The sequence below is a fragment of the Schistocerca serialis genome, chromosome 5, assembly GCF_023864345.2.
Source record: "Schistocerca serialis cubense isolate TAMUIC-IGC-003099 chromosome 5, iqSchSeri2.2, whole genome shotgun sequence".
NCBI classification, from domain to species: Eukaryota; Metazoa; Arthropoda; class Insecta; order Orthoptera; family Acrididae; genus Schistocerca; species Schistocerca serialis.
Window position 1 is genome coordinate 161,789,061 of NC_064642.1, and position 144,179 is coordinate 161,933,239.

Below are 144,179 nucleotides of genomic sequence, written 5' to 3' on the forward strand. Positions count from 1 at the left end.
AAACTGTGCACTTCACAAAATGAAAGAAATGTACGTTACTATGAGTACAATATCAGTGATTCACAACAGGAAACAGTCAACTTCTACAGTTGCGTAGATGTACAGTTTACAATGGAATGATGACATAAGCATAACAGCAGTAGGTAGCAGACTTCGATTCATTGGTTGGGTACTGAGAAATGTTGTCACTGTACAAAGGAGACTACTTACAAATCATTCGTGCGCCCCATCCCACAATATTGCTGAAGTATGTCGGAGCCATATTAAATAAGTCTCCCAGGAGATACTGAATGTTTACAATGAATTGCGTGAAGAATGCTGACAAGTTTGAGTCATCGAAGGGCATGATGGACATTCTGAAAAACACTAATTGGTAGGCTCCTGAAGACAGACGCAAACAATACTCCGAGAGGCTGCTTACATCGTTTCAAGAAACGATATTAGATGAAGACTGTAAAAATATACTATAGCTTGCTTAGTAAGTATGTGGACAGAAATGAGACTAGTTACAGTGTACCCAGAAGCATTTAAGCACTCGCTCCTCGGGCCCTCCAAACCTACTGTAAACGGAACGTAAGAAAACTCTAATTTGGACAATGGGAACTTCCCTCCACCATGTACATGGTGGTTTGTAGACCATGTTTGTAAACATTATTCTATGGCGTTCCTGGTAGTTTTCCGTTCATGCTCTGCTGCTAACAAATTTCAGATACTTAACGAAAAATAGCGTACATTATGCAGAAGTGGGTGCTACTAACTAGCCTACTTGAACTCCAATGTGCTTACGTACTGTAGAAAAAATTGTGAGTGGAGCCAACTTGTCTGCCAATCTAGAAACTCTCATGAACCAAGGAATTACTGTAACCTCAGTAGTGCAACTACGATGTTGCCAACCACTCTCTATACGGTCCTGATAGGCAGTACAAACGGAATGCTTCTCACGAACAAGTTCTGTTTGGCGGATATCAAATAATCAGAAACAATGTGTAGAGATCATAGTCTTCTATGCATGTCTGCCGGGAAGTCGAACGCCCACCGAGCGACAACAGTTCTGAACTTCAGGTTGTGCCTTAGGTGGTGGCTGCGGACGCAGTTTGTTACAGTCTCTGTACACCCCCCTCCCTCCGTTCCAAATTCAGCTTGCCGTTATTACTACTTTTAACGTGTAACAGACGTCTACGACTGTAATAATAATAATAATAATAGTAGTAAGATACATAAAATATTTTATTATAACATTATTAAAATTATTCAGTTAGCCTGAAATATTTTAATGTACTAATAATAATTCGTTCATCAGCGAATAGCACATTACTTTAGCACAGTAGTTCCCAACCCGGGATAATAACGCCCTGATGAGTGAAATGAAACTTTCTGAGGGTTAAAAATGAAAGGGGGCTCAATATTACATAAGTAACAACTCTAAAATATTTTTTGCACGTAATGGCTGCTATCTGAATTATGGTAAAATCAATATACACTGCCTCACAAAAATAAAATGAAACACACACAGGGAGAGGAGGAGAGGATATGGAACATCATGGGTTGAGCCGGCCGTTGTGGGCGAGCGGTTCTAGGTGCTTCAGTCTGGAACCGCGCGACCGCTACGGTAGCAGGTTCGAACAATGCCTCGGGCATGGATGTGTGTGATGCCCTTAGGTTAGTTAGGGTTAAGTAGTTCTAAGTTCTATGGGACTGATGACCTCAGCTATTAAGTCCCATAGTGCTCAGAGTCATTTGAACCACTTGAGTCATGGGTTGAGTGGATGTGTGACATCATTGCAGAGATTACATAATCGAGTCAAATTTATACAGAATTTGTCAATATGAGCCCATTTACCAGCATGACGTTGACACCCGTCTGGCGTGGATGAATGCACTGATTCAGTTGGGAAAAGTGTCACAGAGCCATTGTCTCCTCTCCGGGTCCCAGCTGGTCCATAACTGTCGTAACTAGATACTGGCACGGAGACGGAGTTGACACCCGTATTGGTCGTACACATGTTCTATCGGGGACAGATCTGGTAATCTTGCTGGCCATGGGAGTATCTCAAAATTACGCAGAGAGTTCGTAGAGGCAGGTGCCGTGCGTGGAGGAGCACTGTCCTGTTGAAAAATGGCACCACAGTACTGTTGCATGAGAAGTAACACACGTCCGTCAGGTGCTGTCTCGCTGTCAAAATTCCCTCAATCACTAATAGCCATTACCTGAAGTCATACCGGGTGGTTTCCGAAACCATGACGCCAGGAGTAACATCTCTGTGCCTTTCAAAAACTGCAGTTGTAATTATTTACTTATACGCCACCGGGCGAGGTGGAGCAGTGGTTAGTACACTGGATTCGGCTTCTCCAGGATGACGGTACAAACCCGCGTCCAGCCATCCTGAGTTAGGTTTTCCGTGACTTCCCTAAATCGATTCAGGCAAATACCAGGACGGTTCCTCTGAAAAGGCACGGGCGGTTTCTTTCCCCATACTTCCCCAAATCGATGGGACCGTTTCGATTCACTGCGGTCTTCAGTGATGCGAATCCACTTTCTTACTGCTTACTTTCCATTGTCATCTTCTTACCTTTGTTTACATTGCCTTCTCAGTGTTCTGTTATTTCTGAAGAAAGAACACTGTTTGGCTATGTGCCATTTGCATTCCTGCATACTGACCCTCCTACTTTATTTTCCATCTCTGTCGTAGCTCCGTCCTCCATTCTAGTCTGTTCCGTAAACCACTGATTTGCTTTTTTGACACTACCAGTAATTTTCAATGTGGATTACTCTATTAGTCGCTGAGTCATTCTCTTAATGTTAAAACGCCACGTCTCAGTGTCATGAGTAAAACAACAGGTAACATGCACTGTTTGTAGACATTCAGTTTTAAATTTTGTTTGATATAAGAGACGTCAAGGCTATTTTTATTTTTCTATGTATTCCTTATCCTGACCATGCAGTGGTATCAGTTATCACTCGTCACCATTGATAAGTTCTCGTAAGCGATTATCTTGTTTGGAAAACTGGCAAGTAAATATTTGTATTCTAAGACAAGTTTCTGTGAGAGAAATTCGAGCGAAAGCACAATTTCGCGGATCTCGAAAACACAGCACACACTAACCGGACTATCGTTACTGGAATAACTCTTAAGAATAAAATTCTATTCGCCAAAACTTACTGGTTCGAATGTAGACCTTAGACTACGGTAGTATGAGAAACCAAATTTAACAACTGTGTGAACTAGGTGCATGACTGACGATGTTCAGTGGTCGACATAAATCCAAATAGAGGAAAGTATTAGTGGAAGCAATTAGAACCAAATACCTCACTTACTCGGTATTTCTTGGTGTAGTAAAAAATGTAGAATACACAAAAGTTACAGTTCTTTGAACATTAGCTACTGCAAGTTATTTGTCACTTAAAAATATGAGTGTTTATTTTTTACAGTCTAAAGATTAATTACGGTCCATACTTTTTTCGGGGTATTGAATGACATCTGATCTCACACAGGGGTAAGAGTCTCAGAAATGTTGGGAACCGCTAATTTAGTATAATGTCCAAAAAATTACAATGCAGAGTAATGTAGCTTTCGAAAAGCAAATGTCCGTAAATTTGAGAAGTATACGCTTGACGCAGTTAATCTAAGAATTACAATAAAGTTTGATAGCATTACAATTAAAACTATAAAAGATCTGTATAAACGCTCAGTGGACAACTCGCAAAATTAAACGTAGGAATTCATAATGTTTCGAATTTAGGGCTGTTGATGAATACCACTGGATAGATACAAAATAGAAACAGTGAAGTCAAAGTCTCTGGCGCTTTTTTTTTATAAACACGTTTACCAAAACTGAGCTTCATTTGTATCTGAAAAGGCACCTTTGCAATCAGCCTACATTACAATTTCTGATTTAACGGCTGGGTACTGGGCTTTTAATGCTATAACTATTCAAAAGTGGAGAGAGTGAATATTAAGAATAACTAACGAACCGACAGGAAGACTAATGAATGCATAGCACTGAATTAGAATGGAACAGACTGAGTTACAGGATTTAATCACAGCCACGTAGAAAATAAAATGGAAGTTGGTGGGAAAAGTGGTCAGGTTAATGAATGCTAGGTAGACCAGGGAACTTCCTTACTTCGAGACGTATGAACAAAACCGACAGGAATACATATGGAAGTTGGTTATACGACGATATGAAACTCGGAACTACAATTATTTGTAGAGCTGAAGATTGTAATACGCGCAAAAGTCGAGTGGAAGCCGTTTGCTAGCAGTTGATGACAATGACAATATATGCAAAGTAAAACTACTTCATGTTGTCACCAGCCTTGTATCTCACTACAAAGGCTTATGATGATGATGATAATGGTGGTGATAAAGGTGATAATAATAATATAAATAACCTTCGTCCCATCTCTGCTTTGGGATCCGACGATAACGTAGCAAAGTATCAGTTGGTGCGATTCTTGAAGAAAAGCGAGTCACGCAGGTGGTAACTCACTGAACCTAGGTCATTGTTGGCACATAAACAAAGTCGGCAGCAGGAACCTATTTCTGAATTGCTCCACATAAACACCAGAAATCACACTGTCAACAAGGGATCGCGAGAAACGCCTGCCATTGCTAGAAGGAAGCAACACGATGCGTGATTGCTTTGACATCCTAATTCCAACAAGTTCTGTGGCTCCTCTGCAGCCTTAAAATGACGGTGTGGGACTACCCAAGGATGGCCGTTTCCATAGGAATCGAACTAACTTACTAGATAGAAACTGAACAGTCTCGACAGTGCACTTGAATTACTACGAAATTAATGAGGGCGGAAATTGATAAAGAAGAATAGAAATACACCTATTTACGTTTTTCCCACGGATTCGTTCAATAAGCATCAAGTGTACGAGAAATGCATTACCATATTACAGCGCTTTCATGTTCCGATAGAGCTGTAGCTATGAAAAATAAAAGTCATGGATGAAGTTCACAAGATCGCTGTATTTATCAAAAATAGTCTCCCCCGGAATAAAAACACAGCAGAAATTAAAAGTGTCTGGAACGATCACTGTAGTTCTTTTTGGAGTTGCGTTTGGTACTGCAGTACTGTTTTCTTGGATGTCTTTAATTACATCATAACAGCGTCCTTTCATTACCAGCTTAAATTTGGGGAACAACCAGAAGTCGGCTGGGACCAATTCCGGCGAATACGGCGGGTGATCCAGGACCGTTATCCATTTGGTGGCCACAATCTCATGCCCAATCTTCGCTTTGCGGGCTAATGTGTCATAATGGAGGAGCAACCAGGAATTAGCCTCTGAGTATTCGGGTCGAATTCCCTGCCACAAACACTAGAAGACTCAAAAAATTTGACATTGCCTCACTCCTCCACTGCCATTTTCTCACGAGTGTCGAACACGTACTTTTTCATTCGTGGCCAGGAGGCCTGCTGCAGCAGTGCTCGTGCTTCGGCTTTCCACACGGCTGGTTTGAAACTTCAAGGAACTTAATGCCGCAGCTAGCAAATGCGTCCGTAGACGACCTGGTGAAAAGTCACAGGAAGCAGCAATTCTAGAGAGAAATACAACTTCTGGAACGTGGTGTGAAGAACTATTGGATACGACAACACGACTGATTTGGTAACAGCTGAAACGAACATGAACTGCAGCCAGTACGTGGCAAAAACGGTAAGTCCTGTTGTCATACAGTATGTGACCAGGGTACCACACTGCATGTGCCAGCAGGATGATTTCGAGACTCTTAGCTGCAGTTCACAACACAAACGCTTTGAGGAATATTGTAAGTAGGACTCTAAGTCGAGTGACGTATTCGGCCGTGTTCCGTGATGATTACTAAGATTCTAAGAAAGCTGATGGGTAGGAATAAGTAGTCACTAGATTTTAATGTAACTCTTTTGTTTTCAAAACTCGTTTCGGGTATGGTCCGTTATGAAATGACTTGCTAAATTGATACACTCTTTTACATTGCAAATGCGAACAGTTGCAAAATGTATTAATATGGGCACAAAGGTTTATAACCGAAATTTATTTTTTTATAGAAATGCAAATGAGAAAAATGCTGTGACAAGGAACTCTTTCGACTTGTAACTCATGAAGTTACTACATTCACAGGTGAACAGAACTACTGATATGAGATAGACAGATAGCAGACGAATGAACAGCGGTTGTCAACACTACTTAAGCAAACTCGCTTATGCTAGACGGCCTGTGAGTGATGGCGTTGCTGCGCACCAGTAACGATGGTAAAATGTTACTTTTCCGCATTTTGTACAGTTGTAAAATTATGCTTACGAAAAAGTGATGGCTTACTATCCTGAACTGGCGAGCTGCACCGCGACCACTCACACGCCATCAAGCGTAAAAGAGTTTACTTATGAGCTGTTGAGTGGCTCTATAGTGGGTGTTACAAAAAGGTACGGCCAAACTTTCAGGAAACATTCCTCACACACAAAGAAAGAAAATATGTTATGTGGACATGTGTCCGGAAACGCTTAATTTCCATGTTAGAGCTCATTTTATTACTTACCTTCAAATCACATTAATCATAGAATGGAAACACACAGCAACAGAACGTACCAGCGTGACTTTAAACAAATTGTTACAGGAAATGTTCAAAATGTCCTCTGTTAGCGAGGATACATGCATCCACCCTGCGTCGCATGGAATCAATGATGCGCTGATGCAACCCTGGAGAATGGCGTATTGTATCACAGCCGTCCACAATACGAGCATGAAGAGTCTCTACATTTGGTACCGGGGTTGTGTAGACAAGAGCTTTCAAATGACCCCATAAATGAAAGTCAAGAGGGTTGAGGTCAGGAGAGCGTGGAAGTCATGGAATTGGTTCGCCTCTACCAATTCATCGGTCACCGAATCTGTTGTTGGCAAGCGTACGAACACTTCGACTGAAATGTGCAGGAGCTCCATCGTGCATGAACCACATGTTGTGTCGTACTTGTAAAGGCACATGTTCTATCAGCACAGGTAGAGTATCCCGTATGAAATCATGATAACGTGCTCCATTGAGCGTAGCTGGAAGAACATGGCGCCCAATCAAGACATCACCAACAATGCCTGCCCAAACGTTCACAGAAAATCTGTGTTGATGACGTGATTGCACAATTGCGTGCGGATTCTCGTCAGCCCTCACATGTTGATTGTGAAAATTCACAATTTGACTACGTTGTAATGAAGCCTCATCCATAAAGAGAACATTTGCACTGAAATGAGGATTGACACATTGTTGGGTGAACCATTCGCAGAAGTGTACCCGTGGAAGTCAATCAGCTGTTGATAGTGCCTGCACACGCTGTACATGGTACGGAAACAACTGGTTCTCCCGTAGCACTCTCCATATAGTGACGTGGTCAACGTTACCTTGTACAGCAGCATCTTCTCTGACGCTGACATTAGGGTTATCGTCAACTGCACGAAGAACTGCCTCGTCCATTGCAGGTGTCCTCGTCGTTCTAGGTGTTCCTCAGTCGCGAGTCATAGGCTAGGATGTTCCGTGCTCCCTAAGACGCCGATCAAACGCTTCGAACGTCTTGCTGTCGGGACACCTTCGTTCTGGAAATCTGTCTCTATAGAAACGTACCGCGCCACGGCTATTGCCCCGTGCTAATCCATACATCAAATGGGCATCTGCCAACTCCGCATCTGTAAACACTGCACTGACTGCAAAACAACGTTCGTGATGAACACTAACCTGTTGATGCTACGTACTGATGTGCTTGATGCTAGTACTGTAGAGCAATGAGTCGCAAGTCAACACAAGCGCCGAAGTCAACATTACCTTCCTTCAATTGGGCCAACTGGCGGTGAATCGAGGAAGTACAGTACATACTGCCGAAACTAAAATGAGCTCTAACATGGAAATTAAGCGTTTCCGGACACATGTCCACATAACATCTTTTCTTTATTTGTGTGTGAGGAATGTTTCCTGAAAGTTTGGCCGTACCTTTTTGTAACACCCTGTATGCATTCGTGTGCTAGCTGTTCATGTCATATCAGCATTTCTGTTGTCATGTGAATATAGTAACTTCATACACTGCAAGTCGAAAGTCTTCTTTGTCACAGCATTTAAAGGGAGACCGAAGCACAGTTGCCATATGTGCACGATGGTCAATTGGAGTTATACTGCTGTTAGAATACGCCACCTCCCACAGAGGTCGGTGGCAACAATACCGTCGTCCTTCTTCAAACTTGTCAGTGCATTTTTTGATGTCTTTCTAATTTTTCTTGTTAGTGAAAGTAAATTTTATTTGCTCTAGATATTTTGTTGTGCACTTCAGGACAGCTCTTCTACTAAACAAGTAAGTACAACATTTAAAGTCCATAGAATTATTTTGACTCTGTATACGGCGATAAATGTTTAAAACGTTTTCTTAAACGAACTAACGTAATTCCAACATGGCGGTGGGACACAATGGCCCATTTACATAGGGTCCCATCGGCCACATGGCCAACCTGCCCCGCTGTGTACTTGTAAGTAAATAATCTTATTAATTTCAAAAGGTACGACGCAATCGAAGACTAGGTCAAATGCAATGCAATTTTTACATAAGAAAATTGAGCCTTGCGTTGATGTTCAACCGTTAATATCTACGTGATGTTGGATTTTATGTTCTTCTTTCCATCCAAAGCCCGTAACTTGTGTTCGACTGTTCAACGACAATGATTGTAATATACGCTTGAATTTATTACTTACGGGGCATTGACGGATATTCATTTTCAATAGGCTTCTCTTCGAATGTAGTCCTCAAATAACCTCACTGTCGACGGGACGTTAAACCCGTTGAACTTACGCATGCTTTTACTCAGTGTCGTTCAATCGTTTTGCTTTCAGGATGATTCGAAAGTATAAAAAGAAAACTGGAAAAGCAGTGTTTCTGAAGAAACTATGAGACTAGCGGTGACAGAACATGACTAACAAGCCTGCTCAGATAGAAAATAAAATACTTTAAAGAGAAATACGGATGTCCTTGCGTAAAGCCTCTCTTCGTCTAATAAATAACAAAAAATATTTTAAAAAAGCTCCGTGGTCAACCTATATCTCCTCAAATAACAGAAAGAAAGTAGGCATTTCTAAGAGGATTTTTCGAGATGAATAAGATAGAGATGAGAATGGTGCGTGGTTTGGATGAAGTGAACCATTCTCTCAGAGCAATCCAGGTGAGAAATGGATTCAATGCTCAAGCTGTAGAAGTTGGTCACACCTGTTATGTGTTAAAAAGAACGGGAAAGAACGTTTTTTGGAATGTTTGAACTCTGAAGATCTTATCGAGCATTCAGACGAAAACTGATTAAAATTGTGGACATACCTTTCTGTCGAACTGTTATATTTTCAACTAAATAACCAATGTCGTAATTAAATTAATGATGAAATCATATGGGCCAACTTGCCCCAGCTGCCAGACCTAATTGCAGCATGGGTGTGTCAGGTTAGCCCAGGTGGTGTTACTATACTAAATATTCTCATGAATAAACAGACATTGAGAAGACTACATGTACATGTACGTATAATAACGTAGTCTTAAAGATGGCATAAAAAGATCAATGGATACATTTAAAATACAAGCTGGAAAAAATGGGAAAATGTGGGCCAACCTAACTCTGTCTCCCCTAATCATGCTACAAAGTGATATTATTTCTGCAATTTTTTTTTAAAACCATTGTGCCTGCATAAATACATTTCTGTATGTGCTCAAATTTGCAATGTAAAGCTGTGTCACTAATTTAACTGGTCATATAATTATAAGCCACGACGGAAACGCATAACTAAAAGAAAGGAGATATATGAGAGCTACTGACTACTTTTTGCGACCTTTTAGCTGTTTTTGAATCATAGTACAGACGTTTTTGTGTAATGTACGGGTGCTTGACTCACCTGCCTGGTTCCCTGGTTTGTTAGCCGTAGAGTACGTCCGGGACACGACGGGAAGACGTATGCTTCCGTACCAGTCTACAGTCAGCAATCTTCGCGATAGAGCTTGTTTGTCAGGAGCAGAAAGCAATTCTTCAAGTAGACATTCAGAGTCTGTTTGATTCCATGACACAGCTGACACTGACTTTGGCGTTGAGCATCAGTTCCAAAGGGGATGCAAGTTTAATACCCGTTATTTGATGAACATCTAAGTAAAATTGGATAAAAGACTGGTAGTTCGCCGTGTAACAATCTGCATTCCGTCCGTATATATCTTGTGAAATGACCATGACGGAAAAATCACAGAAACCGAAGTCCACACGGAGATTTATCGACAATCTTTCTTTAAGTGCACCATTTGTGATTCCTACAAGCAAAGATGGAAATGATATTACTGCACGAAATGACGAGGGCCACACTCTGGAAGACGTTTTGGAGGGTGTAAATGTAGATATTGATACACAGTACCTCTTAGTAGTGTATAGGAGTATGAGCTGTTAGATTAAAGGTAAGCACATTTAAAACAGAAATCTCTGAATGGTCAAATGGTTGAAATGGCTCTGAGCACTATGGGACTTAAGATCTGAGGTCATTAGTCCCCTAGAATTTAGAACTACTTAAACCAAACTAACCTAAGGACATCACACACTTCCATACCCGAGGCAGGATTCGAACTTGCGACCGGCCGGCTCTGAATGATCAAGACACGTGTAGAAGACCGTTTGTGCTGAAACGAGAATACTGATATTGCGATTAAAACGGTGAATGTCTCTTTCACATCGATGGCCCCGTTCCAGTCAAATGCGCTGCAGAAGTTTTAATTGAATTGGTTCGGCGATAAAAACAGCTTTAAAAGAGTCAGGGTTCTCTTAGCACTGCTTGGACGCAGTCATTCGCGCTACGCCTGGAACTTTTTGCAACTTGAAGCAGACAACGGTGGAGTTAAGCCATGTCAGTAAATAAGTCGAGTCTCTCAAACAGCATCCACAAAGCCTCAGCCAAAGTTTAATGAAATCTTTCGCTTGCAAAGACCTTTGATATCCATTACACAGCGTTTACCAGTGCTTTTTCTTTCTCATCCAATACTGCCCTTCATTTGACAAAAAGTGCCCTACTCCAGCGTTCCACTTTTTTAAGAGACTTTCAGAATAAAAACCTAAGATTAAGATTTCTTAGTTCAATTTTAGAGTAAACACATTTTAATAGCGTAGTAGTGTAGTTATCTGTGCGATGCGGACATAAAGTGCTAACAAATGTATTTTGATAAAAAATGACTTTTACTCAATCAGTAACTGGTATCAGGCACCAATTCCCTCCCTTAAGATCGGTTTATTTACCTTGCCCACAACAAATTCTGCTATAAACCACTCCAGTTTTCAAGTTTGTAATGTGTGACAGACATGAAACATCTCCCCAATGCATTACTCAAGAATCGTTTCTCATTTGCTACTTGAAAAAAGCGTTAAGACCACCGTGTAGAAGTCTCAGTGGTGCTCAGGCACCGGTGAAATCTAAAGTTTTCGTTCCTTTCATTAAGGAAGTTGCTGCCTTCATACGAAAATTCTTGAAAAGGCAGAACATTGCGGTAATCTACCAGCCAAGGATCCTCGCCAGCCGCTGGAAAAAGCAGGTATTTATAGGATTCCGTGTAGTTGTAGGGAGGTATACGTGGTTACTACAAAATGAACGGTCAAAGTGACTATAAGAGCCACAAAATCAGTTGCAGAAGAGGGGAGACAAACAGACCAGCTGTTGCGGAACATGCTTTGCAGCCGGGAGACCATCAGATTCATTTTGTTTGGACACAAGTACTAGCAACCAAAAGCGGATGCCACGAGAGGCTCTACTGATGGGCTTTAGGTATTGCAAAACATCTCAGGAATACGAAGGATGATGGCATGAAATTGACTGACATCTGGATTCGGGTGCTGAATAAGATGTGTACCAGTCTTCCACCATGGGCTAATAGCAACAGTGGATGTCGGCAGTCGACAACGGCCAATGATGCTCGCATATTAAAAACATGTGACGCCTCGCCACTGCGCAGAAGCGCGCGGAAGCGGAATTTTGCTGTAGTTAGTTGCGAGCCAGAGTGTGTATCGGACATTCAAAGAAGCTCGATCCCCACTGGAAATGTCCTCCGCAGATGGTGACAAAACTTCAGGTTTTAAGGTGAAATCCATTCCACCATAATAGCCCGGCGAATTTTATTAATTGTAATTCAGACATAAAAATAACCATGCGAAAATGAGTGTAGTTGCCTGTCATCATATCTTGGTCTGTGACAGGATCCAATAATGATGGGCAAACATTGTTGCACAGTTTGGCAATTATTAATTTAATTTCATGGCGAAAGGCATAATCTATCACCATCATGACCAATTTTGTTGACAAAACAACATTGTTCTTCTCGTGTCTGTGAAAAGTCTAAGCTTTGAGTTACTATGGGGTACATGGTGAACTGGTCCGTCTGTAACCTAACGGGAGCGTTTAGCAAGGCATACAATATTACTTCAGCTTCTTACACACTGCAAAGTGCAAGCATCTGTATGGGAAGTGTTTCGTGAGTCGTCCCCGTATTTACTCTCTCCATTCAAAAGCCTGAATAACCACTTTTGCAGCGTGGACCTCTGGGAGACGTTCAGGAAGGGCGTGAATGCGGTTCTGGAAGGTACCGACGGGAATGTGGAGAGATGCTATAACATCTACGATATATATATATTTTTATTACGAGTGGAATATGAACGTGTGGAAAATTACGTCATTATTTCTTAAAAAGATGATAATTACGTAAAACAGAGACAATATTTGTTTCACATTCTCTGCTAATCTATGTCATTCTTTTCTTTTCTTTTGTACCCTTTCGTCTTCTTCTGATGTACATCCAAGACGCGAATCGATTTGAGGTCTGTTAAACGAAAAACATTTAATGTAAGGTTATTGTACTTTTATGTTCATTTGCTGATAAAAACAAATAGAGCCAAATACGTTTAAACTATTTTGTATTAATTGTTTTATCATAGCTGCAAAAAGTGCAGCCATTGTTAATTGCGATTATATAGCAACTTCGCCTGTACTTCTAGTTAAAAATAGCATGGGTTTGTGTTAAACTAATTTGAAAAACAATTTAATCATTTTTCTTATTCGTAGCACCAATTTAAATGATTTAAATGATTTATTGGGAAAAGGAAAATCTTAATTAAAAGGAAATCCTCTATCTTTTGTTGACCGCCATCTTAACTTTTATTACAGCGACAAGTTTAAATTACTTGAAACTGCAAACTTTCAATATTCCGATGTGTAAGAAATAAATGTGCACCGGTGGACAGAACCCTATTTATAAAAAAAAATTAATCGAATCAGACTGCATTTTCTAAGAACAGTGCTGATGGTATTTATTGTTGAACAAGATTTCATTGCTGATGTGTGTGGCCAAAATTAAACTACGCACGAATCACGGAGAAAAATATTTTTGGTGGCGTACGTCAGTGTTGTGTGCGGGTGGTATTCTGTGGTTCCCTTTCATGATCAATTTGCTAAGAATAATTAAATCCTTCGAAGACAAAAATTATAAAAGCTCTGATGTACGATATGTAATTTTAGTGATATGAACACAGCTTACAGTCAACATTACTACACTACGTCAGGTGGAATTCTTGTGCGATTTGAACAAAATAATTATCCGGGAGAAGTTGTAGTTTGAATAATGCATTATACATGTGTATAATATTGTCAGTATCATTTACAAAAACAAATCAAGGCAACTGCTAAAAAAAAAAAAATAGAGTGAATTCAAACCGCAGAATACCATAGAGTATCGTACCATCCATATTCATTGCACTTGTCGATGTTGATGATACATAAAAACCGCCACAATGCCAACTCCAGTGCGGTGGCCAGCAGCGTTAGGTTTGTCAGCTGAGGACTCTTGGTGCGAACAGCCCGATAGAGGTGGTGCCGCAGATTCTCGATTAGGTTTAAATTCGGCGGTTATGGTGTCAAGGGCAGTATTGTAAACTCATCCTGATTATCTTCGATCCACTCACGTACGCTGCGCGCTATGTGGCACGTTGCAATTCCGTACTAGCAGATTCCCTCGTGCCGAAGAAAAACAAACTGCATGTAGGGATTTACATGGTTCCAGAGAACAGATGCATACTGTGCCTTCCTTAATGACGAGATCACCGAGAGATCGCTACAAAAACATTCCCTACAACATAGCGCTCCCTCCTCCAGCCTGGATCCTTCCCACAATTGCTGCGGTGTGTTTGCTTCCAGAAACTTCACGCCGTACACGGCAATGACCATCTGTCCGACGAGGCATAAAACGAGATTCATATGAGAAGGGCACCTGCGCCTCTCAATGGATGTCCAGTAGCGGTGCTGACTTACAAATTCCAGCTTTCGTTGCCGATGAACACGCCTCACATGTCCTCCACAGCTAGCGCTGCAACCTGCCATCTGTGAACGCTAATTGCACGTTGACCTCGAACATAGGCAATGATCACACTGATGTGACTGGGCGGTGCAGATTGAATTGCCCCCTCTGTTTATTGATTGGATAGCCACTGAATTGCTATTTCTTTATTTAATGGGATAATAATAATTATTAGAAGGCGGCAATTTTATTTAAGCCCCGTTTTTTACTCTTTCGATTGTTGCGAGTCAGCGATAGTGCAATGCTGCTCGCTTTGGATAATACACATTTTATAAGAATTATTTGGTCCAGGAAACACGGTTGCGATTTAGACGGTATTCGCGTAATTGTACTGATTAAAAATTATCGTTTCCGAAAGACGCAGGTTCGATTAAAGCTGTGTGCACTTTTGTGCGTATAATGAAAATATTCATAACACGTCGCGTAACAAAAAGAAACATGCGAATCACAACCGTGGTCAGACGAAGAAAATATATGATAACATAAATGTTCTTCGCTGTTATTCAGGACAGGCTCAGATTAGACCTTGCAATTTATAGTTGTAGGAAATGACAAGACGTTACACTTTAGAGATATTTGTTTTGAATAAATTGTATTTACCTTCTCTCTCTCTCTCTCTCTCTCTCTCTCTCTCTCTCTCTCTCTCTCTCTCCTTTTTGCAGCCTTTATACCTTCACATCGATTAAGGAACTTTTCCTCCTCTACCGACCAGTACGAGAACAAAATTCAGACTCAACAAAATGTCTTATATCGAATTATTACATGCTTAACCCTTAACAGTCATATATAGATTCGTAGTACAAACAATGCTAATTTATTCCGTGCACTGGAAAGTCTTTGATATACTGAGCACAAAAATGAAAATAATAAAATTATAATTACATTTTTAATATCATGAATACTTCTTTAAATCATGAAAATAAGGTTTGACATCGTCGTCATATTAATTTTCATCGCTGTAGCACTACAAGATCCAATGTTGTACCTGTGTCTGTTGAGTGTTACGTATCCCTTTAAGCAGCCCCATATCATCTCCTATATCTTGAGAAGACTGTGCTATTCCCGCTCCATTTCTGGAACCTTATTAATTGGAGTAACTTTGAGATGACCAAAGACAAAAGTACAGAGTGTTGAACACTAGGTGCGGGCTCTGCTGAGCTTGTCCATCTTGGATCATACTGTCGGGTTAGGTGTCGTTTTAACCGCGAGGGATTAGCCGAGCGGTCTGAGGCGCTGCAGTCATGGATTGTGCTGCTGGTCCCGGCGGAGGTTCGAGTCCTCCCTCGGGCATGGGTGTGTGTGTTTGTCCTTAGGATAATTTAAGTTAAGTAGTGTGTAAGCTTAGGGACTGAAGACCTTAGCAGTTAAATCCCATAAGATTTCACATACATTTGACATTTTTAGGTGTCGTTTCACATCAGCATAAAACTGTGCGTGGGCGCATCATGCTTGTGCCTCGTTCCCCAACCACGGGTCATGAGTGACATTTCAGTCCAATTTGATGGACTTAACCGGAAAGTTCACATACCAAATACATTATTACTATCGGTGGCAGTATTTCACCCTAAAGTCAGTGACGGCTCGTAACTATCTTGCAGTTACACCGAAAACTGCTGTTTTGGAGACCCATATTTTTACTCGAACGTATTTGCTTCTGCGATTGTATACTTTCATCAGTACCCGTTTTCGCTGCCAGTTACGACACACCCTGCATACAGGTATAGGATGAAGCAGAACTCCCCCGTCAAACTTTCAGAGGTGGTAGTATTGACGAAACAAGGAAAAAATGTCTAGTGAACATAGGCTGCAAAATGCCAACCGTAAGAGCTACTAACACTTGTTCAAATGAGATACTGTGAAGAACACCTCTTTCGGCAGGACTGCACGACTTGCGCGTGTTGCGGTACTGTATGCCGCACATTTTAAGGCGTTTCATCTGGTGTACTCATATTGCTAGGTCCGCAGCTCGTGGTCTCGCGGTTGCGTTCTCACTTCGCGAGCACGGAGTCCTTGGTTCGATTCCCGGCAGGGTAAGAGGTCACCTACCTCGAGATGACTGGGTGTTTGTGTTGTCCTCATCATTTCATCATCATTCATGAAAGTGGCGAGAATGGGCTGAGCAAAGGTTGGGACTTTGTACGGGCGCTGATAACCACGGAGTTGAGTGCCCAACAAAGCAAACATCATCACTTTTCCTCTCTCTCTTTTACATCTGGCAGTATGTTTCACGGGTACTTTTCATATAAAAAGGAAATTTGAAAGAAACTACAGTAATATGTAACTTTTTCTACTCTAGACGGTTTTTAGGAAAAGGAACAAAGAATAAAAACACAAAATTTCAATATTTAAGCCCGAGATAATAAATTTTTTTGCAAGATAAGCGTGAAAATCAGAAGTAACATAGGAACAGAAGAACTTAAGCAACATTGGCGTCAAGGTTTTTTCGAAATCAAGGCCGTGGGGTATAAGGCAAACATCGATCCCTCATCTCTGATTCCTTCCTCATCTCTGATTCCCTTTGCACAGTATGTTGTATTCTGTCTCAGATCGACGATGTAAGAAATCTTTCGTAGATAAATTAAGGTTTTCAGTGAACCGCATGAGACTTCTAGTACGGCTTAACGCACTGTGTGCTAGCTTGCAAGACAAGGAGGTAACCCAGACCCGGGTAGTACAAGCGCGAAGAAATAATGGCCGTGGTCTGGTACACTAGTTAGCCCAAGAGTTTCTTTTAGGCGCTCATTTTTGAAAATACCAAGCTAGTTCGCAGTCTCCGCCTCGGAAAATACTGCACACAAACACTTCATATAGTATAAAAAAGTTAACGCGTCTTTTGCCTCCTTAGTTTAACTGATCACGTCGGACCGCGCACTACGGGATAGGCTCTAAAAACAGAGTATTGTTGTTGTTATTGTTATCTTCAGTCCGGAGACTGGTTTGATGCATTTCTTCACGTTAGTCTGTAAGCCTCTTCACCTCCTAATAACTGTCTGAAACTACAGTCATTTTTCGTTGTTCACTGTATTCATGCCTAGGTTATCCCTCTACAATTTTTACCCTTCAAATTTCTTTCTGATACCAAAATGATGATTCCATGATGCCTCAGGAAGTGTCCTCTTCAACAATAGATCCTTTTAGTGAAGTGACGTCATAAATTTTATTTTTCGCCAATTCTGTTTAGTATCTCCTCTGCAGTAATTCGATCTACCCACCTGATATTCAGCACTCTGCTATAGCACCACATTTCAGAAGCCTCTGTTCTTTTCTTGGCTAAACTGTTCATAGCCCATGTTTCACTTCCGCACAAGGCTCCACTCCAAATCTCTCCAGATCTTCAGAAAACACTCCCAACAGAATGTCAACAAATCGCTGTTTCCCAGAAATGCTTTTCTGGCAATTGCCAGACTGGATTTGATATTCTCTGTACTTCGACCACAATCAGTATATTGCTGCCGAAATACCTAAACCGAGCTGCTATTTTTATTGTCTTTTCCCAAATCTAATTCTCTCAGCAATGTGTGATTTAATTCGACTACACGCAATTATCCTTGTTTTAATTTTGCCAATATTAATCTTATCCTGTCTTTGCAAGACGCTACCCGTTCAACCGATCTACCAAATCTTTTACTGACTCTAATAAACTCATAGTGCTTTCAGCAAACATCAAAATTTTTTTTCTTCTCCTAGAACATTAATTCCTTTCCCTTCTCTGCCCACTCAGTGTACAGATTGAATAACAACAGGAATAGGCTACAAATAGATCTCAGTCCCTTCTCACTGCTTCCCTTTCCTGTCCTTCGACTCTTAAACTACGTTTTCTGTGAAACTTATAACAGCCTTTCAAACCCTTTACTTTGTCCCTCCTACCTTCATAATTTCAACGAGTGTGTTCTAGTCAGTACTGTCAAAAGCTTTCCCTAAACCTACAAATGCTATAAATGTAGGTTTGCCTTTCTGTAACTTATCTTCTAAGTCTTAAGGTCAGTAGTGACCCAAGGGTTCCCAAATTTCTCTACAAGGCGAAGTGACCTTCCTCGAGACAGGCTTCTACCAGTTTTTCTACTCTTATGTAAATAAGTGTGTAAGTATTTTTCAACCATGGCTTCTTAAACTCTTTTTGAGTCATTCTTCTGACTGCCTCGATGGCTCTCGAAACGAACTCCTCTCACGTGCCAATATTTTCAACTCAGAGTAACACTTGTAATCTGTCCCCACCAATAACTTTTTTGATGAATTCCTGTCTGTCTTTTGACAGCAGATTTTATCTTATACAGCTTCCTTTAGTACCGTGAAAGCTACTCCCTGGTATCTTAACATACGACCTATCATCGTGTTCCTACATGTTGTCAGTGTTTTCGATGTATTCCTTCCCTCAACGATTCTGCGGAGAAACTTAATGTTCCATATCTTACCAGTTCACCAGATTTACAATTTGTACTATATTACCATCTGTCAAAAGCCTTGGTTTTTTTTTTCACTCTTCCCACGATCCACGATTCACTACCACAGTACGCTGTTTTCAAAATGTACATTCTCAGAAATTTCTTCGTTATATTAACGCCGATGACTGATACTAGCATACTTTCCTTGGGCAGGAATGTCTTCTTTTCCAGCGCCCCTTGCTTAGTCCGTCATTTTGCTTCCAGTTAGCAGTATTCCTTAACTTTGCGCTCCCAAATTTAGAGGTTAAGTTTATCACTACTTTCATTTCTTCTGCTCCACATTACTATCGTGTCTCATTGATTTACATAAGACGATAATTTATAATAAAGACTTTTTCGCGCGTTTTGTACAAAAAATCATGAACACAAATGTGATTATCGGAAATAAACCATTTTTGCAGCAGATTTGACCTTACAGTATGTGGTTCGGTACACAATAGTCATTTGTAATGTCGTGACTGGTTACACGTAGGAATGTTAGAATGCTGGTTTCACTTCTGGGTAACGATTATTTGTGATCGAAAATCGTTGAAAAACAGAATCATTCATCGTAGCAGCAGTCAATGATTTCAATATGACTCCCCTTTTTATAAGTTTTCTACCACAACGCGTTTTGTACAAAAAATCATGAACACAAATGTGATTATCGGAAATAAACCATTTTTGCAGCAGATTTGACCTTACAGTATGTGGTTCGGTACACAATAGTCATTTGTAATGTCGTGACTGGTTACACGTAGGAATGTTAGAATGCTGGTTTCTCTTCTGGGTAACGATTATTTGTGATCGAAAATCGTTGAAAAACAGAATCATTCATCGTAGCAGCAGTCAATGATTTCAATATGACTCCCCTTTTTATAAGTCTTCTACCACAATGATTACGACACAGAAATAACTTATTCACTGTAGCGTAGCGCTGCAAAATGTAACAAAATGTAAATGGCTGTACGTCTTGTTAGAGCCAAGACAATTTCAGTTAACTACTGTAGTATAATTCCATTCTCATTGGTTCAAATGGTTCAAATGGCTCTGAGCTCTATGGGACTCAACTGCTGAGGTCATAAGTCCCCTAGAACTTAGAACTACTTAAACCTAACTAACCTAAGGACAACGCACACATCCATGCCCGTGGCAGGATTCGAACCTGCGATCGGAGCGGTCGCGCGGTTCCAGACTGTAGCGCCAGAACCGCTCGGCCACCAGCGGCCGGCCAGTCTCGTTGTCTTGACCTTTATGTATAGGTGACGGGTCTAAACTGCCGTTACATTTGATCATAATTTTCAAGTTGTGCGCTTTAGTTTGCTCCACGAGGAAGCACGTTCCTTCCAACTCTCTCACAACAGAAGTAATTGCACAGTTCACTAGAAGATTTCTGACGATTTATTCTGAACTGCACCTGTCTACTAACATTTTGGGGGGAAATAAGAGCTGATATATTCTGCTTTGCTGCAAACTATACCTTACAAGTAGTTCTATTTCTTTCAAATTTAGGATTCTGCGTAAGTTATACTTAACACTTTCAATGACAAAAAAATACAAGTGCCTTTAACGTAAGTTCTTCGCTTTCGTATCTTAATCTGGTACTAACGTATGTGCATTACCCTTCCCGAAGCCCAAATTTTCCACTTCTTCTGATGGAACTGTAGGTTTCAGTAGGTCAATCGCTTGGTGCTGTCGCCCTACATCTGCTATTATCCTACATTTTGTTTTTATGGATTATATGATTAATACCAACATAGTAAACGGTGATATCAGGTCATTTTCCTAAATTTCGCAGTAATTAGTTTCATTAATAGTGACCTCTCCCATCAGTGACAGTTTTCTACTTTATTTGCAGTGACACTGAAACGTAAATTTTTCTCTCTCTCTCTCTCTCTCTTTCTCCTATTTCGTTGCTGAAGCAGGTAAAGGCTTAAAAAACTATATGGGTTTTTCTTGTAAGATTACCTATGAAGGCGTCTGTGACGTAAGTAATCACCCAGTACCTTTCTCTGACAGTGCTTTTTAATGCATTTGTTGATCATTCTCAACTGTCCCTTTGCGTGTTGAACGTTCAGCCACAAGAACGTAAGGTGTTTCAGTGCTCTCGGTTTTATCCATTGAGGCTGTACGCTATGAATAAAGAGAAAATTAATTAGGATGTCCCCTATGGGACTGAAAAAAATAATGAATGAAGGGTGATTATGGATTGATGTCCCGTCGACGTCGAGAGCAGCAGAGACGTGACGTACGAGTAGGACAAGGATGGGGAAATCGTCCATGCTGTTTTACTCATGGTCTGTGCTGATGTCACCGTAGAATTGCTCTGGCAGATACGTCGGACATGAAGCAGCTGCTATGATAAACTACGGAGTTATTCATAAGAACCTCGGGCGTTTCAAAGACGACTCCTCGAAAGCTACAAGAAAGAAAGAAAAATGACACACAGTGGATAGAGCACCAAGTTTCGATTCGGAGTATACGCCGTGGTGTTGTCCAAATGGTTCATATGGCTCTGAGCACTGTGGGACATAACTTCTGAGGTCATCAGTCCCCTAGAACTTAGAACTACTTAAACCTGACTAACCTAAGGACATCACACACATCCATGCCCGAGGCAGAATTCGAACCTGCGACCGTAGCGGTCATGCGGTTCGAGACTGAAGCGCCTAGAACCGCTTGGCCACAGAGGCCGGCGTGGTGCAGTTGCAGAGCGTATCACTAGGAGCGATGCATATCAGAACATGATCAGAACATGTGGATAAATCACCCGCTCCAAACTGTTGCACCTAGTTTGTTCGCGCCTGCAGACATGCAACATAATGAACAAATTTCCAAGCGCCATTGCGCGTTTGCGGGTGGCAGCCGCAGCAGCGACTTCAGTGGCTTGCATACATATATTGACATTTGCCGCGTCACACACAGTTTCCATATTAGGCACCTCTAATGTGAGTTAGATACTTGGAGAGATGCTACATCTACAGATATGTCTCTATTTTCTGTAAGTCTTGCTATTTTTCCCAAGTCATCGTCTGAAACCCCTTAGTTAGTTACCGGTACTGATAACAGTACACTTACTGGCATCCGTCTGAACTCAACGACATAGTTCCAAGAAGTTTGTGATTCCTTGCCCCTTGTAGACAAAGGACGTATTGGCTGAAAGCACCATTCTTTGTACGTTGTTGACTGCATGACAGATTGTGCAAGAATAAAAGGGGCTGCCTTTAGTTCATATTTATTCGAGGCAGCTACACATATTGTCCTTCTCAAATGAAAAACCTGTACAAAACTCATGTCTTCCTCCACACCGATGAGTACTCTGTTCTACATACGTGATTCAAAATTAGCTCTTGGTGTAACATACATCCATAGTCACTTTCTCAGGTGCCGATTAACTTAGCAGCTCACAGAATCAAAGTCAAGAACTATTAGTTTAATAATGCTGGCTTGTGAGGTCGATCTGTAGTAATTACTTGCGGGAAGGTGATCTTTTTAGGCAAGATCTCTTGTAAACAACTTTTATTGTCGATTATCAGTTTCGGTGAGCATGGTTACCGTCTTCAGATGGTAGGATAAAAGGTTATTACATTTCTCCTGTACCAGTCGTACAACTAACCTTTCTAAAACATTGCCAGATGTCTGAGGGATGAGATGAATGATGCATAGTCAATTCAAGGTTAAAACTTTGGTATCAATAGCTACAATGCCACGGCGTAGGTGCAAGTTGTTAGGTTGGCACTACGAGGTCGGAAGATCTTCGCCGACGACAGCGCCCTCTAGCCGGCGCTGTGCAGCTCTACGAGCGCCGCTCCAGATTCAGCCCAGTTGATCGCGAGCAGTCGACCAACCAACATCGTTTCATTTTTATAGTGGCCGAGCCACTACAGAGTTTGCCTGTGTTAGCTTTGATACATCCGGCTTCGCACCTACGTGCGCATTATAGCCAAAGTTATGTAACCCTGTATTTATTGTCTTACCTAGAGTAAACATCCTTTACTTTACTGCAGTACCTAGATTTCTACCTCACCTGCTCCATCTAGCTTCCTACATTCGGCCTACCCTCTAAATTACAGGAGCAGACCCACGCGATTCCTTCCAGGCGGGATACAAGAAAAAACACATTATACACAGTAATTATCCCGCCAAGTGTTCGTGTTCTATACCACACATTACTGCACACATCATTGCAGCCAGGGCACCAAGCCATCTTGCCTAAGAAGTTCACCATCTCTCGAGTTAGTCATAACTAACAAATAACATGTCCCCCAGAGCAAACCCGAGTCAAAACTGACTTCCTAGTGTGCTAACTTTCCATATTAGATTTTCAACAACGTCTGTGCCATCTTCTGCTGTTCCCAGTTAAAAATCTCGCCACTAATTGTTATATTAGACTTTTTTCTGGTAATTAAACACAAACCTAATAGATTAATTTGTTAGTAGATTTATTCCTTTGTATATTTATGTGGCCGTTACCTCTTTTGTTAACAATTTGATACTAAAGTATTTCGTTCTAGCGCACAAACTGCAAGCATGTTTTTTCATTTCTTTAGTAGCTCCTACCGATTTTCCCCCAAACTCCGCTATGCTCTTTTATCGTAACATCTGTTGCAACAGACAACGCCTGTGTAAAAGGCGACTTGCTGCATTTGAACAGCAGCCATGCAATAAATAGGTTAATAGCGGTAGAATGTCCACAGTGCCGTGACGGGGTCCATCCTTGAATATAAAACCTAACTCCCGTTTGCCCTGTTTTGACCAAAATGACAACTCGTTGGGCTGCTTATATGTGCATTGTAACACATTTCCTCCAGTCACTTTTAAAGTGACCGAATTCCATTGAAGTGGCTAACTGTAACTTAGCAGCCGAACAGAGTTGACTGGGCACCACATACGATTCAAGAAATACGTTAGTGAGTGTCAAAGAGAGTGTATTCTTCATTAATAATGTCGTCTCGGTGTTCAGTCGGAAGACTGGTTTCATGCAGTTCTCCACTCCATGCTATCCTGTGCAAGCCGCTTCATCTTCGAATACCTATCACAACGGACATCCATTTATTCATGCTTACTGTCTTTATCTTTCCGTCTCGAAAGACCATTAATAATGTTCATGTTAATAATTATAGATCCAAGTGTAATCCTGTAATTATTGTATTCACAGCTCTTCCGGTATGCCCAAGTTTCTATATTTTCCCGTCATATTTATCTATGCACATAATTAAAATTGTGTTTTGTTACTAAAATTCTTCAAGATATGTGACTGCATTGTCAGTATGTAAAATTCTTATAAGAACCACAGACTTTCCGTTTTCAGCAGTCAGCAAAACATCCAGAGGAAGGCCGCTCGCAAAACAGTCGAAACGTCGGAGAAATTTACAAACTGACAATGTGGTCACATACTCCGAACAATTTTAGTGACAAACGGCTGCTGAAGCCTATGATCACAAATTGTGTTTTGCCTGAGAAGGACCAACTAGTCTAATTTGTGATTCAGACGCGAATCTTGATTAGAAATCAGAGACTATCTTTAAGTGCCAGAGAGAAGAGTCATTTGTGAAAATTTTCGTGCCTTACTCGATGAAACTGTGGTCGTAATAAACGCTGACTGAAGGTCATTTCAGACTTACATGAAGAATTTACAATCGTTGCCTGCCTATTGTTGAATCTCAATTTTTATTTTAAAAAGAAAGTATCAGTAACGCTAATAATCTTTGAACACGGATAGGCTCGTTCGCAGCAAACTGGAGACTACTCAAGTGAATAGATACTGAGGTTAAACTTTTTAAGAGTCTGGCTCAGTATGAACGCGAATGAGCTAATGGACAGTAATCTCAATTTTCCCAACAAGTGGGATGTCACAGCGCCACTGATTTGTGCACAGGCATTCAGTCTCGGCTCCCAAACACCGTGGTCAAGACTGCAGAGTACAGAAGCCGGAGATGCGGAGTTCCGCGGCTGGTGAGCCGCCTGGAGCGGATCCCTCGGGTTTCCCTCAGAAGCAAGAGTGTCGTGTGTCATCCTGCTGCCTGCTGATATATCTGCAGACTTAGCAAGCTGAGTGGCGCCTTGGGGGTGCGGACCCTCCGTCCCCAGCCGGGGGAACCTGCCGGAATCTCAGGCAGACCTTCGCTTTCTCTCCCGTCACAGAGAAGTCTCGAAAAAGAGACATGAATTACGGAAACTGGAAAACTGCTCGCATACAACTACCTTTACAAAGATTTTGCGGGCATTTGGAGACATTAAATCATATCCACTACTGCCATTCCTTCGTATTCAACTTTTCTTCCCACGAGTACGTTGATAATTGAGTAGTCTGTGTGTGGAAGGAAGAAAGTTTCGGGGTTAACGTCCTGTCGAAAAGAAGATCGTTAGAGCGGAGCATAAATGAGTACTAGACAATAATGCGGTAGAGAGACAATAGTGTGGTCCTTAAAGCAATAATTCCTGTATTTGCTTCAATAGATTTTTGGAATTAAAAATAAATCTGGATGACATCAGGGCGGTTTCAATTCAGGTACCACCGAATGTGAATCTAGTGCCTTAAGGGGACCACACCCTGCCTATCTAACGATTGTTAATTTAGGCAAGTATTTGACCCATTTCTGAAAAAACTATTTGATGGAGGACCTTCATATTTTTATTGTGTGTTACATGATGCTAATAGAGTCAACTGTACTAAAATCTACCTTTTCCATGTTCTAGTTTTTAGGAAATACTTTTTTAATTCATTAAAAAAAATATAAAAATTTTCCTGCAGAAAATATTTTTTGTGAACTTCGTAATGGGGGAATATTAATGTATGTAGTACCAGGGGTAGCGTTTCATGTTATTCAGAGTCTCTGAAAATTTCATTCATTTACCTATGATAGTTTCTGACATAATGGGGCATATGTGCTGAAAATTTTAGTTTGTGGGAAATTGACTTTAAACAAAAAACTTTCGAAATTGGTTATTTACAGTTTTCACAGTTAATTAAAACTGTCCTGCTGCATATGATGGCCCTTCTTTGGCCTCTAGCAGGTTTTACAGCTTCTTTTTCACCTTCCTGGATGTTTGTCTTGCTTCCTTGGCCATATTAGATGCAGCTGTATCGGCTATCCTCATTTTATCGCAATGTCGCAACCCAGTGATCATATTTTCACCAGGATTAATGCCCAGCTTTTTCAGTACCCAACACTTTCCAATATTACCACAATTGAATGTAATAACAGCATCATGAACTCATAGTTTCATTGTATGCACGCCTACAAATACAGTTTTAGGAAGGCGGTTCCAAATTATGCTGTTGAAACAGTCATTTGGGTTCTGTGTCTGCCCATGCAGACATTTCATTAGAAGGTCAGGATGGGCCAAGTCTCTGAAAATAGGTTTAATAGCTGTAATAACAGCAGCAGGAAGAGAATGCTGGTGAGAATAAGATTCTCCAGTTGCCTGAGCCCTATTGTATATGCACCATGAATGTTCTCCGGATGGGCACAATCCATGACAAGGCTTATCATCAGAAGAGGACTTATGAAAGAATATGGCCCAAACATCTTTCATTGCCTCCAGATTTTCTTTATTTCTCCTAATTGCCTGCCCATAGTATACCTGCAAATTTTCTATTTCTGTTTTAGTTATATGACCCTGTCTGGTCAACAATTTTTCACCTTCTCATTTTTTTCCTCTCATATCAACAGTTAGTTTTCTCAGCCTTGTTCCCAAACGTTTTTAGGCCACATTCTATTTTGCTAATAATGGCATCTCCATGTGGCTTAGAGTTGACAGTACTTGACAGAAAAGTGGGCGTGGCACATAAACACACGTGATAGGAAAATGCTCTTTAAATGCTCAAAAAAAAATTTTTCATCAGAATCCTTTTCAGAGTATTTCAATAAAACCTTAATCTACCGAAATATGATGAAAACCGAAAATCGATTTCTTTCGACCTGAACCACGGTGTGGTCCCCTTAACCACAAAGCCATATCGATCTGTGATTGCAGGCCTTCTTACCTGCTTTTTACGTATCTTGCAAGCAAATTCGTCTTAATGATACAGAAAGGATGGATATAATTATTCTAGACCAGTGCCAGAAAACAACAATGTGCTTGAAAACATACTTGGGAAGAAACGATTTGAAAGTAAACTTGCATCGACAATTATATTATACAGTAAGATGTATGTAAGTATCTCGAGAAAGCAAATAAGGGCAAATGAACAATAAATTTCTTCAAGCACACCACGTATAAGACATTGCTCTATAAGTAAAAAATATGGGCAGTCGTACATTTACTGCGCAAAACTGTATGAAAGTGGAAAGCAAATAAGAAGAAGAAAGAAATACAAAAGACTGAAAAAATTTTTTGTGTAGTATAATAACTGGTTTGCTTTCGTCCTTCACATGTTTCTGAGCGCTTCTAGTATTTTCATCTCTGCGTACCTGCTGGTTCCCATCATTTGCTGAGGTTCTATGTTGTAAAATATTTTCCAACAATTCGTTCCTTCTTCCAGCAGAAGCTTCGACAGATAAAATCATTTGGCTTTTGTTAGATATGCCACTCACAGCACTAGTTTATACACCCTATATCTATTTAAGCTTTGTCATTGTATTAAAGCCTTAGTCTCCACTTGCCATTACCCATCACACTTTCTTCCATTACCAAATTAACTATGCCTTGATGACCTACAAAGTGTCGTATCAACCAATCCCCTCTTTTACTCAAGCTGTGCTATAAATCCCTTTTCTGTCCTACTCCGTCTAGCATCTTTCCACTAGTTACTCGATCTATCACCTCGGTCTTAAGAATTCTTCTGCCGAATTTTTTTATTTCCTGCAGTTATTTCTATTCCCTCCTTGCACCCTCCCATTTTCCTTGCACATACCACTTACTGTAAGGCTACACTCCAATCAAATACACTCAGACTGTTACTACCTTCACTTATTCTTTGCAATACCTACTCATTTCGTGTCTCGTCTATAAGTTTTAGTTTGTCACACAAGTTTTAAATATTTTTGCAAACTGTTGCTTCCCTATACCTCCAATCTCTCCCGATCCACTTTCGTAAAACGCTGTCTTCGTGAAGTTCTACCGGTATTTTAACTTGATACTTTAGCCTCTATGTGGTACAGGATCCTTCGAGATTACGCACTGAGTACTAGTAATGTCAAATACATCAGACGCTGAAGTGAAATTTTTCGTTACCTGGATACTTTCCAGATGCCGGAATCGAGCCCCAACTAAGTAGAAACTTTCATGCCATTTACAATAAGTCACCATCATTGAAAAGTGAACACCACTTACGAAGTTTTATCTGGGTCAACTAAGAATACAAGACTGAAGTATTTTCATTTACTATCACACATTTTCATTCACGGAATGAGAATAGAAGAAACTGTGTGATTCATAATCTTCAATTGAGACCGTGCTGGACATATACGACTGCAGTTCCGACGCTACGGGCCCGTTTTAGGTTCTGATGTCGTATAGACCTACACTCCTGGAAATGGAAAAAAGAACACATTGACACCGGTGTGTCAGACCCACCAAACTTGCTCCGGGCACTGCGAGAGGGCTGTACAAGCAATGATCACACGCACGGCACAGCGGACACACCAGGAACCGCGGTGTTGGCCGTCGAATGGCGGTAGCTGCGCAGCATTTGTGCACCGCCGCCGTCAGTGTCAGCCAGTTTGCCGTGGCATACGGAGCTCCATCGCAGTCTTTAACACTGGTAGCATGCCGCGACAGCGTGGACGTGAACCGTATGTGCAGTTGACGGACTTTGAGCGAGGGCGTATAGTGGGCATGCGGGAGGCCGGGTGGACGTACCGCCGAATTGCTCAACACGTGGGGCGTGAGGTCTCCACAGTACATCGATGTTGTCGCCAGTGTTCGGCGGAAGGTGCACGTGCCCGTCGACCTGGGACCGGACCGCAGCGACGCACGGATGCACGCCAAGACCGTAGGATCCTACGCAGTGCCGTAGGGGACCGCACCGCCACTTCCCAGCAAATTAGGGACACTGTTGCTCCTGGGGTATCGGCGAGGACCATTCGCAACCGTCTCCATGAAGCTGGGCTACGGTCCCGCACACCGTTAGGCCGTCTTCCGCTCACGCCCCAACATCGTGCAGCCCGCCTCCAGTGGTGTCGCGACAGGCGGGAATGGAGGGACGAATGGAGACGTGTCGTCTTCAGCGATGAGAGTCGCTTCTGCCTTGGTGCCAATGATGGTCGTATGCGTGTTTGGCGCCGTGCAGGTGAGCGCCACAATCAGGACTGCATACGACCGAGGCACACAGGGCCAACACCCAGCATCATGGTGTGGGGAGCGATCTCCTACACTGGCCGTACACCACTAGTGATCGTCGAGGGGAAACTGAATAGTGCACGGTACATCCAAACCGTCATCGAACCCATCGTTCTACCATTCCTAGACCGGCAAGGGAACTTGCTGTTCCAACAGGACAATGCACGTCCGCATGTATCCCGTGCCACCCAACGTGCTCTAGAAGGTGTAAGTCAACTACCCTGGCCAGCAAGATCTCCGGATCTGTCCCCCATTGAGCATGTTTGGGACTGGATGAAGCGTCGTCTCACGCGGTCTGCACGTCCAGCACGAACGCTGGTCCAACTGAGGCGCCAGGTGGAAATGGCATGGCAAGCCGTTCCACAGGACTACATCCAGCATCTCTACGATCGTCTCCATGGGAGAATAGCAGCCTGCATTGCTGCGAAAGGTGGATATACACTGTAGTAGTGCCGACATTGTGCATGCTCTGTTGCCTGTGTCTACGTGCCTGTGGTTCTGTCAGTGTGATCATGTGATGTATCTGACCCCAGGAATGTGTCAATAAAGTTTCCCCTTCCTGGGACAATGAATTCACGGTGTTCTTATTTCAATTTCCAGGAGTGTATTATTTACATCAACCATAAAATCTATCTCCCTACCACCTTCACTTTGCTCTAAAGCGAAAGTTCCATCTGGTCACTAGTTTTGGTATAACGTATTCAAATACGAATAATGGTAACTGTAATATCAACGTTCGATACTACACTTGCTAGGGGTTGCAGTTATCGACAGCGGTCCGTATTAGTATCGTTGGACCCGCGAGTCGCGACCAGCGCCGCTAACTCCGCTCCGCGGCTTGTATCAAGTTTCTAACGAGCTCTCGTCCACTCTTGCTCGGGTCGTCAAGTACTAAAGTAGCATAGCCTCCAGCTGATAGGAAGCAACCTCTAACATGGCGCTTAGTAACGTATGGCCTAAGTGAGTCCTTAATAGCTATCTGTTTATAATTATATGTGTGCAGCCAAGAAGAATCCTGTACTACCAGTTTAGTACAATATATATTATTTTTTACCAAATACTTGTAATTATTTTAGTCGTTGCAGACCCAAACCATGCAGCAAGCACTTTATCGATGTTACTGACAACCCTGCTGTGATTTATATTTTCCTATGTAGCAATGGCCACCAGTCAACATTGGCGACGACTCGTTCGTCGTCATCATAACATTAACTATTAAATGTTCCTTAGGGTTCACTCTACGCCTTTAATAAAAGGTATTTTTATGAATACACTGAGAAGTTGGTACACACGTTATGAACCAGTAACTATTTTCGATAAATGATGTCGTCCTCTGGAAGAAAAAGTTTAAAATGGTGAACACCACATGCCCTTTATCGTAAACGGTGATATGCGTCAAGTGGAGAAGTCGTGGAGAGCGATTTTCTGCACTTCTGCCCGTAAATCAGCTGTATCTCGCAATGATCGACGGCGACCCCTGTCCCCAACACATTTTGGACGGACAAGAAATCTGGATGTATTGTGAAAAATTAATGGCAGAATTGTTTTGTGTGGAAAACACAAAAAAATGGACAGCATGATAGGACACTATCAAGACATCAGGGGACAACTTTGATGCAACCAGAGAGCTCACGAGGGCAAAAGTGGAGGTAAGATAGATATCCGTCAGGTAAGAAAGCCCACGTTGGGCAACGTGGTCTAGTGATTAAGCGCGTATCTGCAGAACGGAAGGTCACGAGGCCATATCCCGATTTGGGCTATGGAATACTTCAGTCTGCCTGTAACCTAGCCTTTACTTTCAATTACGTGAGGATTCGGCAATAGCAATATGTGATTAGACAAAAATACACCCTAGAGGCATGAGAGTGCTTATTTGGCATCCAAGTAATATCACTTGAATAATATTAGTCACACTTAAGAAACTATTGAGGTATCCCAACCTCTGTGAGCCGCGAGTGGTGTGAGGCACAGGGCATTTGTGTAGCTCTGTCACGCAGCCCCTCGCCTCTTCCAGTCCCGAATGATGTTCGGGAAGAACGATTGTTGATAAGCCTCTGTCTGCATTCCTAACTCTCAAATTTTACCTCCATGGCATTTGCGCGAGATATACGTAGGAGAAAGCAACATACTGGCTGATTTCCAGGAACGTAGGCTCTCGGAATTTTAGTAGTAAACTACAGGGTGATTTACAAGGACTCTCTCGTAATGTTTAACTCAAGAGCTGGAGGAATACCTAGTGGCAGCACTAGGAGTGGAGGGTATATAAAACCATGGGGAGGGGCGGAAAACACTGCAGTCGTTGAGCGATTTATCTGGCGTCAAAAAGAGCATGATCATTGGCTTCCGGGTCAGAGGTGAAAGCATTTGCGAAACGCCTTTTTGGAAACTGTTCTCCGTCTGCCGTGGTTAAAGTACACAGGGCGTGGCAAAGTGGCACTGTCCAAAAGCCGAACCAAGGCAACTGTGGTGCACCGTGGACCATAGATGACAGTTGTAAACGACGCTGTGGAGACGTGTACGGGCGAATAAACGTTCACCTGTTGACAACTGACCACCCAGATGGAACAATGGGCTATCTACAATGCCTCCCCTACGAACGTTGATGCGTATTGGCCTCCGCAGCAGGCACCTGGTCCGAGCAAATCTGCTGACTGCAGTTTATCGGCAACGAAGGCTGCAATTTCCACACCAATACCGTAACTGGACGTTCACTTAGTGGTGAGAGGTTGCCTTTTCAGAAGAATGACGTTTTATGCTCCATAGGACAGATGTCCGTTGGCGTGTAGGAGTGAAACATCTGAAAGGAAACATCCTGCAACCAGGAGGGATCACTATAGCTTGGGGAATGTTTTAGTGGCATTTCTTGGGTGATATGGTTCTGGAAGGCATAATGGATAAACACAAGTATTCATCATTCTTTGTGGGCAGTCTTCACCCCTTCGTGCAGTTCATTTTTCCTCGGCACCATGGTATCTATCAGCAGCACAATGCAATGTGTTATGCAGCTCGCAGTGTACGTGCGTAATTCTGAGAGGACCAGGATGAGTCTACTGTTCTTCCCTGGCTAGCAAACTCCCCGGATTTAAACGCAATCAGGATACTGTGGGACCACCTCAGTCGGGCTGTTCACGCCATAGATCCTCAGCCGAGAAACCTAGCACAGCTGGTCATAGCACCGGAGTCGGAATGGCTCCACAACGCTGTCGATACCTTGCAGAACCTCATTAACCCTCTTCCTACACGTCTCGTACTGCAAAACGTGGTTATTCAGACTTTTAGCTGGTAGTCACATCTCAATGTGACTGGACAGTGTATGTGGTCGTCCCATTTCTAATGACTCCGTTCGCGTATTTCCATATTTAGTGGATGTGACAGCTCCAAGTGTTTGTTCAGCAATCATTTAAACGTACCATGTTGGGTCCTACCACCTATTTAAGTGCAATACACTACATTCTTTTACGTTGAGTGTCAAATTCCTATCCGAGCACCAGGCTTGGATCGTCTGCTATCCTGCCAGCTATTCAATGAACCTCATTATTTCCAGCTCTTGTTCGGAAATTATTTGAACGTACAGTGACAGAACTGTCCGCTTGCTCACTGGATGGAGGTCACAGCCTCCCCCGCGGATCTGACAGCTGTGCGGCTAAGTTGTCATCATCGTCGAAGCTGGAGATCTCGCTGACAGTGGTATTTGAGTAAGCCGTGCTCAGCGCCATAATCTGCAGTATCAGCAATGCCAGATTTTTTACTGTTTCACATGAGTGACAACTAGAAGCCCCCACGAAGCTGTTGCTGGTGTACTACAGCTGAGAGCAGGAATTAAAGAGTTCAGTAAACAAATCCACTTTCGTCCTTAGTCCCACACCACTCTCCATAGGTGACAGTTCATGGTGTCATAAAATTATAAAAAGGTACGGCCGAGATGCTCAACTCATCCGAAATGTTGCTGCAATTATGAACCGTTTGTCTTCCCCTACTACTTTTTCTCCTATAGCACCTAATCTTAAATGGTTCGATTCTTTCCTTCTCCTTTTTCTCACAGTCGCATGACACTCTTCTGTAGATTTCTGTGTTCCAGATATTCATTCTCAGAATTTTTTTGCTGATTTTAACACCTACAATACCAATGGTAGCAGTAGATTTCTTTTATCGATAAATGTCATTTCTGTATGTGCAGCTCTGCTTCTACTATTCTCCTTGCTTCGTCTGTAATGTGTTATTTTGCTCCCGAGGTAGCACAGCGCCTTCACTTTCCTACTACTTGGTGTCTAGGTCTGATTTAATGTTTGTTAATTTCTGCTATGCCTGAATAGATCCGTCTTCCTTTCGTTTACTTAGAGGCCACATTATATTGCCATATGACAGTGCATTACCTTCAACGTACCCTGTAATTCTTCACTGCAGACAGACATTTTATCAGCAAATTATAACATTCGTAAGAAGCCAAGAGTGGAGCTTTGGCTTAAACTAGCCAGTTTGGTACCTGATTCAGCCTGGACTTTACCGGAAGGAGAATTCAGCGTCCATAAGGATCTCGCTGTGGAGGCGAAGTTCCCTCCTGTTCAAGTGTGACACCAGAGAGCAAATATCTACGTCCTCCGGAATCTAGCACCCAAAAGTTAGAAGCAATCACTCCTTGGAAGCTACTTTCAGAGTGACTTTAAAAGTACCCTTTATCGTCCTAAGGATTCTGTCAAACAGCAGGCGCTCCTGAAACTTCCTCAGCCAATCAAAGCTGCCAACCAGTGATCAGCCAGCGACGAGAAAAGACTGGGACTTCTAAGATCTTCCTAGCAAAATTCAGAGAAAATTTCCGCGCAAGGAAGAAGAGGGAAGGAGGGAGAAAGAGAGTAGGATGTGTTTGTGTGTTTGTGTGTGTGTGTGTGTGTGTGTGTGTGTGTGTGTGTGTGTGTGTGTGCGTGTGTGTGTGTGAGAGAGAGAGAGAGAAAGAGAGAGAGAGAAAGAGAGGGAGAGAGAGAAAGAGAATGAGAGTGGGTGAGCGAGCTAGCTAGTGAGTGCTGTTTCAATAGGGCATCACGGCTTCCTGGTGTTCACAAAGACGTACCATTCCATTGTTCATACGTGTCAGGTAAAACGCAAAGAGTCCCATAGGCGCCCAAGCACCTCTACTTCATGCCACCATCACGAACGGCCTCTCCCTTCACATGAAAGATCAAATTTGGCTCTGCAGGAGTTGCCTCTCACGACCAGTTATTCAGAACAGTTCCCTTCTGAGTCTTTACACCGACGGAGAAACTACCTTGTAATGAGAGCCCCGGCGCCAACTCGTCCATAACTTCCAGTACGGGAACTATTCACCTAATTGTTACTGGGGAGCTCCTTCCTACAGTTGGAGAGAGCGTTTCTCAGTCTCACCTGGCAGTAGGCGGCGCCAGACGACCACTACCTGGAACATCGGGGTTCTTTTCCGAACCACCTCACATCACAGTGTTGGATAGCGAAAGAAAATGCACAGTGTAAAAGGACTCCACTTGCGACTCTGTGGGTTCAGGTCACCCTTGCGTCGTCTTTCCACAGTGCTCTCAAGGGGGAAGAATAAATTACATCTCCCCAAAGTGATACTTTCGTTTTCACCCGCCAGGGTAGCCGAGAGCGCTAATGCGCTGCTTCCTAGACTCGGGTATGCGCGCCAGCCCTGGATCGAATCCGCCCGGCGGATTAACGACGAGGGCTGGTGTGCCGGCCAGCCTGGATGTGGTTTTTAGGCAGTTTTCCACATCCCGCTAGGTGAATACCGGGCCGGTCCCCACGTTCCGCCTCAGTTACACGCGTCACAGACATTTGAAACATGTCCGCACCATTTCCCGATTTACACTCGACGCAGACAGTTGGGGTACACTGATTCCATCCCTGGGGGGGGGGGGGGGGGGCGGGGGTTATGGGATGGCGGCAGAAAGGGTACCCGGCCATCCCTAACACTTAACATCTCTTGTAACCACTCCGACCCTGCTATCGCTGCGGGACTATAGCGTAAGCGAAAGAAAGAAAGAAAGAAATGTGATGTGATACTTTCGTTTATGTTGAGAGCCATGTGTCAATATGTGCACCAAGCTCACTAGTTGGCAGCACAGCCAATGCTACGCAGCAGCCGATCATTAGTGCAGCTAAAAGTGTTTGTGCTGTGCACGTAACTGCAGAAAAAGGGACTACAAGTTACAGGACCAAAAGCAAACCAAGCGTTCGAGATGCAGTCGATGAAAACGTTATCCTGATATATTACGCGAAATGGAGATGGGTCAGAATCCGAAACACGTCTTGGAATAAGTAAAAACATAAAGTGACTGGTTGTATTTTTTCAAGTAATTCTGCAGGTCTACCAGCATTTCCATAACCTCACCACTCCTGAGATTTAAAAAAATTCACATGAAACTTTTCTTTCCGTATTTTCCAACAAACTAGTTTACAAACATAGCACAAATACAGAATACAAATTTTTTTATGATTCACTAAGGTATGTATGGACGTCCACGTGTGCGGACCGCCAGTCTCATTTATCGTGGAAACGTACAACCCTTTACATAATATTTTCTCTTACTGTTACTGCAAAATATTTACTTAATTTAAAACAGTGTACTGCATATGCTAATGCAGACAGAAAATATGTTTCTTAACGTCAGTATTTTCGATATATATGATTTTCAGTACAGGTCGTTGTTGATACTCTGAAATACCTTCATTAATGGAAGGAAATAAGAATTACGCAGTAGTTTTTGGCAAGTAATAATTTTCTAATGTCAGTAAAAAAATCTTTACTTTTTAGTGTAAACTTCAAAACAGTTATCTTTCACAATACATAGATAAATTTCACATTTGATGCAAGTGACTCTTGTCATGGAAATGCAACGAGGTTTCCCGCATTTTGAAACATTATTTGCCTTAAAAAATTTTGTTACGTTCTCAACATTGTCAAACCTATCTGCTGTAATTGCTGGCAAAAGAGCTTTTTGGCTATTTATTCAGATTTTCTACATCATCTACATATTCACTGTCAGTGAGATTCACTGTACAAGGATGTCCTCTTCTTCCAGCAACTAACATAACATATTTGTAATTCATAATAAATTTGCCAACATGTGTTTTGTAATCAATCATTGACATTCTTTTATGTTTAGCTATTTGATTGATTGGAGAGCATATGTGGTACATCATCCAACAGTTGGCAGTTACATGATCTATAAAAGGATTAAAAATGTATACCGGGCATTATCCAGTGAAAGTGTAACACCTGTGATATGACAAAAGATCAAGATTTCCCATGTTTTAACTCGTAGATTTTCACTATCATTGGTCGTGGAACATGTGACTTCTTTTCCTCGTATCTGTAAAATGACCTGCGTATCTGCAATATGACCTGAGAGCTACGTACAAGAAAGCTCAGAAAGTGTGTTAGTTCATAGTAATGAACTAAAGCTTTGGAAATGTGGACTAATTCCCTCTATCTGGAACAGTTAGTGAACTTTAGATAAGAAACACAGATTCTCATCCTGATATTGAGGCATAATCATTATTTATAAATCTTTCTAGTTTGTAGAAGCAGCCATTTTCTGCATACTATCAACTCTAAACAAGCACACGGACTGTTCTTTGAAAGATTCTGTGTTCTAATGTTAAAACTAAGAACTAGAAATTCCAGACTTATGGACCATCGGTCTATAAGTGGGCAAGTCCTCGTATTTGTGGATAAAGAAAATAATGAACAGAGGCTCACAGTTTTGGACCTAGAGAAAAAAAGAGCTTGAAATTTTCCAGCGCTGACGCTTCTCTGTGTAGGACAGTGCCATCCGCGAGCACGACAGATATGAATGTAGTTCCTGCAATAAGAAGAACGTCTTATTTGGTTCCTTTTGGCGATTTTGCTTCGATTTTAACACGATTCACATCAGTATAATAGTGCGCTTGAGGACAATTTTAGCAATGCGCTGCTTAGGCCGGGCCCCACTCCAGTTTGCAGGCGGATGTGCTTGAGAGACAACACGAAAGCAGGCAAACGCACCAGGTAGCGCAACGTACGTCTGCAAACTAGCCGCAAACAGCGTCCCCTCAGTCCTCTAATCGCAAACATTTGCGCGTCCGCTTACGCAGGACAGGAATCTGGCCGTACCATTACTGCCGGGTAGCCACAATGGCCCGCTGTTTGCGGTCTGTTTCGATATTGCAGCGGAAAGCGAGAAAGGTAGATGGATGGAGAGAGAGACAGGGGAAGAGAGAGAGAGAAATGCTGCAAACCAGAGGACGCGAAAAAGGGACAGGTACTCCTCCGATATGGGCAGGGCTGCGCGTCCATTAGCTCAGCTAAACAGAGCGGTGCGCAGCTGACGCGGCCGTTCTCGGGGCCGGAACGGTGCTGGCCGCGCGGTCGCTAGCTGTCCCCCCAAGCTCGCTGCTGCTGGCTTAACGCTCGGACCGAACGTTCCGCAGCCGAGCACTACTCGTTGCGCCGGCGATTACGCTCATAGCAGAGGCACGCCTCGACGCCGGCGTTGCCGCTGTGGCGTCGTCCGCTGGCAGCGTATTACCCTGCAAAACGGGTTGCACGGCTGTTGGTTACGACCGACCGACACGTATGTTCCCCGCACTACATCGCCCCGGAATTTTATTTTCTTTTGCGGACACGCAGCCAACCTAACGGCGTTAACGTAAACACAGTTCCGTCGTAGAAACGGCAGTGGTTTTCAGAAAAAAGAGAAAAGAGTCTAAAAATGCCTGCACCGTTTGCCGTTGGTACTGCACGCGTCTCTGTACCACTGGTCTTTAGTGGACACTTGTATAACGGCAACAAGGAGAGCGTATAACAGGGAAAGTACTCACCAGACAGTTAAATGATTTTACTCATGTTGATTGAAAGGAGTCTACTGGGGTACACTTATACGTGGCACCCTAGCATTGTAATGATACTAATGTAAGCTAAAATGAACCTATACAGGGTGTTACAAAAATGTACGGCCAAACTTTCAGGAAACATTCCTCACACACAAAGAAAGAAAATATGTTATGTTGTCATGTGTCCGGAAACGCTTACTTTCCATGTTAGAGCTCATTTTATTACTTCTATTCAAATCACATTAATCATGGAATGGAAACACACAGCAACAGAACGTACCAGCGTGACTTCAAACACTTTGTTACAGGAAATGTTCAAAATGTCCTCCATTAGCGAGGATACATGCATCCACCCTCGATCGCATGGAATCCCTGATGCGCTGATGCAGCCCTGGAGAATGGCCTATTGTATCACAGCCGTCCACAATACGAGCACGAAGAGTCTCTGCATTTGGTACCGGGGTTGCGTAGACAAGAGCTTTCAAATGCCCCCATAAATGAAAGTCAATTGGTCCGCCTCTACCAATCCATCGATCACCGAATCAAATGGTTCAAATGACTCTGAGCACTATGGGACTTAACATCTATGGTCATCAGTCCCCTAGAACTTAGAACTACTTAAACCTAACTAACCTAAGGACATCACACACATCCATGCCCGAGGCAGGATTCGAACCTGCGACCGTAGCAGTCGCGCGGTTCCGGACTGAGCGCCTAGAACCGCTAGACCACCGCGGCCGGCGATCACCGAATCTGTTGTTGAGAAGCGTACGAACACTTCGACTGAAATGTGGAGGAGCTCCATCGTGCATGAACCACATGTTGTGTCGTACTTGTAAAGGCACATGTCCTAGCAGCACAGGTAGAGTATCCCGTATGAAATCATGATAACGTGCTCCACTGAGCGTAGCTGGAAGAACATGGGGCCCAATCAAGACATCACCAACAATGCCTGCCCAAACGTTCACAGAAAATCTGTGTTGATGACGTGATTGCACAATTGCGTGCGGATTCTCGTCAGCCATCACATGTTGATTGTGAAAATTTACAATTTGAGCATGTTGGAATGAAGCCTCATCCGTAAAGAGAACATTTGCATTGAAATGAGGATTGATACATTGTTGAGTGAACCATTCGCAGAAGTGTACCCGTGGAGGCCAATCAGCTGCTGATAGTGCCTGCACACGCTGTACATGGTACGGAAACAACTGGTTCTCCCATAGCACTCTCCATACAGTGACGTGGTCAACGTTACCTTGTACAGCAGCAACTTCTCTGACGCTGACATTAGGGTTATCGTCAACTGCACGAAGAATTGCCTCGTCCGTTGCAGGTGTCCTCGTCGTTCTAGGTCTTCCCCAGTCGCGAGTCATAGGCTGGAATGTTCCGTGCTCCCTAAGAAGCCGATCAATTGCTTCCAACATCTTCCTGTCGGGACATCTTCGTTCCGGAAATCTGTCTCGATACAACGGTACCGTGGCACGGCTATTGCCCCGTGCTAATCCATACATCAAATGGGCATCTGCCAACTCTGAATTTGTAAACATTGCACTGACTGCAAAACCACGTTCGTAATGAACACTAACCTGTTGATGCTACGTACTGATGTGCTTGATGTTAGTACTGTACAGCAATGAGTCGCATGTCAACACAAGCACCGAAGTCAACATTACCTTCCTCCAATTGGGCCAACTGGCGGTGAATGGAGGAAGTACAGTACATACTACCGAAACTAAAATGAGCTGTAACATGGAAATTAAGCGTTTCCGGACACATGTCCACGTAACATCTTTTCTTTATTTGTGTGTGAGGAATGTTTCCTGAAAGTTTGGCCGTACCTTTTTGGAACACCCCGTATATTGTAAACGATGTATGTCTCTGATGGGCTCTATAAAGCGGATCGCTGACTTTGCACGACCACAGATCCAAAGATACTGCTTCTCGTCGGAGAAAGTAGTGCTTGGAGAAAGAGAGCGCTTGGCGCACTACAGCCAGTGTGTAACAGCCTGTGAGCGAAAGAGGACGCTGTAGGCAGTTTTTGTGGTGTGCTCTGTAAAGCCACCAAGTGTTAGATTATAATGTAGCAATGTTCTCATACCAATATTTTGTGTTACACCGCACGTAAAATAGGTATTAACGATGATGAGTGATTTTATAATGGAATGTAAAGTCAAAGGATGAAATGTAAGTTTAATTGTGACAAAAAAGGAATAATGATTTGATATTACAAAGAAGCTTTACATGTATTGTTATTTTACTATGATGATCGTTTCTTCTTGTGTAGATCGGCGTCAACAAAATATTTTCGCATTCGGAGGAGAGAGTTGATAATTCAAATTTCGTGAGAAGATCCCGCCGCCACGAGAAATGCCTTCGTTTAAATATGTCCACCCTAAATCCTGTATCATGCACGTGATACTCTCTCACCCACTTCTCGGTCATACCAAACGTGCTGCCGTTCTTTGAGTTTTCTCGATTTACTTCGTTCATCATTTCTGGTAAGGATCACACGCCAAGCAACAGGACTCCTAGACACGACGCACAACCGTATTGTAGGCAATCTCTTTAGTGTTCCGCCAATAAAACACAATCTTCGATTCCCCTTCCCCACAAAGTTTTCTATGTGTTCTTTCCAATTCAGGTTGTTCGTAAGTGTAATTCCTAGGTATGTGGTTGAATCTGAGGCCTTTAGGTTTCACTGATTTACTGATTTACCATGTAACTGAAGTTTAACGGATTCCTTTTAGCACTCGTGTGGATAACACCACACTTTTCATTATTTAGGGTCAATTGCCAATTTTCGCACCATACAGATATCTTTCTAAATTGGTTTGCAATTGGTTTTAATCTTCTGATGACCCTGCTTGACGATAAACGACAGCATCATCTGCAAACAACCTAAGAAAATTGCTCATATTGTCTCCTAAATCGCTTGTAAAGATAAGCGACAGGAGAGGGCCTATAACACCACCTTGGGGAACGCTAGAAACCATTTCTGTTTTACTCGATAACTTTCCGTCAATTACTACGAACTGTGATCTCTATGACAGGAAATAACGAATCCAGTCGCATAACTAAAACGATATTCCATACCCACGCAATCTGATTACAAGTCGCTTTTCCTTCTGGAAATCTAGAATTAAGGAATAGATTTAAAATCCCTTCTCGACAGCACCCAACATTTCCTGTGAGGGAATAGTTAGCTGTGTTTCACAGGAATGATGTTTTCTAAGTACATGTTGGCTCCGTGCGGATAGACCGTTTTCTTTGAGGTAATTCATAATGTTCGAACAAAATATGTGTTCCAAAAACCTGCTCCATATGGAATTTAATGTGAGGGACCTGTAATTTAGTGGATTACTCCTATTGAATTTCTTGAATATCGATGTGACCTGTGCAACTTTCCAGTCTTTGGGTACGGACCTTCCGGCGATAAAAAACATCTTGGAGTACATGTTTCGCAACGTTCAGTTACTGTTCCGCCCTAATTATAATTTTTGAGATTTTATTCTGACATACGTGTTGCCCTGGAACTCTACCTCACTGCGCTGCTCTTAGTAGAATCTCCGACTGCCAGAGTTTTCGAACACATTTCACTTAAACACTTCACCTCAACTGCGTTAAAAAGGAAATAAAATAAAAAAATACCGTATTAGCTGTGTGTGTTTGCTGTCTACACTGTTGCCAATTGCCGTTGTGTTTTCCGGTCGTCTCTAATCTGTGTTATGGTGCCTATATGCAGTCCGATGTTCGTTTCTTGTTTGTTATGTAGGTGCGCCTCTTATTGTGTATGGTACATTATGTTCTGAGAAAAAAGACAATTTGAGTAAAAGGAATCACAGTAAATTAAAACAAAAGTGTCTGTAGTGTATGCCTTTCACGTAGTTGTGTACTTGTGTCGTTAAAACCATTCTTGTGCGTCTATGACGGAAGGGTATCAGGAGTGAACTAATCCCTCCATGTTGAATAACTGTCGAAGATACTTAGGAACTCTGCTTGTCATTAACGCCACAGGTCAGCGTCTATACGATGGAGCATCAGAGGTAGCCCACACTCTTCTGTGAAACCGCTCTTTCTCTGAAAAGGGGGCAGTCACGTTCGTGACCATCACAACGGTTCATACAAGCCTACTGCAGCTGGGGTTTTAAAGCGGTTGTCTATGGCCGTGCTCGCAGTTAACGGGATTGGACAGCAGCTGATTGGTAGCAGGTAGCCTCGTTTACTACTTCATAGAGCGGGTCAACGGCAGCCTATTACCGAATTACATACCAGCATTCATCAGCGGCGGTACGTAGCCATGTCAGCCTGAGAGAGAGGAAAAAACCTGCGATGGATTCTTTGCTAGTTGGAAATGAACAGTATATAACCGATGATGAGTAATTTGTAATATTATGCGAAAGAAAGAAGGCGCTGCTTGGTTATGAAGAGCATAAATACACTCCTGGAAATGGAAGAAAGAACACATTGACACCGGTGTGTCAGACCCACCATACTTGCTCCGGACACTGCGAGAGGGCTGTACAAGCAATGATCACACGCACGGCACAGCGGACACACCAGGAACCGCGGTGTTGGCCGTCGAATGGCGCTAGCTGCGCAGCATTTGTGCACCGCCGCCGTCAGTGTCAGCCAGTTTGCCGTGGCATACGGAGCTCCATCGCAGTCTTTAACACTGGTAGCATGCCGCGACAGCGTGGACGTGAACCGTATGTGCAGTTGACGGACTTTGAGCGAGGGCGTATAGTGGGCATGCGGGAGGCCGGGTGGACGTACCGCCGAATTGCTCAACACGTGGGGCGTGAGGTCTCCACAGTACATCGATGTTGTCGCCAGTGGTCGGCGGAAGGTGCACGTGCCCGTCGACCTGGGACCGGACCGCAGCGACGCACGGATGCACGCCAAGACCGTAGGATCCTACGGGGTGCCGCAGGGGACTGCACCGCCACTTCCCAGCAAATTAGGGACACTGTTGCTCCTGGGGTATCGGCGAGGACCATTCGCAACCGTCTCCATGAAGCTGGGCTACGGTCCCGCACACCGTTAGGCCGTCTCTAGAAGGTGTAACACAACTACCCTGGCCAGCAAGATCTCCGGATCTGTCCCCCATTGAGCATGTTTGGGACTGGATGAAGCGTCGTCTCACGCGGTCTGCACGTCCAGCACGAACGCTGGTCCAACTGAGGCGCCAGGTGGAAATGGCATGGCAAGCCGTTCCACAGGAGTACATCCAGCATCTCTACGATCGTCTCCATGGGAGAATAGCAGCCTGCATTGCTGCGAAAGGTGGATATACACTGTACTAGTGCCGACATTGTGCATGCTCTTTTGCCTGTGTCTATGTGCCTGTGGTTCTGTCAGTGTGATCATGTGATGTATCTGACCCCAGGAATGTGTCAATAAAGTTTCCCCTTCCTGGGACAATGAATTCACGGTGTTCTTATTTCAATTTCCAGGAGTGTATATCTATCAATGCCATAACGGCTCCAGTGTTCGCATCGTGCTGTCTCAGAACTGTCCTACCCGCCCTTCATCTTTCAGTGCGGCGTATTGACAGTAAAAACAACCCTCTACCACGGGCTGTACTGTAATATGCAAGAGTATCCCTTCAAATCCCGCTTAAGCCAACGATCCTGAGATGGCAGAGTGGTGGTGGTGCCTGGCTGGGAGACGTGCTCAACAAATTTCAAAAAAGTAGTAAAAAAGGAATTACTATCAGCACAAAAACGTGCGTTTTAAAACAAAACCCTTTCAAGACAGGAATCCCCAATTGGCCTTATAATTTAATTACCACTATGTATAATATTCTGAGTGCACATAACAGCATTTGTTGGGACGGTTATAGAATTTACAAAACTTTAAGTTCTTACAATAGTTTATTAGAAAGCCCAGATTTAAGAGATATCGTAAGTTATTAACATCATCTTCACGCCTTTTAAAACAACATCACTATTAAATACTTTCACAAATGGTTTCAAATTCAGACTGAAATAAAACTATATTCAAGTTGTAACCACCTGGTGTGAAGGAGCGTTTCCGTTTGAATGGGGAACTACTACATACATAATAGTCAGAAAAATTTGGTAATTTGTGATAAGGTATTATTGGAATAAACTGCTGAGGTCATCGGTCCCTAAGCCTACACACTACTTAATCTAACTTAAACTTACACTATGGACAACACACACACCCATGCCCGAGGGAGGACTCCAACCTCCTACGGGGGAGCCGCATGGGCCGTGACAAGGCGCCCAAGACAGCGCGGCTACCCCGCGCGGCAATAGTCAGAACAAGGGCCATAAAAACAGTAATCAACAAGAACAATTGCTCTTGAAAGAACTCTCAAGAATAGGCCTTCAGTAGGCGACGAAAGCTAGCACAGAATCTCACGCCTTAATTTACTGATGAATAGGAATCGTTTGTAGCGAACACAGTGACACTGTTAACCTGGCAACAGCGAAGTTCACAAAACGTCAGAAACACAGCGCAGCTTGGCAAGCAACGGGTTTCTAGCGAGCCAGAATCCAATACATTTGAAAGGTAAGCAGATTAGACTCCGACTCAAAATCATCTGCAGGTTGGAAAATCCGTTGAGGAATCCCTCTTGTCACCGGGCCGAGACACGTAGCAAACTGCGTCTGCACGTCGCAGACTGACCGCCAGATGGTAGCATGTTGGCCGTTGTCGACAGACATTGAGGCCACCCTGGGAAGCGGCACCGACGAAGCAGGCCATGGACCGCCTTCTCGCCGACTGTGGCCGCCGTCGACACAGAAAGCGCCGGAGCAGTTGGGCGAGTATTCAAAGCGGCTCGCAGACGTGACGAGACTGAACCGTCACGAAACCCTTCAATATTAAAAACTAATAGAGCTTATTACTCGGTTCCAAATGATTACAGACGTTCATACTATTATGGTAGTCACATGAAATGTTCTTTCCAAATACAAGAAGTAAAAATGAATAAAGGAAGCTGATCTTCGTTTATAATTAGTAGAGTAAACGACCTGCTTACTGCTGAAGAATGGTTTTGCAGCTTTCAGTCAGCAGAGCGCAGAACCTTTTAACTGGCCAAAGCAACCCAGACCGCAGTTCAAGATTATTCAGTGGTTTCCAAGTCGTTGTGAGGCGGACATACAGGGTGACAGTTATTGAAATATATCAAATAAAGTCCTCGTAACTTCCGACCGGTTTGTGTTACGACGTTCAAACTGCTCGTTTGGCCACGGGGCATGATGGGAATTAGTATGGTTTGGTTTAGTGACGAAACCCATTTTCATTTGGATTGGTTCGTCAATAAGCAAAATTGGCGAATCTGGGTGACTGAGAATCCGCATTTCGCGGTCAAGAAGTCTCTTCACCCTCAACGGCTGACTGTATGGTGTGCAATGTCCAGTCACGGAGTAACCGGTGTAATATTCCTCGATGACACGGTGACTACCGAAAGATACGTGAACGTTTTGATTCCATCCCCATTACCCAAAATGACCCTGATTTCGATAAGATGTGGTTCATGCAAGACGGAGCTCGACTCCAACGAAGCAGGATGTCCTGGAGGAGCACTTTTGAGGACCGCATTCAGGCTCTGGGGTACCCAGAGGCCACTGACATCGGTCTCGAGTGGCCACCATCGCTAACTTTTACGAAGAAACGGCCCAAAACCTACACATATTTATTAACATAAACTTTTTTCTTGTGATTTTAAGATCTCTTTAAATTTTTTATTGAGTGTTTCTATTTTTATTATCTTTATTTTCCCTTATGTTTACCTTTCCCTAAAGAAAATCAGGGTTTCCTAAGAAGGGAAACGAAAAACAACTTCAAGAAAATTTATTCTTTCATTATTTATATTTACCTAAAGTTTTCCTATTTTTTTCTTCTTTGGCAGACGTAAGATTATTACGAACTGTTGATTTTTCATGTTCTTCTAGCGCACATTCGTCACAGTTCTTCCACATTCTCATGTAACTTTAATTTTGTGGTATCTCTTATCATATTTCTTTAAATGTATTACGATACCCACCTTTTAGATGTTTATCGTTATAGAATTCTTCAACATTTCTTACTTCCGTGCAGTGGCTACACTGCTTGGTGTTAGTCATTTGAAGATTAAAAATATTTCGAAGAACAAATAAAATTTTCAAACTAGAAATTCTAAATCATGAAATTCATTATTATTATTTCAAGTTGCTTCATTCCTTTGTATTCAGTTTATTCTCTCCTTCTCCAAAAAATTTAAAATCCCAATCAGTCATTAATTTCATATATGTCGTAAAATAATCTTAAATTTGTTATTAAGCCCCATGCAAATTTCTTTCCATGTCTAGTACGGAACTATTCACAGCCAGTAATGTTATACAAAACATTTACCTGTAGCTCACTAACTTCTTTAACAAAACAGAGCTGCTAACGTTGTTGAGATTTTTGAGTAGAGTCTCCGTTAACACAGAAAATATTGTTAATTCTTAAAGAAGATGACGACTATAGGCCTACTGTTGATGTTGGTAATAATAAATAATCATGTGAGCTCAGTGTCTTCTTACTTACCTAAACTGAATGGATTTCTTGTTTAATGGCTTGTATCAATTCGTAGTTCTGTATCGCTCAGTATTGTTAAACAAGAAATCTTTATACTCTTCTAAGCAAATTCTTGACTCCTTTAGGTTTTTCTCTATTTTATTGACGATTATATAAGCATACATTTCGTCTTTCAAACCACATAATTCTGCTATTTTTTTTACCGTTACTCCAGTATTTCACTATTCCTAAAACTTTCTTGTTTGCTTGTGAAATACTTTATGTGTTAACTGCTTGATAGTCGCTATTATCAAACTGGTATATCATTGATTCATGTCTTCATAAAAATATTCAGTATATATCCAATAATGAAACACCAACAGCCGTTATTTTGGTTTTATTTTTTAGGTAACCAGTTTCAATAATACATTATGTCATCTTCAGGTTTGCATATATCGAACAACCCTCGTTAGAAACCAATGCAGCACCGTCAGCTGGTATCATGAAGATTTTATTCACATGGGCATGTGTTCAAGGAGCGCACATGCCTGTGGGAAGAAAATTAACCCTGTATATACCCTAAAACGAAGTTTCCATCACATATTTTCGAAAAATCATGGCTCAACATTTCTTGCTGATTTAAAATTTTAATTTATACAATTTATGTAATTTGGTAATAATTTTTAGCCTCTGACAAATACTACATGACTTATGAAGAACTTAAAGTAGCTTCCATACCATAACACTATTGGCTTAGAGCGTAAGGTGAATGTGATTCAAACAAAGAATCCTAGGGACATGTCTTGATTCGAAATAAGGTTTAATTTCCTTAATAGAAATGATTTCTTTATAAATGGACGCTATAGTCAAGAAGCTAAACAGTGTTACCACTTGTAGTTTTTCAGAAATGCTAATGAGGTACAGGTAAATGTTCTGTGAAACATTAATGCCTGTGAATATATGAGTGCTAGACATGGGGAGAAAGTTTTTATGGAGCTTAATAATGAGTTTAAAATTATTTTATCAGATAGGTATTTGAAATTAACAACTGAATGGGATTTCCAATTTTTAAGAGGAGGACAGATTAAATTGAGATATCAAGAAATGAAGTAAATTAAAAATAATAACAATGAATTTCGTGATCTAGAATCTCTAGTTTTAAAATTTTATTTTTTCTTTACACTATTTGTAACCTTTAAATGACCTACCCCAAGTACTCTTGTCAGTGCCTGGAAATGAAAAAAAATTGAATAATCCTATAACGATAAACATCGAAAAGGTGGGAATCGTAATACATTTAAAGAATTTTGATAAGAGATACCAGAAAATTAAAGTTAAATGCTAATGTGATAGAACTGTCATCAAATGTGCTTTGATACAACATGAAAAATCGACAGTTCATGACAATCTTATGTCAGTGAAAGAAGAACACAATATGAGAATTTAATGTGAGTATAAATAAAGAATTCATTTCTGTTATTTTCTTTAATTTGATTTTCGTTTTCCTTCTTAGGAAATATTGTTTTTCTTAAGGAAAAGGGAAATGTAAGAAAGATAAAATTAATATAAAAATAGAAAAAGTATTCAAAATAATGGAATATTCCATAAAAAACCATAAAAATTAGTCTATAATAGTAAAAATCTGTAAGTTTCGGGTTAATATTTTCTTAAAAGGAATTTCATGATCTTTGCTGAATTTGGAAAAAGTGAGCCAAAACCTACACATCCTTATTGCTCTTGAATATGCATATGACATGTGTGCAATGAGAGTATGCGACAGACCCCCTTCTTGTTTATGAGGTAGGTCTTTACTGTAGGCCTGATCCCACTTGACTTGCATCACATTGCTCCACATGAAAAAATACAGGCACTGTGCATTGTTGCTAAGGCCTTGACAAGGGGCATTTGCCTGCTGTGATATTTTAAGTGTGGTATCGCATCTACACATTGATATCAAATAACAGCCAGTTTGAAGAAGTCTATATAAATGTGAAACGTGTCGTTGGCAAATAACAAAAAAATTTAACACTGTAACTAAGACTGCTTGTTTCTTAATAACACAACAGCAAAGCTATGTTCGTTTACTCTGTTTCACATTTGCATAAATGTTTAGAGTTATCCATCCACACATCTACATCTTTTCGCCATCAGTTTACTGAGAGCAACCATCAGTACTGAAGTGCCTATAGTATTTGTGTCTTTTGTCTGTTTATGTGCTTCATTGTGTATCTTGTTTCTTTAGGGCAATAGTAGATGTGTCTCTGTATTGCATTCACCATCGACTGACTGTCAAAGGATTTCATAGGTGCGAGTGTTATGTTTTGGAACCGATTTGACTAAGATGCATGTCACATCAAGTTTATTTATTCAGTTAGTGGTTTTTGTGGCATGGTTAGGTGGCCTTTCTTTTAGTAAGCCAAGATTCTCATTATGTAGCTGAGATGATACTACGCAATTTCATTAGAACCTCTTCATAAAGAATGGCTTAAATAGCCTCCTCAAAAATCAATAAATATGTAATCAACTCGAGATCCACTATCAACCGCATATACATCAATGGAATACTGATTATTTCACAGAAATAATATTTTCTGAATCGTTCTGCTCTAGACATTGCATTACGTTCAAAGACAATATATGTCCAAAAATATCAAATCGATGTCAGTGATATGGTCTACAATTCAGCAGATTATTTCTATTTTCTTTGTTGTCTCTTGGTATGATCTGGGCAACTTCCAGTTTTTAGGTATGGATTTTACATTGTGCAAGCGTTGTACACCACTGCCAAAATGGAACTCTTAAATCACAATACTCTGAAGGGAGCCTAACTGGTATAAAACCTGGACCAGTATTATTTCTGAAAATGGAAGAACACCTCTACTTCCAGTCCAACGATGAAAGTGTATCGTTCAAATGTTAGCCGATATTATTATATTAGTTGGATAGGTTAAAATCACAGCTTGTCGTGGACAAAACTTACAGCCTGTATATTCATTCTGCTTCCCAGATACTACATCTTGCAGAAACACAAATTAAATGCATGAGTGTGAGTTCGTGGGACTCGCTCTATCTTTGACAATCGCTTTCAAACTACATGTGGTGGTAAACTTAACAAGGACACATTGCAGATGACCAGTGTCAATACATCTGGTTGTTTGTTGTAAAACGTTGTCGTAAGCAGTTTAAAAACAAACTCAGTGCTGATTTACCACCTAGTACCGCTAGAAATATGCATTTGACCATAATTTCTTTCCCTGTAAATGGGCTAGGATCCTCTTTTGTCGATAAAACACTAAGTCTAAGGGTTTGGATAACAGTATATATCAAAAGATTAGGCGGAACTCCAGCAGTGGCTATGTGAAATTGCCATAAAGGAAGTCCTTATGGTCTAATATGAGAAACACAGGGCCATAATTCAGAGTAATCTCTGTACAATTAAACATTGGAGCTGTATGTAGAGTGCTGAAGTGATATCTACAACCACATAAAATATTAAAGTGGTGAAACATTTCAGAGTAAGCCTCAATAATTTCGCATCTTATAAAAAATGAGAGACTCTTGAATTTAGAACTTGAGGATGAGAAATATTTACTGATAATGTACCAATCGTACTTTCCATCAATTATCTTCAGTGGCTGCTGAAAACACTCATCTAAGAGGGATGCCATTTTGATCTATGGGTGAAAAGTGGTACGAACTTTGCCATTCATTGAACATACAACAGTCATCAGCTACCACAATGCAGTTACACACGGCCCACCCACATTAATGTAACAGCCACTTGCGTTCAACTTCTACGTGCAATTACCACTCACAGACGATAGATGCAAGCGCTAGCAGTGGGCGATACATAAAGCATGTCGGTAGGACACGAACATCACTACAGTCGTTGTCGTAATGCAGTAGCGGAGCAGTCTATCTGACGCCGTACACAGCCCTTCGGGCCAAGGGTGGACGTATTTTCCAAACAGTTAAGTTTGTAAGCTGTTCCCGTGCGACCGTGGTTAAGGCACACCGTGCATGGAAAAATGGCGCAGTCCAAAACCTATGCCGAGGCAATTGTGGCTCACAACGAACTATAGATGACTGTGGTGAACAACGGCTCTGGAGCTGAATACGGACGAACAGACGTGCAACTGTTGAGCAATTGTCCACCCACAATGAGATTTTCACTCTGCAGCGGAGTGTGCGCTGATATGAATCTTCCTGGCTGATTAAAACTGTATGCCGGACCGAGACTCGAACCCGGGAACTTTGCCTTTCGCGGGCAAGTGCTCTACCATCTGAGCTGCCCAAGCACGACTCACGCCCCGTCCTCACAGCTTTACTTCTGCCAGTACCTCGTCTCCTACCTTCCAAACTTTACAGAAGCTCTCCTGCGAACCTTGCAGAACTAGCTCTCCCGAAAGAAAGGATATTGCGGAAACATGGCTTAGCCACAGCCTGGGGGATGTTTCCAGAATGAGATTTTCACTCTGCAGCGTAGTGTGCACTGATATATGGTAGAGCACTTGCCCGCGAAAGGCAAAGGTCCCGAGTTCGAGTCTCGGCCGGGCACACAGTTTTAATCTACCAGGAAGTTTCATATCAGCCCACACTCCGCTGCAGAGTGAAAATCTCATTCTGGAAACATCCCCCAGGCTGTGGCTAAGCCATGTCTCCGCAATGTCCTGTCTTTCGGGAGTGCTAGTTCTGCAAGGTTCGCAGGAGAGCTTCTGTAAAGTTTGGAAGGTGAGGTACTGGCGGAAGTAAAGCTGTGAAGACGGGGCGTGAGTCATGCTTGGGTAGCTCAGTTGGTAGAGCACTTGCCCGCGAAAGGCAAAGGTCACGAGTCTCGGTCCGGCATACAGTTTCAATCTGCCAGGAAGTTTCAATTGTACACCCAGATGAACCAAGGGGCTACAAACAGTGTCTCCGAAATGACTGTTCAGCGAATCGTGCTGTGTGTAGGTCTCCACAGCAGGCGCCTAGTTCATACACCCATGCTGATTGCTCTTCATTTTCGAGGAAGGCTGGAATTTGCACCCCAGTATCGAAATTGGACATCCCCGGAACAACGACAGGTGTACCCTTCAGATTAATTACATTTTATATTTTTTGTTATCGTTTCTGCGACCCTGCAACAATCATCAGAAGGTTTCAGGCTGGAGGACTGAGTAACACTCATCACTGGGAAATGTTTACATGGCATTCCCTGAGTGACTTAGTCGTTCTGGAAGGCACAGTCCATCAACAAAAGTTTACACGTATCCCTGGGAGTCACGTCCACCCTACAGTGCAGCCAGTTTTTTCCCTGACCAATGACGGCATCTAATAGCTGAACAATGGAATGTGTCACACAGCTAGTAGTGTATGTGGTGGTTCTAAGGACAACAGGATGACTTTATCGTGCTCCCTGGCCCACGAAACGCCCCAGGATTTAAATTCAATCAGAATCTGTGGAACAAACTCAATCAAGCTCTTCGCGCCATACCTGGCGCAGCTGACCACTGCGCTGGAGTCGGTATGGTTCCACATACCTGTAGCTAACTTTTAGAACCTCATGGACTCTCTCCCTGCACGTCCGCGCACAGAAAGATGATTATTCAAGCTTTCCAGAGATGTTCCCATAAATGTAATTGGACCATGTAGAGTCATTGAATATTGATGCTGAAGGAAGTGTTAAAAAGCTAGAACCCTGCCTTTGCTCAACAAGTGCGACAATGTCAGCAGTCAGTAGAAAACATCCAGTCATGGGGAGAAAATAGCAGCATGTTTCTTTGCCAAAAATACAGCCGCACTGTAGCCATGCTCTGATTCTGATGGGAAGCTTAGTGCAGTGACAGTATTAGGGACTTACTACAAAACCAGCGACATATCTTCGAAAACTTCTTCTTTCACATAATCTAGGTCATAGGCCTGTTCGGTTTTCTAAGCATCCAGCCATGTTTTCCTTCGTCTTCCTGCAGATCTTGTACCTAAAAGCTAACAATTTAAGGCTTGTTTTAGTAGCCTTAAATTTGACAGTCATTGTAGATCTTCCGGCCTGTTTTGCCGACTACACTAATGGCCATTAAAATTGCTGCACCACGAAGATGAAGTGCTACAGACGCGAAATTTAACCCACAGGAAGAAGGTGCTGTGATATGTAAGTGATTAGCTTTTCAGAGCATTCACACAAGGTTGGCGCCGGTGGCAACACATACGACGTGTGACATGAGGAAAGTTTCCAACCGATTTCTCATACACAAACAGCAGTTCACCGGCGTTGCCTGGTGAAATGTTGTTGTGATGCCTCGTGTAAGGACGAGAAATGCGCACCATCACGTTTCCGACTTTGAGAAAGGTTGGATTGTAGCCTATCGCGATTGCGGTTTATCGTATCGCTACATTGCTGCTCGCGTTGGTCGAGATCCAATGACTGTTAGCAGAACATGGAATCGGTGGGTTCTGGAGGGTAATACGGAACGCCGTGCTGGATCCCAACAGCCTCGTATCACTAGCAGTCGAGATGACAGGCATCTTATCCGCATAGCTGTAATGGATCGTGCAGCCACGTCTTGATCCCTGAGTCAACAGACGGGGACGTTTGCAAGACAACAATCATCTGCACGAACAGTTCGACGACGTTTGCAGCAGCATGGATTATCAGCTCGGAGACCATGGCCGCGGTTACCCTTGACGTTGCCTCACAGACCGGAGCGCCTGCGATGACGTACTCAACGACGAACCTGGGTGCACGAATGGCAAAACGTCATTTTTTTCGGATGAATCCAGGTTCTGTTTACAGCATCTTGATGGTCGCATCCGTGTTTGGTGACATAGCGTTGAACGCACATTGGAAGCGTGTATTCGTCATCGCCATACTGGCGTATCACCTGGCGTGATGGTATGGGTTGCCATTGGTTACACGTCTCGCTCACCTCTTGTTCGCAATGACGGCACTTTGAACAGTGGACGATACATTTCAGATGTGTTACGACCCGTGGCTCTACCCTTCATTCCATCCCTGCGAAACCCAACATTTCAGCAGTATAATGGACGACCGCATGTTGCAGGTCCTTTCTGGGTACAGAAAATGTTCGACTACTGCCCTGGCCATCACATTCTCCAGATCTCTCGCTACTTGAAAACGTCTGGTCAATGGTGGCCGAACAACTGGCTCGTCACAATACGCCAGTCACTGCTCTTGATGAACGGTGGTATCGTGTTGAAGCTGCATGGGCAGCTGTACATGTACACGCCATCCAAGCTCTGACTTAATGCCCAGGAGTATCAAGGCCGTTATTATGGCCAGAGGTGGTTGTTCTGGGTACTGATTTCTCAGGATCTATGCACCCAAATTGCGTTAAAATGTAATCACATGTCAGTTCTAGTATAATATATTTGTCCAATGAATACCCGTTTATCATCTGCATTTATTCTTGGTGTAGCAATTTTAATGGGCAGTAGTGTACACTTGATCTTCTCTTTTACAACATGTATCCCATGCTCTGCTCTTATGTCTCAGATTCTTAGTCTATCTATTCTCGTACAGCCATTAACTCCTCTTAGATATTTCCTTTCTCCCTCTTGGCTCCTATTTTGTTACATTTTAGTATTTATTCAGGCTTAGCTTCCAAAGAGCAACGAGGGTGATGGCCATTAACTTATAAAACTTGATTCCTGTGTCTTTTTTCACTTTATATCTAAGTGTTCTATTGAATATCCCGCATGTCTTTCGACATTCCTGCAGTTTGTTGTCAATGTCGAGTTTACTGTGGTAGCTTATAGTATTTCCAAGGTAACTGAAGTGACTAATTTGTTCAATGTTTTTTTTTTTTTCCTGTAATGATCTTAGTTTCCAGCGGTTTTGTCCTTTTGAACTCCATCAATTTTGTTTTTAAAAGGGATGTTTTCATATTATATTCTTTAGAAAACTGGTTCAGTCTATAAATGGATCGTCTACAGCTGCAACGTTGTCTGCGAATAGCATCGTGTTAAACCATATATGTTTTGTGATAATCTCAAGCCCATATCAACATGCTGTTTCCGTGTTTCAATCACATCGTCAGTGCATATATTAAAAAGTGCAGGTGGTACGCTCCACACTTGTCGAACACTTCGGTTTGTACGTATGTCTTCTTCTGACATAGTATGGTTAGCCTTTATTCTTATATTTCTAACTCTATACGGGCTTTCCATCACCTGTATTATTTGCTGAGGGAATTCTGTCCCACGTAATACGTTCCATAAGTTTATCTGTCTACATTGTCCAAGGCTTTCTCTAAGTCTATATTTTGTGATGTGTGTTTCCTAGTGTACCCTCTTTGTTTCTATATAATATGTTTAAGTGTGCAAATATTATCAGTACATGATGTAGCTTTCCTGGAACCATTTTGTTCTTCAGATAACAGATTTTCGGCGATAATCTGTAGACTTTGATTTATTAACTTGGCGTAGATCTTGTAAGCTGTGTTCGCTAATGTTATACCACGATAATTATTACCTTCATTTCGTTTACCTTTTTTAAAGATTTAAATAACTTCAGTAGCAGTCCAAGGTTTTGGGAGTTGGTGTCTTTACCAATACATATCGTATAACTGGAGAAGGCCAAGTCCAATTTTTTAAAAATAATCCCCTGTGTTTACGTAACTCGGCGTTTATGCCGTCGGAGCCTGTTGCTTTCCGTTTTTTGTTTTGTTTCTATTTTTTGTTTTTTTTTTTTCATTCAGGGGGTCGTTTCGTTCTTGGATCGTTATGAAACATTAGTCTTATGGTTCATCCATTTCAGGGGCGTCTTCCTCTAAACCTTAGTTATCATTACACCAGAGCTGTTCATAATGTGCAATTCGTTTATATTCTGGTATTATATTTAGGTTTGTTGTCTCTTTTTCAGATTTATGTAAATTCTTTGTCATTTTGTAAGCTGTGGACTGTCTTCCCTGGATATCACGTTCAATTCTGCTCACGAAGTTATTCCACGATTCATCATTTGTTTTCCTGACCATGGGGTTGTACTTTATTTCATTTCTCCTTATGTTGTTGTTCCTCAGATTATGTTTTCGTCTATAAATATATCTGGTAACTCGTTTCTTTTCCTCAACTGCTTCTGCGATATCTTCATTCCATACTCTATGTCCCTTCTTACCCTCCTCTCATTAATTTTTCCCGGTGACTCATTTGCGGCCTGTTCGATGCTTTGCTTTATATTTCCCAATTCGGTTCATATACTATCACTTGTCTCAGTCTGGTTCACGCACAGATGCAGTCTGTTTTGGTGTAGCTGTTTTTTGCTCACATTCCGTAATAGATATACCTTAAAATCTTCTTTCCTTCTTGTCTCAACTATTTTTGCCTTCTTCCATCAGCGAGCATAGCTATTTTTGCTACAAGTAGGTAGTGATCCGAGTAAATGCCACTAAATCTAAAACCGCGAACAACCTGGACTTGCTTGCAGGTTTTACTGTTGGCGTTCTTGTACTATGTTACTGATCTCTGTCCCCATGCGCTCCAACTGTATTTAGGTATGTCTATCTTCCTAAAAAAAAGAGTTAGTAATTTGCAGTCTATTACTTAAGGAAAAATATATAAGAGAAAGTCCGTTATTGTTTAAGTGTTGATTGCCAAAAGTCCCCATGGTTAGAGGTACTGGATTATTTTCTATTTTGGCATTTAAATCTCCACAGATTAATATGTGTCACGTTTTGTTGTATTTATCTATTTCTCTTTGTACAGTTCCATAAAAAGCCACAGTTTCTTCTCTTTTTCCATCTTCAGGAGCGTACGCCCCAATCGCTGTTAGATGCCCGTGATCTATTCTGAATCTCGATGTTATAATTCTATCATTTATGTAAGTATGATTTTAGACTTTAGATTTCCATTTATTGTCCACTGTTACAGCTTCTTTACTACTTGCTCTTTTTCATATCCTACACGGCTGTAGATCATTAGGTATCCATCTACATCTGTAGTTCTTCTTAGATTTTTATTTGTTTCTGTCATTTCTGCAATGTTAATGGTTCGTTGTTTCCGTTCTTTTTATAGCTCTGCCGCTTTTAACTGCAGGCTTCTCATACTCCAAGTCGCAATGTTGAGCTTTTCCGCAATTCCAAATCGTTTGTCCCTTTCTTATTTGGGCCGTATCCTATTTGGTCCATCCAGTTCAATTCTTCGAGTACTGTGAGTAAACATAAAAGTCCTCCATAGCCAGGTTAGACGTGTGGTGGGGCTGCCACCTTTTGGCTTCATGACTTGTCAACAATTTTTGAACAAGGTTTGCTTTCTCTAGCCTTTGGTAAATCAACCACTGTGTTATTTTTCTTTTGTGTAATTTCCCCTAAGAAGGCTGACTTCACTTCGTCTAAGAGCCCTTCCTGTCCCTTGTGCGAGCCCTCCCGGAGGCCGTCCCACGTGAAACTTTCAGGGGTCTCATTGTGGACTGCTCATCGTCTGGTCTCAACACTTCGACTTCTCTGGTTTGGATAACCCTGAAAAAAACTTAAGCTGCCGCCGACGTAGCTCTCAGGGACACGCTAACCGCCTCGCCACCGTAAGGTGTCAGTCCTCGAAGACACTTTTCACAATCTGAATGATAATTCCAAACGAATCTGAAGCAGTGCTGGCAGACAAAAGCTGATCACGTCAAAACAAGTGTAGGGATAGTGAGAACAGTTCAATGAACGTGATTTTTCCCAGCCGAGCTGTCAAAATATCCTGAAAGGTGTTTCTTACACGTAAAATCAATAACACAGACATCCATATTCTCGTTGGTTATCATGGAAAGTGACAAGGCTGAAGCACAAATTACTCCGGCCAATATCACAAAGTAGTCCGTACCTTCGGCTGTCCTGCGGAAGTAAAAGTGGAAGATTCAGAAAGAAATGAGAACCGAATTGTACATGGGGTCCATTCACTCAATAGAGAAAAGACCAGTGTCTTTTATAATGTCACCAGGGATATCAGTGTATTTCGTATAGGGTTCTGTTACACCAAGATTCACTTTACTTATTTTCGTAACATGTTATAGAACTGTTTGATTTGTGATTGGGAAGGTGGTATCATTCTGCCTATTTAAAGTCTTCGAGAGATGAGATACTGGATATTCTAATAAATATTCTGGTCGGTCTCATCCCTTTCAGTTTTTCGATGATTAAATATTTCATTCATATTGTAAATTTTTTATAATTAAAAGAATTATTTCAGTTTTTAATATCAAAAACCTGAATGAAACGTTTGTAACACTTATACTAAAATTCAAAATGTATTTAATAAATCGGCTGTGTTGCCTTTCATTCAGAAAAAAAGCTTGCTACGTGATTAGAATGATTTCAGCTGATAAATTTATGAAAGCAATTAAATCTTTCAATTAATGTGTATCAAAATCAGTAATTAATTCCCTTGTTATAATTAAATTTTCTCAACTCAGTTAGGTGGTGCCTCTGAATAATTGATGAAATAGTGACTGTCTTAGAAACCATCAGAATTCTTCAGTTTTGAAACAGTAAATCAAGAGTTAACTTAAACCATTTATATGTTTCATCTGGCTATGATCTTAATCTAATCAAGTTTACAGCATCTATTTAACCTCTGGTCTTTGATGGAAACATGTTTTTTGGACAGTAGTAGTCGTAATAAGGTGTCCATAGCGAGTAGTCGTATGTGATATTACTTAGAGAGTGTCTGGAAGAAATGTACTGAAATGGATCAAACGAAACTTTTATGTAATGACAAGTTAACTAGTGATGGCATCTTCAACATATTCTTAAATGAACAAGCAACTTATACTATTAAGAATAAACCCAATGACCTGAAATATCTGGATGACAATTGTCTACGGCAGTGTATACTCGACAGCGTCAAGAAAACAGATAAAAACAACACTGGCAATAATGCTAGTCCTCTGTATTGTTGCTACGTTGTTGCGGTTTTTAGTGCGAATACTGGTTTGATGCAGCACTGCACGCTACTTTATCCTGTGCAAGCCTCTTCATCTCCAAATAACTTGTGCAACCAACATGCTTCTGAATCTGCATACTGTATCCATCTTACTGGTCTCCCTATGCGATTTTAACTCCCCCCTCTCCCCCCACACATTTGTGATACCATGCTATCTCAGAATATGCCCTATCAGCCTGTCCCCTCTTTTAAATCAAGTTGTGCCATAAACTGCTCTTCCAAGTCTTTTGCTGTCTCTGACAGAATTAGAATGTCATCCACAATCCTTGAAGATTTTCTTTCTTTTTCCTGAACTTTAATTCCCACTTCAAATTTTTCTTTGATTTCCTTTACAGCTTACTCCTTGCACGAATTGAATAACATCGGAGATTGGCAGCAATCCCGTCTGAGTCCCTCCTCAACCACTGACTCCTTTCAATGCTCTACGACTACTACAACTGCTCTTTTGTTTTCTGTATAAGTTGTAAACAACCTTTTGCTCCATATATTTTACCCCTGCTACCCTCAGAATTTCAAAGAGAGTGTTCCAGTTAACCGTGTCAAAATATTTCTCTAAATCTACAAATGCCGTAAACGTAGGTTTGCCTTTCCTTAATCGACCTTCTAAGGTAAGTCGAAGGGTCAATACTGAGTCGCGTGTTCCTTCATTTCTCCGGAATCGAAACTGATCTTCGCCGAGGTCGACTTCTATCAGTTTTTCCATTCCTCTTCAAAGAATCCATGTTGTATTTAGCAACCATGACTTATCAAACCGATACTTCCGTAATATTCACACCTCTCAGCATCTGTTTTTTTTGGATTTGGAATTATTACATTTTTATTGAGGTTTGAGAATATTTCGCCTGTGTCATATATCTTAACACCAGACGGAAAGATCTGTCATGGCTGGCTCTCACAAGGCCATTAGTAGTTCGGACGAAACGTTGTCTACTTCTGGGGTTTTGTTTCGACTTAGATCATTCAGTGCTCTTTTGAATTCTTCTCGCAGTATCATATATCCCCTGTCATCTTCATCTACGTCCTCTTCCATTTCTACAACACTACCTTCAAGTTCATCTCCCTTGTACACACCCTCAATATACTCCTTCCTCCTCTCAGCTTTCCCTATTTCCTTAGGACTACTTTTCCGTCAGAGCATTTGATATTCATACAGCTGCTCTCCTTTCTCCAAAGCCGTCTTTAATTTTCTTGTAGGTGGTCTCCATCTTTCCCCTAGTAATGTATGTTTTTAACTCCTTACATTTGTCGTCTAATCATTTCAGGCTTAGCCATTTTGCACTTCGTGTAACCTCATTTCATAGACGTTTGTATCCCCTTTCACCTGCTTCATTTGCAGCGTTTTTATATTTTATCTTTCATTAATTAGATTCAATCATTGTCTTATTTCCTACTTGATCCTCTGCTGCCTTCACTATACATTCGTCTTCTACTGTATTTCTTAACCCTAATCCAGTCAACCGCTGCCTAATGCTCCATCTGAAATTGAACATTATGTGAAGCAGACTGTACGCAGCCATATTAACTTCTTCGTTAGACGAAATCGAGTAATAAACTGGATTGCAGACCTCTGAGGAAAAAGAACTCAGTGGACGGTAGACATTATCCAAAGTGAAAGCAGTAATCTGCAGACAGATAATATCGTTAGACATCTTCTAACTGCATCACTGTTTATTTAAAGTATTTGGTATTATTAGTGCCACGAAGGGAAATTTTTTTTTTTAAATACCATAACTCTGTTTAACGTGGATGATTACAACTACTTCCCAAAGGTACCAACCTACAACCAGTGGAAACATAAGTTGCTGTTACCACAGTAATTCAGTGTGCAGTATAACAATGAAGTAGGAGATATTACTTTCTAAACTACCAGTTGGAAAAAGCACAATGTTGATTTTACGTAATAGCTTTGAACATGACAGTGTAACAGCTCAAACGTATATTAACACTCCAGAATTAATCTGTCCCAGCAAAACCTCATGCAGAAATATAACCCACACGCGAAATATGAAAGTCTTACAGTTAATCTCAAAAAGACTAAGTATTCAAGTGTAGCTCAAATACCCTCCTGCGGACCAAAAAATTACCCCAATCTGTTATTTTTTGTTATTTTATGACTAATCGTTTTCAGTGATTAATTTTGTTTGACAGGTGCCTGAAGATGGAAGTTTAATCCTGCAAAACCGGTGGTATTTAATAAAGCAATTAGATTTTGTTGTACTTACTGTGATTGGAATAAATGTTGTGTTCTTCTTCACAGGTTTTTAAAAGGCCTGATAAAATGCAAAATTTTAGTCTCATCAACATTACAAAATATAGCATGTTATTATTTTTCATCTTACTACCCTTTTCGTTCCTCGTTTTATATCAAAGACCAGTTTGAAGAAAGTCTTTCACCAACATGATAGATAAATTACAATATACCCTGTGTACAGTTGCAGTACAGGAGAAGACCTAAAGCGTCATAACATAAGAAAAGAAATCAGTCGTGCCGCCACACTGTGATTATCTAGTAGATCACTCGTACAAATGCAATAAACTTCAGAGTACGTCACCGCGTTTCAAAGATGTGTGAGTTTGATTTTCTTTTCAAAACGTGCCGTTAAGGCTTTCGTGGTGACTAACATGCACCTTTAGAGGTTTTGTACAAATATCAAGTAAGTATAGTGGTTCCGAGAAGCAGTATTTCAACTTTTTGCGCTGCATCTGTTGTCGTTGCAGGTTATTTTGTGTAACTGTGTTTTGAGACGGAAATTGAGGTCCGTTATCGCCGGTCCAAATACATATTCGTGTTTCCACTCATCGCGTTATTACAGCGCAAACGGCAAAGTTTGTTACTGCCAGTAGCTCCCTGGCGTTGGGACAACAAAAGGCCATTATTCAAACACGGCCGATTTGGGCCACTGAGTGTTTGGTAAACATCAAACAAGACCAGTAAAGGCATACATACAACGTCACTCAGTTCATTTGCAGTAAACCTGATCCTTATTTGGTTCCACCGATTAACAAACACACGAACATATTTATAATACTTTGGAAAATTTTTGTAGCTGTACACACATTTAGAAAAAAGTACGTAAAACGACATCAGGAATATTCCACACGCCGTTATAGAAACAATTAACATAAAATGGTATTACATCGTATGCACAGTTCTAGACATACTATCGGTATCTTCGGGACCGATTTCGGCAGGCAGTGAATTATTTGTGTTAAACATATTTTCCTCTCAGTTATATTAATTACGCTGTGACCTATATAAGAATCGTAACGTTCGATTTTCATTCACCTTTATAAGACTATCAAGCATCTGGATATTAAAATTATCTCATAGGAAAAAGCGGAAGCAACCGCAAGTTGTGTAATAACAGCCAGCTTTTCACAGGGTCACCAACAGTTTCCATAACTGGAGACGACTATGATGCCGCTTAGGCCACAAAATCAGTTGAAATATTTTGGTCAGATTGCCAGTAGGCCAGCAGAAATGGAAATAACAGTGGTAGAGGAAAAATTCGACAGCCACACGTCAGGACCTGTTGTATGCGCGCCATTGTGTTGGATAGTCTAGATTAAGAGCTTGACCAAGAGGGGCTTGCGGAAAGCAGGTCACCATGCTAAAGACAGAACGTCGTGGAGAAGGGTCGTAGAAAATGGCTGCATAGCGTTAAACCATAAAGACAGAGTGAGAGAGAGAGACCACAAAGACGCTTGTGGTTGCAATTGTCCAGACTGGCAGTATTTTTGACGATATCAGGAACTGTGGCAGCGGGGTTGGCAGTATCTGAACCTGACGAAACAAGGAGATCATCACTGTGAATTGGAACGCGGTGGTAGAGGAAGAGACAGAAGATAGAGCTTTGGTAGAACGTGGGCTTGGTAGTAGGAGTGAGAGCGGAGAAAGGCTGACTGCGTCCTCAGCCGGCAGTATCGAATCACAAGAGCAGGAAATACACTTGACTGAGCCCCGAGACAGGTGAAGATTACAACAGGTTTATATAATGGTCAGAGACCACGAAATTAGATATATGATTGTAAAGTGTACCAGGACGCAAACATAGCGTCATGTCACTATTTAGTAACAACGAAGAGTAATTGAAGTTTAAGAGAATCGTCAGAAATATTAATGTGGAATGAGTTTGGATACTTAGGTTCACTGGAATTATGAGACCGTTAGTTCTATAAGAAACCTACGATAGCGAATATGACACTAGGCAATACAGACGGAAAAAAATCGACATCTCCAAAGGGGCAGTCACAGAGGTTGACCAGACAAATATACACTACTGTCCAAAATTAAAGCAACAAACGGAAATTTTGCAAGTTTGCGTTTATTGTACCACAAAACCGTATAAAAGGGGATAGTAAAGTAGAAACAATGTAAAGAAAAAGAACGTAAATGTGTGCAACATGTGTAACAGTTGACAGAAATCTTAGTTTTCTTCCAACTTAACGGATTTGCGCACACATTAAGGCAAAAGATTATTGTGTTCAGTGTGGGGTGTGACCACCTATGGCAGCAAAACAGACCTGACAACGATGGGGTATGCTGTGAATGATGTCATCAATTATCATGTGGAGGCAATAACGCCCATTCTTCATGCAGAGCAATTGGCAAGTCTTGGAGAATGGGTGGAGGTTGCCGACGTGATGCAACCTGTCTCCCTTGTGCATCTGAGACATACACCATGACTTTCAAACCGGGTGAGCGAGCAGGGTACGCCAAGCGTGCAATATCTTCCATTTCCAAGAAAACACCAACCGCCCGTGCTCTATGAATTCGAGCATCATCGTCCACCTATACGAAGTACGGACCCACAGCACATCGCAACAACCGCACGTGAGGCCCTAAGATCTCGTCACGGTATCTGACAGCAGTTAAACCTTGCCGATTCACCCACACAATTTCATGAAGAGCTGTTGGAGTGGTTAACATAATCCCTGCTCACACCACTGGGGATCCTCGTCGATATCGGTCTCTTTACACAATGTTTGGGTCCAGAAAACGTTTTCCACGTTCCCTCTAGATGCGAAGCCGCCGAGAATCACTTTCCAGACCGAATGGGGACTCATCTATGAAAGGAACGTTGTCTCACTGTTCGACCGTCCAGGTGGCATGTTGATGATCCCATTCTAGACGTTCTCTTCTATGAAGATGCTTCAGATGTACACATACTCGTACATCAGGTCTCCGCCAATAAATGTCACTCTATCGAAGCCTTCTGTACACCGTTTCCCTCGATGCAATACGTCCATTGAATGCTGCCGGATCAGATGTGAGTTGTTGTGCACTACTAGGGCGGAACAGTCGTCCCCTTACAGCCAATTAACGGTCCTCTGTTTTTGATTCCACACGAGGTCGGTCCCGCCCTGGTCTTCGGGGTACAGTTTCTACATCTACATCCACACTCCGCAAGCCACCTGACAGTGTGTGGTGGAGGATACTCTGAGTACCTCTATCGGTTCTCCCTTCTATTCCAGTCTCGTATTGTTCATGGAAAGAAAGATTGTCGGTATGCCTCTGTGTGGGCTCTAATCTCTCTGATTTTATCCTCATGGTCTCTTCGCGAGATATACGTAGGAGGGAGCAATATACTGCTTGACTCCTCGGTGAAGGTATGTTCTTGAAACTTCAACAAAAGCCCGTACCGAGCTACTGAGCGTCTCTCCTGCAGAGTCTTCCGTTGGAGCTTTCGCAATTACTAAATGATCCTGTAACGAATCGCGCTGCTGTCCGTTGGATCTTCTGTATCTCTTCTATCAACACCATCTGGTACGGATCCCAAAATGGCGAGCAATATTCAAGCAGTGGGCGAACAAGTGTACTGTAACCTACTTCCTTTGTTTACGGATTGCATTTCCTTAGGATTCTTCCAATGAATCTCAGTCTGGCATCTGCTTTACCGACGATCAACTTTATATGATAATTCCATTTTCAATCACTCCTAATGCCTACTCCCAGGTAATTTATGGAATTAACTGCTTCCAGTTGCTAACCTGCTATATTGTAGCTAAATGATAAAGGATCGCCGGCCGAAGTGGCCGTGCGGTTAAAGGCGCTGCAGTCTGGAACCGCAAGACCGCTACGGTCGCAGGTTCGAATCCTGCCTCGGGCATGGATGTTTGTGATGTCCTTCGGTTAGTTAGGTTTAACTAGTTCTAAGTTATAGGGGACTAATGACCTCAGGAGTTGAGTCCCATAGTGCTCTGAGCCATTTGAACCATTTGATAAAGGATCTTTCTTGCAGCACATTACACTTGTCTACATTAAGATTCAGTTGCCATTCCCTGCACCATGCGTCAATTTGTTGCAGATCCTCCTGCATTTCAGTACAATTTTCCATTGTTACAACCTCTCGATATACTACGTAATTACAGTTTCGGTCGCCATGTCCGAGAAACAACGGAATGATTCACATTAAGCCATCGGGCCACCTCGGCTTGCGACATTCCTGCTTCCATTCTTGCTATGGTCCTCCACCGTAGAGAGTCAGGCAAGCGCCTTCCCTGTGCCATACTCCACCGTCTGTGACTGTGTGCACAACGATTGAGGATGTGGGACTACCCGGCAAACACTCCCCCGTTTCATAGGTGCTCTGACGTCATCGTCGGCGTTGTTGTCCGTTGACCGGAATGCTACCTTCCGTGCAGAACACGGTCGTACGGACGTTTGTTGACATTTTGCATAATGATGTCTTGTATAAGTCACAGGACGGGGAAATAGCGGACTGTTGCTTTAATTTGGACACCAGTGTCGGAGGTACCTGCCAACTAAGTTAACTATCTAAGGTATTAGAAGAAATACTTCAAAAGATCGCCAGAAGAAGGAAATACAAAAATGTTCAGAGAAAGGCTAAATGATACATTTGGAGACTTCGAGTTTACACCACAGTTTTGATTGCAGTTTATCAAAAATGGTTCAAATGGCTCTGAGCACTATGAGACTTAACTTCTAAGATCATCAGTCCCCTAGAACTTAGAACCACTTAAACCTAACTAATCTAAGGACATCACACACATCCATGCCCGAGGCAGGATTCGAACCTGCGACCGTAGCGGTAGGGCGGTTCCAGACTGTAGCGCCCAGAACCACTCAGCCACTCCGGCCGGCTGCAGTTTATCCTTATGCGTCATACTTAATTAGTGTAGTACTACGAGAATGAAGTTTTTGCCACCACAAAGCGGTCGTCATGCTTAATGATTCGTAAGTAGACAGTCCAATTTGTAATTTGATTCCTTTTTCACTGTATGTGAATTCAGTTTGCTGTGGCAAATAAGGTTATTAGCGGACTAATAATTTCTTCCCCGTAAAATGCGCCTGGTTATAGTCAGAGTAAAAGAAACACTTACGCATCCCGTTATTTTGTTTTTGCTGGTTACATTTGTCTTCGACTATACAGGTAGCTGATCGAGATGATGATCGTGCTGGCCGCTGGCATTGCGAAAGACATATAAGTCGTTGCGATAGTCCTGTTCAATGGACGACGAGCCCTGTCGCAGTAGATGTCATGGTGTACACAAGTCTTTCTTCATTAATTACATTAATTACAGATAACACCGATGCCCCTATCATAATGGCAGTCTTAGTGCACATTTTATCCGTGTAATTGCAAACCTTTAATTTGACCTCAGTACAAGTGCTAAAGGTTCCACCTGCGTCATAATTAATAGATGAAACTCATACAATGTAGGCTCTCACGGCCGGTGTTGTCTTCAGTTGAAATTTCCGGGATGAGAGACCGTGGTCGATGTATAAAATTTCCACCTAATGTTTCGTCTCCATCTGCGGGAGACATCTTCTGAGGTCGTCCGGCTACTGAATAGATTAAACTGTTACAATACTTAGGATGCTACGGAAATATTTTGCGCAATGCAAATACATATGGCTTTTTATCAGGGTAACCACCGGTTTTGTGTGCTCAAGGACGCTTTACACTTTTGAGTTATACAGGTGGTCGTGAAATCACATAAAGCGTAACTCAATGGACGACATATAATGTTGACACAATGAAAATGATGAAAGGACTCGAGTTCCTCTTAAAGAATGCGCTTATATCATGAAAAACGAAATTTGAAGTCCGTTTCATTTCTCCATTACAAATGAGTATTGAAAAAGCAACTGACTGCATATTTATACAGTCGACAAAAAACCGATAAATGGGAACTGGAGCCTGTACCTTTCACTTATCACGAGCTGTTTCCTTACCCATTAAGGGTGCTCAGCATACTTCGATTACCGGTTTAAATTTCTACTGTCACTGCTGTTTCATTCGAAACATTGTAACGAGTGTTTCTTCCACTGGTTATGTGGGAATACCAGAACCAGAGGATCCTATGCGACAGATGGGTAAAATTAATGCAGTTATCTTTCAGAGGCACAAGATTTTCATTATTACGTTGTTAGAAAATTACTAAATCTGTTATTTTGCTATTAATATGTTCTTTGTTATGGTTGGACTACCTTCCTCATACGTGCAAAATCCGTGATATCTGTGCGTGTAATCACACATTCATCCGTGATATCGTTTTAGCCACCACACTTTATGGTAGTGTCTTCGATTACTAATCAAAACATTTTGCTTATATTTTGCAGAAACTCTATGAGATATGGCTAACAATATCATCCTCGCAATTCTGAAGTCAGCAAACGTAAATAAATGCGAGGACTAACGAAAAACCCGCTTATCAGCTTGTGCATCCAAAGTGGTTGATGACAACAACACACCAAATAATGGATAAGGAAAATGAGAATTTATTAGATCACTATCTGTTTGTCTTTAGGAAAACTAAAGGCACCAGAGACGCAGTTCGGACGTTGTGCTTGAAAATGGAGGCAAGGCTCAGGAAAACTCAAATAACAGGAATTGTCAACCTAGAAAAAGCGTTCCAGTACGTGTAATGACACAATATACGTCCAATTCTGAGATAAATACAGGTAAGTTGTAGAGAAAGGCGGTTATTATACAGTATGTACGAAGAGAGAACAATTAGACTGATAAAGCAAGAGGCATGGGCTTTGAGTAATGGCATGAGGGATTCAGTTTTCAACCGCTACTGCTCAACCAGTACATAGAAGAAGCAATGATGGAGACAAACTGAAAGTTCAGGAATAGGATTAAGTTTCAGAATGAAAATATATCACTGGAAGATTCGCTGATGACAATGTTATCCTCAGTGAAAATGAAAAAGAATTACAGGCCTTATTGTATGAGAAGAACAGTAAAATGATCAAAGAAAGTAAATCAAAGAAACTAAAAATAAAGAGAAGGTGAACGAAAAATTTTACATCAAACTGGAAACATAATTACGCAGGATGGGCGGAGTAAGAAAGATATAAAAAGTAGACGAAAGCAGATGCAGACAACATTCCTCTCTGAAGAATTCCATCAGTATCAAGCACTGAGTTTGATATGAGGAAGAAACATTTGTCTTAAAACAGAACAAACCTTTTGAGATGCAGAATCATGCTGAAATGTAATTATCTAGTACGATAAGAAATCAGGGGTTTTCCGCATTAATCTATGTGTAAAATAATTTATGTAAAACATTGGGATAGTAGGACATGTGTAAGATACCAAGGAAAAATATCCATGGTACTTGAAACAACTGTATAGGATAGAAACTGTAAGGGGAGACAGGTACTGGAACATGTGCAACAAATAATTGAGGACGTATAGTGTAAATTCTACCATCATATGTAGAGACTGGCACAGGAGAGGATGTCTCAGTGCGCTACATCGAACCAGTCAGAAGACTGACGACCCGAGGTAAACTCCAACTCATTAATGATTTTGGGAATTCACTTGCAACGTTTGGGATCCACAGTCACGTAGAGATTTTGAAGGACATCATATTTGCAACTGACTGTAGAAAATATTTAATTCCCGTAACTGCATTATAAAGCTGTATACTGCAAACGACCGCGCTTTAAAAATCCTCCATCATGTATTCAAGCCATCGCCTTATATGAGCCTTTGCAATGTTAACACCCTTTCACATGTAAACAGTATGGTTTGTTGCGATATGAGTTAAGGATGTTAACATTGTTAAAAGGCTTACATACAGATGGTATGCCATCAGCTGTACAAATTTATTATTTATTTTATACCTGTTTCGGTCATAACAACCTGTTCCACAACAAGTAACCAACAAAAGAAACCGCTCAATGTACACACATTATAAAGCAAATAACTTATACAGTTGATCAATTTAAGCTTGTGGAAGTAAAATAAAAGCTGTACAGTAGATCGTATGCAATTCTACTTTCCACTGGATAAATAGAAAACCATCAGAGTCAAAAAATGTTTGCAGAACTACGTATAACAGGCCATGATTTCGATACAAGTACAAAACTGATTTCGCTATGACTAAACAGAACGACCTTCAATGTGATAACACAAGGACTGGCCTCTGTAGATACGAGAACATCAAAAACCTATACATTATTGAAAAACCTACATAACTTACAATGCAATGAGCATCTTTTAGGCTTCGATTTGTGATATATACAAAGACATATGTTGGGATCCGTCAACATATTGTAGACTATGAAAATCTGTCTTCTAAAAAACATAATATTTGCATTGCGACTGTGTTGTTAACAGCATGAAGAGGTATAATAGCCACAAGAAACGGTACAAAGAAAAATATTTTCAAACGTAAACCTTCCAAGTCGACATATTATTGATATCTGACAATATAATCTTTGTATACAGCAGATATATGTATTACTAAAAGATCATCCTTGAACTGTAAGGTAGCTAGACCCGTTATATTTGCATAATTTCTTGGATACTGTCGTATCGTTAGATGCCAGTCCTCATGTTATCATCTTAATGGTCGTTCTGTTTAATCATAGTGCAGTCACTTTTGTGCTGGTATCGACAGAAAACTTGAACTGCACATCATTCTAATGTACAATAATGGAAATGAGCGTCCGGCATTATAGGCCGGGAGTCCCCCATTTGGGGAAGTTCGCCCGCCGAGGGCAAGTACTTATTGCATTCGACACCACAGTGGGCGACTTGCGCGTCGGAGATGCTGATGAAATGATGATGACAACACAACACCCAGTCTCTGAGCGGAGAACATCTCCTGCCACAGCCGGGAATCGAACCCGGGCCCTTTGGCGTGGCATTCCGCCACGCTGACCACTCAGCTAACGGGGGCGGACTCTAATGTACAGATTTTTCGTAAGTACTTCCACGTCTCTACCTTCATCAAGTCAACAAATTATTTGCTTTACTCTATGTGTACATTGTTGTTTGTCTCTTTGATGATGTAGTTTTCCTGTAAAGATGGTCGCTGCGAGAGAAACCTGTAGACAATAAATGATAAATTGTACAGCTCATAGAAGAAGTGCAGTTCTTCAGAATCCTAAGAGCTGTATCAGTTCATCTCATCAAAGTGTATTCTGGAAGCTTTCATACAAATTTTATAGGTAGAGGCATTTTTTTATACCGATGTACCAGTAGCAAACACGGCACTTATTCACAGCGCAGAAGTGAGACTTATTCAGTACAGTGGGAAACAACACGTGATTTTGTACTGACCAAAATAATGTAATGTGTAGACGGAGAGTTTGTCGTTCAGAAGGTGAACTAACATACTTAAGCAAACGCATCGGTCTAGGCACGTTTTGACGCCATGAACGCGCTTGACGTCTGATAATTATTAAACGAAAAGGTGTCAAAAGACGTGAGTAATATTATGTATAAAATGGTTGTTCGAATGCTGTAATCTAGCGCGTGAAGATATGCAATTAGAAAAGTCACTACGGTATTTTGATATATGCATGCAGGCATTTGGTACAGCACGGACGTGGAAGAACTTTGGACACTGACTTGAAATTTGAAACAGTGTATTACAAATCATTAAAACCCCAAAGTTTCGAGACATGTTGCGCGTATAATCAACCAGAAGACGTAGAAATTTTTACACACTAAATCATGATATTTGCACATAACACACACACTCACTGGTAATACCGCACTCGAGAGTCCATTACCGCAGCAAAGTATTTTCGCCATCTGTCCCTGTCTCGGGCTATTTCCCTCCATTCACCTTCAATACCTAGGCTCCTCAAATCAGCCTTCACATTGTCCTCCCATCTACGCCTCGGTCTCCCCACAGGACGTTTTCCTTCTATGTGCCCTACCAGTACTCTGCGCGCTGCCCTGCCCTCATCCATTCAAGCTACGTGATCCGCCCATTGCAACCTATGTGATTTAATAATACTGATTATGTCAGGGCTTGAATAGAGTTCGTGAACCTCTTCGTTATGAAGTTTTCGCCACTCTCCGCTAATGTCATCCCTTTTTGCTCCGAAAATTTTCCTCAAAATTTTGTTTTCAAATACTCGAAACGGCTATTCATTTTGCACACTGAGAGACCAAGTCTCACACCCATACAGCATAACTGGTAGAATAATAGTTTTGTATATTCTAATCTTTAAATTCCTAGACAATATCCGCGATGAAAGTAATCCATTCAGTGAGAAGTAGCACGCATTTCCCGCCCGTAATCTCTTCTTCAGTTCGGATTCAATCTCATGTCTCGAAGTGATGTCCACACCTAGATACTTAAATGCGTTCACTTATCCTTAGACCTACATCTCCACTGGCCTTGCTTAACGCATTCGCATTTGCTCTTACAGATTCTTTCCTATCACTAATGGTGTTTAGATCATCTGCATGCCCTAATATCTTAATATTTCCATTTAACTCCACACCCTCTGAATTATCTGCTGCCATTCGTACAATATATTCTAAAACTAAATTAAAAGTAGCGGAGACAGGACAGCTCCCTGCTTAAGTCCGTTCTTTATTACAAATTCTTCTGACTCCAATTTCCCCTCGCGTACTCTACCTTTTGTGTTTTTCAAACTCGCTTTATAAGTCTAACATACTTCTTTGGTATTCCAACATACCATGTCGTTAATTTGTTGTCTAGACGCAGCAACACATTGACTCTGTTTTAGAGTGGCTAGTGGCATTTCGCCGTCCCTCCAGACTTTGGGACAGAGATTCCATACTGGAGACGGAGGATCGTTCTGTCGGTCTGGAGAATTACTTGCAGCACAAGAGCAACCTCCTCTCTCCCCCCCCCCCCCCCCCCCCACACACACACATAACCATCCACCCACTCCCTCGATCCACACACGAGTACACGTTATCACAAAGGGAGTAATCGGAAGGGGAGAGGGGGAATCGAGAGCGGTCGTATGCAAGCTCTCGGCCAAGTGGACATTCTCGGTGAAGCACATTTCCTTCGCCGAGGAGCTCTAGTGGCCAACCTCTTCCACTTTACTGCATCTGCAAGCGAAATTCTCGCCAGCTCTTTCCTATCCCTTCCTCCCTATCCCGCACCAACACATACCCACAGCACACCACCACCACCAGCAGCAGCACACACATACAGCGCTGAATAGCATTTCGCCCCAGCCATCGGAGGTCCCTCCCTACACTAATTGTTTCATGCAAGTGCCACCGCTAATTCCTTGCCTTCGTCTTATGCCGCCAACGCTCTCTCGGAGTACAGACACACACACATACACACACACACACACACACACACACGCACGCACACACACACACACACACACACACACACACACACACACACACACACTGCTTCTCTTGCTGGTCCTCTTATTCGACCGCAGTGTCCGTCCTACTTCGTATACCGTGGGCAAGCCATTGCTTCCGGAAGACCACCTCGCCAGACGCTAAGAGCCCATTCCACTTAATGCTGATTAAATTCTTACATCAGGGGGCCGTGGGCAGAATGCAGCCGTTGCCCTGTGGCGCAGAATTCCGAGCCACCAAGCACAAACACTACAATAAACCCCAATGCGAGCAGACTGGCGCACTCGTGTGTGCCTCTGCAGAAGCCAAGCAGATCTGCTTCTGTAGTAAGGCTGAAAGTGTGTGTGTGTGTGTGTGTGTGTGTGTGAGAGAGAGAGAGTGTGTGTGTGTTATGAGGCACCACTTCTGCCTCTGGGACAACAAGAGAAACAACGCATGCCCCCCACCCCAACACTCTGCTGATATCACGGACCCGCCCAGAGAATTCCCGTCTCGTAAATCCCTCCCTCCACCGTGCCACGGTCCACGGACATGTTCGCTCCAAATCCTGGGGACCCTGCCTCCCTCTCTGTGCACTCTGACGAACTCTAACCCCACCCCCAACCCCTCCCCTTCAAGCTGCTATTTTCATTTCGTCTCGTTCACATATCAGCGCTGACTTTTTCTCCCGTAGGAAAAACTTGTTCTGTCGCAAGCTGGCCGGCAGCGGCGAAATTGGAGAATTTTGCTGCTACAGGATTTCCTCGATTGTGTTCTGTTGAAGTTTTGTGATCATTCCATTAAGTTCCATCTGTATCACGGCTCTTCCCCCTTACCGCTAAACTTGTGCCTCTCTGCGACTGATATAGCAAGAAGTGAAACGATTACATTGTCCAACCCATTTTCTGCTAACGTGTGTCCTTTTATGAGCTTTCTTCCCAGAAAACTCTAGAAATATAGCTAGCGCTCCTCGGCAGAAGGTAAAAGACGGCAACTGAGAACATTGCTCGAACGTCCTCAATTAAATGATCATCACTTCTTCCGCGTCTGTATAGGCACGTTGCCACGTCGTTCTCTTGAAGCTCAATATTGTTCTATTACCTACGTATTCAATTCAGTCAACAGCAGAAACCAACAAAAAAACTTATGAATAGTAAAATACAAACGGGGAATTTTACTTGAACTTACAAGATGATGCGTAGGTGTGGAGCCAACCTAATAGAACAAAAGAAGTAGATAAACAAAAATTTATACCCAAATGGTGTCAGATGAGAGGGAGGAAAACTTGAGAGTCTATTCCATCAAGATGGCGACCATTTTGGAATCCGCCATCTTGAATACAACTCATAACTATCAAATTAAAAGGAAGAAATTTGATATATCAGAGAGGAATGCTTTTGTAATTTGTTATGGGGCAAAATATTTGATCTAGTGAACATCTACACTGAGGAACGTATTTATAGAATAAAAGTCCGCTTTACTCGCCACTAATTTTTTCATCCATTCCACGAATGGTTTCGAAGCATAAAGTTCTGTCTTCAGCTGCCATCAACTACCAACACGAGTAGAGGCTACTAGTGTTCAAGTAATAAGAGGTTAACAAACTAAAATGGCGGCTACAGTTATGAAAAGTGGTATACTCCCGTAATGATGAGTAAATGTGTGGCAGCCGAACGAATCAGTCTTGGGTGATCACAACTACTTCAAACAAACGTATGGGCCTGGAACAGAAACACTAACATTTGCGGACGGTTTTGATTCTATATTTCTGTGTACTATCAGTAGCCCCGTTTTTATTGCATTTTTATCTCTTACTTTTTTACTGTCACGCGTTCCGTCACATTTTTTTTGGGCATTTTACCCAAACACCAATGTTTATGTATTATTATACTGAGTGCCTTAACGGTGACTTTCCCATGTATCTAATATAGTTCATCGTACCTCAGTTCAAAGATTCTGTCGTTGTATTAATCCTATTGAACCCAAACCACAGTGAATCCTATCCACTATACGTAGGCTTAGTTTCTTTACTCGCTTTACTTGGTCCTAATTTATACCCGCTTTCATTTATCGCTTATTTTAATTGCGCTTGATACTGTGTCTACGAACAGTGCTGTCCTGTATGTCTATATTGTTATTCCTGTTGCGTATATCACTTTAAACTTTCAAAAGGTTCAAATGGCTCTGAGCACTATGGGACTTAACATCTGAGGTCATCAGTCCCCTAGAACTTAGAACTACTTAAACCTAACTAACCTAAGGACATCACACACATCCACGCCCGAGGCAGGATTCGAACCTGCGACCGTAGCGGTCGCGCGGTTCCAGACTGAAGCGCCTAGAACCGCACGGCTACACCGGCCGGCACTTTTAACTTAACTAAGCTTTCTATATCAAATTGTTTTTCCTCTTTTTCTGTACACAGCCAGAAACGTAGAGCATGTTGTACTTGCCCGTAAAATTTTGAAAGTTTCTAGCTCGGAAAGCTAAACACATTACATGGTTTATAAAGAACGGCAAAAATACTGGCCGACAGCAAAACAACATCACAATCTTTGAGGAATCCAAAGCATCGCAACAGCGTAATTCAAGAAACAACAAGTAAGTTTAGAATTTAGGGGAAAGAACAACTAGGTTATAGACTTTACATGGATTAAAGCTTACACAGGTGTACAATGAAGTGCTCACCATCTGGTAAAAAAGGCATACGCGTCACAAGAGGAAGTAAGCTACATCAAGGGTCACTGCAATAGAAATCATTACAAAATAATATTTTCCAACTATACTCCAAAGTATTGGCAATCGGATTACCGATCTTTCCCAGTTTCCCAGCGACGTTAACGGCACACAGGAAACTTATGGCTTGTTGTTGTTGTTGTGGTCTTCAATCCAGAGACTGGTTTTATGCAGCTCTCCACGCTATTCTATCCTGCGCAAGGTTCCTCATCTCCCAGTACTTACTGCAACCTACATCCTTCTGAATCTGCTTAGTGTATTCATCTCTTGGTTTCCCTCTACGATTTTTACCTTCCACGCTGCACTCCAATACTAAATTGGTGATCCGTTGATGCCTCAGAATATGCCCTACCAACCGGTCCCTTCTTCTAGTCAAGTTACGCCACAAATTTCTCTTCTCTCCAATTATATTCAGTACCTCCTCATTAGTTATACTGATGGCTTACTTCCATCTATTCACAATAACTAACGACGCCATGCGTCCATAGACTGGATATAAGCAAACTGTGGATCACATATTACAGGAATGTATCAACTTGGACCAGGAGAGACAAATACTACTGAAAAGTGCGGAAAATTGGCGACTAGCAAGAATGAAGTGATATAACTCTTATTTGACTTCTATTCCTTAGTTCTAGTTTCAAACAACAGATACAAAACAAATTCTGTACTAACTTAAAACAGAAATTATGTGACTCTTAAAATATCTTTTCTATCGCAATGAAGTAAACCTGTACGTTCAGTATTACTCTTCGTAATGGAGAATGTTAATAATAGTAATAGAATAGTAATAATAATAATAAACGTCTCCCTCCTGGTGCCGGGACGAATACAAGCTGTACTCTACGTACAGTCTCCCGGCCACATGCTTGCACTACAGACTTTACCACGCTTCACACGGGTGGTTTAAGTAAATCAGATACAATGCACAAGAAAATATGTTACATAAAAAAATTATAACTCGTTGATAAATAAATAATGTTCTCAATTCTGCTAAAATAGTAACGTTTCTTACATTTACCTAGCTAAATAAATATGCCTTCATTTACTATTTTGTACATTACAGACTAAAAGAACATATCTCAAACGATCTGTAGATAATATTATAAAATACAGGGTGATCCAGAAGACCGTTAGCATTTGAAAATTCTATACTACACGAAATAATGTAGGTAGAGAGGTAAAATTGACACACATGCTTGAAATGGCATGGGGTTTTCTGAAAGCAAAAAAGGTGCACAAAATGACTAACATGATGCAAAAGCAGTAATAAGCATAACAATCGCTTTCGCACTGCCGTCGGATGTTGTCTTCTAGCATCATAATGAGGTCGGACAATCGCAGTACACTTGCGACTTCAAGTAACATCACAACCAATAATCACGCGGTTTAACGTCTGGGAATCTGGGAGGCCACGCATGCTGGATGTGGTGGCTCAGCAAGCGACCCTCGTCAAACGATTTGCTCAAGAGATCTTTCACACATGTAGCAATAAGTCGTATTTCCAGCAGGTGTTGATCAGCAGAGCTAGGGACGACGCTTTTCTGTATCATATCGACGTACGTCGCACACGCCACACAGAGTTAAAAGCAGTAACAGTATTTCTAGAGAAAAATAGGTCGAATAAAGTTGTTGTGGTAAATCCATGCCACACCGTGACTTTCTCGTCATGCAGTCGGGTTTCCAAGACAGTCCTCGGATTATCGGTAGCCGAAATACTGCATTTATGGATGCTGACGTACCCTCGGAGAGTGAAATAGGCTTCGTCGGTCTGCAACACGTTAGACAACTAATCGTCATCTCCCCACAATATCTGAAGTGTCTACACTGCAAATGCTCTCCCCTTCATAACATAAGGATAAGAGTTCGTGATGACGCAGAATTTTGTAAGGATAGCATTGCATGGTACTCTTTCGTTCTCTTCAAACAATAATGCGTGGAATGATGGTGCGACGTGCCACTTCACGAGCACTGACGTCACCATCTGGTAATGGACCCTCTAAAGTCTCCGTTTCATCTGCAGTGAAACGCCAAAGAAACTGCTACAGGCATGCGTATTCACATACAGAGATACGTAAACAGGCAGAATACGGCGCTGCGGTCGGCAACGTCTATATAAGACAACAAGTCTCTGACGCAGTTGTTACATCGGTTACAGCTACTACAATGGCAGGTTATCTAGATTTAAGTGAGTTTGAACGTGGTGTTATAGTCGGTGCTCGAGCGATAGGACACAGCGTCTCCGAGGTAGCGATGAAACCGGAATTTTTCGGTACGGCCATTTCATGAGTGTACCGCGAATATCAGGAGTGCGGTAAAACATTCAAATCACTGACATCGCTGCGGCTGGGAATAGATCGTATTCTGTAATGGTGTGGGGCATATGCAGTTGCAGTGATATGGCACCCCTGATACGCTTAGATAGGACTCTGACAGGTGACACGTATGTAATTATCCTCTCTGATCACCTGCATCCAATCATGTCCATTATGCATTCCGACGGACTAGGGCATGCTCATGCAAGAACGGGACTTACGACGACTGAAGAGAATCGTTCAACGTGACGGAAGTGCAACTCTTCCGCAAATTGCTACAGATTTCAATGCTGGGTCGTTAACGAGCGTCAGCGTACGAACCATTCAATGAAACATAATCGATATGAGCTTTCGGAGATGAAGGACCATCCGTGTACCCTTGATGACTGCAAGACACAAAGCTTTACGCCTCGCTCGGTCCGTGAACACTGACATCGAAGTGTCGATGACTGAAATCATGTTGCCTGCTCGGTCGAGTCTCGTTTCAAATTGTATCGAGCGGACAGACGTGTACGAATATGGAGACAACCTCAAGAATCCATGGACCCTGCACGGCAGCAGGGGACTGTTCAAGCTGGTGGAGGAACTGTAATGGTGTGGGGCATATGCAGTTGCAGTGATATGGCACCCCTGATACGCTTAGATAGGACTCTGACAGGTGACACGTATATAAGTATCCTCTCTGATCACCTGCATCCAGTCATGTCCATTATGCATTCCGACGGACTAGGGCAATTCCAGAAGCACAATGCGACACCCCACACGTCCAGAATTGCTACAGAATGGCTACAGGAAAACTCTTCTGAGTTCAAACACTTTCGCTGGTCACCAGACTCACAGACATCAACAGTGTTCATGGTGTAATTTCCCTCCAACACTAGTTTAGTCTATGCCACGTCGTGTTGCGACACTTATGCGTGCTCGCGGGGGCCGTACACGATATTGGACGGGTGTATCAGTTTCTTTGGCTCTTCAATTGTTCAACTAGTGTGGACGTTTCAAGTGGACTCGCCATCTTGAAATGTATTTTTGAGTTTATTAACAAAACAATGCTGATACACCAGGTGATCAGGGTTCATCCCAGTGATGCCAACCTAAAGCCATAAAAGTACCAAAAGCATACACCCCCCACCCCATCCCCCGTCCCAAGTCTCCAATATCTATGGATTTGTAGCACACCTAAGTAACATTACGTTAGGCTATGTGTGTCTACTCTTTTCAGCCTTTAATATTACGGTATTGCATGTTGTAGTTTTCGTGGTCTTTAGTCAGACTTCTGGTTTGGTGCGGTTATCAACATTTTTCTGTCCTGTGCCAACCTCTTTATCTCTGTCCCTCATACCCACATACATTACAACATTACCAAACTGATGATTCCTTGGTACCTCAAATTTGATTCTATCAACCATTCCCTTCTGGTAGTCAGGTTGTGCCATAATTATCGTGTTTCCTCGGTTCGATTCTATACCTCCTCATTAGTTACTCAATCTACCCATTTAATCTTAGTCATTCTTCCGCATCACCACATTTCAAACTGTTCTATTCTCATCTTGTATGAACTGATAATCGTACACATTTCACCTCCGCACGAATCTACACGCCAAATGCCTTCAGAAACAGCTTCTTAACACTTCAGTTTATTTTCAGTGTTAACAGATTCCTCCTTTCCATAAATGCTTTCCTTGCAACAGCGAGTCTGCGTTTCATATTGATTTCTTCATCCATCATCAGTTGTTTCTTTTGCTCCCTAGATAACAAAACCCGTCTGCTACTTGCCGTGTCGCTTTTCCTAATCTAGTTTCGTCAGCATTCGACTACATTTCATTAGCCTTATAACCTCTTTTCAATACACTATACATTATGTACAACTGCTCTTAACAGTCATTTGCTGTCTCTGATCCAATTAATTGCAACGTCTATTGCAAACTTCAAAATTTTTATTTCTTCTCCTCGAAACGTAACTCATTTTTCATTCTCCTTGTTTCTCTTTACTGTTTGCGCCGTGTATAGCCTGAATAACATCGGGGATAGGCTACAACAGTCTCACTCCCTTCTCGACCACTACTTCCCTTCCATGACATTCGACATACAACTGCGGTCTCGTTTCCATAGAAGTAGTAAATAGCCTTTCTCTGGGTGTATTTTATCCCCAGTACCTTCACAATTTCAGACAGTGTTTTCGAGTCATCATCGTCAAAAGCATTTTCTAGATCTACCATTGTTAAACATTCACTTAATCTACTTTCCAAGATAAGTATTAGGTCAGAACGGTCTCTCATCTTCCTACATTTCTCTGTAAACCAAACTGATCTTCCCCAAGAACGACTTCAGCAAGTTTTTTCTGTTCTTTTGCTGCATAATAAGTGAGCGGAAGGACCAGCGTGAGGTGGACGTGATACTTTTTTCAAGACATACTACACCTTCATTTTAAAAAAAACTCTCATGAAAGAATACAACAACTCTCGTCCAATCAGTTTAAGGGGCTCCGGAACGCCCTATACTTGCAATGTTAAAATAACGCTTATAAATTACATCTTTCCTCACAAAGTATTTGAGGTAGGAAGTTGAACTTTTTACAGATTATTTATTGGAATAAGGGCTACAACTTAATACAGGGATTTTACAAAATTTTAGTTCAGTTATTAAAGATAATTTTTTTTTCAATTGTAATGAAAATTCACAACATTTTTTGCAATTTTTTATTTATATATTCAAAAATATACAGTTTTTTGGAAAAAGGCTGTGTTAAATTATGCAGAAGGTACTGTGTAACATTTACTGAAAGTTTGAAACAAATATGTTTGGAAGATCCTTAGAAAACATGTAATTAGTATGAGAAAATAAAAGTTTTGGGAATCGAGCGACAAAGATTGGATTAACTTTTTAGTGCATTCCAGGTCCATAGGATGGATTATCTTCATCCTCTGCAAACTTCTCCTCCAGCTTCCTCTTGTTCCTCCTCCTGTTTACTCTTGCTTGTATTCCTAGACTCTTTACAGCCCTGTCTGCAGCCCGAAGGCGTTCCTTGTCTAAAGCAAGCATCGCTCGTACCATGTTAGAACCTATCTTCTTTCCCATATTTCTAAATACCTTGCACCTTACAATGTTGCCATCATTGAAAGTCGCAACAGCATCATACACACCAAAGTGAAGTGTTTCTATTCCAACAAATACAGTCTTGGGGATTCTCGACCATATAACACTATTTACACTTTCATTGGGGTTTTGAGTTTTTCCGTGAATACACTTTTTCAACAGTTCAGGTGCTGCTAAGTCTCTGAAAATAGGTTTTATCACCTCCATCATTGCATGAGGCAGACTATGCTTATGAGTGTACACTTCACCAGTTAGCAATCCTTTGTTATATTTACACCAACTGTCTTCTTCTTTGGGACACAAGCTATGTTGGGGATTTTCATCGGTTGAAGAAGTATGAAAAAAAGAGCCCAAACAGCCTTCCTCATTTCGTCGACACTTTGTGTATTTTGCCTAATAGCCATTCCATAATAGTTCTGTATTTTGTCAATTACACTGTCAGTTAACCTTCCCTTCCCATCCAACCCTTTACCATCACTGAGTTTTTGTTTTTTGTACGAAGCTTTCAGTCGCCGAAGTCTTGTTCACATTCGCTTTTGTACGTGTCCAATACACTCAAATTTCTGCACTACAACATCATCACCATAGGGCTTCAGTCCTTGAACATGGTTGAAACTTTTAGAATTACCGTCACTAAGGTAATTAACATATCGCACTTTATCACACGCCTCAGAACGCTGGAATATACTGGCAACACCAGCCACTTCCATTCCTCCACTACTGCCACTATAGTTAGCTTTGCAATTATTTTCATGTGTACCTTTATATTTTTGTGGACATCTACAATACTTTGATATTACTGCTACATCTAAAACTTTCCCTGTATACATACTAGTGGCAGATACTACACCATGAAGAGATGTGTGTCCCCGTTTATGCCAGGTACCATCGAACGCTGCAGTCAAATCTCTGTTACCATTATTTTCCATTACTGCCTCTTCCACAGCTTCTTCATAGATTCTATACAGACATCTTCTACTTTAGACCCTATTAATTTATTATAGGTCGTAAACTTGGTTGGGGGATTTGGAAGATTCATGATGCCACAGAAAATTGCACCTGCAGTAGCACCCTTACCAACTGAACGCAAGGAACACTTATCACATTTCAGTTGTATTTCACTAGCAAGTCCTACGTGCTTTATTATGGAGAGTTCCAGACCAACGTCACTACAATGAATACATCTTACACAGTTTGAAAAAATTCCTTTGAGAACCGACATATCAAATATTTCATTCACATCCGATTCGCCCATAAAACATTCATAGTTTTCACTCATTGAACCAAGCTTCTTCTGTGAAGTATTTTCTTTCCCACTTTGACTGCTATGGGCAGGTGTACTTGAGAGGTTAGGTTCACTCACTTGGTTATCGTCTTTATTGTTTACAGTAATAACACATACCTTTGGCTTTCCAACATTTCTCTTTTTCTTAAAAGCCTTCAGAGGATTTCTAATAACTTTACTTTTACTCATTATTATACTTCAACAAAACAGAGACTCAAGAAACAGAATTAATTACGAATATTTTCGAGATAACGACAGAGTAAATAAACATGAAACAATCGACAATCACACCAGCGATATATATTGAACCATCACAGGTTAGCCACAACACATACTTTATCTCACATCACTAAAATGTACCTGATGAACACGGACGTTAATAATAACACCATTTGACAGCAGTTTAACAGTGCCACAGTGGGTCACGCCCATGTAGAACACATTTAAAAATAAATTAAAAATAGTTGTAGTCTTCGGAATTGAATAAATTATATATCTATTAAAAGGTAATAGTCTGCAGATTCAGAAAACGCAAAAAAGTAAAAATTGAACTTTTCATGATTTCGAGCCTTTCCGGAGCCCCTTAAGGCGAAATGTAATTTTAAACATTTTAATGGATATACCTCCTCGACTTCCACAGCAGTTATAAAATGCAATTACAATAATTTGTGAAAATGGAAATTTTTAATAAAACAAGTTTTTAAACCCTCCATTTTCAATGCACAGAAAATATGTTGTGACATGATGGCTTTCAGTCCCAATAAAGCAAAAAGTAAAGTACAAACATAAAAAAAGTTTTGCATCACCTCAGTCCCGAGAGTTCCGGAACCTGTGCAGAAAATTGGAATAGAGATCAACGTAAACATCATTTCCGCCCTTTTTATTGCCCATGAAAACCACACGTTGGATGTCGTACCACCATACAGCGAGACCTTCAGAGGTGGTGGTCCACACTGCTGTACACACCTGTACCTCTAATACCCAGTAGCACGTCCTCTTCCATTGATGCAAGCCTGTATTCGTTGTGGCATACTATCCACATTTTCATCAAGGCACTGTTGGTCCAGATTGTCTCACTTCTCAACGGCGATTCGGTGTGGATCCGTCAGAGTGGTTGGTGGGTCACGTCGTCCATAAACAGCCCTTTTCAGTCTATCCCAGGCATGTTAGATAGGGTTCATGTACGGAGAACATGCTGACTACTCTAGTCGAGTGATGTCGTTATCCTGAAGGAAGTCATTCACAAGATGTGCACAATGGGGGCGCGAATTGTCATCCATGAAGACGAATGGCTCACCAATAGTCTGCCGATATAGTTGCATTATCGGTCGGAGGATGGCATTCACGTACCGTACAGCCGTTACGGCGCCTTCCATGACCACCAGCGGTGTACGTAGGCCCCACATAATGCCACCCGAAAACAGCGGGGAACCTCCACCTCGCTTCACTCGCTGGACAGTGTGTCTAAGGCGTTCAGCCTGGCCGGGTTGCCTGCAAACACGTTTCCGACGATTGTCTGGTTGAAGGTATATGCGACATTCATCAGTGAAGAGAACGTGATGCCAATCCTGAGTGGTCCATTCGGCATGCTGATGGCCCCATCTGTACCGCGTTGCATCGTCTCGTCGTTGCAAAGGTGGACCTCGCCATGGACGTCGGGAGTGAAGTTGCGCATCATGCAGCCTATTGCGCACACTTTGAGTCGTAAGACGACGTCCTGTGACTGCACGAAAAGCATTATTGAAGATGGTGGCTTTGCTGTCAGGGTTCCTCCGAGCCATAATCCGTAGGTAGCGGTCTTCCACTGCAGTAGTAGCCCTTGGGCGGCCTAAGCGAGGCGCGTCATTGACAGTTCCTGTCTCTCTGTATCTCCTCCACGTCCGAACAACATCGCTTTGGTTCACTCCGAGTCACTTCCCATGTTGAGAGCCCTTCCTGGTACAAAGTAACAATGTGGACGCGATCGAACCGCGGTATTGACCGTCTAGGCACGGTTGAACTACAGACAGCACGAGCCGTGTACCTCCTTCCTGGTGGAATGACTGGAACTGATCGGCTGTCGGACAGGCTCCGTCTAATATGTGCTGCTCATGCATACTTTTTTACATCTTTGGGCGGGTTTAGTGACATCTCTGGACAGTCAACGTCTGTCTTCAGGAGTTCTGGGAACTGGGGTGATACAAAGCTTCTTTTGATGTGTGTAAAATAAAATAAAAATAAAGAAACATTAAATAGACATCAAGCATTCACATTTCTGATCACAGTTAATAAAAATTATGTTTATAATAACTTATCCCATTCGATTATATACAGAAAACCAGCAAAACTGGAGCCAACACCTATCTGAAGCCAGCCACACCAATGATTTTCCGAATCACGACGAGAGGCTTTCTGGATGATAAGCAGCGTCTTCCTGCACTTCTGGTTATCCAAAGAGGTACACTAGAGTTCACAGCTCCAAACAGGCTAGCATTAGCACATTGCACTATTCGACGGAAGGCGCCAACATTGACGAGTCAGAAGACGCAAATGCGTCCAGGGCTCCATCTGTATAGGCTCTGTCGATGGTCGCTATAGGCTGAAAGCTGGTGACGGAAGAGAACTCTGGCTGTTAGTCTGCAGCAGACGGAAAGCAGCTTCGTTGGCAGCGCGACTGTGTACAGTAGTTTTAACCAGGCTTTCAGAGAGGGCAGCACCATTGATAAATTCTTTACAATACCCGAACTAATTATGAGGATTTTTCTTGCGTCGTGTGTTTGATGAGTGCGATTACAGCTTATCCATAGCTAAAAGGTGTGAATATTACCAAACTATCATGTCGTTAAATAACGACACGAATTATTTATAGAAATTTGCCGACTCACGAGTCGCCACAGATGCGATGCATTCGAACTCCTACTCCCAGGTAAGGGGTTCATGGCGTTGAGTATCACTGTGGGCTGCCGACAACTGATGAGCTGTGATCTGGTTCGACAAATCCAAGACGCTGAACAAACTCTCGGACACGCTGAAAAAGTTGTCAATGGTTCTGCGCTCTCTGAGACCCTGGGGGAAACCACTGTACAATGAAGCACGAGCCGCTGTATTCGTAATCATTGTCATCCGTACGTGCATGGAAGAATATGAAATTGTACTTTCTACACTCCTGGATATTGAAATAAGAACACCGTGAATTCATTGTCCCAGGAAGGGGAAACTTTATTGACACATTCCTGGGGTCAGATACATCATATGATCACACTGACAGAACCACAGGCACATAGACACAGGCAACAGAGCATGCACAATGTCGGCACTAGTACAGTGTATATCCACCTTTCGCAGCAATGCAGGCTGCTATTCTCCCATGGAGACGATCGTAGAGATGCTGGATGTAGTCCTGTGGAACGGCTTGCCATGCCATTTCCACCTGGCGCCTCAGTTGGACCAGCGTTCGTGCTGGACGTGCAGACCGCGTGAGACGACGCTTCATCCAGTCCCAAACATGCTCAATGGGGGACAGATCCGGAGATCTTGCTGGCCAGGGTAGTTGTGTTACACCTTCTAGAGCACGTTGGGTGGCACGGGATACATGCGGACGTGCACTGTCCTGTTGGAACAGCAAGTTCCCTTGCCGGTCTAGGAATGGTAGAATGATGGGTTCGATGACGGTTTGGATGTACCGTGCACTATTCAGTGTCCCCTCGACGATCACCAGTGGTGTACGGCCAGTGTAGGAGATCGCTCCCCACACCATGATGCCGGGTGTTGGCCCTGTGTGCCTCGGTCGTATGCAGTCCTCATTGTGGCGCTCACCTGCACGGCGCCAAACACGCATACGACCATCATTGGCACCAAGGCAGAAGCGACTCTCATCGCTGAAGACGACACGTCTCCATTCGTCCCTCCATTCACGCCTGTCGCGACACCACTGGAGGCGGGCTGCACGATGTTGGGGCGTGAGCGGAAAACGGCCTAACGGTGTGCGGGACCGTAGCCCAGCTTCATGGAGACGGTTGCGAATGGTCCTCGCCGATACCCCAGGAGCAACAGTGTCCCTAATTTGCTGGGTAGTGGCGGTGCGGTCCCCTACGGCACTGCGTAGGATCCTACGGTCTTGGCGTGCATCCGTGCGTCGCTGCGGTCCGGTCCCAGGTCGACGGGCACGTGCACCTTCCGCCGACCACTGGCGACAACATCGATGTACTGTGGAGACCTCACGCCCCACGTGTTGAGCAATTCGGCGGTACGTCCACCCGGCCTCCCGCATGCCCACTATACGCCCTCGCTCAGAGTCCGTCAACTGCACATACGGTTCACGTCCACGCTGTCGCGGCATGCTACCAGTGTTAAAGACTGCGATGGAGCTCCGTATGCCACGGCAAACTGGCTGACACTGACGGCGGCGGTGCACAAATGCTGCGCAGCTAGCGCCATTCGACGGCCAACACCGCGGTTCCTGGTGTGTCCGCTGTGCCGTGCGTGTGATCATTGCTTGTACAGCCCTCTCGCAGTGTCTGGAGCAAGTATGGTGGGTCTGACACACCGGTGTCAATGCGTTCTTTTTTCCATTTCCAGGAGTGTATATTGGTATCAGTGTACTATCTTCATTTTTATTGACGTAGCAGTGTATTTCTCAAGAAACATAAACCACAAAGTTGTTATTAAAAAAATACAGATCACTCCCAAAACAAAACTTTCATATTACAGCAACAGAAACCACACATTGTTCTCTGCAGCTATACTTAAATGAAAGAGAAATGCTACAGACTATTATACAAAGAAACTTCTTACAATCACTTACTTATAGCAGAGAGCAAAAAAAATTGTTATTCATCAGAATGTATTTGTACTTTCTGTTAGTTCACTGCCGTCTGTTTTCTTAACAGACTGTCATTTTTCTTAATTGACTGTTAGTTATCCACTTATTGAAGTAACTGCAGGATTAGAGATCAGTTGAGATTAGTATTTAACGTTTCGTCGACTACGAGATCTTTAGAGACGGTGCACAAGCTCGGATTAGGGAAGTACGGAGAAAGAAACCGACCGTGTCCTTCCGAAGGAACGATCCTGGCATTTGCCTTAGGCGATTTAGGGAAATGACGGAAAACATAAATGAAGATGACTGGACAAGGGTTTGAACCGTCGTCCGCGTGAATGCGGGTCCAGTGTGCTAACCACTGCGCTATCCCTCTCGGTAACCGCAGGATTAAAGTGTCTTGAGTAACCATTGTTGTGAGTGGAACAATGGCTCTTTATTAACTTAATACTTGATGTGAATCTTCAGGTTTTCGCGGCGCAAAGACTGCTCCATTAAGTTTCGGGAATGCAGCCGCATGAATTCTGCTTCTTCTTCTAATATTTCGGCTGTATACCTTTCAGCCATCTTCAGAGAGAGCCGCACGACCGACGCTCCAGCGCTCGCTCCATCCTTTTAAACTCGCGGACCGCGCCACTGCGCATGCGGCCACAGATAAACAAGGCGCCAGTGATGTTGATCGGCGGCAAAGACGTAACATATGCATGAGTTACGTCTGTGGCTGCGCATTCGATCCATGCTGGGAGGTCGATGTATTACTGGGAGCTGAACTGTAGCGACGTCTTTGTAAGTTCAATATTGAAAGTGCCGGATTCCATGATTTATCTAATGTGAAACCGCTGTCTCTATTAATTAAATTCTTCGTCAAGCGGATTTCAATGGCCTATTTTACTACGGAGTCCCAGAAAGATGAAACAGAAGTCAGAATTTCGACATTTTCATATACCATAGAGTGACCAGAGTCAATACAATGCTCTGCCACATCCGATTTACTGAGTTGTAAGAGCCGAGTGTACCTGCGATGTTCCGTACACCTCTCTTGGACTGTACGATTCGTTTGTGCAATATATGAAAGGCCACATTCACATGGTATCTTGTAAACTCCAGGCTTGCGGAGCAGTAAGTCATCTTTAACGGAACCCAGGAGTGCAGCCGTCTTCGCCGGTGGACGAAAAATCACTTTTACTTTATGTTTAGTGAGGATCCGTCCTATTTTGGATGAAAGGCTTCCCACATACGGCAGGACAGCCATGGATTTAAATGTTTCCTCGTCATCTTCTGCATTCCTTACGGACACCTTAGGTTTCATGTGTAGCGGTGTGATTGAAGCATAATTGAATACTTTGTCATGCCTGAATATAAGAAAGTTCCTGGAACCTCACATCCAAATTAATGTCATACAGGACATGCGCGTTTTATGATCCCAGTGACAATCACAAAGTGACTTCACTCACACTAGAATAATTGTTGTGAATATATGTATTCAGCCCTACAGAGTAAAATGAAATGGGTGATTTCCACACAATAGGGATTTTATTTTCTCTCCAGAGGGAGAAAATGGTGATGTTACATGATGACTGTAGCATCGTTGTACCCTTGCCTTTGTTGTTTCATTTCCCGCTTCAGGGTGAGGATCACTAAATGATGGAGTGTGAGAACTACGAGTCGCTGGTTGTGGAGGTGGGAAAATGCCGGGTGGTGTTACTTTCTACTCAATGGCACAGGAGCAGCTGTACATTATTGTAAAAAGCCTGTCAAAATTGTAACTGCTATTCTATTCTCAATATGTCTAGCTGAAATAGAACGGTGCCTGTTTCTTCGTGAAAATAACGTACAACTGCAGCGATATACTAACGCTCCGAAGACATCTCGATAGTCGAGCAGACATTAATTACATAGCCAAGGGAAACCAAAAATGGTCTTCAACAGGTTTAATGCTGCCCACCACGAATTCCTCTCCTGTGCACAGTCTCTGCCTTCCAGTGCAGCTTATACACTTTGCTGCTCCTTTTGGCCATGTAAGTTCTTCCCGGATGTCTTCATAAGTATATTGTCATCCTGTTGTGGCGTTTTTCATTCTTTCCCATATATTCTTTTCTTCGTCGGTTCTCCTGGAAACACCCACATTTCTTAACCTTCCATTTTCTTTAATTTTCACGTTCTTTCGTAGCATCACATCTCAAACGCTGTGATTCTCTTCTTTTCAAATGTTCCTACAGTTCATGTGTCGCTACCATACAATGCTGTGATCCAGACGTACGTTATCAGAAACTGAATCCTCAAATTACAGTTTATGTTTCATACTAAAAGACTTCTTCTGGTCAAAAATACCCTCTTTCCTTGTTCTCGTCTGTATGCCATGTCTTCCTTACTTCGCCGTCATGGTAACAGAATTCCTTCCTATCGTATATTTTGTTGTCTCCAGTTTTGCCGTTAATATCATCGCCAATTCCATTTCTGCTGCTCCCCGTTCATTAAAAATGTATTTACCGTCTAACAGGATCAAAAAAATTTCGATTGTAAACGCTTAAGGCCCGAAATTGTGCATATGCCAACTAACGTACTTCAAGGACAACATCATGTGTGTGGGTGTGTGTGTGTGTGTGTGTATCTGTGTGATTCTGCCTGCCATTGCCCCATTCTGCAGGCAGCACCAAGGGCTGTGTGACAGTTGCATTCATACTTTGATTATGTGTGTTCAACATATTTCCTTAAGGTTATCAGCACTTTAAACACTCACGCTCATAAATTAAGGATAATGCTGATACATGGTGAAGCAACGCTCTGGTGGGCGGTTTGCGGGTTTAAAACACCTCAGGGTATAACCATGCGGTGAATCTGACCTGCGGTCGTCGCACGGTGGCGCTGGCAGCAGTCCACAAGCGCACAGGTGCACAGGTGTGTCGGTGCATGTTAGAGTACGGTGCAGCGAGTAAGTGTGCAGACATTTTCAGACGTGCGAATGGTGACTGTTTGTTGAAAATGGCTCAAAGAATACATATTGATGACGTTATGAGGGTTAGAACACTAGGGCGACTGGAGGCTGGTCACACACAGCAGGTCGTAGCACGACCCCTCCGTGTGTCACAAAGTGTGATCTCAAGACTATGGCAACGGTTCCAGCAGGCAGTAAACGTGTCCAGGGGCTACAGTACGGGATGTCCACAGTGTACAACACCACAAGAAGACCGATATCTCACCATCAGTGCCCGCAGACGGCCACGGAGCACTGCACACAGCCTTGCTCGGGACCTTACCGCAGCCACTGGATCAGTTGTCTCCAGACACACAATCTATAGACGACTGAACAGACGTGGTTTATTCGCCCGGAGACCTGCAAGGTGCTTTCCACTGACCCCTGGCCACAGGAGAGCCAGTAAAGCCTGGTGTCAAGAATACACTACATAGTCATTGGAACAGTGGTCCCAGGTTATGCTCACGGACGAGTACAGGTACAGTCTCAAGAGTGATTCTCGCCGGTTTTTCATCTGGTGTGAACCAGGAACCAGATACCAACTCCTTAATGTCTTTGAAAGGGACCTGTATGGAGGTCGTGGTTTTGATGGTGAGGGGTGGGATTATGATAGGTGCACGTACACCCCTGTATGTCTTTGACAGAGGAACTGTAACAGGTCAGTTGTATCGAGGTGTCATTTTGCACCAGTATGTCCGCCTTTCCAGGGGTACAGTGGGTCCCACCTTCCTCCTGATGGATGATAACGCACGCCCCCCCCCCCCCCCCCCCCCCACTGAAAAGCCATCGTGGAGGAGTACCTTGAAACAGAAGATATCAGGCGAATGGAGTAGCCTGCCTGTTCTCCAGACCTAAACCTCATCGAGAACGTCTGGGATGCTCTCCGTCGGCGTATCGCTGCACGTATTCAAACCCCTACCACACTTCAGGAGCTCCGACAGGCACTGGTGCAAGAATGGGAGGCTATACCCCAGCAGCTGCTCCACCACCTGATCCAGAGTATGCCAACCCGTTGTGCGGCCTGTGTTCGTGTGCATGGTGATCATATCCCATACAGATGTCGGGGTATATGCTCAGGAAACAGTAGCGTTTTGTAGCATATGTGTTTCGGGACGGTTTTCTCAATTTATCACCAATGCCGTGGACTTACAGATCTGTGTCGTGTGTGTTCGCTTTGTGCCTATGCTATTAGCGCCAGTTTTGTGCGGCATCGCATTCTGCAGTTATCCTTAATTTATGAACATGAGTGTAGATCAGCGTCTACCGTTATCTTGGACTGTGTATTCTTCTTATTCTTTCCTTATAGCTTTCTTGAACCTGGTGAAAGGATAAATGCGAAAATTTTCATTTCTCTTCACCTGGTTCGATTAAGCTACAAGCCGAAAGGAAGTCCGTACAGACGAAGAAAGCAAAGGAACTTTCACATAGCTAAGGCACTACCAGTTGTTATGAAATCAACCAAAGTTTTTTATTTTTTCAGCATAAAATATGTACCTACGCATTAGCAAGTGAAGTGGGCAGATTGTTCTCCAAGGAATTCTAGAAAAGCATCAAATGGATGTATTTGACCCGGAGTTGTCCAATACCATTCACCGTTTAATTTCAAACACAAATATATATTTATATATGTGAAACAAAGACTTAATTAGGAAATTAATTAGTTAAAGGTAGATTACTTTAACCATAAATTAATCCATAGTTTGCTTTATTTATGAAACAAAGACGTAATGAAGCAATTAATTAGTTAAAGGTAGATTACTTTAAACCATAAATTAATTCTTAATTCGCTTTAGCAAGCTTAATACTATGTAATGGGTTTCTAATTAATAACCCCAAAATCAAGGTTCCAGGTTGGCTAATGCTCAGAATAAAACTGTACAGTAATTTTTTTGTCTATAACAAAAACACATGAAATTCATTTACCACAGTGAACAAATACAACTAGTTCAATTAAAAAATGGAACCATTTAAGAAAATTAACCGGATCAGAATTACAAGAATAATTAATATTTTATCAGCAATATCGCCTTAGAGAAATAAGACTGAGAACAACATTTAATTAAGGTAAAACTGGGCAGGTATAAATACTAATCAACACAGTAACACACAAGATCCAAGGAAGTCAAACAGCAAACAGCAACCTCTTGGAATATGAAAAGCAGATAAGATTCAGTTATTACGCGAAATATTACAAGTCAAAGGCCACTTTCCAACCACAGTGAGCAACAATTTACCATTGACCATTAGTTACGTGGACTAGTTGCAAGAAACACTGTATACAGACTGTATCCCTTCGGAATGATTACACACAACAAGGTTTGTCACCCGATGTCTGAGCGTCCCTTCCGGATCGCAGCAGTGCGGTCTGGCCAGCGCGACCCTCTCAGCAACCCAAGCGTGGACGATTAACGCAAGCGAGGTAGTCCCACGAGAGCAAGCACATGAGCAGCTGGGATGGAATCTAGGATACAAAAACTTATTAGTGCAGATACTGGGGGGAAAAGTTAGCTAACTGCATAGAATGGTGATCCAGATATAAACTTCGGTATGGATATTAAATTTTCTGTAGCAAAACGTTGCTGCAGGTCACTATGCTTGGGACTGACATAAATTTAAGCAATCGCCCGAAATGCCTTAGTCTTACTGCCTCGATACCTCAATAACATGAACAAGCTTACCAACGCGATACAATGCAATTAATCTGCTGACTATGTACAGAAATCTACTAGTTACTAAAAATCTACTGGTCATTAAAATTGCTACACCACGAAGATGTGCTACAGGCACGAAATTTAACCGACAGGAAGAAGACGGTGTGACATGCAAATGATTAACTTTTCAGAGCATTGACACAAGGCTGGCGCCGGTGGCGACACCTACAATGTGCTGACATGAGGAAAGTTTCCAACCGATTTCTCATACACAAACAGCAGCTGACCGGCGTTGCCTGGTGAAACGTTGTTGTGATGCCTCGTGTAAGGAGGAGAAATGCGTGCCATCACGTTTCCGACTTTGATAAAGGTCGGATTGTAGCCTATCGCGATTGCGGTTTATCGTATCGCGACATTGCTGCTCACGTTGGTCGAGATCCAACGACTCTTAGCAGAATATGATATCAGTGGGCTCAGGAGGGTAATATGGAACGCCGTGCTGGATCCGAACGGCCTCGTATCACTAGCAGTCCAGATGACAGGCATCTTATCCGCATGGCTGTAACGGATCGTGCAGCAACGTCTCGTTCAATGAGTCAATAGATGGGGACGTTTGCAAGACAACAACCATCTGCATGAACAGTTCGACGACGTTTGCAGCAGCATGGAGTATCAGCTTGGATACCAAGGTTGCGGTTACCCTTGACGCTGCATCACAGAAAGGAGCGCCTGCGATGGTGTACTCAACGACGAACATGGGTGCACGAATGGCAAAACGTAATTTTTTCGGATGAATCCAGGTTCTGTTTACAGCATGATGATGTTTGGCGACATCGCGGTGAACGCACATTGGAAGCGTGTATTCGTCATCGCCAAACTGGCGTATCACGTGGCGTGATGGTATGGGGTGCCATTGGCTGCACGTCTCGGTCACCTCTTGTGCGCATTGACGGCACTTTGAACAGTGGACGTTACATTTCAGATGTGTGACGACCTGTGGCTCTACCCTCCATTCGATCCCTGCGAAACCCTACATTTCAGCAGGATAATGGACGACCGCATGTTGCACGTCCTGTACGGGCCTTTCAGGATACAGAAAATGTTCGACTGCTGTCCTGGCCAGCACGTTCTCCAGATCTCTCACCAATTGAAAACGTCTAGTCAATGGTGGCCGAGCAACTGGCTCTTCACAATACGCCAGTCACTACTCTTGATGAACTGTGGTATCGTATTGAAGCTGCATGGGGACCTATACCTGCACACACCATCCAAGCTCTGTTTGACTCAATGCCCAGGCGTATAAACGCCGTTATTACGGCCAGACGTGGTTGTTCTGGGTACTGATTTCTCGGGATCTATGCACCCAAATTTCGTGCAAATGTAATCACATGTCAGTTCTAGTATAATATATTTGTCCAATGAATACCCGTTTATCATCTGCATTTCTTCTTGGTGTATCAATTTTAATGGCCAGTATGTGTATATAACTTGCAATAAAATATTTGCTAGGTCACAAATTTACATCACTAAGAGCTGCAAAGCTGCGCAGCACGCTACACGTAAAATTGCAGAACTTAAAACAAGGCAGATTAAGCTTCAGTAGCTTATAGTTTGTCACAGCTTGTGCAGTGAGCGCACTAGTAAATAAAAGGCCTTCTACAACCAGTGGAACAACCGTCCATTGACGTAACCGTAGTTTAAACCTAGTGTTCCACTTGGGGCAATACTTAAACACACCAGATTTCCATCAGTTTTCAGTACAAATAAATCCACGAATTTAAAATAAATCACTTACATGCAAGCTTAAACAGTATGACATTACACATAGCCGGATCCAAAGCAGGTGAAGGCAAATTAAGTCATCTCTCAGCCATTGTGACACTACAAATGCAGAAGTAAGCAATTACAATGTTTGGATCCAGAGATTGGAACAGTAATATCTACGCCTCCAGAAGATCGGCTTGGTCTTCCGCCAGTATGGCTTTAATGGACAAGCGGAGGGCCCTAAAAATCAGTTCCGCCCGCCGGCCAAGGTGCAACCAAAATACGGCACGACCAGCAGAATAGTGACCATTGCCAAATGCTGCCAGCCCGCACAGCCCAGTGGCGCAAACTTCCTCGTAAATGGTCTTTTCAAGCTCGGTGCATTCGCCTACTGCAGCTACGCCAACTCTCTCGCTCGCTTAGGCCGTCGGCACACGGGACTAAATGGGCAGATAACATTGATGGGCACGCGAACGAAGTATCCCACGTTACGAGACGCAGCGCAATCGGCACACGGCATGAGCCCTTTGACGTGACTCTGCGCTCACAGCGCTCTCCAGCGGCAGTGGTCGGATTTGTTTGGCACGCAAGCCATACAGTCTTTTTCACAAAAATGGACGAGCGTAGAATTCCTACGTTAGCTGTATTACGACGAATATTTCCACTCCCGACCGTATCCTAATCATGTTGTTCTCTCTATTGCATGCATACACAATAACTTTAATATCTGTGAAGGTGTTATTAAGTAAAGAGATATGATTATCACCAAATCAAACGCACTCACTCCTGACAGAAAGCGGACTTACATTTACATAACAACAAATATGCCAGAGATTATTCCTATTCATTTCATATCAAACGCCCACAACCTTTTAGAAAACGCGAAGATAAAAAAATGTGGATGCAATGGGACACGAACTCTCTTCCATTCTAACGCCGAATTTACATCGCGGTGTTTCACGTAATCACAGTCTGCTGAAGGTCGCCTGTCATTGGTCCCTTTTTCTGTACTTTAGTCTCCGAAATGTCACTGACATTTAATTGTATAATAAATCATAATAAGAGCAACACATTTTCGTGAATCTCAGATGAATCGTTTCCGCAAAGCAGCTTACTCTCATTACAAACAAGTTGTAATGCGAAAACAGCTAAATATGAAAATTCTTTCACCACCAATATGCCGTTTCCCGACGTTTTATTACAACTAATCGTACAGTAACGATTTGTTCTCGAGGCATTCGACGTCTTGGTGCCTCGAAACAGAATATATTCGTAGAATGCAACATATAGTATGAAACTCATCGAATATGGGCTTCTAATGAACACAACAAATACACTATGGCGTCTTGCTTTCTGCACGTGACGTGGGGAGCGTTCTTGCTTCATATAGGTTCTTCTTGAAGTGGCACGTTTGCGAGATAACGTAGAACTTATTTTGTTTCATTTGACGAAATGGCTTCCCAACTATAAAGAGCAGGAAGTGACGTCAGAAAAAACACATAGAGCGCCACGTCATCCATACTTGAGTCGTTGCGTGTGCCGACTACATTAGCTTACCTCCCAACCACGCAGCGCCACCTAGTGACGCGGCCCGGCAACGAACCAAAGATACGCAAGCAGCCTTGGAAGACTCAATACGAGTCGCCATTGCTACCGAGATTCTTCACTATCGACTAATTATGGATTGACGGTCGTATTACTTGCGAAAAAATGATGTGTAGAAATATTTCAGTTTGTGGAAAGTACAAATTCAGCCGTATGTGGCTAGTAAACAGGCTCTATACTGAACGGGATCCTCTCTAAATGAACTATTTGGCAAATATGCAAATCAGCAGAATTCACTGTTTTGTGAGGGGCTAGAATTTTACATGACTGAAGATGAGAACTTGGGGTGAATCATAACTCACGCCGCGACTGCGAAGACTTTTTTCCCTTCTTTTTAAAAAACCGCCTCCAATTCTGAAAGAGTATATACATTAAAATTAATTTCGCTTATTGTAAAATTACGTTTAGGATCAAAGTTCTCACTTAGCATTCACAAATATTGAATGTGCCCTCCGTAGAACCCACGACAAACATGAAGACGATAGCCAAAACTGTCTTTGTCTTAGGTATTTGCGAGCACATGTAAAGATAACGCGTTCACTGCTTTTGTTATGCTGCACCGCATTTCACCCAACGTCGCTGGAAGGGGAGACGCTTAAACCGAGTCTTTCACAAAGTCTCACTAACAATAAATAAATAAATAACATCAGGACACCTTGTTGGAGTCAATGGAACAATGCAATAACCGTTCGCCCCTTATTGTCAGTTCGTCGTTGAGACACGTCATTGTTTAGAAAATTATGCCACACATTTGTAACTGAATTGCACCAGTTAAAAATTTTGCTTTCGATACCAGACTCACCTTTATGTATGTAGAAGATGTAAACTTGTGACATCACTTGAACCTTTGTAACACATCATGTTTTTTATAAAGCTGCAGACATACTGCATTCTTTTATACGAGAGCCACAATGTACCCCACTTTTGCGTTAAATAACTACAACTTTTCATAATGATCTAAAGCTTTTCTCTAACAACATTCTGAAACGAAAATGGGTGACAGTACCAACAGTGTCAATGAAATGTGAATCGTCATATCAGATGCGGGTAACAAAGTATGTATTACAATTGGAGAATACAGAACTGGCTGTAGTTCATTATGTGACAAAGTGTATAAAGTACCAGCGCATGGAAGCCACATTAGCTTTATAGCTCGACAGGTCAAACGTTATCTCCTGCACAGCACGTGTAAAACGGGCGGAGAGGCCTATAGGATAGCAAGCAGCGATAAGAGCTTGTTTTAGAGCACGGACACGCGAATCAGCCGTGGATTGAACCCATTCACTAATTAAAGGTCGTTCTTTTGACACACTGATATGTTTGAACGTAATACTCCGTTTGAAATGGTGTTTCGTTGATTACAAAGTCCTAATTTGTTTGTCACAATTGTTCAAATGTTCAAATGTGTGTGAACTCCTATGGGGCCAAACTGCTGAGGTCATCGGTCCCTAGACTTACACACTACTGAAACTAACTTAAACTAACTTATGCTAAGAACAACGCACACACCCATTCCCGAGGGAGGACTCGAACCTCCGGCGGGAGGGGCCCCGCAATCCGTGCATGGCGCCTCGAACCGCGCGGCCACTTCGCGCGGCCAAAATAGTTCAAAAATGGTTCTGAGCACCATGGGACTTAACATCTGTGGTCATCAGTCCCCTAGAACTTAAAACTACTTAAAACTAACTAACCTAGGTACATCACACACATCCATGCCCGAGGCAGGATTCGCACCTGCGACCGTAGCGGTCACGTGTTTCCAGACTGAAGCGCCTAGAACCGCACGGCCACAGGGGCCAAAATAGTTGAAAGGTCTATATATACCTAAGAGAATGATGATTGCTTGCTCCACTGCTAAATGTCAAAAATATTTAATCCTGAGTAGGAACTAAGGCGGTCCTAGAGCTCGGAAAAGAATATCTGAAAGGCCAGTTTCCGCGTACTTCAGACGTAGGTTTTCATACAACTTTAAGGCTCTACCTACACTGCATACGGAAGTCGTCCGTTCCGATCCGGTCTGACGTCGCCTAACGCCGTAAAAAACAAACTACAGGTGGCTAATGTACGTGCCTACACTGGAGAAAGACCCGCAGTACGACGTCGTCCGGCATCGAACTGCCGGATTGGCCGACCAAATATGTTTGTTTCCAATCCGGCAGTGCAGTCCGGCGGTGGACTATGAGCGAGTTGATCGACAAGGAATTTCTAATTCATCACGTGAGGAATGAGCCTCGCTTCTAGGACCAACGGATTAAATGCTACCATAACCGAGATATTAAGCGATAACTGTGGAAATCTATTGGGGAGCAACTATCAATCAAACGTAAATTTCAAAATTACGTTGCAGTAGTTTTCATACTTGCTTTCAAATCACTTCATGTTACAACAAATCAGTACTAATTTCAATCATATTACTTTTAACATATAATGTATTTTATCAAACTGTCAAAAAGAAATAAGTTTCTAATTCCTAAAATACTACTCGATGCATTTGTTTTACCACGGAACGGCGCTGGCCCGAATCTCATTGAAGTATGACCTGAATTTGTCTCTGATAATTCGAGACTATTCTGACGGTCTGTTGAACGCTGTTGATGAACTACTTTCTTGATGTGGTGATGCACTTATGTCTTCAGCTAGATTTACAGAGTTGAAGAAGGCACCACCTTCACGGTCAATAATTATGTTCTACAGGAAACAGATACATTTCACTATCCTCTCTGCTTTTCCAGGTTCTGTTTCAATACATTTTGCCAGCAAACGCCACTTGACAGTCATGATACCGACGGCACACTCCACACATCTTCTAGCCTTCGATAGCCTGTAATTGAAAACTTTTTCTTCATATGAGAGATGTCGTCTGGATGAGATAAGTTTTAAAAGGATACGCATCTTCTCAAAGCAAGACAAACGGTATGTCTGTAGTTATTCCTTCAATAAGCGAAGGCTGCAGTAGCGCAGCAATAAAGTTCTTCAAGACCGCAGACAAAGTAGAAGCGGAAAATGTTCTTCCGTCACTCTGTTTTTCATAACCTCCCACATCTATAAAAATAAATCCCCTGCAGCTTTGTCTTCATTAAAACTCCCGGCCGGTGTGGCCGAACGGTTCTAGACGCTTCAGTCTGGAACCGCGCGACCGCTACGGTCGCAGGTTCGAATCCTGCCTCGGGCATGGATGTGTGTGATGTACCTAGGTTAGTTAGTTTTAAGTAGTTCCAAGTTCTAGGGGACTGATGACCTCAGATGTTAAGTCCCATGGTGCTCAGAGCCATTTGAACCATTTTTGCGTTAAAACGATTCACTCAACTCTGTTTCCTACGTCTTTTATGAAGAACGTTCTAGTCTAGCAGCAGCCAAAAGTCGTCGTTCGAATCACTCATGATAGCTTCTCAACAACTGCAACTGCTGACCTAAAGCGTGTAACTGAGTCCAGTGCGGAAACTCAAGAATCACGACCATATCCTGGGTTGACGCTCAGTGTAATTTCTTCCATCGTTTATGTGCCAGCGTCCCACGTGCGTCAGACGCGCGCCGTTGCCTGATCGGCTCGGGCCCAATGCAGCATTCACGTTGCACGACGCCGGAGCGCGCATATCGCCCTTCGCCGGATAGGTTCGTATCGGACGACTTCCGGATGCAATGTAGGTGCAGCCTAAGATTGGTTGGTTGGTTTTGGGGAAGGAGACCAGACAGCGAGGTCATCGGTCTCATCGGAGTAGGGGAGGATGGGGAAGGAAGTCGGCCGTGCCCTGTCAAAGGAACCATCCCGGGCAGCCTAAGAGGTTTGCGTAAGTATTAAGTGAAAAATTTAGGTTGTTTTCGTTACACATATATGTAGTAGTGCCTTATCTCCTCGGGGAAATTAAGATTTTAAGTTCTACCTTTTATTTATTTTCAAAACACGTGAAGTCCATATCACGCACACACGATCGTAAGAGTAATTTTTTGGGTGTATGGGTTTTGAGTTTTAACGTCGTTTTAAGTGCATTGTATTACTATATTAATAGTATACACATATATTGGTGGTCCACATGACCTTAGTGACTCTTGCGATCCGTAGTTCATAGAATGTTACTATTATTGTGTAGGTAAATTTTGTAAAAAGGTTATAAACAACCATGAGCGAGAAGTGTTTGATGATGATGATGATGATGATTAGTGTTTTAGGGCACACAGCAACGAGGTTATCAGCGCCAGGAGAATTGTTGAGGTGCCGTAGGAAAGCTAGTTCTGGGGTTCTATGCAGTTGTTGTGACAGATGGTTATATTGGGGAGAATGTAGTGGCGTGGGAATTGGGGAAGTATGTACAAGCGACAGGAAAATAGCTGAACAGGAAGGAATGATTGGAGCCCAAAAGGCTGAACTGGATATCGCTAGTGAGGAACTGACGAGGTTAAGGGAGGAGACAGCGGAATATAGGGGGAAGTGGTAGCAAGGAACAGGGACCACAGAAAGAGAACAGTGTTTGACAGTTTCATCATTGGCACAAACAACAGATTTGTCCTTTCTACCTCAGTTAAGTAAGGAAGAAACTCAAGGTGCTGTGAGTGTAGTTAACACTCACCAGGAAACCAACTATTTCAAAAAAAGTAGAAAGTATGAGGAAAGTTCTGTTGTTAGGTAGCAGCAATGGAATAGGTGTGGGTCAGATCTTGCAGGAAAAATTAGGTGACGAGTAGCATGTCACAAGTTTTTTAGAGACCAGTACATGCCTTAGCCAAGTGACAGAGAATGCCAGATCATTTTGGAAGGGTTTTAAAAAGTAGATACCGGGTGGAGCAGGAAACAGTATCGACAGGGATCAGGGCTGTAATACTGAGTGTGAGCAGCTAAAACTAGCATCCGAAACAAACCATACAGATGTTAGCTTGGTTGCTGCTTCCATGCTGCTTCTGGCAGCTGCTTTGTCAGGCCTCAGTTTAGTTACTGTTGATAGTATTTGGAGGTGCGACTTCACACGGCAAGGCCTGCATCTTAATAGGAAAGGGAAGGATAAAATCGCTGCGATGATAGAAAAATCTTTATTGCAGGTGGGGGATCACTGAAACTCATGGAAGTACCTATTTTTTTAGGCTAAGATCAGTGTCCAATGATGGAAGATTGAATGAAATTAAGCTTAATGATAAGCTCAGAGAGGCAGGTACCAGAGGTGTTAACAAGTTAAGTGAAAAATAATGTTAGTATATCACAAGGTTCCTTAAAAGTACAGTGAAAAATGATAATAGTATATTCCATCAGAATATCAGGGAATTAAAACACAAAGTAGATGAGCTTTTTGTTTGATTAGAAAATTAAGGACCTGAGATTCGAATACATGTACTATACCTGTGTGAACTTATATAGTCAGATATGGAAAAGATAAATATATGAAGAAATTAGTTTTCAGCATATGTAAGTAGTGACACTATGGAGAGAGAAGGAGTTGTCGTACATGTTAAAATTTATCATAGTGTGAAAAATTTCGAAACTAAAAGATTGTGTGTAGAGCAACATATAGAAACTTGTGCTTGTAACCTTAAACTAAACAATGGTACTTTTATAATTGTTGCTGTGTATAGGTCCCCTTTGGGAAGTTCTCAGCAACTTCTGAAAAACTTGGATTCTTCGTAGTGCTGTCTGTCAGACAGAGGGAAGCAAATAATTATTTGTGGCAAGATTTCCTGAAAGAGTCATATAGAAAGAATGGCCTTGAAGTATTACTTGAGTCTTTCAATTTGACATAAGTTTTTGGTGTTTCTGCTTGGGTGGTACGGGAAAGTAGCACACAGATATATAAGACTTTTATAGACTAAGTTAACTTTAATAAAAAAAACTTTTCATGTTGAGAATGCTCTTCCTGATCCTAATGTACAGCTAGTTACAGTATATGACTTAGCTCCATACAGTAATGCAAAATAGTCCTCCAAGATAGTGCATTCAGTTAACGATTTTACAACTACAATTTTGCAACGGTTAGACTTGGGTGAGATGTACTGAGAGCCTGAAGCTAAATTAATGTGAGCGTATTTGAAAACATTTGTCTAAGCCAATAGTGAAACATAATCTTAAGAAACCATCCAAAAAGCTGTGGCTTACTAAAGAAATAAAAACACCTTGTAAACAGAAAAGGAAAATGTATCTTTTAGGTAGAAGGAGTAATGATCCAGAAAGTCAAACATTACAAAAACTACTGCACTGTAATAAGAAATGTTATTAAAAATCCAGCAGTGTTTGCATTGTATCTGAGAGGGTCACCTCTGATAATAAAATGAAAACAATTTGGAATATTATTAAAGAGGAAACAAGACAACCTAGGCCACAGGAAGACTCTATTTCTATCAAAATAAATGAAAATTTTTGACGAAAAGTCAGAGATATGAAATACTGTTAATAATCATTTTTAAGTATTGTAAGGAAAATAGGATCCAGTTGTTCATTAGAAAATGCAAGGCTGTGTGTGGAAGAGGCAATACATATGCAATTTAACGAAACTGAAATTCAACCCACCACTCCTACTGAAATCAGGAAAATAATAAATTCACTCGAAAGTAAAAGTTCGCATGGGATGGCATTTCCAACACAATACTGAAGGATTGATCCCAACAGGTAAGTAGGACTCTGAGCCACATAAGTATTAGCTCTCTGAAACAGTACATTTTTCTGGAGAGACGTTTCATTGCGTAAGAAGACGGATACATCTGATGTTATCAACTGCAGCCCAATCTCAGTTCTGACAACTTCATCCAAAATTACTGAACGTATTCATTAGTAGCTTCACATATTGGTAAAAATGAAATACCAATAAAATATAAATTTGATTTTCAGGAAGGGTTTTCAACAAAAAATGCTATATATGCTTTCACTGAACGAATAGTAAATGCTCTGAAGAACCAAACAACAGCCACTGGGAGTTTTTGTGATCTCACTAAGGCTGTCGACTGTATGAATCACGAAATACTTCAAGGTAAGCTTAAGTATTGCGGTATGAATGGGACTGTGCAAAATGGGTTCAATTCACGTGTCACTGGAAGATTGTAGTAGGTTGAAATTAACAGTATAGACAGCGAAGTCCATTAACTGGGGAGGTATCAAGGACAGTGTCACACAGGGTTCAGTATTGGGTCCATTTTTTTTTTTTTTTTTTTTTTTTGTTTTGTTTTTGGTCATCAGTCTACTGACTGCTTTGATGCGGCCCGCCACGAATTCCTTTCCTGTGCTAACCTCTTCATCTCAGAGTAGCACTTGCAACCTACGTCCTCAATTATTTGCTTGACGTATTCCAATCTCTGTCTTCCTCTACAGTTTTTATCTCTACAGATCCCTCTAGTACCATGGAAGTCATTCCCTCATGTCTTAGCAGATGTTCTATCATCTTGTCCCTTCTCCTTATCAGTGTTTTCCACATATTCCTTTCCTCTCCGATTCTTTGTAGAACCTCCTCATTCCTTACCTTATCAGTCCACCTAATTTTCAACATTCGTCTATAGCACCACATCTCAAATGCTTCGATTCTCTTCTGTTCCGGTTTTCCCACAGTCCATGTTTCACTACCATACAATGCTGTACTCCAGACGTACATCCTCAGAAATTTCTTCCTCAAATTAAGGCTGGTATTTGATATAAGTAGACTTCTCTTGGCCAGAAATGCCTTTTTTGCCATAGCGAGTCTGCTTTTGATGTCGTCCTTGCTCCGTCCGTCATTGGTTATTTTACTGCCTAGGTAGCAAAATTCCTTAACTTCATTGACTTCGTGACCATCAGTCCTGATGTTAAGTTTCTCGCTGTTCTCATTTCTACTACTTCTCATTACCTTCATCTTTCTCCGATCTACTCTCAAACCATACTGTGTACGCATTAGATTGTTCATTCCGTTCAGCAGATCATTTAATTCTTCTTCAATTTCACTCAGGATAGCAATGTCATCAGCGAATCGTATCATTGATATCCTTTCACCTTGTATTTTAATTCCACTCCTGAATCTTTATTTCCATCATTGCTTCCTCGATGTACAGATTGAAGAGTAGGGGCGAAAGGCTACAGCCTTGTCTTACACCCTTCTTAATACGAGCACTTCGTTCTTGATCGTCCACTCTTATTATTCCCTATTGGTTGTTGTACATATTGTATATGACCCGTCTCTCCCTATAGCTTACCCCTACTTCTTTCATAATCTCGAACAGCTTGCACCATTTTATATTGTCGAACGCTTTTTCCAGGTCGACAAATCCTATGAAACTGTCTTGATTTTTCTTTAGCCTTGCTTCTATTATTAGCCATAACGTTAGAATTGCCTCTCTCGTCCCTTTACTTTTCCTAAAGCCAAACTGATCGTCACCTAGCGCATTCTCAATTTTCTTTTCCATTCTTCTGTATATTATTCTTGTAAGCAGCTTCGATGCATGAGCTGTTAAGCTGATTGTGCGATAATTCTCGCACTTGTCAGCTCTTGCCGTCTTCGGAATTGTGTGGATGATGCTTTTCCGAAAGTCAGATGGTATATCGCCAGACTCATATATTCTACACACCAACGTGAATAGTCGTTTTGTTGCCACTCCCCTCAATGATTTTAGAAATTCTGATGGAATGTTATCTATCCCTTCTGCCTTACTTGACCGTATGTCCTCCAAAGCTCTTTTATATTCCGATTCTAATACTGGATCCCCCACCTCTTCTAAATCGACTCCTGTTTCTTCTTCTATCACATCAGACAAATCTTCACCCTCAAAGAGGCTTTCAATGTATTCTTTCCACCTATCTGCTCTCTCCTCTGCATTTAACAGTGGAATTCTCGTTGCACTCTTAATGTTACCACCGTTGGTTTTAATGTCACCAATGTTTGTTTTGACTTTCCTGTATGCTGAGTCTGTCCTTCCGGCAATCATATCTTTTTCGATGTCTTCACACTTTTCCTGCAGCCATTTCGTCTTAGCTTCCCTGCACTTCCTATTTATTTATTTCCTCAGCGACTTGTATTTCTGTATTCCTGATTTTCCCGGAACATGTTTGTAATTCCTCCTTTCATCAACCAACTGAAGTATTTCTTCTGTTACCCATGGTTTCTTCGCAGCTACCTTCTTTGTACCTATGTTTTCCTACCCAACTTCTGTGATGGCCCATTTTAGAGATGTCCATTCCTCTTCAGCAGTACTGCCTACTGCGCTATTTCTTATTGGTGTATCTATAGCGTTAGAGAACTTCAAACGTATCTCGTCATTCCTTAGTACTTCCTGACTAATGTCTTGAACTTCAGCCTACTCTTCATCACTACTATATGGTGATCTGAGTCTATATCTGCTCCTAGGTACGCCTTACAATCCAGTACCTGATTTCGGAATCTCTGTGTGACCATGATGTAATCTAATTGAAATCTTCCCGTATCTCCTGGCCTTTTCCAAGTATACCTCCTCCTCTTGAGATTCTTGAACAGGGTATTCGCTATTACTAGCTGAAACTTGTTACAGAACTCAATTAGTCTTTCTCCTCTTTCATTCCTTGTCCCAAGCCCATATTCCCCTGTAACCTTTTCTTCTACTCCTTCCCCTACAACTGCATTCCAGTCGCCCATGACTATTAGATTTTCGTCCCCCTTTACATACTGCATTACCCTTTCAATACCCTCATACACTTTCTCTATCTGTTCATCTTCAGCTTACGACGTCGGCATGTATACCTGAACTATCGTTGTCGATGTTGGTCTCCTGTCGATTCTGATTAGAACAACCCGGTCACTGAACTGTTCACAGTAACACACCATCTGCCCTACCTTCCTATTCATAACGAATCCTACACCTGTTATACCATTTTCTGCTGCTATTGATATTACCCGATACTCATCTGACCAGGAATCCTTGTCTTCCTTCCACTTCACTTCATTGACCCCTACTATATCTAGATTGAGCCTTTGCATTTCCCTTTTCAGATTTTCTAGTTTCCCTACCACCTTATTGACCTTAATATATATTAATGACTTGCCACTCTATATTCATGATGAGGTAAAGCTAGTTTTGCTGATGTTGCAAGTATAGTAACGACACCCAACAAACAAAAATTAGCTGAGGAATTTATAAATACTGTCTTTCAGAAAAGAATTAAGTTGTTCTCTGCAAATGGACTCTCCCTAAATTTTCAGAAAACACAGTATATACAGCTCTGTACAGAAAATGGTATAATACCGTGGATGAATAGAGACCTTGAACAAAAGTCAGTTGCTAAGACAGAATATTCAGAATTCTGGGTATGTGCATTGACGAGTAAGTGAACCGGAAGAAACACACTGATGATCTGCTGAAATATTTGAGTCCAGCTACTTATGCTGTTCACGTTATTGCAAATTTTAATGATAATCATATCAGTGAATTAGGCTACTATGCCTACTTTCATTCACTACTTTCATACAGCGTAGTATTTTCGGATAATTCATTAAGATAAAAGTACTCACCACACAAAAGTGTGTAATCAGAATAATAGCTGGGGCCCACCGAGTATCACCTTGCACACGTTTTTGAATGAACTAGGGATATTCACAGTACCGTCACAGTACATATATTAACTTTTGAAATTTGTTATTACTAATTCCCATTTTTAAAGTAACTGCAAAGTGCATAGCTATGGCCGGCTGGAGAGGCCAAGTGGTTCTAGGCGCTACAGTCTGGAACCGCGCGACCGCTACGGTCGCAGGTTCAAATCCTACTTCGGGCATTAATGTGTGTGATGTCCTTAGGTTAGTTAGGTTTAAGTAGCTCTAAGTTCTAGGCGACTGATAACCTCAGAAGTTAAGTCCCATAGTGCTCAGAGCCATTTGAACCATTTGAACCATAGCTGTGACACTGAGTTAAATCTGACTTTGGCACTGAAAGGGGTGAACTACGCTGCCACAAGAAGTCTTTAGTCAGTTACCAAATAGCATTAATAGAATAGACCGATAGCCAACCAACATTTAAAGAAAACAATTTAAAAGAATTTCTGAATGCAATTCCTCATATTTAAGAGACGAATTTTTATGTACGAATTTACAGTGACAGGTTCCATATCATTACAAAATGTCATATTATTGTTCCATGGAATAAGTATTAATGTAATATAGTGTAATGAAACGATATTAAATGAAATGATGGTGTGACATCGATGGCCGGGAGGCCCTATCCGGGCAAGTTCGGCAGTCGTATGCATTACTTAGTTCTGGTGACGCCTCATTGGCAGACTTGCGCGTAGGTGATGATGAGGTGATGATGAGAACAGCACAATACCCAGTCTACCAGCGGTGAAAACCCAGCCGGCAGTCGAACCCAGGCCCACTGTATGGTAGAAAAACACGTTACCACTCAGCTAAGCAGGCGGAAATATAATGTATTGAGTGCATTCTAAAGAGAACGCCTGTGAAATAATTGATGTGCACACTTTGCAGATGCAAATAAGATTCTAGAACCATTCTACAGTAGTGCCAGTAACATGGGATTATTGTGGAAACCGAGATTTGAGAATAGACAGTGCAACCTTGCAAAAAATTTTGAAGATCCGACATGAAGGGGAAACAGTTACACCGTTGTAAAGCAGCATTCTCGAAGAACAGTTGAAGGCGGCGTATTGATAAGTGCCTGCTCTCAAAACGCTTGGGATCTTTGTCCATTTAACCACTGGGTTCAGGACTGTTCAATGAATACCAGCAGTATGTACTCATCAACTGTGCCGTCTGTTTCAACTGTGCAGCAGACATATTACGAACATACAAAACTGGAGCTGCGTATACAATTCACGGATTATTAAACTGGACTTAATGACATTGGGATAACAGTAGCCCCTAAGGCCACACAGGAGACACTGCAACGCGACAGCACAGTCCCATATTTGTGTGAAACCTAAGAATTTCGTTTGCTTGTGCCACGACAATGTGGCACCCATGAAGTGCCGCTCTCTCGGCACGGCAGCTGCGCTAACGCTGGTGGTGTCTTCCCGTTGCGGCAGAGGTCGCGCATAGCATCAAAGTAACTGAACACAACGCTGCCGGATTTGGGCGGGTGAACATTGAAAGGTGGCTACACTGAGCCACAGCGCCAGACATTGCGCCAAAGAGTTTTATTCCGCCGTCTCCACTGGCAGTGCTTGTCGAGATGTGGCAGTAGTCAGTGCTTGTTGAGAGGTAGTAGGAGTCAAGTCGTTGTTGAGATGTCGTCGTAGTGAGTGCTTGTGCAGATCTTGCTGAGAGGATATTGATAGCTGTGCTATTTGTGGCCATGTTGTATGCAGTTGTTTGATGGGCTAGACAGCAGATGTTGTTCGAATGGAGATATTGTAATGATCAGAGTGCTTTTCGTCAATATATACGAAGGTAAAAAAAAAAAAATTCCTTTTTTTCATTATGTCTTAAACAATGCCTCGTCACAGGTTCAGTCAACAAAGCATCTGGCTCGTGTTCTTGTATTAGAGTGTAATTCTGGTTTTCTTGCGCAATTATAGTATTTCTATTTTTTTAATTACTTCAGTATGAATGACATTTAAAATTTCTTGTCTTATTGAAGAAGAACCGTGCCAGATGTGTACGTTGAATCACACTTCCACACACAGAACAGTTACACTTGTGCTTTGGTTTCGTACGTTTTATAGTTGCTGGGGACTTAATTAATTAATTGTGTTAACGGAAATTTTCTTTCATTCTTTTTTGTTATTCTATGCAGTCAGATTGCGTACTAAAACTAGTCAGGGCCAACCGGTTACGAGACTGCGTAACCGGACAGTTAGCTACTAAAAATTAAAAGTATTTGCATTTCATATCTATATAATTAAGCCCCCATGCAACATGACAGCGAAGAGGCTCGTGTCGGGCAGCAGGAGCATTGGAGCCTTAAGCCAGCGGCTGGTAGGATGATGGGCCACTGCTTGAGGACATCACAGGGATTAGGGCGTTGAAAGCTCTGGGATGGGCACAGGTAGACTAGTGCTGTCTGGACTCCACAATGGTCTACTCCTGGAGGCTTACTTCGGGCTGGGAATAGCCGGAGCTTGGAGCCGGGGACGTGGACTACCATTCACAGTAAACCAGAACCAGTGCCGAGAAGTCCGTCCTCGAGTCTGTTGGGAAGAGTCAATGCAGCCTAGTTCGGAGATGTACGCCTGCTGGACGGAGTGGCAGTTGGCGGCTGTCGACACCGAGGGAACGGTGCCAGACACATGAAAAGGTAGCGGGACGGTGTTTTGCTGACTCCCGGGCAGACTGTGGGTAGAGTGCGCTGACGTGACTGCGACTACAGTCTACATATACATCCACATAATCACTCTGCAATTTACAATTCAGTGCCTGGCAGAGAGTTCATCTAACCACTTTCAAGCTATTTCTCTGCCGTTCTACTCTCAAACCTCGAGTGGGAAAAATGAACAGTTAAATCTTTCTGTGTGAGCTCTGGTTTCCGTTATTTTGTAATGATTATCATTCCTCGCTACGTAACTAGACTTGACGCTAACAGAATATTTTCACGATCTGGTGAGAAAGTTAGAGTGAAATTTCATGAGAAGATCTTACCGCTACGAAAACACCTTTTCTTAATGACTGTCAGTCCCAATTCACATATCACGCCCGTAGCGCTCTATCCCCTACTTCGTGGTAATATGGAATGAACTGCCCTTCTCTGAAATTGTTCGATATCCTCCGTCAATCCTATCTGATACAGATCCCATAACGCACAGCAATACTCCACAACAGAACGTACATGCGTAGTGTAGGCAGTTTCTTTAGTATACCTGTTACATTTTCTCAGTGTTCTGCCAATAAATAGTGGTCTTTGGTTTAGTTTACCCACAACGTCATCTATGTGATCGTTCCAACCCAAGTTACTCGGAATTGTAATCCCCAAGTATAAATTTACTGCCTTTACATTTGAGTGATTTATCGCGTAACGGAAATTAAGCGGATTCCTTTTGGTTCTCATGAGAATAACTTCACACTTTTCATTACTTTTAGTAAATTTTTGTTTTTCGCACCATACAGATATTCTGTCTAAATCGTTTTGAAATGTTTTTGATCATCTGATAACTTTATAAGAAGGTAAATGACAGCATTATCTGCAAACAATCTGGGATTATTTCTCAGATTGTCTCCCAAATCATTTATGTAGATCAGAAAAAGCAGAGGGTAGACGCCAGATGTTACTTATGTTTTTCTCGATGTTTTCGCGTCAGTTACTCCCAACTGTGACCTCTCTGGCAGGAAATCATGAATCAAGTGGCACAACTGAGACGATAGTCATAGGCACGCAATCTGATTAGAAGTCGCTTGTTAGGTACTGTGTCAAAAGCCCGGCATTCTAAAAATATGAAATCAGTTTGACACCCCTGTCAATGGAACCAATACTTACTGAGAATAAAGAGCTAGTTGTGTTGCGCAAGAACGGTATTTTCTGAATCCGTGTTGCCTTTTTGTCAATAAATCGTTTCTTCGATATAACCCATAACCTTCCAACACAGTATATGTTCCAAAATCCTATTGCAATTCAACGTTAGCGATACGGGTTTTTAATTCAGCAGATTACTCCTATTTCCTTTTTTGCGTATTGGTGTTACTTGTGCAACTTTCCAGTCTTTAGGTAGGGATCTTTCAACGAGCGATCGGTTGTATATGATTGCTAAATATGGAGCTACTGTATCAGCATATTCTGACAGGAACTTGACTTGTATACAGTCTTACTCTTCTTTAGTATTTTAAGCTACTTCGCTACACTGAGGATATGCACTTCTAAGTTACTCGTGTTGGCAGTTGTTCCCGATTCGAATGCTGGAGTATTTACTCCGTCTTCTTTTGTGAAGGAATTTCGGGAAACCGTGTTTAGGAGCACTGCTTTAGTGGCACTGTCATCAATAACACCACCATTATTATCGCACAGTGAAGGTATTGATTGCGTATTACCACTGGCGTAATTTACGTACGACAGGTTTTCAGACAGAGTTTCGTTGTGGAAATTATTAAAAGCATCTCGCACTAAATTTCGCGCTATGTTTCGAGCTTTTGTAAAATAAGGCCAGGTTTGAGGGTCTTGCTTTGTTTTAGATTTGATACGCTTTTTCCGTTACTTCTACAACAGTATTCTGACCTGTTTTGTGTATCCTAGGGAATCAGTACTACCTCTTTATACTGTATTTGGTGTATGTTTCTCAATACCCGCCACTACTGTTTTTGGCAAAAAAATGGTTCAAATGGCTCTGAGCACTATGGGACTTAACTTCTGAGTCCCCTAGAACTTAGAACTACTTAAACCTAACTAACCTAAGGACATCACACACATCCGTGCCCGAGGCAGGATTCGAACCTGCGACCGTAGCGGTCGCGAGGTTCCAGACTGTAGCGCCTAGAACCGCTCGGCCACCTCGGCCGGCACTGTTTTTGGAATTGAAATCACGTTCAGTGTACGCTTACATATTCAGAGTGGAAGAAGTAGGGACCGTCTTTTAAGAAGTCCTCACGCGAATTTTTATCTGCTTTTTTAAAAAAAATAGCTTTATTTTGTATTTATGTTTGGTGGGTTTGGATGTTGTGGTGTTCAGCCTCGAACAAACAACGTTGTGGCTACTAATCTCTGTATTCGTCTTGATGCTACCTATTCGATCAGGATTCTTTGTTGCAGAGAGGTCAAGCATGTTTTCGCAACCATTTACACTTCGAGTGGGCTCCTGAACTAATTGTTCAAAATTAGCATTCAGAGCGATTTCGGACGACGTTTTACGCTTACCTCCGACTTTATATACGTATTTCCGCCAAAATATCGAGGGTAGACTGAAGCTACCACCAACTATAATTGTATGAGTGGGGTACCTATTTTAAATGAGACTTAAATATTCTTTGAACTGCTCAGCAACTCTATAATTTGAATCTGATGGTCGGTTAAGGAGACCAGCTATTAATTTATTCCGCTTGTCAAGCATAACCTCTACCCAAACTAACTCACAGGAACTATCCACTTCGCCGGCCGGAGTGGCCGAGCGGTTCTAGGCGCTACAGTCTTGAGCCGCGCGACCGCTACGGTCGCAGGTTCGAATCCTGTCTCGGGCATGGATGTGTGTGATGTCCTTAGGTTAGTTAGGTTTAAGTAGTTCTAAGTTCTAGGTGACTCATGACCTTAGAATTTAAGTCCCATAGTGCTCAGAGCCATTTGAACCAACTGTCTACTTCGATTTCACTACAAAGAAAACTACATCTGACAGCAATAAACACTCCACACTCCGTTGCCAAACTGCAGCAGCAATTAGTCAGTTCATTTCCATTTCGTTGTCCGGTTTTCTTTCCTGATATGTTTGGATCCCAAATCCTGGAGTCTGGCCCTTTTACTTCGTATTTCATCACACGTAATAACAACACACACACACACACACACACACACACACACACACACACACACACACACACGCACGCAACGGTGTTAACGAAATAGATACGTTTCGTATATGGCACTAACCAATCACTACTGAATCCCACCGCATAAGACGCTACTTAGCGTCACATATGCACTTACACTCCTGGAAATTGAAATAAGAACACCGTGAATTCATTGTCCCAGGAAGGGGAAACTTTATTGACACATTCCTGGGGTCAGATACATCACATGATCACACTGACAGAACCACAGGCACATAGACACAGGCAACTGAGCATGCACAATGTCGGCACTAGTACAGTGTATATCCACCTTTCGCAGCAATGCAGGCTGCTATTCTCCCATGGAGACGATCGTAGAGATGCTGGATGTAGTCCTGTGGAACGGCTTGCCATGCCATTTCCACCTGGCGCCTCAGTTGGACCAGCGTTCGTGCTGGACGTGCAGACCGCGTCAGACGACGCTTCATCCAGTCCCAAACATGCTCAATGGGGGACAGATCCGGAGATCTTGCTGGCAAGGGTAGTTGACTTACACCTTCTAGAGCACGTTGCGTGGCACGGGATACATGCGGACGTGCATTGTCCTGTTGGAACAGCAAGTTCCCTTGCCGGTCTAGGAATGGTAGAACGATGGGTTCGATGACGGTTTGGATGTACCGTGCACTATTCAGTGTCCCCTCGACGATTACCAGTGGTGTACGGCCAGTGTAGGAGATCGCTCCCCACACCATGATGCCGGGTGTTGGCCCTGTGTGCCTCGGTCGTATGCAGTCCTGATTGTGGCGCTCACCTGCACGGCGCCAAACACGCATACGACCATCATTGGCACCAAGGCAGAAGCGACTCTCATCGCTGAAGACGACACGTCTCCATTCGTCCCTCCATTCACGCCTGTCGCGACACCACTGGAGGCGGGTTGCACGATGTTGGGGCGTGAGCGGAAGACGGCCTAACGGTGTGCGGGACCGTAGCCCAGCTTCATGGAGACGGTTGCGAATGGTCCTCGCCGATACCCCAGGAGCAACAGTGTCCCTAATTTGCTGGGAAGTGGCGGTGCGGTCCCCTACGGCACTGCGTAGGATCCTACGGTCTTGGTGTGCATCCGTGCGTCGCTGCGGTCCGGTCCCAGGTAGACGGGCACGTGCACCTTCCGCCGACCACTGGCGACAATATCGATGTACTGTGGAGACCTCACGCCCCACGTGTTGAGCAATTCGGCGGTACGTCCACCCGGCCTCCCGCATGCCCACTATACGCCCTCGCTCAAAGTCCGTCAACTGCACATACGGTTCACGTCCACGCTGTCGCGGCATGCTACCAGTGTTAAAGACTGCGATGGAGCTCCGTATGCCACGGCAAACTGGCTGACACTGACGGCGGCGGTGCACAAATGCTGCGCAGCTAGCGCCATTCGACGGCCAACACCGCGGTTCCTGGTGTGTCCGCTGTGCCGTGCGTGTGATCATTGCTTGTACAGCCCTCTCGCAGTGTCCGGAGCAAGTATGGTGGGTCTGACACACCGGTGTCAATGTGTTCTTTTTTCCATTTCCAGGAGTGTATGTTCAGATGTTCTAACAAAGCTAACGGGGTTCTATTTAAAAAAAACGTAGGTTTGTGTTAAAAAACATACTTCCATGTATTTTTTTATAGTTTGTATTAACCAATTACACTAGCCCCTCTCCTCACGTTCTGTCTGTGGAATCGATTCGTCAGTAGTTGATGTGGTTTACGAAATATATCCAGCGGTAATGTTAGGTGACTCGCCCTGTATACGCAGGGTGTTACAAAAAGGTACGGTCAAACTTCCAGGAAACTTTCCTCACACACAAAAACAGAAAATATGTTATGTGGACATGTGTCCGGAAACGCTTACTTTCCATGTTAGAGCTCATTTTATTACTTCTCTTGCAATCACATTAATCATGGAATGGAAACACACAGCAACAGAACGTACCAGCGTGATTTCAAACACTTTGTTACAGGAAATGTTCAAAATCTCCTCCGTTAGCGAGGATACATGCATTCACCCTCCGTCGCATGGAATCCCTGATGAGCTGATGCAGCCCTGGAGGATGGTGTATTGTATCACAGCCGTCCAAAATACGAGCACAAAGATTCTCTACGTTACGTACCGGGGTTGCGTAGACAAGAGCTTTCAAATGCCGCCATAAATGAAAGTCAAGAGGGTTGAGGTCAGGAGAGCGTGGAGGCCATGGAATTGGTCCGCCTCTACCAATCCATCGGTCACCGAATCTGTTGTTGAGAAGCGTACGAACACTTCGACTGAAATGTGCAGGAGCTCCATCGTGCATGAACCACATGTTGTGTCGTACTTGTAAAGGCACATGTTCTAGCAGCACAGGTAGAGTATCCCGTAAGAAATCATGGCGGTGAATCGAGGAAGTACAGTACATACTGACGAAACTAAAATGAACTCTAACATGGAAATAAGCGTTTGCGGACACATGTCCACCTAACATATTTTCTTTATTTGTGTGTGAGGAATGTTTCCTGAAGGTTTGGCCGTACCTTTTTGTAACACCCTCTATATATATTACTTTCTCTTCCTTCTGGACTGTGATAATGCAAAATATCGTATCTAAGTACATTTTTGTTATTAATCGAGATAGTAGCAATGAATTATTTTACACTTAAAGAAAACGTGTGGTACATAATTAGTAGCTGACAGTAAATCATGTATGTAAGTTCATGTAAGTGTTAAAGAAAGGCACTGTAGCAGAGATTATGATGGTAAATTTCTCTTTGTATGCTGTTAGTAGTATCCTAGCTTCAATGGTTCACGTGCGTCAGGTCGGATAATGTTGTGGAAGCTGCGCAATATTTCTACGAGACAGCTGCTCGACATCTTCAGGTGCTGACTGACGTATTGCTGCAATGGCTCGCCAATATATACACTGACTCGCTAGAAGAGCGGAGGCGCCAAGGGTTAAGGCTATAACGTAAGCGTAGGCGAATCATAGAGCACGGTGACATACAGTGTCCACTGCCGTACAAACGGACCACGGGCTTCTCATTCGCGACGCGTGGAAAGAGGGACGCATGTAGCGGCCCAGCGTGCGTGCGGGCAATGCTGACGCTCAGTTTAAATGTGGGGACTTTGATTCTCCGCTCGTGTTGACACGGATTCGATTGACTGCCTTTGTACCGCCAGTGCTGGTTCCAAGGTCTTGCTGAGTTGAAATCCCGTGTCCTTATGGATGAGGTCGTTACTTATACGAATTTCGACTGCTTCTTTAATGATGGCGTCGCAGTACGTGGAAGCGGACGAAAGAATCTTTGTTTCTCCGTAGTTAATGGTGTGTCCCGTGTCAAGACAGTTTTCAGCCACAGCAGATTTTTCTGGCTGACCCAATCTAGTGTGACGTCTATGTTCAGCACATCTATCCTTAACAGTGGAGCGAGGTGGCGCAGTGGTTACACACTGGACTCGCATTCGGAAGGACGACGGTTCAATCCCGCGTCCGGCCATCCTGATTTAGGTTTTCCGTGATTTCCCTAAATCACTCCAGGCAAATGCCGGGATGGTTCCTCTGAAAGGGCACGGCCGACTTCCTTCCCCATCCTTCCCTAATCCGATGAGACCGATGACCACGCTGTCTGGTCTCCTTCCCCAATCCAACCAACCAACCTTAACAGTGCGGCACGTCTGGCCAATGTATGATTCCCCACACTGGCACGGGATTTTATATGTCCCTGGTCTCCTTAGACCTAGGTCGTCTTTAACAGAGCCCATCATAGTTTTCACATGCGTTGGGGGGCGGAAGACACATTTTATTTAATGTTTTTTGAAGAGCCTGCCAATCTTGAAGTACACGCCACCAACATACGGTAGAAAAACCGTCCTCTTTGAGTTCTCCGTTCCTTGTGGTTGTCCTTGAGCTTTAGTGCGTGCAGGTGTAAATACACTACGGATCTGTTTATAAGAGTACCCATTTTGTACAAATACAGAGTGCAGATGGCTAAGCTCTGCTAATATGCTCCCTGCATCAGAGATAATTCTACCCCATGGACGAGAGTCCGCAACACGCTACTGCGTTGAGATGGGTGATGACAGCTCGTAGCTCGTAGATATACAGTACTGGCCATTAAAATTGCTACACCACAAAGATGACGTGCTACAGACGCGAAATCTAACTGACAGGAAGAAGATGTTGTGGCATGCAAATGATTAACTTTTCAGACCATTCACACAAGGTTGGCGCCGGGGGCGAAACCTACAACGTGCTGACATGAGGAAAGATTCCAACCGATGTCTCATACACAAATAGCAGTTGATCGGCGCTGCCTGGTGGAACGTTGTTGTGATGCCCCTTGTCAGGAAGAGAATTGCGTACCATCACGTTTCCGACTTTCATAAAGGCCGCATAGTAGCCTATCGCGATTGCGGTTTATCGTATCGCCACACTGCTGCTCGCGTTGGTCCTGATCCTATAACTTTTACCAGAATATGGAATCGGTGGGTTCAGGAGGGTAATACGGAACGCCGTGCTGGATCCCAACGGCCTCGTATCACTAGCAGTCGAGATGACAGGCATCTTATCCGCATGGCTGTAACGGATCGTGCAGCCACGTCTCGATCCCTGAGTCAGCAAATGGGGACGTTTGCAAGACAACAACCATCTGCCGAACAGTTCGACGACGTTTACAGCAGCATGGACTATCAGCTCGGAGACCACGGCTGCGATTACCTTTGACGGTGCATGACGGACAGGACCGCCTGCGATGTTGTACACAACGACGAACCTGCGTGTACGAATAGCAAAACGTCATTTTTTCGTATGAATCCAGGTTCTGTTTACAGCATCATGATGGTCGCATCCGTGTTTGGCGACATCGCGGTGAACGCACATTGGAAGCGTGTATTCGTCATCGCCATACTGACGTATCATCCGGCGTGATAGTATGGGGTGCCATTGGTTATACGTCTCGGTCACCTCTTGTTCGCATTGACGGCACTTTGAAGAGTGGACGTTACATTTCAGATGTGTTACGACCCGTGGCTCTACCCATCATTCGATCCCTGCGAAACCCTACATTTCAGCAGGATAATGGACGACCGCATGTTGCAGGTCCTGTACGGGCCTTTCTGGATACACAAAATGTTCGACGTCTGCCCTGGCCAGCACATTCTCCAAGTCTCCCACCAACTGAAAACGTCTCGTCTATGGTGGCCGAGCAACTGGCTCGTCCCAATACGCCAGTCACTACTCTAGATGAACTGTGGTATCGTGTTGAAGCTGCATGGGCAGCTGTAACCGTACACGCCATCCAAGCTCTGTTTGACTCAATGCCCAGGCGTATCAAGGGCGTCATTACGGCCAGAGGTGGTTGTTCTGGGTACTGATTTCTCAGGATCTATGCACCCGAATTGCGTGAAAATGTAATCACATGTCAGTTCTAGTATAACATATTTGTCCAATGAATACCTGTTTATCATCTGCATTTCTTCTTGGTGTAGCAATTTCAATGGCCAGTAGTGTAGTGAGTGTGAGTCGGTTTGCGATACACACTGTGACCTAAAGAACCATCTTCTTTTCTGTGGACCAAGACGGAAGGAGATGGTAGCTCTCCATTTTTCTCCACTTTCGTATTGAAGCAAATGCTGGAATGGAGGGTGTTAGGGTGTTTCAGAAATGGAGGAAGCGTTGCTACTCCGTGTCACCAAACGACAAAAGTGTCGTCCACATATCTCCACTTACACTTAGGTTTCAAAACCGCTGATTGATGTGCTTTTTGCTCGAAGTCTTCCACAAAAAGTTTAGCTACTACGGGAGACAAAGGGCTACCCATGGCAACACCGGCATCCTGCTCAAAATATTGTTCGTCAAATAAAAAGTACGTCGAGGTAAGCACATGTTTGAATAGATGTAAGATGCCCTACTTCAACTTAGTTCCTATACGTTGTAATGAATCCACCAAGAGTACTCACTAAAATGTCAGCTGGATCGAGACACAAAGTCTTCAGTCGCTGTATAAAATCTTCTGAGTTTCGAACGTGATGTTCACATTTTCGTACCAGTGGGCTTAGAAGAGAAGCCAGATGTTTTGCCAGGTAATACGTTGGAGAGTTCGCCCGGTTAGCCGTGCGGTGCAACGCACTGCTTTCCGGGCGGGAAAGCATGTCGGTTCCCGGCACGAATCCGCCCGGCGTATTAGTGTCGAGGTCTGATGTGCTGGCCAGTCTGTGGATGGTTTTTAAGGCGGTTTCCATCTGCCTCGACGAATGCGGACTGGTTCCCCTTATTCCACCTTAGTTGCGCTGTGTTGGCGATTGCTTTCTCCAAGTACGCGTACACCGTAATTACTCTACCACACAAACACTGGGGTTACACTCGTCTGGTGTGAGACGTGCCTGGGAGGGTCCACTGGAGGCCGAACCGCACGATAACCCTGGCTTTGGTGTGCGGCGGCTGTGGTGTGAGTGGACTGCTGTAGCCTGTTGTGGGGTTGTAAACCACCGAGGGATATGGTAGTGACGAAGCCTCTCCATCGTTTCTAGGTCCCCCGTTCCATACAATACGTTACAATGCAATATGTCGGAGCCCCTATATTTCTCACGATGGGGCGAAGAGGAACCCCTTCCCTGTGGATCTTAGGCATCTCATAAATTCGTGGTGGAGTCGGCGCTTCGACTCTTAAGCTCTTTTTAAGATGTTCAGGAAACTGGCTGGATTTGAGGAGCCAGGGTGTCTTCCGTTGTACTGCGCCAGATGGCTCCTTCTGGAGACGGCGATTCGCAGAGTCCTGCTGGATATTCCTCAACTTGCCGAAATAGGACGTTGCAGGCTAAAGAACACTATTGTTTCCCTTGTCAGCAGCTAAAATCACTATTTATGAGTCTTCTCTTAAGGAACGGAGAGGTTTCGTTTCTTCAGTGTTAATGTTCTCCTTTGATGTGGGCATACAGGTTATGGCCCTGCAAGCCTCTGGACTTATTTCTTCAGCAGTCTCACTCGGAAGTTATGACACCTTGCTCAACAGCACTGATAAAATCCGCAAGGTCTTTGGAGTGGGTGGAAAATTTAGTCGCGTTTCCAACAAGGTCCTTCCGTCACAGTGTGTTTCGCAATCCGACTCACACTCAACTACATCTACGAGCTACGAGCTGTCATCGCCCATCCCAACGCAGTGGCGTGTTGCGGACTCTCGTTCATAAGGCTAGAATTATCTCTGATGCAGGGAGCTTATCCGCAGAGCTTATCCATCTGCACTCTGTATTTGTACAAAACCGGCACTCTGATAAACAGGCCCGTAGTGCATTTACACCTGCACGCACTAAAGCTCAAGGACAGCCACAAGGAACGGATAACTCCAAGAGGATGGTTTTTCTACCGTATGTTGGTGGCGTGTTCTTTAAGATTGGCAGGCTGTAAAATAAAATATGTATTCCGCCCTCCAACGCGTGTGTGAACTATGCTGGATTCTGTTAAAGACGACAAGGTTGGTTGGTTGGTGGTTTCGGGGAAGAAGAGCAGACGGCGAGGTCATCGGTCTCATCGGATTAGGGAAGGACGGGGAAGGAAGTCGGCCGTGCCCTTTGAAAGGAACCATCCCGGCATTTGCTTGGAGCGATTTAGGGAAATCACGGAAAACCTAAATCAGGATGGCCGGACGCGGGATTGAACCATCGTCCTCCCGAATGCGAGTCCAGTGTCTAACCACTGCGCCACCTCGCTCGGTGACGACAAGGTTTAAGGATACCAGGGACATACAAAATCCCGTGCCAGTGCGGGAAATCATACACTGGCCAGCCGCCCGCGGTGGTCTCGCGGTTCTAGGCGCTCAGTCCGGAACCGCGCGACTGCTACGGTCGCAGGTTCGAATCCTGCCTCGGGCATGGATGTGTGTGATGTCCTTAGGTTAGTTAGGTTTAAGTAGTTCTAAGTTCTAGGGGACTGATGACCACAGATGTTAAGTCCCATAGTGCTCAGAGCCATTTGAACCATACACTGGCCAGACGTGCCGCACTGTTTCACGGATCGGTGTGCTGAACACAGACGTCACACCAGACTGGGTCAGCCAGAAAAGTCTGCTGTGGCTAAACACTGTCTTGACACGGGGCACAGTATGAACTATAGAGAGACAAAGATTATTTCGTCCGCTTCCACGTACTGGGACTCCATCATTAAAGGAGCAGTCGAAATTCGTATAAGTAAGGACCTGATCTATAAGGACACGGGATTTCAACTCAGCAAGGCCTGGGACCAGCACTGGCGGTACTAAGGCATCGTCGGCCGCAGGCGAACGAATCCGAGTCAACACGGAGGGAGACTCAAAGTCTGCACATTTAAACTGGGCGTTAACACTGCCCGCACGCGCGGTGAGCAGGCGTTTGCGGCCGCTCTCTTCCCGCGTTGCCAATGAGAAGTTCGTGGGCCGTTTGTATGGCAGGGGGCACTGGGTGTCGGCATGCTCTTATGATTCGTCTACGGTGACGTTATAGCCTTCACCCTTGGCTCCTGCGCTCTTCTAACGAGTCGGCGTATATATTGGCGAGCCATTTCAGCAACACATCAGTAGGCCCCTGAAAATTTCGAGCAGCCGTCTAATCGGAATATTGTGCGGCTTCCACAACATTATCTGACCCGACGCCCGTGAGCCAGTGAAGCAGTTACTGAGTCGAGAAAGCATTAAATAGCACAGTAGTATCCTTGTTTTAGAAATTGACAGCAAATTTTGATTATTTTAAACTATATTTCAGTGGAAATGATAAATTACTGTAATGTTAGTGTAGTAGATCATAGATTTGATCATGATTCTTCCGGTAGTGGCAGGTAATGTATATGATGATAACCAAGTGGTATGCAAGAACGCTTGTCCTTGTTGATTGGCGATCGTTTGCTTTCGGTCGACATCTATCCACACAATTCAATAGGACTAAAGGTATTTTGTTTCAATATGCTTCTCAACACCTTTTTGTACGTGATGGCAGCTGCATTAGGCAACACACATGGTCAGCTCTTTTCGAAGTTGACATGTTATGGAAGGTGGAAGGAAGGATGGTGGTTACACCCAGATAGATGTGAATGGATTGAATTTCGCATGCTGAAGTAGGGGCGGTACAGTTGTGTTACTGGTTCGCCATGGACGTCATCCCTCTAGAGTCTTAAAACATTTCCAGCTGGTGAGCAGTTCTCCACATACTCTGAGTCTGCATTCATTGCCTCTGTTTTTACTGCGTTTTGCAATTAACTCTAACATTGGTTTATATATAACATTATATTCTGTACTGTACTGTACAGTGACCATTTTGACTATTGTAGTCTAGTTATTTAGTTAGTATTTCAACACTCACTTGACAAGTAGTATTAGTTGCTCATTACAGCTATTGTCAGACGATAAATTTGTGTAAGTTCTGCGTTTCGAACATTGCTAAGAAAATTAAGGTGCCTTAGAGGTATTGAGTGCTTCGTCCAAAGACTGATTAACGTGACAAATTGATGTGATGCAGTGTCCGTGCAAAGAAACAACAATTCGACATCTGACTGTGTGACTGAAGATCGGCTGGCTGAACCAGTGGCCACTGTCAGTTACTTCGTAACAGCTGTCCGGAGGAATGTAAGGCGAGACCAGCAAAATCATTCTTTCACAAATCTCGGAGTGTTGCTCTTCGTTTTGGTACCCTTGCTAACGTAATATAACGAAGAGACAGGTAAAACTGAAAAAAGATGTGTCATCCAGTATTGTTTAACCAGCGCTAGAGCGTAACTAAAATATTCCGTGAACTCCAGTACGGGGACTTTATTAGAAAGGCGCTGTTGATTGTGGACAGTCATGTTCTCAAAATTTCGAGAGCCCGCATTCCATGTGAGACATTGTTGCAAAGTGCTACATCCATCAAGCGAACTAAACATGGAGGTAAAACTATAGAATTTAGAGCTCGCAAGATGGACATCAACAACATTCCTTTCCGCGTACCATACGCGATTGTGAGGAAGGGGGGGGGGGGGGGGGGGAGGTGTTTGTCGTTGTTCTCGTTGACTACGACCCAAGCACTACACGGTAGTTTGCAGAACAGAAAGAAAGATGCAATATGTTGCGATAGCAAAAGTAGAAGTGCAGGACTTGTCTTTACTGCTGTTTTGCTTCGAGTCATGTTTCTTCACTTGCAGTAACACAGACACATTACGTGATAACGCAACGAACGATAAAGTTTCAAGCTTGTTATAAATATAGGAACTTTATTTCTGCCGGTACTGGTCCCATTGTGTTTTGCTGAAGATCACAGTTAGTTTATCCACCATTCATTCTCGACAATTTTTTATTTCTAATCATTATCATTTTTCAAAATAATAAGTATTGAGCGTAAAACCCTACTTTCAATAAATGAACTAATTAACATATAATACCTAAACTCTACAACGTTTTACTCAGGTCTTAAAGAAGGTTAAATTAGGAATCATTGACAGAAACAAGGTATGCAAAGTCTGCGTGCGTAAATCATCAACACGGTACTATAATCAAATAAGTCCTTCAAAGAAGTACACACGATTCGTATGAGTTGTGTTGTAAGTAGGCTGTTTAGGTTTTTTTATTGGTAACGCCACCTCTGTATGAAAATCACTGGCTGTGCTGTGTGCAGTCTGTGGCTGCTTTGCATTGTTGTAATACTCGCCATTGTAGTGTTAGGCAGCTGGCTGTGAACAGCGCGTAGCATTGCGCAGTTGGAGGTGAGCCGCCAGCAGTGGTGGATGTGGGGAGAGAGATGGCGGAGTTTTGTAATTTGTCATGAACTGCTAGATATATGATGATATCAAGGTAAATACATTGTTTGTTCTCTACTAATATCTTTCATTTGCCAACTATCCCTATCAGTAGTTAGTGCCTTCCATAGTTTGAATCTTTTATTTAGCTGGCAGTAGTGGCGCTCGCTGTATTGCAGTAGCTTCAGCAGCGAAGATTTTTGTGAGGTAAGTGATTTGTGAAAGGTATAGTTTAATGTTAGTCAGGGCCATTCTTTTGTAGGGAATTTTGAAAGTCAGATTGCGTTGCGCTAACAAAATATTGTGTGTCAGTTTAAGCACAGTCATATATAATTGTTTAAAGGGGACATTTCATATGGCGACCCTGCCAGGATACCTCACTGGAATCTTCTGATTTTTTTCTTGTAGTTTGTGTAATTAGTGTAGCTATTGTTTATTGCTAGCGCGTAATTGTAGAGAAAATCTCCTTTGTAGTTGCAGTCTTTCATTGTTGTACAGTAAAACAGTTGTGGCATGCATGTAGATTTGCACCAAGTATTTCGCAGCTGCAATTAACTAGATATTATTTTCAGTGCTATGTTAATGTGATCCCCTATTTTTGCTCTTCAAATTGTGTTTTTCTGTGTTGTCGTGTGAAATACTGTGACAATAATGGCGTGTGAAAAACGTAATACTAGGCTCCAAAGTAAACTGAGAAATGACAGTGAAGACGAAAGCAGTGTGTTAGCGCCGCAGAGTAATGAATTAACTGATGTTCAAAGTAGTAATTTGGTAATTGTGCATAGGGAAATGGAGCGGGCGGCAAACAATGGCGTGGAAAGTGAAACAATTAGTGAAGAGGGAAGCATTATCGATCGATCGTTCGGCAACAGCTCGCCTCAGGAATCCGAAATGACAGGACACAATTTTGCAAATACTGTAGATTCAGGTTTTGCGTCCTCACCGTTTTCTCAAATGAGTCAAGACACATTTTCCACTTGTCAAAATGTGAATGTTGCCGGTGTAACTTCACTGCCAAAAAGCACTGAGGAACATGTTTCAGACACCAGTGCATTGTTATTACAATTAATGCAACAAATGGGACAAAAGCTTGAAAAGTTAGACATAATGGAACAACATCAGAGACAAACACAGCAACAGTTAGACACAATGGAACAAAATCAGAGACAAACACAGCAAAAGCTTCAAAAGTTAGACACAGTGGAACATAATCTTAAAAAGTTAGACTCATTGGAACAAACACTTGAACAAACACGTGAAGATTTAACTACTGAGTTACATAACATTGAATCGAAATGTCAAAAAGTCTGTAATGACGTAAAAACACAAATTTGTGAGCATTTTCAACCTATTTTTTCGCGGCATGAAAATGCATTACAGAATCACGAAGCAGCCATAAAAGAACTGCAAATTATTGTTCATGAAAATCATGAGACCTTGCAAGCTAAATTTGACTCAGTTGCATCTACCGATTCGGTTACGCAACTTGAAAAAACTCAGGAAAACTTAAAGGACACAGTAGATACTCTGAAACGTGGTTCAGAAAAACACACTGAGGAAATAAGTACACTATCGGAGAAAGTAGCCAAACTTTCGGATCAGGTCACTAACTTATCTACAAAGGTAGATGATGATCTGAATGACACAAGACCCGTAGCCTTCACTGACACAGAAGAGTATGAACAAATAAGAAAATTCAAACAAAATCAGAATCAAATTAATACACAACACCAAAGAGAAATCCGGGAAGTACAAGATCAGCTGACACAGGTAATACAAGAATTACGTATTTCAGAGCACACTCGCGCTCCAACACGGGAAGAGGGACTTAGAAACACGGAAAAGCCGCAAAATAATAACACAGTGCATTTCGGAAGTTATGAAAGAAATTGGCAATGTGCACCGAATTTTGAGATGGAACGGCCGACTCGACCTAACAATGACCGATATGCGACTCGCCGACATGATGATTTTGACTATAAGCTGTTCATTACTACACGTAAATTCAAAACATTTAAGAATTCTGGCAACGACATTCATCCACAAGCATGGCTCCATCAATTCTCTCATTGTTTTCCTCCCAACTGGTCGTTGGAACACAGATTAGAATTTATGTGTGGCTACTTAGAGAATGAACCAGCTGTAAGAATGCGATCGGTCATTCACGATTGCCACAGTGAAGGAGAATTTTACCATGCCTTCCTCTCAGCATATTGGTCTCAAGCCACACAAGACCGACTAAAACATAGCATCATAATGATGAAACGTTTCGAACAATCTGAATTTTCCAGTCTTATGAAATATTTTGAAGACATGTTGCACAAGAATCAGTACCTGTCAAACCCATACAGCCCCTCAGAACTCATCCGCATTTGCTTAATCAAATTACCTGAACATTTACGGCATATTATTTTATCAGGACGTTGCAAAGACGACATTGAAGCTTTTCAGGGACTGTTACAAGAACTAGAAATTGACACTGATAATCGCGGAACGCGAAAACAAGGACACAACAATTACAGGTCACATCCGTCACAATTCCGTGACGACAGAAACAATAACCGGACACGACTGGTCTATTCTTACAACGCAAATCATGACCAAAACAGACACCACCCATATGACAACCGCTGTCAGAGTAATAATAGTTACAGAGAAAGATCGCATTTCCGTAGTAATGACTATCACAGAGACAATCAGAGAAACAGACAATATGGGAACCAAAACAATTATTATCAAGGGAGGCAGAATAACTTCAGACGCAACAGTTCGGCGCAGAGTAACGATTCAGGGAGAAATTCTCCACCACTTAACCGACAAGAAAGTAACTACAGGAACTACCGACATGACGACAGACGATATAATCATAACGACAGACCTGAATTTCATCAGAACTGGCGGGATTCAAACAGAGCAGGGCACTTTCGACAACGTGAATTTGTAGAAGCTAGGTCTGCTAATCCCAATATCGACGCGCGCCAACAAAGAGACAGACAATGACTCGCGCCGCAGGCACCCACGTGCGCCGGCTGGCTCAGGGAAAAATAACATAGACGCTAACCTTGTGAAAAATTCCAGTATTCTTTACTGACGTATACTGCATGATAATTGCGTTCAAGCTGAAATTCTGAGTACTTTGAAGAGTAAAAGATTGTACCACATTTCACATGTAAAACCGTTTATTGAAAGATAATCTGCCTTTTAACTTTGTCTTTCCCACAAAATTTTTCACTTCACATTTCTAGTATGCTTTGCCAGACTTAGAATCTGTTAACATGCAACAATGTTTGAAGTTAAATATCCAGTCAAGAACCAAGAGAACTTATTTAAACAGAAATTACGAATGCATTGTTATAGTGAACAGACTACACAGTGTTGCATTTGTACATTCTTGCTTGTTAGTTGCACGACTACGTAATGACTATCAGGCTTACATACCTAGGACACATACTGGTACTGCTAATAAGATTTTAATGCAACATTTTGGTTTACTTGAAAATACATTCTGGGTTTAATGTACTTTCTGTGAGATACCAGATGACACAGTGGTTAGTTTAAGTGACAACTACACGGTTTTATCACGACGCTTCTAATGAGTGACAATTTACAATGTTGCTTTTGTAGTGTTTCTGTTTTATTTCTGCACAGTTTTTCTGTTTTATTCTGCAAAGTAAAACATGTTTTAGTAGTAACTTTTGTGGTATAGCTACAATGAGACAGCCTTTTCGTAGCACAACATTACGTTACAGCACAGTACTTTCTTCATCACGCCAATAAGCATAATAACTACGATATCTATATGCAAAGCATTTCACTTTTGTTTATCATGTGGTAAGTACATTGACTTCTGCAGAACTTAGCTTTCGGAGGACGATAACTACGACACTTCCACAGAGATTATGTTGCGACAAGATGCACAGTTTAGCGCTACAGTACACGCATTTGAGTGATTAATCTTATACTTAAAACACTTATTTTTAAAGATTTTTTTAATTACAAAGAAAGTTTTCCGTGATATATTTCATTCGATTGCTGTAATTTGTAACACCTGGGAGTATAATTACATTTATCCTCAGGGGGGTACACGCTTACTTTGTGTACCATGTGTGTGGCAACCACAAGGAACCCTAGCTAATATGGTATTTGCTTATACAACTTTACACTTCGGTACCATATTTCTCAAACACACAATTACACAGCTATCTGATTATTTGACAGAGAAACAAACATTTTTTTTTTACTACGTCAGTGACAGATGTTTACGCAATTACAGAGTTGGATAACTTCACACTTATGAAACTGTATTTTGTCTGTACTTTGTAAACTGTTCATATTTTTTCGGAATCATTGTGATACTATGATAGCTTTGAATGATGTATTTGGTAAGGGAGCATGATTTTAAAGTACGTTTGAGGTAGATGACGCTATTGAAATGAGCAGAGAATTTTTTTTAGGTTTTGAAATTATTGCAGAAAGCTACGACGTTTTTGAGATTTGACTGAGGTGTTATGATGTTATTATTATGACGACGATGTGTACTATGCTGTTGAGATATGTTTATGATCAATAAGATGATGCTACCGTATATGAGGAATAAGAAGTATGTTGGAAACCAAGAATCGTACTTTAAGAGTTATGAAATGTGCGTAAATGTGTGACTGTATCACAATGCTGACGAATATTTTATTTGGACACTTATATTTATACGATTTTCTTTCTACAGATTTGCAACGCTAATTCTTGACCTGTGAAATATTTTTATGTGAGACTGTCACTGTAGCGGAAACTGCTGTCGTAAATATTTCCGTAAGAAAGTTAAGTGACCACCTGCACGTAATGCGTCGCGGGCACCCACCTGGGCGACAGCCGCCCGAAAAAAAGCCATTAGCCTTTTAGCGGCACAGGTAGAAAAAAAAGGGGGGGGCCATTATACTCGCTATTGACATTTCCTTGTTGAAAGCATACTGTGGAGCTCGTAATTTATGATATTTACTGAAATGCCTGATGAAATGACGAGAAATATTTTTACATCTGCACACCTGATTACGACAAGCGTCTTTCTACGAGAGTTGAGAGAATTTCTACTAACTTATGAAATGTCACATGACTATTGAATGATATTTTTATGCTTTGGTTTGCGTAATTGCTTATTTCATTTGATACCTGTTTTCCAGCTGTGTTACAGCATTAGTTTTATAAAATAAACTTTGATGCATTTGCTAATGTGAACACTTTCTGTCAACAGATCTATTAAATGATAATTTTGTAATCCACATTCTTTAAAAAAAAAGGAGCACTTGGAAAGGAATGAACAATAAGAGCGGACTAGTAACAGTAACTGAACACATAATTTTCTTTTCAAGTACATGGTAATATTTCTTTTTACAATCAGTTGTTGTGGTGCACCACTTTAATTACATAGACATTAAGATGTGAATATACATTTCCCGTATCTGCATTGTTGTTTTTACTGTAATATTTTTTCTGCTTGAGCTATGTCATGTTTAGGTATAAGTTACTGCTGTTTGCCAGGCGTAGTGTTACTGAATTTGACTTTGTGTTACTCTGCTAAGCCAGTTTTACTACTCATTTATTTTTCTCGTTGCTGCACATTGGCTCATATTAGTTGTAATGTTGCATTGCTTGGTAATTTAGATTTACTGTAGCTTGCTTTGCGATTTTCCATTTTTTTTATTGCTGTTTACATTAATTGTTTTATGTGCTGCTGCATTGCCTCGTCCCTTAGTTTAGCATCTGAGCTCAGTAGATTTAAGTTGGCTTTAGAGGGGGTAGACTATATAAGAAACTAACTATTATAAATTTATAAGAAATAGGATACTGTACAGTGGAGAAAAACTATTATTGACAGAGGATGTGAACTAAATACAGAAAGCATGCTTAGATAGAATTTTTTTGGTGCAAACAAAGGATGAAATAAGAGGAAAGATATATGAAGTTTTGGGTTGGACTGCAGTACCACATGTTACACTGAAAACGAACCCTGTCATTTCCTATTGGTGTTATCCCACTATGTGTTTGTGTACCCTTGTGTATTTGTTTTCTTCCTGTCTCTGTGTAATTTCATAGAATTTTTTTCTTCTTTTAATATTAAGCTACATTCACTACGATAAGGAATACTGTTATCCTCGAATATAATTGGCATTAATAATATGTTATTTACTTTGTAAAGATGTTAGATATTATTAATTCTGTTCTGTTTAATGCTCATGTGTGAAGTTGATGTTTCGAAGGTTACTCTGATCTTTTATGTATGTACTCATGTCATAATTCCTGTAACACTGATGTATATGTTATTTCGATTCTTTTGTAAAGCCCATTTTACTACAAATGTTATCTGTACTATTATGTTCTTTAATGATGTATTTGTACCTTTGTAATTGTATTCTTATGTTATTAAATTGTAATTGTCACCAGTTCATGATATTATTAACTTGTTAGTTACATTTCACTGCACACGTTTCTGTTGGTCATAGTATATGGACAATATGTGAGAAGTAGGGACTGATAGTGTTTGCACGTGTGTTACTAATTCAGCAAGGGACTGGATAACAGCATTGCTGGTTCTAAGGACAATTTCAAAACTTTGTGAGTGCACAAGTGGTGGTTTATGGACTTGCTATGTTCTCCGCAAGACTCTTCGATGGTGAATGTGCACCTGCACAGTCACAACAGATGGCTGCTGGCTATCTCTACAAGGACTACAGTGGGTCTGCATCTTTGATGACCCACCAGTACCATTATTTCTACTAGGACTACAGTGGGTCTACCCCTTTGCTGACTCACCAGTACCATTATTTCTGCAAGGACTGCAGTGGGTCTGCGCCTCTGGTGGCGTCAGCACTGTCTTTCCGTTGGAAGGACAACGCTACTTCTTCAAGACTGCATGGAAATCCACTACTTCCATGTGCATTTTCTTCTACTGCTCAGACTTTGAGAAAAACACTACTATTTTACTGTGATGAACAATCTGTACTGTCTTTATGGACTGTGAGAAAATTTTAGCTTTTGACCAACATTGTATCAATAAGTGTGTGCATTTGATTTCTTTGTTATTGTAATTATGAAAATTTTTTTTCAAATCTGTATTGGCCACTGCCCAATACAATTTGTAAAATTTTTTGTGGGGAGCATGGGGGCTATGTAAGTAGGCTGTTTAGGTTTTTTTATTGGTAACGCCACCTCTGTATGAAAATCACTGGCTGTGCTGTGTGCAGTCTGTGGCTGCTTTGCATTGTTGTAATACTCGCCATTGTAGTGTTAGGCAGCTGGCTGTGAACAGCGCGTAGCATTGCGCAGTTGGAGGTGAGCCGCCAGCAGTGGTGGATGTGGGGAGAGAGATGGCGGAGTTTTGTAATTTGTCATGAACTGCTAGATATATGATGATATCAAGGTAAATACATTGTTTGTTCTCTACTAATATCTTTCATTTGCCAACTATCCCTATCAGTAGTTAGTGCCTTCCATAGTTTGAATCTTTTATTTAGCTGGCAGTAGTGGCGCTTGCTGTATTGCAGTAGCTTGAGCAGCAAAGATTTTTGTGAGGTAAGTGATTTGTGAAAGGTATAGTTTAATGTTAGTCAGGGCCATTCCTTTTGTAGGGAATTTTGAAAGTCAGATTGCGTTGCGCTAACAAAATATTGTGTGTCAGTTTAAGCACAGTCATGTATAATTGTTTAAAGGGGACATTTCAGTGTCTTCGTGAGTCTTGTCAACGGACCGTCAGTTTTAGATAAGTGAAATGCTATGTTATTCCCTTAATCTTCATTGACCAGTGTCAATTTCTATAAAAAATCTTATGGGCACACGTCCCCTTTAAGCTGCAAAAGAGTTCCACGTACCTTTCACTTTTTCAGGTGGTGACTTTTTCGCTTTATTTCCATTTTGCTCAGAGTTTCAATATTCCACTCTCCACAAAAATACTTATACAGCAGGATGGTGACATGTTTTTAAAAATGTAATATTTACACGAGTTTTTAAAGTACTGAAAGAATTATTTTCTTTAGTGATGTTAAAAATATATACTGCCACGGCCATCTGTTTCTTCAGCTGCAAGTGCAGAAGTTAAAAGTAGCATAACAGTAAATTTAAATTTCTGTGATGCTATGGTGGAGAGAGATGAGACTCATACATTAGCAAGAATAAAATTAAGTGAGGGAATACTGATCTTTTGTGGGCTTTTAGGACATGGTGACACATATGTCATGTCTTTGAGAACGAAGATATGAGCAGATAAGACTGTGAGAAAGCCTTAGAATCAATACAACTCGAAACAATGCATACAACACTTACATAATATAAAGACTCAATAACAAAATCAGAACTCAACTAAAGAAAAATGAAGACAGTCAGACGACACAATCAACATAGAGCTGGTTAATCGACACAGCCACTACAGTACACTCAGGCACACAGAACAGAAACACTTAGGACATGACTAACAAAAATATATGATACACATGTACATAAACACACAACCAGAACACGGAATAACAAATATGCTGAAGTAACAAGGATTACATAAAGCTTACAGGACAAGAAACGTACTCCAGTCACACTATAAACACCAACAGAAAAAAATGAGACAAATGCTAAGGAGCCGGTACATACCAGCTGCAATGTCAAGTTGAAAGTGACAAGCAGAAATTTCAAAACTGGATCAAAGAACACATGAGAAGCTGGGAATATGAAAATAGCTCTTCTATCTTTTCTGAACGTGACCATGAAACATCTAACACGAAACAACATCTGAAAATTATTAGCATGAGCAAGTGCAATAGGAAACTCTTAGCATTATAGAAGACTTTTATCTTAAAAAGTGTCCCGACAGTGGAAAAAAGTAATAAATGGCCAAATTAACATAATTAATAACTCACTGACCATATTAGCCATTGTAACAATTACAAATCGAGATGTAAAACACAACCAGTCTAAACAGCAGTTTATTAAATCTACCCACCACTGACACAACCTACTACCCACACTAAAAGTACACACACACACACACACACACACACACACACACACACACACACACACACACACACAAATACATACATACATACACACATACATACATACAAATTACGATTCCTTACCCTTTTCTACGAGCATCATCCATCAAACACAATAACACATGCACCTATCTAACAAACAAACGGATGCCAAAATGTGTATAGACACCACAGTGCACATCTAAGACAACATGAAATAACACATAACACTTTCCGTTAATATAAACCATAAATAATAACAACTGACACACGATTTTAGAAAAGCCTGTGTATATATATATATATATATATATATATATATATGTGAAAGTGAACTGGTCATGTGATATTGGTTCGCAAAAACCGCAAATCAGACATTCTGGGGTCATTCGGACGATGAAGTAAAATTTCAAGGTGGGTGATAGTAAAATGACAAAAAACTGTAAGCAGAACTAAATAGTAATTTAATCTTACAAGACTTGCGCTCCAAAAAAAGTTTACTTACCTGTAAATAAGAGAAAAACGAAAAACATAGTAGAAAATATTATATAACACATTTATTACACATCTACAATGTGTATATATATGTAATACGGTGGTATAAAAACAAGCAGCCTTTCATTTAGTTCCATAGATGGACCACTTCTCCAAGAAGATGATAGTATAATAATGTAGAAATATCAAAGGAACAACGTAAAACATGAAATATTACGATAGTAATGAAGAAGGACGGGCGAGAGAAAGAAATGTGGTCTGGGTAGAAATAGAAAAATTGGGAAAAAAGTGGGATCCTTGATTTGTGGGAGTTATTTGCAGATTTGATGCAAAGAAACGTAAACGCACAGTGAATTTCACTGTGTGTGGGGGCTAAGCTGTTGGTGTTTCTCTGGGAGAAGGTGTGGATAGTGTACAGATGCAGGGCCAGCGACATGTGTTAGTGTGTTTGCAGTAGGATATTGGCACTGGACGTTAGTGGGAAATCGATGAGAATGTTGGAGATGAACATGAGGGCTGAGCTGAATGAATATGTGAATGGTGCGCAGTATAATACGGCTGTTAGGTCACCTCATGCAGAGTTAGTTTGGATGAGAGTAAAAATGTGCGGAAATAATGGAAGATATGTTAAAGAACTGGAGGGTGTAATGGAACAAATCAATAGCTCTTGTTTCGTTACGTATTGTACTGGTCGTTACAGTTAAGGAAATGAACTATTCGATGCATTTAATAAATTCCCTGTACTATACAGACTAGATAAAAATTCTAATTTCGCTTCATATAGTCTTAAGGACATAAACATAAATGTTTTCTACACTGATATACGAAACATGTATTCAGATTATGCATCTGATATAAATAGTATTATTTTTAATTATTCTTCAAGGAAACGTAATTAATTTTTCATACTTACATCGAATCTATTTCGAAATTTTATTATTCAGTTTTATTTCTATATGAAGTCATCGACATTAAATTATATATTGAAAACCTCTAAAATACCTGAAGACAAAAGAATATCTATGAGTGCCCCACGTAAAAGAAAGTTTGATACATGTATAATGTTTGTTCTTCTTGGAGTGAGGTTGTGAGAAGGAGTCGTATACAGGCGAGAAGTAGATCTAGTTGATCGTACACACTGCCTTGTGAAACAGTTCAAGCAGCGTGAATTGATACTTATAAGGTCACTCTGTAAGATGAAAACTGCAAGTGTAATTGTGTATTGATGTACTGCATTGATTATGCAAATAGTTCTTATAATGGACTGAATAATTTTTGATCTATGGAACCATTGTGTCTGACTGTAATGAAAAATTTCTAAATCTGAAGACACTATGGAAAAGTCAAAATTACTATATGCCAGAAGAAGACAACAAATCACCACATGAATGCATCTTAATGACATTGTGCTCTTATCTGAAAATCAAAACCCGGATCATAGTACTTATTATTCTTTCAGCAAATCATGTTGTCGTCGAAGAGCCACAAGAAACAAATTAGTAATAAAATTGCTGTTGCACAACCTTCTTTATAAGACATTCTCGCTGCATTACTAGTGTAGTGCATTTCGTTTAACAATTAGATATTTCTCAAGTTCGTATTTTTTATCGTTTCTTACTTAATAGAGGGGAGGGCCATTGCAAAGCGTTAGGAGGACTATGAGGGCGATTTTGGCATAAGTGAGAATAATTGAGATAAAGGTTTTGCAGTTGACGAAGATGGTAAATGGGTGTAATCCCTGTGTTCAAATGATTGTTAATTTTAGCCTTTTGTTTACTGTGTTAAAAGGAGCAATACAAAGCGTAATTAGTGCTCTAATAAATACATGGGGAAGGCAAATACCACATTAGATAGTTCACCAGTACAGATGATTGCTGGAAACCTAGAGAAGGTTCAGAGAAGAGTTCTTCGATTGTTATCTGGCTTGTTCAGAGAGCACGAATTTCATGGGGAAATGGACAGAATTAATTTATTGTTCATTCATTCTGTCCAGTTTGTACATGTACCTTGCTGCTCAACAGCAGGCAGTACGTTCGTCAGATGGTAACCAGAAAACAGCAGAAAACAAATTATCTTCGCCTATCTGTGATGTCTCTAGCTGTAACGCTGAAATCACAGACTCTAGTAAAATTGAGAAATTGCTTATGTGACTAGCTGTTTGCTATGGAGAGAGTGGGAGCACGTAGGGATACTTGTCCTCTCACACTTCCCTCCTGGAATCTGAAGTGAATTATTTTCTGGGAGGTAAGTTACTAGTGTAACCATTAAATTTTAGTTCTTGCAGCATGACATGTCTCGAAAGTAACCAGCTTATTGACATTTAGAATGACAATTTTAGAGCCATCGTAACGCCCCGTCCCCCCTCCTGGAAAAACTTTCTGTGGACGCCCATGCAAATGAAAGTTGCTGGCTGTAGTTAGAAAGTAATTAAACTGTGTTGTGTAAAGCGATTAGTACAATACAAAAACAAGTCCTTCAAAAAATATCCTTAGCAGTTCTCTTTCGAGTGCTAAGCGTTTCAGCACTTAGTATCCCTTAGGAACAGAGGAGCTGTGACAGTTCCTAAAATACACCTCTCACAACGCCAAATTTAGGAGTTCTCTGGAACAACGACTAAAGTGAAATTCAACCAGTCAGTAAGTCTCACATATTACATTATCAAGCCATAGATTCTGAAAACACAATATTTCATTTGTATTTGACTGAAATTCAACCTACGTAGGAGAGCTTGAAATGAATAAGAAAAGTTGTTTAAAACGTTTAATGCCGTTTTCTCAGTTATTGCAAGTATTGTTCAGTGGACCTGCAACCCATAAACTGGAAAACTTCAAGCTAGCAGTCTTACTTAAGGCTGGTTATTTTCGCTTATTAAGTTACACATGCCCTACGCTAGTTCACGGAAGGAACACAGTAAACGCATGGAAAAGCTCGATTAATTTCATGGATTGTAGGAGATCCAGGAGACTTTTTTCTCGTGAACATGTCAACTGCAACGAAATCCAAAGACAAACGATCATTCGTTACCAAACACGTAGGAGACTCGAAGTATGATGCTGCACTCTTCGCGATAATTACAAGCGCTAACACAACATGAAATATTGTTCCAAATACTGGATTCCGAGGCAAACCTCCGACAGTCCTCACCTCAACTGACTTAGCTGCTCTTATTAGATTCAAAAATATTCGGCGTAGGGCTCGATCAAGCGCATCATTAATGGGATAGCTGTCGTCCGCTTCACTGTGGTCGCAGGCAGCGAACGTGCAAACGGATCAAATTTCGCACATAACAACACCTACCCCACCAAACTGGGTCTGTGCTACGAGGTAATAATTTTTACAATCTGGAGACAGATTCTCTGTGAAACTATTCAAAGGGTATAGCCACTCTAAAAAAGATCCGATCTAAATGAAATAGAAACTGTGCCACTCCATACTTCAGTCCTTCTGAAAGCACACAGTAAAAATTCACTGTAGTCATACCATTAATTTTACATTATTGCAAACTGATAGCTGTTGAAATATTTTTTACTATACATTGACCACGCTTTAGACACTAATGGAGAAAAAGTACAAAATTTCGAATATAAAGTAAAATATTCAATATATCTCACAATGGCATTTACTACATGCTTTTCTAGCCTAAAACGCATATCTCGGGAGAAGAAAAGCGTTTTCTTGGATCACTTCTTGCTTTACAGAAATTGCTTGACAGTTCCAAGAGTGAGTCCTTGGAAGGCAATATCATGCGCATTGAGTAATGACTTCATTCACAGAATGAACAATCTGTGACTATTGTAGAAAAGTAAGCACAAAAAATTAATCATCCCCCTGGAGACACCACCCTGCTACCATGTAACACCCCCTCCCCCCTTTCCCACCCCGCCAGGGTACTATAACGGTGCCAATTCTTACTGTGTGCATTCTTAGTGTCCAAGTGTTCACTCAACATTTCAGTCTAGAGAGTGCTCTCAGACTGTTACTTACCCAACTGCTTACACGGGCATTGCAGATGGATGCACACATAATCGCAAATTCTTTCCAGCTCATCTCGTATCGTCTAATGTTCGGCCTTCATAGCAGAAGCAGCGCACAGCCGAAGGTGTTCAGTCACCTCGATAACAAAATGATTGCTGTAAAGTTTCAGGCTGGTATTTGACATCACACGGGTAGTGGTTACGTGCACAATCATTATGGAATGCTACCGTGTTTTTTTTTTACTAAGCACAGATTTTATGCAGTCTTCGTTCAATATTGTAACCATGGTAATACCTCCACGTATGAAACTAATTTGCCACTGAGATACAAATGAAAATTCCTCCTAAGCCTAAGGAAATATTGTATACAGATATACACAAACAGAAATTATACTAACAACTTAAGCCCCCATTACCCCACGCAATATTTGTCCGGCGGTTTCAAGTTGAACAGGGGTCTCTGATCTCTACTAAGAGACAGTCACAAGATAGATTTTGCTTCACCGTCCTATTAGAAACTCCTTAAAGCAACCTTGTGATCGGATTCTACATAGCCATTTCCACGTCGTATCAAGTTCCACAACCTTTCGTATTTAGTACTAAGTATTTTAGTATGTTAGTGGAAACTGAAATACTTTCCTCAGTCAACAACACAATTTTGTGTCTTACACCACCAATCTGATTCAAAGACAGGGTTGGCTGCTCACATATATTACAAGAGTGTGCCATGTGACACAACATCCTCGGCGCTCGGTTATCAATAGTATCTGCCCTGTGAACGTCTCTGCCCCATTGCTGGGAAAATGGAGGACTCCAGCCCGCAAGAGGGTGCTGACATGTTAACAGCATTGTGGTCTATAACAGGCAGTAATTTAGTTCCTAACTGATTTGTGACCAATTGCATACTGGTTGCTATCGTATCCAGCAGGTTTTTGTGGCCTTTCCTATGATATTCTGTGTGAGCGAACGCATTTGTTCGTATTTTTCTGCAAGGCTGTGTTTAACCGATTTTCTGGACACGTGTTCGTTATTTGAAGTGAACATGGTTACAATTTGTATCTTGATTCCCACTTATCACGTTACTATTTAGCATAAGTTAGGTGATTTTTGTATAAACAAGCCCGCACTTAATGTAAAAATTTTTCTGTAAGCTGCTTGTCTAGCATATTACCTATTCAGTGTCGTCCACACTTGTTTCATTTGTTGGGATTTTGTATTTTATTAGAATAATGTGTGTGTGTGTGTGTGTGTGTGTGTGTGTGTGTGTGTGTGTGTGTATGTTTTAAGGGACACAGTAGCCATTATTTAAACCTCATTTATTGAATTCAAGAGCGAACCCAGAAAGGGGCCTCGCTTTTATGATTTACATCAGATCAATTTTCGCAATGTAAATTCCTTCTAAAACTGTCGAAAAGGTATCTTTTTTTGTAAGACAGGTGGCGGGCTGAATCCAGTAAATCCACATTACTTGTGATTAGCTATTGACCGAGCTAGCCACCTGTGAAATAACTGCATTGTGATTTGTTTGTTTGCATTTTCTGCCCGCCGCACTTAGGTAATTCTTTCTGTATATTTGATCCGCTAGTGCCATTGTTTGCTTACCTGTAAGCACCTGAGATTAAGTGTTTGCCTTACTCTGGCGCCCTACATTTCAATTGTATATGATACCGGCTTCTAGCCTTTATAGTTACCGTTAGCTTCTCGTATGATATACTACAGCTAACTGCTTCTAAATCCCAATCAAGTAACGTTGTTTGTAAGTTTCATAGCCTGACTACCCGCGAAGGCATGATTGGACGTAAGCTTAAGGCCCATTAAAATAATTACTAATGAGCATCTTGTAATCTTAACATAATTTCGTATAAATCCTAAAGCACCTTTTTCCCATTGTACAATCTGTTTGCAAGTCGCCGGCCGTTGATTCTGTTATCCTGTATGTGTTTTAAATGTTATCAACGTTTCCTGTTTAGTGAAATTTTTTCCACATAAGAGGGGAGGACATTGTTGCCATATCCTAGTGTTTAGTTGTCAGACTACTTATTCCTTAACGAAATTTATATGACAAATTTAATGACCTGAAAATGCTTCGCCGTGGTAGGCATTTATCATTAGGCCTTGAGCCGTATGTGCAGTTGCTAAATGTCGGTTGGTTGATTTGGGGGAGGGGACCGAACAGAAAGGTCATCGGTGCCATAGGATTAGGGAGGGAGGGAGGGGGGAGGGGAAGAAAGTCGGCCGTACCCTTCCAAAGGAACCATCCCGGCATTTGCCTGAAGCGATTTAGGGTTGGGTTGGGTTCGTTGGGGAAGGAGACCAGACAGCGAGGTCATCGGTCTCATTGGATTAGGGAGGGACGGGGAAGGCAGTCGGCCGTGCCCTTTCAAAGGAACCATCCCGGCATTTGCTTGGAGCGATTTAGGGAAATCACGGAAAACCTAAATTATAATGGCCGGACGCTGGTTTGAACCGTCGTCCTACCGAATGCGAGTCCAGTGTGTTAACCACTGGGCCAACTCTGTCAGTGATTGCCAAATGTAGTTACCTGTTTGATCAACTGACGTTCTTGACCTGAAATTGTACTTAATATTATACGGAGAAGAACAGGAAGGAGATTTTATTTTGGCTCCGCCAGTGTGCAGCGATCTTTTTGTTTTTCCACCTTGCTCCAATGCATTTGAAGAATTGTATTTTTTATGTGAATTATGCGGTGAGATTAGTCATCAGTGCTCCTACTATTAAATTGTGCATTTTGGTAATTGTAAAGCGTTCAGTTGTTTTCCGTATAGAAATTTTAACCGCACTGCATCCGTAAACGAGGCGGGAAAGAGAGGAAACTATTCCTTTGTACTCTGTAATCTCTGCCACACCCTGCAGAGGCGCTGCCTTGCGTGGTTCAGGTGTAGATGTGGATGTACTGCAATGAATATCGGAGAGTGAATACGATGCATTAATTAATGGCCGCATCCTAGTTCTGTCGCATTCGCGGTCCCGCTGTGACAACTGAGAAGCCAACGCTGCGGTTCGTTCGCAGGCGACGCATTGGCGCGCCCACGCCATCACAGTAAGCGCCGCGGGCGGCTGCTTTGACACGCGCTCCGCACATTAGCGACGCGAGCTGCGCCGCGTCGCTAGAGCCGTACCGTATTTGTGTCGCGCGGGCCTTCACGTGTTCCACACTGCCACAGCACAGCCCACGCACTGTCTCTGCCGTATTCCACTGATTACCCGCAGGCGCAACAACTGAGGCACGAGAAGCAGCATCGGGCTGTGCTCTGCATTCAGTTCTGCCCACCGCATGACCGAACAGGCCCAGTCGTTACGATCAAATACAGTGGTACCATGAACTAGAACAACTTCGTCACATTTATTTCCTTCTGCCTGTTTTGTTACCTAATAATACAGAAACACCCTTTTGAAAATATTCTAAAACATAAGGCTTGATCTCCACGTTCATTATATGCACATCAAAGAAAAGGTTTGCATTACCCCGGTTCCCAGAACTCCTGAAGACGGACATTGATTGTGGATGTTGTATCTCTTTGACTGTTCAGAGATGTCACTAAACCCGTACAAGTATGTAAACAACCACGCATTAGTAGCGCCTATTAGTCGGAGGGGGTCCGACAGAAGATCAGTTCCATTCCTTCCACCAGGAAGGAGGTGCATGACTCTTGTTGTCTGTAGTTCAACCGTGCCTACACGGTCAATGCGGCAGTTCGATCGTGTCCGCATTGTTACTGTGTGATAGGAAGGGCTTTCAACAAGGGAAGTGTCCAGGCGTCTCGGAGTGAATCAGAGCGGAGTTGTTCGGACGTGGAGGAGATACAGGGAGACAGGAACTGTAGATGACACGCCGCGCTCAGGCCGCCTAAGCGCTAGTACTGCAGTGGATGACCGCTACCTACGGATTATGGATCGGAGGAGCCCAGACAGCAACGCCGCCATGTTGAATGATGATTTCGTGCAGCCACAGGACGTCGTGTTACGACTCAAACTGTGCGCATCACTGCCAATGTCCATGGCGAAGTCCATCTTTGCAACCACCACACTATGCAGCGCGGTACAGATGGTCCCAACAATATGCCGAATGGACCGCTCAGGATAGGCATCACATTCTCTTCGCATATGCCTTCAACCAGACAATCGTCGGAGACGTGTTTGCAGGCAACCCGGTCAGGCTGAACGCCTTACACACTGTCCAGCGAGTGCAGCAAGGTGGAAGTTCGCTGCTGTTTTCGGGTGGCTTTATGTGGGGTCGACGTACGCCTCTGGTGGTCAAGGAAGGCGCCGTAACGGCTGTACGATAAATGAATTCTATCTTCCGACCGATAGTGCAACCATATCAGCAGCATATTGGCGAGGCATTCGTCTTCATGGACGACAATTCGCGCCCACCCATCGTGCACATCTTGTGAATGACTTCCTTCAGGGTAACGACATCTCTCGACCAGAGTCGCCAGCATGTTGTCGAGACATGAACCCTATCGAACATGCCTGGGATAGATTCAAAAGGGCTTTTTAGGGACGACGTGACCCACCAGCCACTCTGAGGAATCTAGGACGAATCGCCGTTGAGGAGTGGGACAATCTGGACCGATAGTGCCTTGAGGAACTTGTGGATAATATGCCACGACGAATACAGGCATGAAACAATGCAAGAGTACGGTCTACTGGATACTAGAGGTACCCCTGCGTACAGCAAGCTGGACAACCACCTCTGAAGATCTCTCTGGTATGTGTGACTCTGCCAACTGTGTCAAAGTCAGTGGAAAGCACCAAAAATATTACATCAAAATTAGTTTAAAGCGTTGAAAATAATTTACACATTAGTATTAAACATTTTAATACAAAGATAGTTACGAAGAAATTTATACAGAAAGGTTGTTGTTGTGGTCCTCAGTCCAGAGACTGGTTGGCTGTAGCTCTCCACGCTACTCTATGCTGTGCAGGATTCTTCATCTCCGAGTAACTACTGCAACCTACATCCTTCTGAATGTGTTTGGTGTGTTCGTGCCTTGGTGTTCCTCTACTATTTTTACCCTCCGTGCTTCCCTCCGATTCTAAATTGATGATCCCTTGACGCCTCAGAACGTGTCCTACCAACCGATCCCTACTTCTAGTCAAGTTGTACCACAAATTCTTCTTCTCCCCAGTTCTATTCAGTACCTCCTCATTAGTTACGTGATCTACCCATCTAATCTTCAGCATTTTATGCTAAATGCAGCACACAATTTTAGTTTTAAAGGTGATTTTGAAGCATAATTATGTACTGCAGTGAACAAAAGAAATAGTTTTCACTTACTTTAGAATGAGTGAACAGGGTGAGACATTTATGCAGACTACCAGAAAAAGTTCCATAAGCCGACACAATAAAACGCCGACAAAGACCAGGAAACAATGAAAGCACCTAAAATGTGCTTCAAAACTGCCGTTCAATGTTTTCCTTGTGCAATGAAACCGTTGATTGAATGATTAAGGAACCTGGTAGGGCGTCAAATATATAATCTTATTCAAAAAGTGCTGCTTGCCTATGTTGTTCCAGTTCACGGTAAACCTCACGTGTACACATAATTTGTTTCTTTCGGTAGTTGTGTTCATATTAAACAATAGTAAATATATGGTGCAGTGCGTAAATTATGTTCATCAAGATGATGGCAGAGCATTAAAATTGCACCACAATAAATGCGAGACATGGAGAGTGGAAGAAATAACTATATAAATAATATAAATAACAATAAAAATAATAATAAATAATATAAATAATAATAAAGTGTCATATTTTTGATATCATGCGTCTTCAGTACTCTATTTCACGTCACTTCGCTTGCTCCTACCATCAAATTATTGAGAATCTGGTATCAGGATGCGCGGAAGTTGGGTTCCCGCCTGAGCAAATGGACGCGATGGACACTAAAGGGAGTGCCGCTGCAGGGCTGCACTCCCCTATTGAGGGCGCCACCGTCTCGCCACGTGAATATACTGGCCAATAGCGTACCTCGCTGCCGGCATAAATGCCGCTCGGGCAGTCGTGTGCTTCTCTTGTGCCTCCGTTCAGTGTCCCTGCACTCCCTCCTGCCCTGTCTTCCCTCTTCATCTCCCGCCCCACGTGTCTCCTGCCTCTATGTGTACCCACTGATGCCCTCCTCTCCTCACCCCGCCACTTCCCCTACTGCCCCTTGCTCTCCCCTACTTTTCCATCCTCTCTGCCCTTTCCCTGGCAGGCCCCGCCTGGCAGTTTTATTCTTCGTCGTGTGTGCTCCAAGTGGGTTTTAAGTGTGTTGTTCCGGAGTGTTTTTACTACCGTGGCCGACTTTTAACCTGTGCATGTCCATTCAGTGTCTTCTCTGAGTTCTGAAGAATCGCCAACTGTGTTTTTTAACTTTCTGGTGACTTTTTTTAACTTTCCTCCATGAACGTCTTCGTGTTAGTCTATTTTTTACCTCCATTTTCTCCTATTTATCGCCTTATGTATGTAACATTTTATTCTTATTTTCAGTTGTCATGTCACTCGGCTGAAGAGTGGCGGATTCTGACAGCCCTCCCTCATATGGGCCAGGGGAATGAAATAACAATAAGGAAAAAAAAATCGTGTGCTTCCATCCAGAGGGTTGGATACCCTCCTTCGAAAACGACAGATTGTAGAGCCTGGGCTACCCTCAGGGTGGAATCTCCATCTTCGAGGATTGTTGCTGTTGCTGTTGCTGTCTGTCTGTCCGTCTGTCTGACCGTCCGTCCGTGTGTCCGCCGGAGCTGCCTCCCGGTGCTCGCTGCTGAAGCTGTTCGTCCGTCCGTCCGTCTGCCTGCCTGTCCGCCGCCGCCGCCGCCACGGGAGGATTCTGAGCCGCCATCTTCTTGCCGACATCGTCCAGCCACTGCCCGGAGAGACTCACTGGCCCGCTTTCATCGCCTGCTGGAGGGGCTGCCGTCCCCTCGCGCTGCCGACTTCTTCACCGCTGCCGCCGTCTTTCGCCGCTGCCGCCGTTTCTCATATCCTGCTGCCGCCGCCGCCGCCGCCGCCGTCGTCGTCGTCGCTGTCGCAGTCGCAGTCATTGTCGCCGTCACCGTCACCGTCACCTCCGCCGCCGTCTTCACCCCCCTCTTCGCACGCTGCCACCATGTCCCACCCCAGACCTTGTCTGACGTCGTCGCCACCCATATCCCCACCAATGCCATTCACCCTCGCCACCCAGCCCTGCCCCCACAGGCCATCCTTCTCCTTTGTGAATCCTGCCACCTCTACCGCTCTTTTTTCTCCGCACTCGTGACCAGGACACACTCACTCGCCACTGGCAATTTCTACGACACATGCACAACCTGCTTACTGCGAAGAAAAGCCACGAATGGCGACAGACATGTACACAACTCAACACCATGCTCCCAATAACCTCTTCCAAGTATTGGTCTGCTTTCCACCACCTCACTGGGAACCGCCCCATCCCCCAGTACGCTCTCCTCCTTGATGATCGTCCCTTTTCTGACAGCCTCAGTAAGACCAACCACTTTGCCTCCCACCTATCTGATGTTCTTTTCCATCCCAGATGATCCCCAATTTGATTATTCCCTCTTACCTGACGCCATCGACCATATGGATACCTCTGTTCCTCTCCTTGCTCCTAGCTTCCAGTATTTGGGCCACACACCACCATCGCTACACAGGAAATCAGCCTCACATTCTGCACTAGACGAAACACTGTTCCCAACCACGTCTGCATTACCTACCACCACCTCAAACACTGCCCACCTCCCTTCCTTGCAGTCCTTGCCACCCTCTACAATGTAATCCTTGCCACTGGCTTCTACCCTGACCTGTGGAATACCTCCCATATCCTGATGTTCTCGAAACCCAACAAGCCTCCATCTGAGGCCTCTTCCTATCGCCCTATAAGTCTCACCTCGGTGTTCACCAAGCTCTTGGAATCCATCCTTACTCAGTGCATCCATCACCACCTCCACTGACACAACCTCCTCCCCAAAAACCCATGTGGCTCTCGACCTTCCTTCTCTGCTGATGACCAACTCCTACACCTCACTCATCTCCTCTTCCTCCAGCTAAACTCCCATCGCTCCGCCATTTTTGTCTCCCTCAACCTCAAAAAAGCCTGCGACCAGGTCTGGCATCCCAGTCTCCTGTTTAAACTCCGGACCTACGTCCTTCCTGCCTGATTGCCTCCTTCCTCTCCTGCCGCCTCTCCTATGTTAACATCCATAACGCCCATTCCCGTACTTCTACCCCTCTGCAGGTGTGCCCCAGGGCTCTGTCCTCTCCCCTTCCTCCTATACACGGCATATATGCCCCAACCCTCCACTGTCCAGTACACCTCCTGCAGTATGCTGATGACACTGCATTCCTTGCCCTTGCTCCTACCCTCCAACGGTCCCAACGCCTTCTCCAAAATCACCTTGACCTTTTTGCCACGTGGTGTAACCAGTGGCTCCTGAAAATCAATCCTTCCAAGACCCAGGCAATCATCATAGGTCATATCACTCGCTCCTTCTGGCTCCTTGATTTCTCCCTTAC